This window comes from Chenopodium quinoa, unplaced genomic scaffold (assembly GCF_001683475.1).
Source record: "Chenopodium quinoa cultivar QQ74 unplaced genomic scaffold, ASM168347v1, whole genome shotgun sequence".
Lineage (NCBI taxonomy): Eukaryota > Viridiplantae > Streptophyta > Magnoliopsida > Caryophyllales > Amaranthaceae > Chenopodium > Chenopodium quinoa.
Genome location: NW_018745030.1, coordinates 169,020 through 313,198, shown reverse-complemented (window position 1 = coordinate 313,198; position 144,179 = coordinate 169,020). Strand labels below are relative to the sequence as shown.

Below are 144,179 nucleotides of genomic sequence, written 5' to 3'. Positions count from 1 at the left end.
ATGCAGTCGTCGTGTATACAGACCAACCTATCAAGCGGCCACTGACCATCATGGATTCGTCAGGCCGAATGATCAAATGGGCCATAGAAATACAGAGCCTCGAAGTTACTTTCGAGCCTAGAAAAGCAGTGAAGGGGCAAGCCTTTGCTGATTTTATTGTAGAGATGACTCGTCCTCCTAACTCTCAAGTTCCAGACCAAGTATGGAAGGTATATGTGGACGGAAGCTCTACTTCAAATGGTTGTGAAGCAGGCGTCATCTGTCAGTCGCTAGAAGGCGACAGGTACGAGTATGCTCTACGCTTCAGTTTTCAGGCTTCAAACAATGAGGCAGAATATGAAGCTTTACTAGCCGGGATCCGCATGTGCAAGGCGGCAGGGGCAAGAAAAATAGACGCATGTTCCGATTCACAATTGATAGTGAGTCAGTACAATGGCGAATACGAAGCAACCCATCCGGCCATGATCAAGTATTTACAGGCGGTCCGACAAGCAGTCGGCTCCCTTGAGGATTTCCATCTGATCCAAGTGCCGAGATGAGAAAACAACCAGGCGGATGCACTGTCAAAATTAGCATCATCCGCCTCCTCCGATACTCCTCGAACTGTTTTTTGGGAAGTAATGGAGAAGAGAAGCATCGAGGAAAACCCTATTGGAATCCTAGACAGAAGCTCAACCTGGATGGATTCAATCAGGGCATATCTGACAAACGGTACACTGCCGGATGATCCTCAACAGGCGGCAGCACTGAAAAACGAGCCACCTGTTTTGAAATGATAAAGGGAGAACTTCACAAGAGGGGGTACCTTCAACCCTTCTTAAAGTGTGTTACTCCAGAAAAGGGACGAGAGATACTATATGATCTTCACTCTGGTTACTGTGCTTCTCATATAGGTGGTAGGATGCTTGCTCAAAGGGCAAGGCGGCAGGGCTACTTTTGGCCTACTTTGGAAGCAGATGCAATGGAGATAGTGAAAAAATGTGACAAGTGCCAAAGGTTTGGCAAACTAATTCACCGTCCGGCTACTGACCTCACTACCATTCACAGCCCACTACCGTTTGCTAAGTGGGGCATGGACATTCTGGGTCCATATACGCCTGCTACAGGCGGCAGGAGGTACATACTTGTTGCCGTCGACTACTTCACTAAATGGGTAGAGGCGGAGGCTGTAAAGGGAATCAAGACGAAAGATGTAATTTCATTCATTTGGAAAAATGTCATCACTCGGTTCGGGGTTCCCATGTCTATGGTTTTTTATAATGGTCCCCAATTTGAGACGCCTGTTCTCAAAAGCTGGTTGGGTGACCAAGGAATTGCAAACTACTTTGCATCTGTCGGCCGTCCACAAGAAAACGGCCAGGTAGAAGCCTTTAATAAAATCATCTCAGACGGTCTCAAGAAAAAGATTGAACGAGCAGGCGGCCTATGGGCGGATGAACTACCACATGTTCTCTGGGCCATTAGGACGACTGAAAAAGGGGCGACTGGAGAAACTCCATTCCTCCTAACTTATGGTACGGAAGCTGTTCTTCCAATAGAACACTATGAGCCGACTCTTCGAGTAATGCTATATGACGAAGAGGCAAATTGGGAAGCCATGCGCCTGGCATTAGACTCACTTCCTGAAAAGAGGGGCAATGCTGTCTTGCGCCATGAAATCTATTTCTTGAGAATGACTAGATCATACAACAAAAAAGTACACAGGCGTCCACTCAAAATAGGGGACTTTGTACTTAGAAAAATGGAAGCAGTTGGTAGGGCTAATGAGTCTGGCAAACTAACTCCCAACTGGGAAGGACCCTACCGAATCTATGAGGAAGTCAGGGACGGTACCTACCGTCTGGAAACACCAGACGGACAACCGTTGCCTCGAACTTGGAATGTAGATAATCTTAAGAAATATTTCTTTTGAATGATGCAAATAGTCAAGAGCTACTTAATAAAAGTTTGCACTTACTATTCAATTTTGTACTACGAGGGGCATGTCGTCTGTACCTTTACAGTCGGCTACTCTCCATTGAGTTTTTCACTCTATCTTCAGAGGGGCATGCCGTCTGTACCTTTACAGTCGGCTACTCTCCATTGAGTATTTTACTCACAATACTTAGCTAAAAAGATAAGGGCCTGGCCGACCCTGTGCCTAACAGGCGGCTACCCTCCTTTTACTTAGCACCTACGTTCACCAAGAACTTACCAAGGCCACAGGCCGAATGATCAGACCAGGCGCCAAGCCAACTGATCAAATCTACAAAACTAATACGACCTGTCCCAACATCATAGCAGGCGTCCGACGGCATCCATCCGGATGAAATTCGTCGCAGAGAGCAGCTCCATTTTGGGTGGAACATTGTTCTATAAACTAATTACACGGCACCTATACGACTGTCCCCAAGGGCAACCACGTAGCCGTTTTTGAGACAAGGATAACTCTATCACTAATCAAACCAGTGGTAGCAGTTGACATCTGAGTCAGATGACCGCCTGTATTACTTGGGATAAATACAGGGGGTACCTATTGAGTTAATAGCCAATAAACATTGGCGAATCAAGGGGTCTAGCCGGCCTTCGCCGCCTGGTACCTCTACTTCTCAAACAAAAGTGACGGCGACTGAGTAACTCCAACGTTAACTCATAAGTCACTCCCTCAAATTTGGTATGGAACCTAAAAGGTTTGAGTCGTCCGCCTGTTTAACAAACAGGGGCACCCAAACCCCTATTCCTACTAGGTAACCTATTGAGTTAATAGCCAACAAACATTGGCAAATCAAGGGGATCAGCCGGCCTCCGCCGCCTGGTACCTCTACTACTCAATCTAGATTGTGACGAAGACTAAGTAACTCCTATGTTAACTTAATAGTCACTCAAACTTAGTATGGAGCCTAAAAGGTATGAGTCGTCCGCCTGTTTTTAACAAACAGGGGCCCTCAATCGCTACTCTTGCTAAGTTAAAAAATTATGAGTTAAAAGCCAACAACATTGGCAATAAAGGGAAACAACCGGTACCCGCCGCTTGTTTTCTCTACTACACAATTCCTTGGCGACTAGGTAATACTCTATTTACTTGGTCAGACCACTTTCCTACTTGGTTAAATTTACAAATTACAGGACTGCCTCCCTAAACAGGATCCACACAAAATAGTTCGAATACTGATTGGATAAATGGCCGACTGATCGTCTATCCTGGAAACAAACAACCAGTCGTCCAGGGGCATAGGCGGCGTACTAACTCTCCGTACCTGTCTGCAACGTTCGGCCATGTAAAACAGTCGGAAAAATTCATTAAAAATAAGCCGGTCATTAAAGACCAGCAAAATATTCAAAGCCCCGGCCCCCTGGCCGGGTAAATACAAAGCAAACGGCACGCAGGCCGTGGAAAGAATACATAAAGCTTAAGAAGGGGGCAGTTCAGTATTAGCAGCTGCCGCCTGGTCAGCACTCTTCTTGCTGGACTCGGCTTCATCTGCATCCTTTTTTGATGCCTTACCCCCAAGCGGCACAAGCGCCACTACCGACTCCTCCTCCTCCTCCAACTCTTCCCCCAACGCCTCTTCTTCAGCAGCCGCCAGGATCTGTTGATTATATGCATCCGAGCACTGGCGGTACGTTCTTTCCCAAGAGGCAAAGTCGGAACTGGGGAAGAGGCGGCCCCAGGTCATGCGCTGGATTTGAGCGGAGTCTTCCATCATCTCCCGGACCAGCTCTTTCTTCTCTTGCTCGGCCTTTTCCGAGAGCTCTTGGGTAAGACTCTTCTCCTGGGTCACCAGGCGTTCCTTTACGTTGGCCAAGGATTTCTCCATGGCTTCGTAAGAGTACATTTTCAGGCGAAGAGGTTTCAGCTCGGCCTTGAGATTTGTGATGGTCGCCTCTAGCTCGTCATTCTTCTTCTGGGCCGCCTCTAACTGAGCCCGAACAGCGGCGGTAGCCTGCGCCTGATAATAAGGAATATCAATGGTCAGTACTTCATTTCGGGCAATTTGAAACATTACCTTATCACAGTCAGAGGCGGCCATAGCTTTTGCAGCCTTTACCTCTTTGTTTTTCCGATCAAGCGGCTTGCGAAGGCCGTTAACTCGGAGCAGGGCCTAAGTACAAAAAAAACAGGCGTCAGTTTCCAAACAAAAAAGAAAACAGGCGTCCAAAAATTCAAATACTCAAAAATTTGCCAAGTATACCTCAGCAAGGACCCCTGCAATCCCGTCAAGGTCAAGGGTGCCGACACCCCTGACCGCCTCCCTTTTAGCTGGAGGAACTGCCCTGATCATAGACTTGGCCATCTCTACCAAGTCAGGCTCCTGGGGGCCGGCTGCATCAAGCATAAACAAACGGTTTAGACTTAGTAACAAAGGGAGCAAGTCTAAAATTTACAAGGACAACTTCATACCTCTAGGCGTCCTAGTTGGAGCTTTAGAAGAAGTGTCCGGCTGTTTCTCAGCCGCCACCTGTTTCCTGGCAGAACCAGGAGAGCTCCCAACAGTCGTCTTTCGGGCCTTGGGGTCCGGCTGTTGGGAAGATGAAGCTCTTGGAGCACCCGTCTAAAAAAAAAAAAAAAAAGAAAAAGAAGAAAAAAGTTAGTATATGCATAAACACTCCAAAAAGAGGGTGAAAGGTTCGGAGCTCACCAAGGGTGCCCCCTTCTTGGGGGAGTCGTTTGAAGCTTGTTGCATAATAGAGGCCCGCAACATGGCTGCCGCAGTCTTGGAGGCGGTGATTTTGCTCATGGCGTCAGCTGCAAATACAAACAGCAAAGTTAATAAAAGATAAACAACAAATGTATGAAACAACAGAGTATTCGACAGGCCGACTACCTCTTGAGCACCGACTGCTGAGGCCGCAGGCGGCCAAAAAGTACTCGTCATAGAGCCACTTGAAGCTCAGGACGCAGTGCAGGGGTACTTGCTCTCGTACCCCTGAAGTAGAGTCGACCCTCGACTCTACTTTAAAGAGTCCTTTATCAAGGATCTCTTTTTTAGCCTTGGCGGGAACAGGCGGCATGCTACGGCCGCCTGCAAGAAGGGGCGGATTCCTGTTCCACCTATTGAAGCGCTTGTTCTGCTCAATGTCAGAACTCTCAATGATGAGGAAGGTGCTCCGCCAGTCCTTCCACTTGTTTGCTTTACCTCTCGTCATGAGGTAGCCCCTGTGGCTTGTCAATTGATATCAGCCGGTACCGCCTGTCTTAGGGGTCCGGCTGAGATAGTTCATATGGGCGAAAGCCTCGAAGCTCGGCTCCACCCCGTGCAGTTCGCACCCGGCCACATAGCCGAGTACGTTGACCCAAGAGTTTGGGGCTAACTGCCATAACCCCAACTCATACCCATCCAAAATCCGCTGAACAGCCGGATGTAATGGGAAGCGAAGCCCTGCCTTGATGGCTGCCTCGTAGCAGCCAAAGCAGGAGCTTTCATAACTAGAACCAGCCGGCCAGACGACTGTGTCTTCTGGATCCGGCACAAACACTAGAAAGTCGGGGCCCATGGTGTGGTTTACAATAAAGCTCTCCACTTTCTCTTGCATGGCTGTGATTCGGCCCCGAGGTACCGTGCAGTAGTAGGGGGTGTTTAGCTCTCGGTAAGAGGCGGATGGTTCCGCCCAATTGTCCCCCTTCTCAACTGCGTGAGAAAGTCTCGCCTCTTGCAGGCGGCTGTTTTTCTCTTCTGTACCCAAAGAAGCCTGGCCAGAAGAGCTTGACTCGGAATCGTCCTCCGACGAGTCTGAAGAGGACGACTCCTCCCCTCTCCCGGAGGGGCCCGCCTCCTCTCTTTGAAAAGGAGAAGATTTGTTAACTGTTAAATTGGAAGGGGTCACTACGACTCCCCCCACAGAATTGCCGGCATCCAGGCCACCTTGTCTCACTTCCACATCTGGCGCCTGGTCAGATGTTTCACTAATCGGCACCCTGTGAGAGGAGCCGTCTGAATTTGAGATCCTAGCTGTCTTTTTTGTTCTGGCCATCTTGCTCTGCATAGACACAGATACAGTCGGACTTTGTAGAAAGGGCAAAGATGGGTCCGGAAAAGGGCAGGCGGCACTCCTAGTCCTAGATTCAGCCGTCCCCGGTGACCGGCTGATCACTAACCTAGGTCGTGTCGTGTGCTTCCGTGGTGCCATTTCAGAAAATAAAAAGAAAATTAAGAGTAAGAGAACTGAGTTACCTGAACGAGTGACGGTTGATGAAGTTCTGAAAATCCTGTGCAGTCGGCTTGTCAGAACAGGCGGTAGGCAGAAAAAGTCCAAAATGTCAGAGCAAGTTCAGGGGTCCGAATGTTCTCAAATAGTTCTCAAAGTGTGAAAATGACTCAAGGCAACTCTCCCTTATATAGGCGAAGTGAGAAGGCGAAGGGTCATTTCCAGAATTCAAAATTTGGGCGGGAAAATCTCTCGTCCTTTCGCCGACTGACACCTGTAGCAGGCCGTTGCCCGTTACTGTGCGACACCTGTCACAGGTAACACGTGACCAGTCACGTGCCACCTGTGAGGGGCAAATGATTAGGGGATTTTGCTCCTCCCAATCGGAATGCGCCACGTGGACCAATCAGGTCCTGCCAAGTGTCCCCTAGTTGGAACTGTCAGGGCTTGCCATGTGGCACGCGCTTATTCGTCCACCTTGGACCTGTTATGTCACGACATGTGGCATACTCCATGCCTAATGGAGAAACCGGCCACCCCGGCCCAATTTCCGAGGGAAGCCCAATCGGCCCTAGGTTTACCTAAACCTAGGATGGGCACGTTTCCCAAGGTTATAAATACCTCCCTTAATCCTCATTAAGGGGAAGGAGAAGAAGTTTACGAAAAACATTACGGAACAAACACATTAATTACACACAGTAATAACCGGCTGATCTCGCCAACAAAGCAGATTACCTACGCTAATCACTCTCACCTAGAGAGACCTAATCACTTTAATTTCCGTATTAATTACTCCTTAATCAGTTACTAACTTGACCGTTGGAGGCGGAGCTCACAGGAGTCTCCGTTATTTTGCAGGTACAGGCGTCCGGTTCCAGTCTCGGAATTGTAACTCTCCCGCAGGACATCAGAAAACCCCGAAACAAATAGTATAATGTATTAATGTGAGCAAGTAGGACTCCTCTCTTTCTCTCTCTTTTAAAATTGAATAGTGTATCATGTTAAAGTATAATTCATGTTTCATAATTGTAGGCGTCGCTCGAAGTGCGCCTACGTTAAAGCATGTTGTGAATATGATTGACACTCATAGGAAGTAGGAATTGACATATACGATTAGGGACAAGGAAAGTAGGGAGCCGCCAACAAGTTTTTAAGGAACTTTTAACCGTTCACGAATCATAAAAGGCAACCACGATTAAGGGACAACGATAGGCAACAACGATTGACCCGTGAAGGTTACACCCCATTCATAATCCATGAGATTACTAACTCCATATGGTTCGAAACCACGAAAGGAGGATCAGGGATGATGGTACGAAGTGAGTCATAGAGTCACATTCGCCCATATTGGCCTCTACTCGATTCTTATAGTGAAAAGTGAATCCTGCGATCTCAAAGGCATACAAACAGAGATTCAATTTGCTCCAAACTATTATTAGGCTAAATTGGTTGAATATTAATGCAACATATAATTCTAAAATATTAGTGATCACTTGAATTAATAACAAGATTAAAAAGGAACCTAAACCGGTCGTCCAAATTATCTTATTAGGCGTGATTTTCAATTACATATTCCCTTTAACATGCAATATGGTGATCATAATAAATATAATAGAATAAACATTAATATTGGAAGCAATTTAACAATAATAACGTTAGTCAAATCAAATAATAATACTAATCATGATACTAGCAACAAAAAATAAAAATAAGAGTAATTAAGTGAATTAATTACTCACTTTCTGCGTTTCCTTGAATTGCTACATCATGAATAAATTGTTAGTAACTTCAATAAAAATAAATCAAATTGAAACAATTAAATTAAATAAAAAGTAGAGTTAATTTGGTCCAAACCCTCAGTTAATTATACCTTTCACGCCTTGGTTTAAGGACGAAACCTCGGGTTTAGTATAGACTCCTTGGAGTGCTTAAGGGAAATTTTAGGAATATAGGTTTAAGGCTTAGAATATGAGAGAGAGAAAGAGAAGAGAATGATTTTTTGGTGTAAAAAATAGGAAAAGAGAATGATTTCATGCCCCGAACTGTAGAAAGGATGGTATTTATACGGAAAATGAGCAGAAGGAACACAAGGAACACTAAAAAAATAAAAACCCTGAAAAAAATAACACTGCGACACGGCAGAGAACACCGTGACATGGTGTCAGGCACTGTCAGACGGGGGAAAATTCCGTGACGCGGTGGACAACTGGAGTGACGCGGGAAATATTTGACCTACGGGAAGTGAAAACGCGTGAAGGGTTTACGCGGAAAAGACTCGAGAAAATTCCGTGGCACGGCACTTTCCATCGTGGAACGGTAAAGTACACCGTGTCACGGTATGGGAAAACGCGGAAATTACACGGAAAAAGCACCGTGACACGGTGAGAATTACCGTGTCACATCAGCAGGTACCGTGCTACGATGGAATTTGAAGCGAAAAGGCTTCGAAAATAGCACCGTGACACGATGTTCAATACCGTGACATGGTGCCAGGCACCGTCAGACGGGGCACAATCCCGTGACACGGTGCTTTTGCACTGTGCGCGGTGATTCCAGTGTTTTACCCGTTTTTAAAATCATCATAACTTTTGATCCGTAACTCGAAATAAAACATATAATATATCATTGAAAATCTTATCAAGTCTAATTTCCAACCCAATTAGATCAGGTCAAAATAATTTGTAGATTTTATGATATGGCCGTTTTAGTGGAAGGGTGTCGGTTTTGGGCCGAGTTTAGTGTTTTGCTCATATCTTTTTCGTTATTTCTCGGAATTGGGCTTATGATATATGGTTGGAAAGCTTATTTCAAGGCATATCCAACCAAATAAAAATTGGATCAAAATTATATATCCATAAAATCAGTTTCTCTCGGTTTTGCGATGTGGACACGAAAAGTGGATAACAAGTTACGGTTTAGGGAAATGAGCTAGGAAATGGATTGGTTTGCGAAATGTATTGTATAGAAAATGGATTTAATTTAAGAAATCCAAAGATTAAATTCTCAACCCTACCAATAATGGCGGTGAAAGGTGTTCATCATCGGGTTTGGTTTTGGGGAGACATTTTTAGGTGTCTACAGAAGTCCCCACTTTGACTGAGTTTGTAGAAACGTCAGTTTCGAAAACGATAGTCAAAGTAGTCGATAGGGACGGAGAATGATTTAAGACTTTCTGCGATCCTAAATTACTCTGTATACGCTTTTAGTTCCACAGATAAAAGATTAAAGGAATAGAATGCTTATCTGACACCAGTGTATCGGTGACTAATGAGTTTGGTAGCTTCCTATGCTTGAAGGAATCCACCGAATGACGTTTTGTTGAAATAATTTCCATGCCTGAGGAAAGTCGGCTGATGAGTTTGGTAGCTTTATAAGCCTAAAAAAATCTACCGGATGATACTTTCCATGCTTGAGGAAAGTTGACATATGAATTTAGCGGCTTTCTATGCTTGAAGAAATCCACCGGATGATACTTTCCATTCTTGAGGAAAGTCGGCAGATGATTTTGGCATGTTTCTATGCTTGAAGAAATCCACCATATGACACTTTCCATTCTTGAGGAAAGACTTGTCTGATTTTGGCAGGTTCGATTGTCCCCGAACGTGGGCTGTAGTTGGTTCACTTGTCCCCGAACGTGGGCTGTAAATGGTTCGCTTGTCCCCGAACGTGGGTTGTAGATGATTCGCTTGTCCCCGAACGTGGGCTGTAAATGGTCCGCTTGTCCCCGGACGTGGGCTGTAGATGGTCCGCTTGTCCCCGGACGTGGGCTATAGATGGTCCGTTTGTCCCCGGACATGGACTATAATTGAGACCTACAAAATAAAATTTTCCAAGGGACTCGTATAGACTATGATTGACTTGACCAAGTTTTTACTTGACACGACATGACATGTGTATGACTTGTGATTGTGTGTGTGTGTATGTATGATTTAAATGTATGAGCAAACACAAGAAATCAAAATGCAAAAAGCAAAAATTTTCCGTCATTTTTGTCATGAGACGAGTGGAGGGTACCAACTTTCTCCCAAAGAAGAAAGACGTGAAAACTTAAAATTTATTTTGGAACTTCTCTTGATGAGAAAATTTTGAAAGAGTTTTTGAATTTACCTAAAAGAAAAGACATGAAAAAGGGAAGAAGTTTTGAACTTTCTCGTTGAGCAAGACGAAATGAATAGCAGGAATTGAATTGCTTTTCTTGAAGATAATGTATGTGTAGGCGTCGCTCGAAGTGCGCCTACATTAAGCATGTGTGAATATTCTTGGCACTCATAGGAAGTAGGAATTGACATATACGAGTAGGGACAAGGAAAGTAGGGAGCCACCAACAAGTTTTTAAGGAACTTGTAAACCGTTCACGGATCATAAAAGACAACCATGATAAAGGGACAACGATAGGCAACAACGATTGACCCATGAAGGTTACACCCCATTCATAATCCATGAGATTACTAACTCCATATGGTTCGGAACCACGAAAGGAGGATAGAGGATGATGGTACGAAGTGATTCATGGAGTCACATTCGCCCGTATTGGCCTCTACTCGATTCTTATAGTGAAAAGCATTCATGCGAACTCAAAGGCATACAAACAAAGATTCAATTTGCTCCAAACTATTATTATGCTAAATTGGTTGAATATTAATGCAACATATAATTCTATAATATCGCGATCACTTGATTAAACAACATGATTAAAAAGGAACCTAAACTAGTTGTCCAAATTATCTTATGAGGTGTGATTTTCAATTACATATTCCCTTTAACATGCAATATGGTGATCAATAAATAATATAATAGAATTATCATCAATATTGGAAGCAATTCAACAATAATTTGTTAGTCAAATCAAATATAAAATAACCTAATCATGATACTAGAAATATAAAATAAAATAAGAGTAATTAAATTAATTAATTACTCACATTCCGCGCGTTCCTTTAAATTGATACATCATGAATAAATTGTTAGTAACTTCAATAGAAATATAAATCAAATGGAATTTAAATTAAATTAAAAGTAGAGTTGATTTGGTCCAAACCCTCACTTAATTCTACCTATCACACCTTGGTTAAATTATAGAACTTCAGGTATTGTATGGACTCCTTGGAGTGCTTAAAGGAAGAAATAGTGAAAGAATAGGGAGGCTACTGTTTAGGCTAAAGAGGGAGAAGAGAATGATTTGATGATCAAACTTGTTGATGATTGAAAAAGGGGTGATATGACCTCTATTTATAGAGAAAAAAGAGGGGTCGAAGAATTAATATAAGATCCGAATTAAATCGGAATAAAACTCGATAGACAACAGTTTTTGCGGTTTTTGTTTTTATCATATCTTTTGATCCAAAAATCGGAATAAGATGAATAAGATATCGTTAGAAAGATCTTGAAGTCTAATTTCTAAACCAATTAGAATCAGATTAAAATATTTTATAGAATAAAAAATATGGCCGAAATAGCGAGACAGTGTCAGTTTTGGATAGAGTTTGATATTTTATTCATATCTTTTCCGTTATAGCTCGGAATTGATATTATAATATATCATTGGAAAGATAATTTCAAGGGCTATCCAACCATATAAAATTTGGATAAAAATATATGGAACGAAAATAATATCTGTCTATCTTGAATGTCTTTCAATTCGAATAAAATTAGGACTTTCAAAAAAAGGAGTTTTATTCAATTTCAAACTCTTTAATCTTATCTTTTCAAAAAGGATAATTAGGATCTTTTAGAAACTTATAGAAGTTTCTAATTAATGCTAATTGGTTTAGGAATTGGATTAAATCATTTGGACCCTCCATATGATCATTGGGTCATAGGTAAGGTGGGCTTAGGTTCGGTTTGGGCTCAATTTAATATTTTGGCCATAACTTATTCGTTATAACTCGGATTTAGGCTTATAATATATCGTTGGAAAGATATTTTAAATCCCCATCCAACTAATCAATCATTGAACCCAGATAATGACCAAAATAAAATTTATTAAACGTTTTTATAAAAAGGACACGAAATGAATGATTTTAAAAGACACGAAATGAATTATTTTGGGTTTAAAGGCACGAAAAGAGGGAAATAAGTTATGGTTTGGGTAAATGGGATAGAATTTGGGTTGGTTTATGAAATGGAAATATGGATTTAAGCACTCCAAGATTAAATACTCAACCCGACCAATAATGGCGGTGAAAGGTAGTTCATCATCGGGTTTGGTGTTGGGGAGACATTTTTAGGTGTCTACAGTATGCATGATGCATGTTCTTAGGATAGGAGGCTAAGGACAAATACATCATGTGAAACGATAGATGAATGAACTTAGGTCATGGAGCTAAGCATCATATATGGTGTAAAGAAACGATCTTGAATGTCACTTAGGTCTGGAAGCTAAGCACGTATATAGATGAAGTGATTATTTAGTATTGCATAATGAATGTTCCTTAGGTCAAGGAGCTAAACACGATATGCTTTGTATGATTACAAATCATTGATATTATACGATGCATGAAACAATGAACATTGTTCAGGTCAGGAAACTTAGCAAGTATACAACGTTTCTTCTAATGAATGTTGTCTTAAAAGATGATGAAGCATGCGCGATAGGGAAACAAGATTTCATGATAAAGGGTTCCTAAGGGAAAGATGATATGACTATGTATGTGTGAAAGAAGTGTGTGAAAGTGATACTAAGGTGAGGTTGCAAAGGCTATGGTGAGGGAAATATATGTGAGAAAGAGTCGAGATGGTGACTTTAGGCTAGGTAGGCTAAATTATGTAGGTTCAAGCCCCCCAAGTCTAGCTCTAGATGGATAGGGTCATAGGGATAAGCATTGGATATTCTTTGACTAGATCATGCATATGAATGTGGCCGCACCTTAATGTGAGGTTGCCTACGTATCCGTTAGGAATCAGGCCGAACGTAGCTCTAACCGAACTTTGCACAAGTGTATGTACACCTCAAAGAGGTCTTCCAAGGGTTGTAATGTGGTTAAGCTGATGGTTTAAGGAAGAAAGGGGTAAAAGGCTCAAGACCCGTGAGAAGCCCCAAGATGTGTAATTGTGAATTTGAAAATTTTGAATTTTGCAAGTTTATTTTTTATTTAATTTTTGGTTTTTCGTTTTTTTTTTCATTCTTTTGAATCAATGTAGGCAATCTCAGATCATGTGTTCCATCACTCACTTAGCATTCATGTTTCTCAGGCAGGGTACCAAGCACTCGATAAGAGACGCAATTCGAGACGTATTCGTATCAAAGACATTGGAACACTTGCCTTTAGACATTGTTTTATTGTTGCTTTGCTGCTTTTTTTTTACTTGCTTTTTGAATGTTATACAATTACACATCTTCTAATCCCAGGGTTAAGTGAATGTGAGTCGAAGAAATGAAAGCCAAACGTTAAACGAGGCTCAAAGTGGTTGATGAAGAAATGGAATGTGATTGAACGGTTAACAAGGAATGACATGGTTGCAAAGGTGCCTCAAGTCATTGGTGTACCTGGTGTTTAATTCGGTAATGTAGACACCCATTTGTGTCTCCCCAAAACCAAACCCGGTGATAAGTACCTTTCACGTCGAATCGTAATCGAATGAAGTGAAAGTGTGGAAATTTTAGTGTTGCAGATAGTTTTAATTTCTTTTCTCTTCTATCTGTTTTTGAAAATCTATTTTAAGAAAACAGCCAATCCAGTTATGTTGGTCCATGATATGGGTCCAATAGTAGTGTAGTTGGATAGAGCTTGAAAAGAGCTTTCCAACGATATATTATAAGCCCAATTCCAATGAATATTGAGGAAGTTATGGCCAAATTACTAAACTGGGCTTGGTTTGAGTCTTATATGCGGCCCAATGATCTAGAGAGGAGGGCCTAATATAGATTTATCATTCCTAATGCAATTAGGAATGGTTTTAGTCTTCTAGATTCTTCTAGAAGATTCTTTTCATTCCTAATTCAATTAGCATTGATAAATTGACTTTTGTTGACTTTTTAGAGTTTTAATCAGAATAAAAGAATGTTTTTTTAGGAAAATAAGATTTTATCCTCCTGTACGGTTAATTTCTATCTGATTTTAGAAAACGCATCAATAATTTAATTAGCGCCTGATGCTAAGCTTGGCGCCTGGCGCTAGCGTTAGCGCCTAGCTCTAATGTCAGCGTCTGGCACTAACCTTGTTTTTGAGCGTCAGAATTCTATTTCGATTTTTTATCTTTTTGGTTAATTTTCTCTATAAATAGTCTTCTAAAAACTCCGTTTTCATTCACCAATTCTCATCAACTCTCATCAAGAAATTCTTGATTCTTTCTCTCTTTCTAAGCCTAGCCTTATTACAAACACAATACCTCATACATTAGCACTAGATACACCTAGCCATATTCGAAGTTGTCTTCGCCCTAGACGTGAAAGGTTTTAATTTCTGAGGGTTTGGTCCCAAATCTTTATTTCAATTATTTAATTTAATTGTTTCAATTATTATTTTCCTTGAGGTTACTAACGCGTGTATTTTGTTATTAGAAAGAGGTACGAGGCATCCAAGTAAGTACTTTAATGGTTTAATTGATATTATGATATAGAAATCATGCTTAGGTTGTTATTATGATTCCTAGTATCATGTTAGGATATTTTCCTTAATTTGATGTTTAGGGTGACAACAATAAATTCCTAGTATCATGTCTAGGGTAACTTTAATACCAAGTATGATTAAAAGTATGATGCCTTTTATTTTCTTCCTAATATTTATGATTGTTAGTATCATGTTAGGGATAAATATTTGATCTTTATTGCTTAGTAACATGATAGGGTTTGTTATTAATCTTGTTAGTATCATGCCTAGGACCTTGCTATTATGCTTTAACATGATTATTTTTATAATTGTTATGATTAATTATGATGATTATAATTATTATTATCGTTATGATTTGATTATTATTTTGTTGCTTGATATTTATTTTTATTGCTTGATCACACCTTTTATGCATGCTTAAAGGGAATTTGTACTTGTAATCACGCTTAATAAGATAATTAATAATCTTGTTTAGGGTTAATTATGATTATAATTCAAGTGATCGCCAATAATAGTTTTATTTGTGCATTAATATTCAACCAATATAGATAAACAGGTTTAAAGTAAACCTATTGATTGCATGTTAGTCAGAAAGCGCACATGAATACAATCAGGATAAAGTAGAGGCCTATTATTAGGGAAGGTTCAATCTCTTTTAGGTTGGATTTGTACCTTCATCCCCGAACTACCAGTCATGGTTCAAGACCTATTGGAGTTGACGATCTCCTGGATCGTTAAGGGGTGTAACCTTCACCCTATGAACGGTTTACAAGTTCCTAAAACTTGTTGGCGACTCTTTTGCTCTATCTTCTTTCTCTTTGGACGCCACCGTACTTTAGTGTATGATCACAGTGGGGTTCAAGCTAGGGATAATGCTTGAAATATTCCCTACAGGTAATTGATTTTTTTTTCATTTTTTGTAGAATGAATGAATGAATGAAAAATGCTATGATCGAGATGTAAAGGAAATTTGCCCATTTTATTAATGGAAAAGGTGAACGAAACACATGAAACATATAAAAATTCAAAATGGAAAACCTATGCTAGACATGAATGGGGGAATGGAGATGAATGATAAAGAAAGAAATCATGAAATCTTGCACGAAGGATCTGTTGTGCACCTTGTGTTCACTATTTCTTGCCGCCTGGAGGGACAGGAAGTTCGTTTGCATCCACCAAGTCTTGAATGACGTCCTTCAAATTCCAACATTGCTCTGTAGTATGGCCCATTCCTTGATGGTACTTGCAATGGGCATTGGGATTCCATTTGGCGCTCCTCTCTTCAGGTTTTGGCTCTGGAAATGGCCCAATAGGTGTGATCGTAAAGGCGATCAAAGGCTGCATCATAAGTCATTCCTAAAGAAGTGTAAGTTCTTTTCTTCTTGGGCAATGGAGCATCAAGAGCTAACACTTCATTGAGATCAACTTGGCTTATATTGTTGATAGTATTTTCGTGCTTAGAAGACAAAGAAGAAGGATGGTCGTTCTTCTTGTTTTTCCAAGTGTTATTATTGTTACTACCGGCAGTCTTTATTAGATCATCCTCGATATTGATGCCAATGTCATATACAGCTTTAAAAGTGTTCAAAGGAAGAAATTTGAGATGTTGCTTGTACTTGTGAGTCAAATTTTGGATGAAGAGGCGAATCATCTCTTTTTCTTTGAGAGGATCTACCAAGAGTGCAGCTGTTTCCCTCCACCTGTTCAGATAAGCATTGAAGCCTTCATTCTCTTTCTGTTTGAGAATGGAGAGTTCACGTTCAGAAGTTTTACTTTGAATGTTACACTTGTAACGGTTCATGAAACTGTCGGTGACATCTTGCCAAGTCGTAGTTATAGACACCAAAAAATGTCTCCCCAAAACCAAACCCGATGATGAACAACCTTTCACCGCCACTATTGGTCGGGTTCAGTATTTAATCCCGAGAGTGCTTAAAAAAACGTATTTAATTAAATTCGTATTTTTGAATAGTCCATGGATTAGTCTTGATATTTGGTCAAAGCATAGTTTTAATTTTAGCCCAAACTTATTATGTAATTTCACCCCAAACCTTTTTTTTATTTTACTGTTTTATTATTTATTTTGGCCCAAACTTTTTATTTATTTTAGCCCAAATAATAATAAAATCAGAAAATGGCCCGAAATTATCAATTGGCATTTAAAATGCTGAACGAAATTAGGGTTAAAAAATGAATTTAGACGGAAAAGCGGACTGAAAATTCCTGCGCCACGGCAGATGTCTACCGTGTTACGAGAAACTCTCCCGTCTGACGGTGGGATTTCCCGTCACACGGGAACGTGCTGTAACACGGGAATTTCTGTGTCCTTTCTGCGTAAACCCTTAACGCGTTTTCTCCCCCGTTTACTAAATATTTCCCGCGTCACGAAAAATGTGCACCGTGTCACGGGAATGTTTCCCGTCTGACGGTGGGATTTCCCGAGTCACGGTACACTTTGTCGTGTCGCGGGATACTTTTTTAGGGTTTTTATCAGTTTAGGGTTCCGTGTGTTCCCTCAGTTTCTCTATAAATACCCCCTCATTTCTGATGTACGGGGCATCAAGTAATTCTCTAGTTTTTTCTTTCTTCTATGCTTTATCCTAAACACTAGCTTACCCTTCTTCTTTCAAAATTCCTTCTTCAAGTACTCCAAGGAGTCCGTACTTTACTAGTGGTTCTGTCCTTAAGCCAAGGCGTGAAAGGTAGAACTGTTTGAGGGTTTGGCCCCAAATCAATTCTATTTAATTTAATTTAATTATTGTATTATTATTATTTCCTTGAAGTTACTAACTCGTTTATTATTTTGTAGTTGCAAACAAACAGAATCAAAGTAAGAATTATGTTCCTTTTATTTCTATTATTTTTCTAACGATTTTATATTGTTGGAATTATTGTTAAATTGCTTCCAATATTGATATTATTCTATTATTATTTAGGAAAAATTGATTCTAATAATCCCACCTTTGGTCGGTTCGCTGTTAATAATCCCACCTTTAGATTATTATTTAATAATCCCACCTTTATAGGGGATCTTCTTCTGTTGGTCCCTAACCTGTTGATAACCGGTTTTTACAGGTTAATATGCCATGTGTCGTGTTTTAATTGGTTGAAAAATAAAACCTAAAAAAAACTGAAAAAATAAAAAACAAAACAGAAAAAATAAAAAATAAAACTGAAATAAAAAGAAAAAAAACCCACCAGCCACCTCCTCGGCTCCACCCACCTAACCTTACCTTAGCCCCACAAAAACCGGCCGGCCGCCACCCAAACCCCTGAAAATGGCCGGTCGGAACCCCCCATTACCAAAACCACCACAGCCACCACTGACCAAAATCAACCCCCCAAATCATCCCCTAACCCGAGTCCCATCCCCAAAACCACCACAGCCACCACCCTAAAGTCCCACCCAACCGCCGAAACCCCCTCTACTCGCCGACAATCCCCTAAACAGCCGTATACCACCGGAAATCCCTGAAAATCTTACCCAAATTCAACCTCAAGCCATCTCTTGAAATAAATTCATTTTTTTTTAAATTCCTTGAAATTAAGGGCTTTGACGGTTTTCATGGGTGAGGGTTGGAATCGAGCTAGTTTTTGTCGGGGAAAGGTGGGAACGAGGTTCAGGTGGTGGGGATGGGGGTTCAGCGGTGGAGGAGGGGCTGCTGGAGGTCGGGGTTAGGAACCTTAAGGTGTTCGTTGGGGCTGGCTTGGTTTTAAAAAAAAAATAGTTTTTTTTTTACCATTTTTTTTTACCAATAATTTAGTGACATGTGTCACTCAAATTTTTTTTTAAAAAAAAGTTTACCCGTTGTTCAGGTTACCGGTCATGAGGGACCAATAGAAGAAGATCCACTATAAAGGTGGGATTATTAAATAATAATTTAAAGGTGGGATTATTAATAGCGAACCGGCTAAAGGTGGGATTATTAGAATCAATTTTTCCTATTATTTATTGATCACCATATTGCATGTTTAAAGGGAATATGTAATTGAAAATCACGGCTAATAAAATAATTTGGACAACCGGTTTAGGTTCCTTTTTAATCTTGTTAATTAATTCAAGTGATCACAATATTTTAGAATTATATGTTACATTAATATTCAACCAATTTAGCTTAATAATAGTTTGGAGCAAATTGAATATTTTGTTTGTATGCCTTTGAGATCGCAGGAATCACTTTTCACTATAAGAATCGAGTAGAGGCCAATACGGGCGAATGTGACTCCATGACTCACTTCGTACCATCATCCCCGATCCTCCTTTCGTGGTTCCGAACCATATGGAGTTAGTAATCTCATGGATTATGAGTGGGGTGTAACCTCCACAAGTCAATCGTTGTTGCCTTCGGTTGTCCTTTTATCAAGGTTGCCTTTTTATGATCCGTGAACGGTTTACAAGTTCCTTAAAAACTTGTTGGAGGCTCCCTACTTTCCTTGTCCCTAATCGTATTATGTCAATTCCCACTTTCTATGAGTGCCAAGCATATTCACCACATGCTTTAACGTAGGCGCACTTCAACTGACGCCTATAGTAGTACACTTCGCATCTAGGGAATAAAACCATTGTTGGCAAGCATGTTCTAAGGAGAGAGGGAACACCCGTAGGGAAGAGTGTTACGTCCAATCCCTTATGAGCCATGGTTGCAGAGAACGCCTTCAAATGGAATATTGGATTGTCAGTAGGCTTGAACTTTGGAATATCAGCAGTGGAGAACTTTTCAAGGAGTCTGTCCTTCACATCCAAAGGAGTGGGAGGTCGTTCCACATAGGTGAAATCCTCATAAATCTTGCTCATTTTCTCTTTGATCTTGTCCATTACAGTCACGGTAACATTGTTTTGCTCTACTGTGTTGACTCTGGTAGTGATTGCTTGTAACATGTTAGACATTGTCTCAATGGACTTGTTAATGCTCTCAATATCTTCCTTAGTGGCCATTGGGACAAATTGAAAGTAGTTTGAAGGTGATGAGTGATGTGGAGATGGTGAAGTTCTCTTTAAAGTCTAAGAGGTTGATGCAGTAATGACTCGTACCGTACCAATCTACCCCTGCTCCTTGACCAAGTACTGTGAAATGAAATAAATTCACTTAATTGTTTGACTCATTGCTCAAGATAGGAAAGGAAGGAAAAAAAAAAAGACATTTGAAAACAGGTGAGAAAACTCCACTCATTTTTTTTATTATGAGGAAAATGGGGGTGCATGAACCTAGTATACGATCATAAACGACATGGTGCACGACTCAAGTCGGAACATAAAGAAAGTGTGTGGACTATACTTGACTCGTGAGTGATTAAGTGATGTTATAAGACTCGTGGTATGATCGTATGGCTAGACATGTGAACAGTAACCAAAATGACTAACGCGAGGACCAAATTATCACGGAAGACTAAAAAAGCTAACTGGACTTATTTCCTAGGCATCGAGACACGGAAAACTGTACCATGTCACGACACAAGCCGCCGTGACGCGGTGATCATTTCCAGGTTTTTTTTTTGGAAATTCACCGTGCCACGGTGAAAATTGTCGTGACACGGTAAACATCCCCGCGGCGCGGTGGATGCTGACGTGGCACGAAATATTCTTTTTTTCTTTTCTTTTTGCTGGAAATCCACCGTGCCACAGTGAAAACTGCCGTGACACGGTGGATGCTGACATGGCACGAATTTTTTTTTTAGTTGGCGCTAATTACTAAGTGAGTATGGTCCATTGGCAATCGTTAGTCATAAAATAATCCACCATAGACAAAGAAAGATCGTTAAGGTTAGGATCAAAACGACCAAATATACACACATAAAACACGTAGGCACAATGATGCAAAGAATAGTTCGCAACCTAAGGTCAAGTTCTATGTTCGACTATGGTCAGGTTTATTTGGTGTCAAAAAGGGTACCATGGTTAAGAGTTTGGACGCGTTAGCAAGGCAGCCTCCCTTGAAGGTTTATACCAACGGGCGGCTCCGCGAGTTCGTGATGAAATCGAACTTGACTCCATGGTTTGGGTGGATTTAATAACTCGGATGAACCCTTATTGCCATGAGCGTTTTTGGGTTGATAGAGCTTAAATTCCCCGGGGTTAAGACGCATGTAGAACACACACGTTTTTTCAGAAAAATCGAAGGAAGTTGACTGTGAGAAGAGAAAACAAGCCACCGGACTAATTTAAGGACTGCCGTGACACGGAAGAGAGCACCGTGCCACGGTGCTACACACCGTCAGACGATGTATTGCACTGTGACACGGCAGTCAGAAAATCTGACTGGTGCCCTGTTTTCCTTCTTACGCAATCAAGTTATTCAATTTTTCCTACGGGACAGACCTAAACGCGACGTTAAAATGTCTATGCTTATGAAAAAATGCCAAATTAATCACATGAATATTTTTTAAGAATCTTTCAAGTCTCATCCACTCATCTTAATTAAATACTGATCACTCAAATCGATAAATAACCAAGAATCCTCCCCAGTAGAGTCACCAAATTGTAGGCGTCGCTCGAAGTGCGCCTACGTTAAAGCATGTTGTGAATATGCTTGGCAGTCATTGGAAGTAGGAATTGACATATACGATTAGGGACAAGGAAAGTAGGGAGCCGCCAACAAGTTTTTAAGGAACTTTTAACCGTTCACGAATCATAAAAGGCAACCACGATTAAGGGACAACGATAGGCAACAACGATTGACCCGTGAAGGTTACACCCCATTCATAATCCATGAGATTACTAACTCCATATGGTTCGAAACCACGAAAGGAGGATCGGAGATGATAGTACGAAGTGAGTCATGGAGTCACATTCGCCCATATTGGCCTCTACTCGATTCTTATAGTGAAAAGTGATTCCTGCGATCTCAAAGGCATACAAACAGAGATTCAATTTGCTCCAAACTATTATTAGGCTAAATTGGTTGAATATTAATGCAACATATAATTCTAAAATATTAGTGATCACTTGAATTAATAACAAGATTAAAAAGGAACCTAAACCGGTCGTCCAAATTATCTTATTAGGTGTGATTTTCAATTACATATTCCCTTTAACATGCAATATGGTGATCATAATAAATATAATAGAATAAACATTAATATTGGAAGCAATTTAACAATAATAACGTTAGTCAAATCAAATAATAATACTAATCATGATACTAGCAACAAAAAATAAAAATAAGAGTAATTAAGTGAATTAATTACTCACTTTCTGCGTTTCCTTGAATTGCTACATCATGAATAAATTGTTAGTAACTTCAATAAAAATAAATCAAATTGAAACAATTAAATTAAATAAAAAGTAGAGTTAATTTGGTCCAAACCCTCAGTTAATTATACCTTTCACGCCTTGGTTTAAGGACGGAACCTCGGGTTTAGTATAGACTCCTTGGAGTGCTTAAGGGAAATTTTAGGAATATAGGTTTAAGGCTTAGAATATGAGAGAGAGAAAGAGAGAGAGAGAGAAAAGAATGATTTTTGGTGTAAAAGAGAGGAAGAGAGAATGATTTCATGCCCCAAACTACAGAAAGGATGGGGGTATTTATAGGGAAAATGAGCAGAGGGAACACACGGAACCCTAAAAAGATAAAAACCCTAAAAAAATAACACCGCGACATGGCAGAGAACACCGTGAAATGGTGCCAGGCACCGTTAGACAGGGGAAGGCACCGTCAGACGGGGGAAAATCCCGTGACGCGGTGGACAACTGGAGTGACGCGGGAAATATTTGACCTACGGGAAGTGAAAACGCGTGAAGGGTTTACGCGAAAAAGACACGAGAAAATTCCGTGACACGGCACATGTACCGTGACACTGCACTGTCCACCGTGGCACGGTTCAGTACACCGTGTCACGGTATGGGAAAACACGGAAATTACATGGAAAAAGAACCGTGACACGGTGAGAAATACCGTGTCACGGCAGCAGGTACCAGGAACGGTGCCACGGTGTAATTTGAAGCAAAAAATCTTCAAAAATAGCACCGTGACACGGTGCCAGGCACCGTCAGACGGAGCACAATCCCGTGACACGGTGCTTTTGCATTGTGCGCGGTTATTCCAGTTTTTTACCCGTTTTTAAAATCATCATAACTTTTGATCCATAACTCGAAATAAGGCATATAATATATCATTGGAAATATTATCAAGTCTACTTTCCAACCCAATTAGAATAAGGTCAAAATGATTTGTAGATTTTAATATATGGCTGTTTTAGTGGAAGGGTATCGGTTTTGGGCCGAGTTTAGTGTTTTGCTCATATCTTTTTCGTTATAGCTCGGAATTGGGCTTATGATATATGGTTAGAAATCTTATTTCAATCCCTATCCAACCAAATAATAATTGGATCAAAATTATATAGCCATAAAATCAGTTTCTCTCAATTTTGCAATGTGGACACGAAAAGTGGATAACAAGTTATGGTTTAGGGAAATGAGCTAGGAAATGGATTGGTTTATGAAATGTATTGTATAGAACATGGATTTAAGCACTCCAAAGATTAAATTCTCAACCCAACCAATAATGGCGGTGAAAGGTGTTCATCATCGAGTTTGGTTTTGTGGAGACATTTTTAGGTGTCTACAATAATAATATAGATTGAATCAAATCCCGATATCCATTGAGACAAGTAGCCTAGATGTCGTGTTAGTTGAGAGATTGTTATATACCCCCAGATGTACTGTACACCCAACTAACCCAAGGTTAGTTTTTGCTTTTCATTTGATGATTAAATGAAAAACAATCATTAAATTAGAACAACATACTAATGGGTGTATAGTACACCCAGGTGTATATAACAAATTCTAGTGTTGGTTAAGCTGCTTGACATGTTGTTATCAAATTCGATGCGAGTGTAGTACAAAGTGTAGTTATCAAGTCCACATCAAATGTCGAGTTTCCTACTGTTGATTGGAGATGATATTCAGATCCTAAATTCATGTATTAAAATCCGACATTAGATATAAAAAATCAGATCAATTTATGTCAATTTCATATACTCAAATCAAATTAATTTATCATATCGGATCACTTTTTGACAACTCTTACCATAGTACCCATGAATAACTGAAGGGTTGCCAATATAACAATTCAGCCCGGCCTGCGAGGGAAAATGACGAGCTATACTCAACAATCGTTAAAGTGGTAAACGTTAGATTGTGCAAGCGTATAGTTAACGTCGGTAGACCATCTCCGTTTCAATGAGCGCGTTTGACTAATTTGGGTATAAATAAAAATCGAAGTTGACAGATCCATGAAATTAATACAAAGAGAAATACAAGGAAATAATCCTCAAGTTTGGAAATTAAAAAGGTTAGAATTTTCTCTTATTTTCTTTTCCTTACAAAAACATCATCATCTATCTATTCTATCTGTCATCTAGATAATATAGTTTAAAAACCCCTCAAACCCTAGATATTTTTTCTTCAATTTTTTTTTTCTCTATTATCAATGCCTAATTCTTGAAGATTTTTTCTGTAGCGTGTTCGTATTACTCTTACCTTTCTTCAGATCGAATCAATCAGGTTTGTTTTTTCTTTTTCTTTTTCCTTTTTTTTATTTAATTTTTTAATTTTTTTTTGAGGTGTGTTTATCGGATCTCATTCAAAGGTTTTTTTGGCTTGAAATTGATGATTTATTTTTTATTGTTGAATTAAAAATTTAAATTAGGTATATTTGGTCAGATTTTTTGTTTTAGGGTTCTGGTATGGTACGGATTGTTTGATAATGAGGTTTTTCGATTATTGTTGAATTCAATTAGGTTTTATTACTTGTTCATGTGTTTTATCCTTAATTATATTGAAAAAAATTGTATGAATGATTGATTTTCTAGTTATTACCTGATTCAGTACTTGAAGAGTTTGCTTGTTATGTATTTTTTTGTATTGAAAATTGTATAGAATTATGATCTGTTGCTTATTCAGCTTATATTGCGACGTATTGGATTGAATTTAGTTTTCTGTGTTAGTAGCAATTACAATCTCGACATTTGAGGTTTTAAGGAGTTAAATATGGTTTTGAATCTGAGTTATTCTGAGTATCTGCTTTCAGATGTGGTTGTTTGTTATCAATTTATGTATTACAGTACATGATAATATTGTTTATTGGACTATGAATTATTGAATGATAATCTAGGTTCATATAGCGTTGCCTCCTTTCCTTCGATGAATACCATTTTTTCGTGTTTGGTCGTTTGGGTGATTGTTTGGAGTATATATTTCCAAATCGTTTACATTTTCTCACATGTTTGTGGCAGTAGCTGATGAAAATTTAATGTTTAATTAATGTTCAATACAATAATACAACAGATAACTCTGTCTTCCAATGCATCTAGTGTTAGAACTGCATCTTTTGATCCTTTTCTTTTTCTTTCCGTTTGGAGGATTGTCAATTCGTATCAGCCGTTTGTCACATATTTGCATACATAGGTGTTGTGATATATCTTGTTGAAAATTAATAGTATAGATCAAAGTCCTTGTCAAATAATCAACTTAGTTGTATAACTGTATGTTGTGCTTGTCTTCATGAGGCAGTTTTCAGTTTTAAGTATTTATTTTGATGACATTTTGATAAAGACAAACTTGCATTCCCTTGCCTTAGGGAAGCTTGATACATAGATTTCTGTTCTGAATGTTTTATGAGATTGTCTATATCCTTGCAAGTTTTGATTCCTTAAATTTTCAATGTTGAATTGTGTACTCGTTTCCCCTTCTTTTGTGAATGTTACATCAATTCCATGTGTGAATAGTTTATTATGCTCTCTATCCCGGACCTTATGTAGTTTAATTCCTCTTGGCAGATTTGGATTCAATTTGTGCCACAATACCTCAAGCTAAAGGAAAATGCTACCTTTCGAGAGAATATTAACTGCCTGAGTGCCTTCAACTACTCTGGCCTGAAGTTGTGACACCTAGTTTCTTATAACAGGGAGTTAGAACTTATATTAGGTTTGTTGCATTTAGAGGTTTACTTTTCCCGAGGGGGGATCGAAGAGCATCGGAGCACAATGCCTTCGGTGCCCACTACACTTCCTATTGTACCTTCAATTTTGTTGGCTACTTCTTTGCGTAGTTTATTATGTTCCCATCGTCTGAAACATCTTGAAAAAAGTGATCGGCGTGGTAATCTTAGTTAACATTAGGCTATTTCTGTTTTTCGCTTATTAGTGACGACCTTTTGTCTTCTCTTCCTCGTGTTTCTTGGTTTTCCTCTTATTAAACTGCTCACACCTTGTAGAGAGATAACAGGAATTGCTCTATAGAAGGTAGTTGATCTCTGCTGTAGTCATTACAATTGTCTTTGAAGGCATTTGTTAATCTGATTGTGTTGTGCAATAGTGCAATTTGTTGGCTCTGCAAAATTGAGTCTCTGCAATTCTCTCGTTCTTATTCGATGGGCAGCATCCATGCATATGGTAGTGGCGCTGATGATCATGAGCAATCTTCTACCATGAAAGTGCAGTATGCCTGCAGTGGCACTACAGTAGACACACTGCAGAAACTTGGAAATGCATTTCATGATAATCTGCTAGTGAACAGTGAGAATTTGGATACTGGCATTCTGCCATCTGATGATAATGGCAGCAGCAGCAGTAGTAGTCTGGAAGATAAGGACACAGGATCTGGTGATTTTGACTCAGATCTAGAGGGATCCATTGCAACATCTTGTAAGTGCTTGCACAAGTGTGCCACTTTTCCTGTCGCTGTCAAGGAGGAAGCAACACTTGATTATCAGTCTGAAAGTAAATCTTGCATGCGCTCACTGTCTCTTCCAACTGAAAGCAAGCTTGTCTCTGCCCTCAAGGGTAGCCGTGAGAAGATAGGTGGCCCCCCAAGGAAGCTGAGTGTATCTTGGGCTCCTGACGTATATGATCCACCACCAACTTCGTTATCTCACTATCCAAAGAAAAAGAATCAGCAGCAGTCCAAGAGCAGCAAGAAACATGGAAAGGGAAAGCAAAAGAGCAAGAGCGTGCGTGGGGGAGGAAGTGCAACTAAAGACAAGAAGCATTACCACAAGTCGGGAGGAAGATCTGACCGGTGCTTGGATTCCTTTGCAGAAACTGATAGGGTATTATCATCAAACAGTTACAAATCTTTAGATCTGCTGGATTTCAATGAGGATGATATTGGTAGCCCTGATTCCAACTGTTCAAGCAGCTTTCTGGGGCAAGCTGGTGGTACCATGCACTGTGTTTGCTGAGGCTATGTTAGCTGGTCACGAGGATTTTGCCACCAGTTTCACATCAACTATCACTGTAAATAAATAAGTTGGTGACATTTTCGAGGCTATTTTATTTGCTTTGTGCTACTTTGTTGTTTTTCTTCTTCTAAGACGCCTATGCTTGAACTGTGAGTGTGTTGGCTGACAATATACTATGTGGGTTGGTTGTTAATATTATCTGGGTTGAACTGTCATATGCATTGTTTTCTGCAGATGGTATGCTCTACAATTGAAGGATAGTGTGGAAACTTACTATCCTAAAATTCTTACCCTGTTGTTTCAAATTGTGAGGTATTGCCAGATTTATTATCCCCTGTTGAGGCTCTATTTTGAAAACCTTAAGAAAAATCAAGTTTAGATAAGAGCTAGCAATGTCAAACTAGGGTTCATAAGGATTATTGGAGTTTAATTTACAATTAAAACAAGTTTTATGAAAGTCTAATAGGTTCTAGTTTTATTTGTTTAACTACAAGATAGATTAGGGCACGGACATATGGGGAGTCGTTCTTCATCTCACTTCTCATATAATTTCATTCTTGCATAAGATTAAATTAAAAGAAACGACGATAATATATTACATAAGGATGATTACGAGCATCCTTGAAAAACCAAAGCTAACCAACAAAAGGGGAAGGTAGGTAGCAGTTGAAAAATTAGCTAACCCACCAGGGCCACCACCCGGCAGAAGCTTTGAAGCCGAAAGACCAGCATCCAAAAAGAGTTCTAAGAGCTGGTCAGAAATCAAAATAAAAAGCAGAATAAAAAGCAACCAAATGAAGAAACTAAGGAAACTATGGGAGCACAAAGGGGAGCCTAGGGGGGCTCAGGGGTTGCTGCCCAAACATCATATGCCTTCAGTGGCTGCCAAAGAATTGGCCAGTTCCTCCATATAGATCTTAGTGAGCGGCGTAGGGGAGTAGAACTGATAGACCACTTCATCATCAGCCTGAAGTCTACCAATCTTAGCCAGACCATGAGCCAGTTTATTGGCCTGGCGCTTAATGTGCAGGATGGTAACACTCCAATCCTGTCTGAGTAAACTCACAATGTCATTGATGAGGTTGGACAGCTCATAAGATTAAAACTCACATTCTATCTTCAATTTACTTGTACCAAACGACTCGAAATAACATCTAACATCATATATGTTTCAAACTCAAAAAGGAATCTCATACGTTTTATTAGATAACTTTAAGGGTTGTTTGGTAGGGTATTCAGGAAAGGAAAAGGTAATCAACTATCTTGATTCCCTTTGTTGATGCTTGTTAGATAAATTCAATCATCCCTCATCACCCAACTACCTTGACCACCCTACTTGTTAGATAAATTCAATCATCCCTCTTTACCCAACTACCTTGACCACCCTTACAACTACCTTTGACCAACCTTGAAATTAACACCCATCACCTTATATTATTGCCCAACCACTGATCATCCACCACGACCACCTCACAGCCACCGACATTTCTCCTAATCGCCACTAAAACCATTGTGAAACCCGTCGCATACCCAAAATAATCCTAGACCCCACTTGAAAAAACCCGTCCACAAACTAAATCGCCCACTCCCACCAAGAAAAACCCACCCACAAACCACTGAACATGTCTCAAAAACCACCCAATAAAAACCTTAACTTTCTCTATAAGCACCCTACCACCAATAAATAACCCCCAACATAAAAAAAAATAAAAAAAAAAAAAAAATAAAAAAACAACCCTTACACACCATTAAAACAACCAAGCAATTAAATCAAAGAATTTTACACAAAAAAAAAAAAAAAAAAAAAAAAAAGACAATTGGCAAGAGAGGGAGCCGAGGGCGGCAATTAACCAAGGAGTGAGAACCGACAACTAACCAAAAATAAGGGATTGATTTTCCTTTTTATTTCTTTCCTTTTGTTGATTCCATTGTGTTTATCTTTGTATATGTTTTTTTTTAAACACGAATAAGATGTATTACGACATATTTAATTAATAAGGCATTTAAGTACAACCAAAAATATCACGAAAAATACAAAATAACATGTATTTGAATTATTTGGGGAAATACACTAAACCATTAATATAGTGATAAATAGTATGTGAAAGAAAAATCATTTAATGTCATTGAACTGAAGTGTTTTCAAATAGTTGTATATAGGGGATCTTCTTTTGGTCCACAACTTGTTAGTAATCAGTTTTGATAGGAGGAAGTACTAATGTAGTGTTGTTATGCATTTGCAAATGCATAATAAATGCTCCCTCTGTCCGTAATTGTTTGCTCCACTTTCCTTTTTAAGGTGTCCCTAAAAGATTGCCCCATACTACTTTTGACATGTTTTCCCACTTGCACTCTCTCTATCTCTATCTCTCTCCTCATTGACATTTGTGTCAACCCATGTGCACCATTTTTTGCCCAAAGCCTTAATAAAGTAGATTTATAGTTTGAGGCAAATAATGGGGACAGAGGGAGTACTAAAATATTAAAAGTCACTTGGAAAGAGAGAAAGGAAAAAAGAAAAAGATGTGTGGGAACACTTCTAATTGTATCACTTAAAGTTTATACGAAGTTAATACTATTAGTTATTTAGTGATACTATATATACATGTAGTTAGTACTTAGTACCACTGAATGCATTACGCATATATATTACCACTGAATGCATACATATATAGTACCACTCAAATATTCAATGGCTCTATTTGATCACCTAATAATATTATTGATTACTCAATGGTACTACTCTAAAATCAAGTACTAAATTATGTTCAATTATACTCTTACTCCTCGTTATGCAATTGTTCTTGCATAAAGGAACTCCTTTTAAACAAGCTCGTTTTGATAGGTTAAGATGGCACGTGTCTGTAGACACCCATTTGAGTCTCCCTAAAAATCAAACCCAGTGACGAGTACCTTTCGCGTCGATCATAATCGAATGAAGTGAAAGTGTGGAAAGTCTAGTGTTGCGGTTAGTTTTTATTTCTTTTCTTTCTCTCTGTTTTTGAAAACCTATTTTAAGAAAACAGCCAATCCAGTTTGTTTTGGCCCATGACAAGGGTCCAATAATGGTGTAGTTGGATGAGGCTTGAGCAGAGTTTTCCAACGATATATTATAAGCCCAATTCCGATGAATAATGAGAAAGTTATGGCCAAAACACTAAACTGGGTCCGGTTTGAAATTTATATGTGGCCCAATGATCTAGAGGAGGGCCTAGTATTGATTTATCATTCCTAATGTTATTAGGATTGATTATAGTCTTCTAGAATCTTATAGAAGGTTCTTTTGAATCCTAATTTGATTAGCATTGATAAATTGACTTTAGTTGATTTTTTAGAGTTTTAATCAAAATAAAAGAAGTGTTTTTAAGGAAAATACGATTTTGCCCTCCTGTACGGCTAAATTTTATCAAATTAAGAAAACGCGTGGAAACTGTTTCTTGTGTCTGATGACAGGACCAACGCCTGGCATACAAGCTTGGCGTCTGGCTCTAGCCCTGGCGTCTGGCACTAATGTCTGGCGTCTGGCGCCAATTTGTTTTATTATCTTCAAAACTCTGATTCGTTTTTTTATCCATCCGGCTGGTTTTCTCTATAAATAGCCTCCTTAAACCTCCGTTTTCAATCAAAAACTATCAATTCTCATGAATACTCTATAATCCCTTTCACCAACTCTCTTCAAGAATCTCTTGATTACTCTCTCTCTCTTTCTTTTCTAAATTAGCTTTTGCATACAAAATTCCGCATTCACAAGACCAAGAAACACCTAGCCAAGTTCAAAGTTGCTTTCTCCCTAGACGTGAAAGGTTTAATTTCTGAGGGTTTGGTCCCAAATCCCTCTTTCAATTATTTGATTTAATTGTTTGATTATTATTTTCCTTGAAGTTACTAAGGTGTGTATTTTGTTATTAGAAAGAGATATGAAGCATCCAAGTAAGTACTTTGATTGATTTATTGATATTATGATATAGGTTTCATGCTTAGATTGTTATTATGATTCCTAGTGTCATGTTAGGGCGTTTTGATCTTCCTAGTATCATGTTTAGGGTAACAACTATAATTTCTAATATCAAATATGACAATTGTGATTCCTGTGATGCTTCCTATTATTTTCCTAATATCATGTTAGTATCGTGTTAGGGTTAAAGCTATGATTTTTATTGTTTAGTGACATGCTAGGGTTTGTTATTAATCTTGTTAGTATTATGCCTAGGATCTTGCTATTATTATGTTTTAACATGGTTATTATAATTATATTATTATTGTTTTGATTATTATTATGTTGCTTGATATTATTTATTGTTATTGCTTGATCACGTCTTTTATGCATGTTTAAAGGAAATTGGTACTTGTAATCACGCTTAATAAGATAATTTATAATCTTGTTTAGGGTTAAGAAGATTATAATTCAAGTGATCGCCAAAATAGATTTATTTGTGCATTAATATTCAACCAACATTGTAGGGAATAATTTCAAGCGTTAACCCCTAGCTTGAACCCCACTGTGATCATACACTAAAGTACGGTGGCGTCCAAAAGGGAAGAAGATAGAGCAAAAGAGTCGCCAACAAGTTTTTTAGGAACTTGTAAACCGTTCACAGGGTGAAGGTTATACCACTTAACGATCCAAGAGATCGTCAACTCCATAAGGTCTAGAACCAAATAAGGGTTCGGGGATGAAGGCACAAATCCAACCTAAAAGAGATTGAACCTGCCCTAATAATAAGCCTCTAATTTATTCTGATCGTATTCATGTGCGCTTTTTGACTAACATGCAATCAATAGGATTAACCCTAAACCTGTTTATCTACGTTGGTTGAATATAATGCACAAATAAATCTATTATTGGCAATCACTTGAAATTATAATCAAATTAACCCTAAACAAGATTATTAATTATCTTATCAAGCGTGATTACAAGTACCAATTCCCTTTAAACATGCATAAAGGCGTGATCAAGCAATAAATAAATATCAAGCAACATAATAAATAATCAATATCATGACAATAAAAATATAATCATCATCAAGATAATAATAATCATAAAAATAATAATCATAATTATAAAAATCATAATTGTAATAATCATCATTATGAACATAATCAAAACAATTATAAATCATGTTAAAGCATAATAAAAATAGCAAGATCCTAGGCATGATACTAACAAGATTAATAACAAACCCTAGCATGTCACTAAGCAATAAAAATCATATATTTAACCCTAACATGATACTAACATGATATTAAGAAAATAATAGGAAGCATCGCAGGAATCACAATTGTCATATTTGATATTAGAAACCATGTTTATATTGTTATTATGAACACCTCTATTTCAATTATTTAATTTAATTGTTTTGATTATTATTTTCCTTGAAGTTACTAACGTGTGTATTTTGTTATTAGAAAGAGGTACGAGGCATCAAAGTAAGTACTTTAATGGTTTAAATTGATGTTATGATGTAGAAACCATGTTTATATTGTTATTATGATATTCCTAGTATCATGTCTAGGGTAATTTTAATATTAAATATGATTATTACGATGCTTCCTATATTCTTCCTAATATTTATGATTGTTAGTATCATGTTAGGGTTAAAGATTTGATTTTTATTGCTTAGTGACATGCTAGGGTTTGTTATTAATCTTGTTAGTATCATGCCTAGGATCTTGCTATTTTTATTATGCTTTAACATGATTTATGATTATTTTTATAACTGTTTTGATTATGATTATAATTGTTATAATTTATAATTATTATTATGAATATTATTATTATTATTATTTTGATGATGATTATTTTATTTTATGATTATTATCATGATTATTTCAATTGTAATTTATTCTTATGATGATGATGATATTTATTGTTACTATAATTATAATTATTGTTATGATTATTATTATGTTTTTTGATGTTTATTTATAATTATTGCTTGATCACGCCTTTTATGCATGTTTAAAGGGAATTTGTACTTGTAATCACGCTTAATAAGATAATTAATAATCTTGTTAGGGTTAATGTGGTTATAATTCAAGTGATCGCCAATAATAGATTTATTTGTGCATTAAATTCAACCAACATAGATAAACAGGTTTAGGGTTAATCCTAATGATTGCATGTTAATTAAAAAGCGCACATGAATACGATCAGAATAAAGTAGAGGCCTATTAGTTCAATCTCTTTTAGGTTGGATTTGTACCTTCATCCCCGAACCCTTATTTGGTTCTAGACCTTATGGAGTTGACGATCTCTTGGATCGTTAAGGGGTGTAACCTTCACCTCGTGAACGGTTTACAAGTTCCTAAAAAACTTGTTGGCAACTCTTTTGCTCTATCTTCTTCCCTTTTGACGCCACCGTAATTTAGTGTATGATCACAGTGGGGTTCAAGCTAGTGGGATTAAAGCTTGAAATATATTCCCTACAGTTTTTGGCGACTCCACTGGGGAGGATTTTTATTTTAATTCCTGAATTTGTTTCGGCAATGATTTAGAATGAGTGGATGAGACTCGAAAAGTTCTAAGTATTTCATGTGCGTAATTTTGATTAACGTTATTGTCATATGCATAAAAAAGATCTCATTGGAAAGACCATCCGTAATGAGTTAAAAACATAGAATTTTACACGTAGGAAATTTGAGAAATATCTTTCACAACTAGGACTGAAATAACACCGCGCGAAACTGGAAAATTTTATCGAGCACAGAAAGCTGCTGAGGCATGTGGGAAGTAGCGTCAGGGGCCAGAGCTTGGCGCCAGCATTTTAGTCGTAGCGCCAGACGCCAATATTGGCGCTAGGCGCTACATTTAAAAGCTGGCGCCAGTCTCTGATTGCTGGCGCCAATTTCCCCCAATACCGAGCCAGAAATATGCGTTCTAATTTCGACCGGTTTTTCGTATTGTTTGCTCGATCCTACTTCCTGATTGAATTTTTTTCTCACTTTTCTGAAACCCAGATGTGTTCTACATATGGACATAACCCTCTGGGAATTCATGCTCCATCTACCCGATTGAACGCTCCGTGCAACAAAGGGTACATCCGAGATGTTGAATTCACCAAACCATGGAAGCGAGTTTTTTCTAAAACTCGCTTTGTCCCATCCACTCGCGCCAACCCTTCACGGTTAGGCTTCCGCGCGGTGCATCTGGACAATTCACCATGGACCCTCTATTGATTAAACCATATCCTGAACTTTAGAGAACTAGAGCCATGGTTAGGTTGCAAACTCATTGCATCATATTGTGCCTACTTGACTAATTGTGCATTATTTGTTGTGCATACTCTATGTGATTTTTCCTAACCGTTTGTTTGACTTGTGTTAAGAATAAATAAACTGATTAATGACTAAAGGACTTTGTTTAATTAATTAATTAATTAATTAGAGCTAATAAATATACATAAAATCGAGTCATAGTTCCTTTAAGTCAACCCGGTTTTTTATTCCCGTATACTGCACAAACGTCAACTTGTTTTGGTCATATCTGGAGTTCTAGAAAGAACTACGAGTCTTTAAACCTATGGATCTGTAGCCCCCAGTTTTATCTTTAATTTGGCGTTGGTTTCATCTAAATCAGAGTCACAGATCAAAAGCTATGACTAAAATACCACAGTCTGTCCAGTTTAATGCATATACGTGAGGTCTTAACTTAGTCTTTAATCGAGTCTAGTCACATAGTCTAGCCACATGGTCATGACACGAGTCTTAACATATCACCTACACTCACTAGTCTTAGCACACACTTTGAGTACATCACCATGACCATGTCTTAGGTCCATGCATGAGTCGGTCTTTCCGTCATTTGAGTTGGGGGGTACATTCTATTCCTAATTCTTCATATCCCTCCACCTAAATCTTCTTCACATTATTCCATCTTTTTTCACTTCCTCCATCCATTGCATGTTGAATAAAGTTTGAGTCAAATAATTAATAATGAATATCCCCAAATTCCTTTTCCACAGTACTTGGTCGAGGAGAGAAGGGAGATTAATCAAGGACAACCTCTTTGTTTAACTCTCACTTTTTGATAAACCAATTCGTCAAAAGAGGAAGGCTAAGAAGATAATGGCAACTCAAGAGGAAGTTAATGAACTTATGAGTCAATTGACTAACGTGACTGAGACACTGAAGCTACTCACACTCAAGATCGATGATCCCGTGAAGCAACAACAAATGAACCTCATGCAAGAGAGTCTAAGTAAGCTATCTAGTGACTATAAATTTCAGGGCATGAGTTCACAAGGGGTCTCGCTGGACAAGGAACTTCTTCCACATAGTTCAACGCCACTGACATCCCTAAATTCAAGGCAACAGATAACCCTTACTTTCATCTAAGAGCTTTCGAAACTATAATGAGCATTAAGAGTATCGATAAAAAGGTTTTCCCCTCTCTGTTCTCACTATCTCTTGAAATCGTTTTCCAACAATGGTACTTCTTCCTTGACAAAGAGAAAACCTCTACCTGGGAATCGATAGTAAATGCTTTCGTTGACAGGTACAAGTGCAATATTCAAGTTGAAACCGACCATAGACAACTTGAGATGCTAAGACAAAAAGAGAATGAAGGCTTTACTTCTTTCTTTAATAAGTGGAGGGAAACTTCCGCCAAGATGATTGAAGTCCCTACCGAAAAGGAATCTGTGAGGATGTTTATCAAGAATCTCCAAGAGAAGTATTTGAAGCATCTAAAATATCAACACAATCTGAATACTTTCAAGGCCGTTTATGACATCGGAATTGAAATCGAAGATGACCTCGCAAAGAAAAAAGCTACTAACAATAGTAACCACGGTGGCTGGAAAGGAAAGAAGAACGACAATCCTCTTTCTTCCGAAAACGCCCACTCTAGTAACAATGTTAGTACCTTTGATCTCAGTGAAGTTTTAGGCATAGATAACCAAGGATCTAAGAAGCAACTAAGGAAAGACTTCACCCCCATTGGGATGAGCTACGATACTGCCTTCGATCGACTCCATGCCAAAGGACTCATTACTCCCATTGGACCTATTCAAGATCCCGCACCTGAAAAGAGATTGCCTAGTTGGAATCCAGACGAACACTGCAAGTACCATCAAGGTAGGGGTCATACTACTGAGAGCTGTTGGAAGCTAAAGGAGGCTATCCAACATTTGATTGATAATAACAAGCTTCCCATGCCTCCAGTTAACAAGAAGAGCGAGTGATGATAAAGGAAACAACACAAGACAAGAGGCGAGCTTCAACGACAAGATTTTGTGACCTCTTTTTCATTTTTTCCTTTCCCCAATAAGTCTAACATAGCACCTTTCTTTTCCCTTAGATTTATTTTGTAGGATCACTATTTATTTTCCTTTAATAAAATGAGCATTTATTTCCTTACATATGATCATTTCATTACATTGCAAAAAAAAAAAAAAAAAAAAAAATCCATGTCGAATTAAGCACAAAGTATACCAATGATTTGAGGCACCCCTTGTAGCTACATCATATCTCCTTTCACCATTCAAATATACAATCCTTTCTTCATAAGCCACTTTGAGCCTCGTCTAATGATAGTCCTTTTTTTCAACCTTTATCTACCTAACCTTGGGATGGGATGGTGTGTAACTTATGCAATTCTAAAAAGGCTTGAGTGAATTTAAAAAATTAAAATAGAAAAAATAAGCAAAAGCAAAATAAAAAAAGGTGTACAAAAGGGCAAGTGTTCCAATGTCTTTGATATGAAAATATCTTCGATAAGAACACGTCTCAGATTGCGTCTCTTATCGAGTGCTCGGTACCGTGCCTGAGAAACATGAATGCCAAGTGAGTGATAGACCGCATGATCGGGATTGCCCACACTTGCAAAAGTAAAATAAATGCTAAAGCAAAAAGAGCTAAAAAAGAATAGAAATTCAAGCATGAAATTACAAAGATTCAAAAGCAAGGTTGCACACCTTGGGGGCTTATCTAGGGTCCTGAGCCTTTATCCCCTTCTTCTATAACCTTTAGCCTAACCACGTTACAACCCTTAAAAAGACCTTTTTAAGGTATACACACACTTGTGCGAGGTTCGGCTAGAGCTACGTTCGGCCTGATTCCTAACGGATACGTAGGCAACCTCACATCGAGGTGCGGCCGTAATAAACATGCATTCATATTCACATTCACACACTTGCACCATGATCATATCAAGGGATCTCCAATGCTCATCCCTATTCACTTAGAGATAGACTTGGGGGCTTGATCCCTACATCATTAGCTTACCTAGCCTAAGAGTCACCACCATTTGACTTTTTCAACAAATAATATCTTTCCACACACTTAGCTCTTGTAGCTTAGCTTTAGTGTAACTTTCACACATTGCACAGATACATGACCAAATATACTTCCCTTAGGAACCCTTTGTCATGAAATCTTAACACAACATTGAAGCATTCCTTGTCATATCAACATCACTCATCAATCATAATCATCATAGCATCGAAGTATGAAGTGCTTAGCCTCCGTGCCTAAGTTACCCAAATACTTTCATCATTGAGTCAACCATTGAGATAGCCTAGGATGAATTAATCCTTCAACCTTGAGAGATAGTATCAAATGACATTTGACTAAGCTCATTCAACATGTACCTTCAAAACTTCAATTCTTTTTCGCGTCTTTCTTTTGCGGGAGAAAGTCGGTACCCTCCACAAAAATGACGGAAATTTTTTGGTTTTTTGAGTCAACACTATGCACACACGGGTCATGAGTCACACGTGTCATTTCACTTTGATTTGAGTATAACACATCTGTCAAACAGTTTGAGTCGATTCAACCTCGAGTCAGTCAATCACAGAGAGTCAAGTTTATACCTTGAGACGTGTCAAGTCGACGAGTCAAGAAATGCTAAACCTTAGGTCAACCCTAAGATGATTAAAGAAATTGACAAAGTTCTATAGTCAAAAATAAATACAGGTGCAGCAGAATAGGGAAGACCCTATCACAGCATTCGGCGACAGAGTCAGTTCTTGGCGCCAGAGATATTTCGGCAGCGACAGAGTTCGAAGCCTCTCCAAAAGGTGATTTCGACCTCATGCAGCAATTTCGGGTTCCTTGGTACGCCAGTTAGTCCCTATAAGCAATTTGACATGATTAAGTAGTCGGTTTGAGTACAACAGCAAATAAGTGATCGACCTGATGAAAGATCGTCTCACTTAGCTTAAAGCGCCTAAGCATTGGCTCAAAAGTAGAAAAGGCACCGACGTATAGGTTCAAAGCAACGAAAGCGCCGACGTACAGGCATAGCGGAAGCAAAGTTCGAGCGAGATTTAAAGATCGACAAGTGTTGGTCTTCGGTAATTTTCTTCGGAATATTATCGCAACAACTGAGGATGACTTCAAGTAAAGTTATTTTCGACAGCGTTCGCTAAGATTGTGGAAGTTGTCACCAAATATTTGAGAAGATAGCACGAGATGGGCGATCTTCGACGACTTTTGCTATGATTGGAAAGGTTGTCACTATGATTCAAGAAAAGGCTCGAGATGTAGCAACATTGATCGACGGCGTTCCCTAGATTGCGGAAGATCGTCAAAACAAACAATAAGATGGCGTTCCCTAGATTGTGGAGGGTTGTCACGAACAACTGAGGATTGTTTCAAGAGAAGCAATCTTCGATAGTATTCACTTGGACGTGGAGTATTATCATAGCGGATGAGGATTGTTTCAAGAGAAATAATCTTCGATAGTGTTCCCTTGGACGTGGAATATTATCAATGCGGATGAGGATTGTTTCAAGAAAAATAATCTTTTATAGTATTCCCTTGGACATGGAATATTATCAATGCGGAGGAGGATCGTTTCAGGCGAAGCAATCTTCTATATTTGGAAGCAGTTACGGGCGTAGCGGTTTTCAAGCGGGATGGCATTCTCTAGCTTGAAGGAGGTCATCAAAACAGATCGGTTACTTTCAGAGACGTGTGCTTGACGGTGCAAGATACGCGTTTCTTAACTCTTTTATCTGTTTAACTAACGCTAGTTTTGCATGTATTGGCGTTACAAGAGTGGTTTAGGATCGCAGAACGTTCAGAATCATTCTCCGTCCCTATCGATACTTTGGCTTTCGTTTTTTGAAACTCGCGTTTCTCCAAACTAAGTCAAAGTGGGGGCTTCTGTAGACACCCATTTGTGTCTTCCCAAAACCAAACCCAATGATGAGTACCTTTCACGTTGAATCATAATCGAATGAAGTGAAAGTGTGGAAAGTCTAGTGTTACGGAAAGTTTTATTTTCTTTTCTCTTCTCTTTGTTTTTGAAAACTTATTTTTAAGAAAACAGTCAATCTAGTTTGGTTGGTCCATGATATGGGTCCAATAGTAGTGTAGTTGGATGGGGCTTGCAAAGACCTTTCCAACGATATATTATGAGCCTAATTCCAATGAATATTGAGGAAGTTATGGCCAATTTACTAAATTGGGCCCGGTTTGAGCTTTATGTGCGGCCCAATGATCTAGGGGAGGGCCTAATATGATTTATCATTCCTAATGCAATTAGGAATGGTTTTACTCTTCTAGATTCTTCTAGAAGATTCTTTTCATTCCTAATTCAATTAGCATTGATAAATTGACTTTTGTTGACTTTTCAGAGTTTTTATCAAAATCAAATAGCATTTTCGAGGAAATTATATGATTTTATCCTCCAGTACGGCAAACTTATCGGATTTTCGAAAACGCGTTAAAATTAGGCTTGGCGCTTGACCCCAGGCCTTGGCGCCTGGAACCAAGCCTGGCGCCTGGCGCTAGCCATTGGCGCCTGGCGCTAGTGTTGGTGCCTGGCGCCAGCTAGCCACGGTTGGCGCCAACTCTGGTTTTTGTGCGTCAGACTCTGTTTTGTTTAATTTATCTTTTTGGCTGATTTTCTCTATAAATATCGTATTAAAAACTCCGTTTTCTTGATTCATTCATCACCGATTCACTCATCACCGATTCATTCATCACCGATTCATTCATCACCAATTCATTCATCACCAATTCATTCATCATCAATTCTCATCTACATTCATCTACAATCAGTTTTAATTAGCATTCATCAATTCTTTCTTTCTTTCTCTAAACTTTGTTTTCACATACAAAATTCCGCATTCACAAGATTTAGAAACACCTAGCCATATTTGAAGTTGCCTTCGCTCTAGACGTGAAATGTTTTAATTTCTGAGGGTTTGGTCCCAAATCTCTATTTCAATTATTTAATTTAATTTTTTTGATTATTATTTTCCTTGAAGTTACTAACGTGTGTATTTTGTTATTAGAAAGAGGTACGAGGCATCAAAGTAAGTACTTTAATGGTTTAAATTGATGTTATGATGTAGAAACCATGTTTATATTGTTATTATGATATTCCTAGTATCATGTCTAGGGTAATTTTAATATTAAATATGATTATTACGATGCTTCCTATATTCTTCCTAATATTTATGATTGTTAGTATCATGTTAGGGTTAAAGATTTGATTTTTATTGCTTAGTGACATGCTAGGGTTTGTTATTAATCTTGTTAGTATCATGCCTAGGATCTTGCTATTTTTATTATGCTTTAACATGATTTATGATTATTTTTATAACTGTTTTGATTATGATTATAATTGTTATAATTTATAATTATTATTATGAATATTATTATTATTATTTTGATGATGATTATTTTATTTTATGATTATTATCATGATTATTTCAATTGTAATTTATTCTTATGATGATGATGATATTTATTGTTACTATAATTATAATTATTGTTATGATTATTATTATGTTTTTTGATGTTTATTTATAATTATTGCTTGATCACGCCTTTTATGCATGTTTAAAGGGAATTTGTACTTGTAATCACGCTTAATAAGATAATTAATAATCTTGTTAGGGTTAATGTGGTTATAATTCAAGTGATCGCCAATAATAGATTTATTTGTGCATTAAATTCAACCAACATAGATAAACAGGTTTAGGGTTAATCCTAATGATTGCATGTTAATTAAAAAGCGCACATGAATACGATCAGAATAAAGTAGAGGCCTATTAGTTCAATCTCTTTTAGGTTGGATTTGTACCTTCATCCCCGAACCCTTATTTGGTTCTAGACCTTATGGAGTTGATGATCTATTGGATCGTTAAGGGGTGTAACCTTCACCTCGTGAACGGTTTACAAGTTCCTAAAAAACTTGTTGGCGACTCTTTTGCTCTATCTTCTTCCCTTTTGACGCCACCGTACTTTAGTGTATGATCACAGTGGGGTTCAAGCTAGTGGGATTAAAGCTTGAAATGTATTCCCTACACTCATTAGTGGGAGAGGAAAAAGAAGGATGGTCGCTCTTCTTTCCTCTCGCACCATTATCTTTCAGAAGGTCATCTTCAATGTCAATGCCTATGTTATACACAGCCTTGAAAGTATTTAATTTGTGTTGGTACTTTAAGTGCCTTGAATACTTCCCTTGGAGATTCTTGATAAACATCCTCACAGATTCTTTTTCGGTAGGAGCCTTGACCATATTAGCGGAAGTTTCTCTCCATTTATTGAAGAAAGACGTGAACCCTTCGTTTTCTTTTTGTTTTAACATCTCAAGTTGTCTGTGGTCTGTTTCGTCTTGGATGTTGCACTTATATCTATCAATGAAAGCGTTTGTTATCGACTCCCAAGAAGAGGTTTTTTCTTTCTCGAGAGAAAAGAACCATTGTTGACAAACGGTTTCGAGAGATAGTGGGAACAGAGAAGGGAAAACCTTCTTATCGATACCCTTAATGCTCATTATAGCTCTTAGATGGAAGTAAGGGTTATCTATTGCCTTGAATTTAGGGATGTCAGTGGCGTTGAACTTATGCGGAAGAAGTTCCTTGTCCAGCGAGACCCCTTGTGAACTCATGCCCTGAACTTTATAGTCACTAGATAGCTTGCTTAGACTCTCTTGCACGAGGTCCATCTGTTGTTGCTTCACGGGATCATTGATCTTGAGTGTGAGAAGCTTCAGTGTCTCAGTTACGGTAACCAATTGGTTCCTAAGCTCATTGAATTTTTCTTGACTTGCCATTATCTTTTTAGCCTTCCTCTTTTGACGAATTGGTTTATCGAAAAGTGAAACTTGAATAAAGAGGTTGTCCTTGATTAATCGCCCTTCTCTCCTCGACCAAGTACTGTGGAAAAGGAATTTGGGGATATTCATTGTTAATTATTTAACTTAAACTCTATTCAACATGCAATGGAAGGAGGATGTGAAGAAAGATTGGAATAGAATGTGAAGGAAAATGATGTAGATGGAGGGATATGAAGAATTAGGTATAGAATGTACCCCCCAACTCAAATGACGGAAAAAGACCGACTCATGCATGAACCTAAGACATGGTCATGGTGACATATACTCAAAGTGTGTGCTATGACTAGTGAGTGTAGGTGATGTGTTAAGACTCGTGTCATGACCATGTGGCTAGACTATGTGACTAGACTCAAGCAAAGACTAAGTTAAGATTTCACGTATATGCATTAAACTGGACATACTGTGGTATTTTAGTCATAACTTTTTATCTGTGACTCTGATTTGGATGAAACCAACTCCAAATTAAAGATAAAACTCGGAGCTACAGATCCATAGGTTTTTACGACTCGCAGTTCTTCCTAGAACTCTGGCTATAACCAAAACAAGTTGACGCTTGTGCAGTATACGGGAATAAAAATCTGGGTCGACTTAAAGGAACTATGACTCGATTTTATGTTTATTTATTAGCTCAAATTAATTAATTAATTAATTAAACAAAGTCCTTTAGTCATTAATCAGTTTATTTAGTCTTAACATAAGTCAAACAAACGGCTAAGAGAAACATAGAATATATGCACAACAAATAATGCACAATTAGCCAAGTAGACACAATATGATGCAATGCGTTTGCAACCTAACCATGGCTCTAGTTCTCTAAAGTTCGGGATATGGGTTAGTCAATAGAGGGTCCATGGTTAATTATTTGGATGCACCGCGCGGAAGCCTAACCGTGAAGGGTTGGCGCGAGTGGATGGGACACCGCGAGTTTAGAAAAAACTCGCTTCCATGTTTTGGTGAATTCAACATCTTAGATGTACCCTTTGTTGCACGGAGCGTTCAATCAGGTAGATGGAACATGAATTCCCAGAGGGTTATGTCCATATATGGAACACATATGGGTTACAAAAAAGTGAGAAACAATTCAATCAGGAAGTAGGATCGAGCAAACAATACGAAAAACCGGTCGAAATTAGAACGCATATTTCTGGCTCGGTATTGGGGGAAATTGGCGCCAGCAATCAGAGACTGGCGCCAGCTTTTAACTGTAGTGCCTGACGCCAATACTGGCGTCTGGTGCTACGGCTAAAATGCTGGCGCCAAGCTCTGGCCTCTGGCGCTACTTCCCACATGCCTCAACAGCTTTCTGTGCTCGATAAAATTTTCCAGTTTCGTGCGGTGTTATTTCGGTCCTAGTTGTGAAAGATATTTCTCAAATTTCCTACGTGTAAAATCCTATGTCTTTAACTCATTACGGATGGTCTTTCCAATGAGATCTTTTTTATGCATATGACAATAATGCTAATCAAAATTACGCACATGAAATACTTAGAACGTTTCGAGTCTCATCCACTCATTCTAAATCATTGCCGAAACAAATTCAGGAATTAAAATAGAAATCCTCCCCAGTGGAGTCGCCAAAAACTGTAGGGAATAATTTCAAGTGTTAACCCCTAGCTTGAACCCCACTGTGATCATACACTAAAGTACGGTGGCGTCCAAAAGGGAAGAAGATAGAGCAAAAGAGTCGCCAACAAGTTTTTTAGGAACTTGTAAACCGTTCACGAGGTGAAGGTTACACCCCTTAACGATCCAATAGATCATCAACTCCATAAGGTCTAGAACCAAATAAGGGTTCGGGGATGAAGGTACAAATCCAACCTAAAAGAGATTGAACCTGCCCTAATAATAGGCCTCTACTTTATTCTGATCGTATTCATGTGCGCTTTTTGACTAACATACAATCAATAGGATTAACCCTAAACCTGTTTATCTACGTTGGTTGAATATAATGCACAAATAAATCTATTATTGGCGATCACTTGAAATTATAATCAAATTAACCCTAAACAAGATTATTAATTATCTTATCAAGCGTGATTACTAGTACCGATTCCCTTTAAACATGCATAAAGGCGTGATCAAGCAATAAATAAATATCAAGCAACATAATAAATAATCAATATCATGACAATAAAAATATAAACATCGTCAAGATAATAATAATCATAAAAATAATAATCATAATTATAAAAATCATAATTGTAATAATCATCATTATAATCATAATCAAAACGATTATAAATCATGTTAAAGCATAATAAAAATAGCAAGATCCTAGGCATGATACTAACAAGATTAATAACAAACCCTAGTGTTTCGGGGTTTTCTGATGTCCTGCGGGAGAGTTACAATTCCGGGACTGGTATCCTTGCGCCTGTACCTGCAAAACAAACGGAGACTCCTTGTGGTAGGAGCTCCGCCTCCGACGATCAAGTTAGTACTTGCTTGAGGAGTGAATAGTGCGGAAAAGTAAAGGTTGGAAGATCTGGTTCCTCTAGGTGAGGAGTTATCAATGTGTTTTGGTTTTCTCTAGGTGAGAGTCATTAATTGTTGAATCCCCTTTAATGAGGATTAATTAAGTATTTATAGTCTTGAGAAGCGTGCCAATTTTAGGTTTAGGTTAACCAGGGCAAATTAGGCTTCTCTCGGACTTTGGGCCTTGGTGGCCATTTTGCCTATTTGGCATATGGGAGGCCACGTGGCGTAGCCTGATTAGTCCATGTTGGACCTCTTAGGGTGACAAATGGCGGACGCTGATTGGCCCACGTGGTGGACACGTGGTAGGTCCGGATTGGTCCATTTGTCATGGGTAATTTTTACCCTAAACATTTGCCCCTCGAAAGGAGTAATTTCTCTTTCCAGGAGGGATTGCTCCTTTCGAAAGTTAGACCCTCGAACCTTTGCTAGGTCGGCATCTTGTCTAGTTCTAATGGGAGATGGACTTGATTAACTTAGAAAATTTTGATACCTTGGGCGGTATGACATTTTCAAAGTTAATCAATCATAATAATGATTGCCGCCGAACTAGACAGATGCCGATTCTTTGCCCCACTATGCAGATAGCCCCTGATCAGGTGGACTGTCAACTATTGCATAAGGGGTAAGCGTTTAGCATTATTCGGCCATTGGCCTCTTTTGATTCAATATACTAAGTTTGGTACTTAGTTTATTTTGTTGGGAGATGGCTGGTCGTCTGCTTTGGTGGCTGCATAGAAATAGGCGTCAGACAGGACGTCCAACCAAAGTAGCTACGCCTGTTGGGTTACAGACGTCAGCTTTAAGTATAGCCAACCTAGTAAGAATAGTGGTCGAGTACCTCTGTTTACCAAAAACAGGCGGACTCCTCATACCTTTTAGGTTCCGTACTAAGGAGGGCGACTGGTTAACCTTGCGGTTAGTCAATCACTGCCTATTTTGTTTGAGTGGTAGGGAAACCAGACGGCGAGGTCCAGATAGTCCCCTTGATTCGCCAAGTTTTTCTTGGCTATTAACTCAAAGGTTGTTAACCTAGCAGGAGTAGTGGTTGAGAGCCCCTGTTTGCTAAAAACAGGCGGGCGACTCATACCTTTTAGGCTCCATACTAAGTTTGAGAGAGTGACTATGAGTTAACATGGGAGTTACTCAGTCTCCGTCACTCTCTAGCTTGAGTAGTAGAGGTACCAGGCGGCGGAGGCCGGCTGATCCCCTTGATTCGCCAATGTTTGTTGGCTATTAGCCCAAGGAGTGGTTACCTAGTAGGAATAGGGGTTTGAGTGCCCCTATTTGCCAAAAAACAGGCGGTCTACTCAAACCTTTTAGGTTCCATACCAAGTTTGAGGGAGTGCCTATGAGTTGACTTTGGTGTTACTCAGTCGCCGTCACTCCTGCTTGAGTAGTAAAGGTACCAGGCGGCGGAGGCCGGCTGAACCTTTTGATTCGCCAATGTTTGTTGGCTATTAACTCAAGAGGTACCCCCTGAATTTATCCCAAGTAATACAGGGGGTCATCCGACTCAGATGTCAACTGCTACCACTGGTTTGGTTAGTGATAGAGTTATCCTTGTCTCAAAAACGGCTACGTGGTTACCCTTGGGGACAGTCGTATAGGTGCCGTGTAATTAGTTTATAGAGCAATGTTCCACCCAAAAGGGAGCTGCTCTCTGCGACGAATTTCATCCGAAGGGATGCCGTCGGACGCCTGCTATGATGTTGGGACAGGTCGTATTAGTTTAAAAATTGGATCAGTTGGCTTGGCGCCTGGGCTGATCATCGGGTCTGTGGCCTTGGTTAGTTCTTGGCGAACGTAGGTGCTAAGTAAGAAGAGGGCAGCCGCTTGTTTAGGCACATGGTCGGCCTGGCCCTAATCTTTTTTAGCTAAGTATAAGGGGAGTGGCTGTGTGCTTTGGAACCAGTCGGCCCTCTTCTATGGAGAGTAGCCGACTATATGTCCAGACGGCATGCCCCTCTAGTGATAGAGTAAAATAATCAAAGCAGAGAGTAGCCGACTATAGAGGTACCGCTGCTATACTCAATGGAGAGTAGCCGACTGTAAAGGTACATCGGCATGCCCCTCTGATGATATAGTGATATAATCAATGGGGAGTAGCCGACTGTAAAGGTACAGGCGGCATGCCCCTCTGAATTAGTATCAAGTATTGAAATAATTTCAAGTGTTAGAGTAGATAGATCACTTAGCTCCCTTCCATGGAGGATTGATGACTCTACTTTCTTCGAATGGGGACAGGTGGTCGTGCTAAACTTGTTAATGTGGTTTGCGACCTCGCTTCTCGGCCTACACATTTGCCGCCGGTCTTTAGCCCCTTAGTGAAATTAATGAGGGTCGACTGCTTTCATAGCTACGAGACTTCGTCGTATAGGGGGCCGACTACTATTCATGCGGCCTCTCTTGCTTGATAGACTTAGGCAATATTTTTTGAGAGGATCTTATGTTTTTGTCTTATTCTCATGCATGAGAATGACAATTAGCCATACTGTTAGGCAGCATTTTTTATTTTTTTATTTTTTTATTTATTTATTTTTTTTTCAATCATAATAGTGATGATGGTAGCCTAAAACAAGGCTGCAAACCCACGATAAATAATTCCATTCGGTATGCCGCTTGTTTTCCTTAGGCAAGACCTCCAATCCTCAGCTTTGAGACCACGATGCTCGATACCCATGAACGCCTTGTGATTAAATGTTTCCGGAATATCAAGCTAAATATCTCGCATTTTAAGGTTCGGCTTTAAATGACCGAATTGTTCATGCGATTGTTCAGGTAGCCGCTTGTTTTCATGCTCAAGTTCGAAGCTATTACTTAAACTTGCTGTTTTACCCAAGAGCCGCCTCCTTGATTTTGCTATCAACATGAGGCGCTTGGTGAAGAAGGCTCGGATACCAAGTGGGCTTTTGTGATTTCTTGGACATGCTAGCGGTCATGTATATACAAAATGAGATATGGGTGTGGCCCATATTATTCTTGGAACGAAGCTTGGGAGCCGGTTGTTCAAACATAGGCGCTCCTACTCCGCCTTGCTCTTTTGAATGGTTTAAGGGGCCGACTGGTTTTGTTATGAGGTGCCGACTGTTATGAACCATTCGAGTGTCTTGATTTTAATGCTTGTGTGCATTTGAGGTAGGAGTCATCAAGCTCTCGCTTATAATCAAGGCCTAAGTTCGAGGCTACATGCTCACACACTCGGCAATGTAACTCATTCCCAACATCGAACTGCCGGACGCATGGTTAAAGTTGATCGTGGCTACCACCTGCTACTTCGTGGCTGAGACTAGGCCGACTGCCATTTAGCCGCCTTCTTTCTTGGGCGAGACGCCAATGCCCAGCTTTCACAATAAGAGAATTAGCACATGAACAAGTTTAAGCATTCACTCTCATGGCCAATTATATTACTACGAGCCAAGCGCTACTCCTCTCGGCAGGCCGTGAGGTTTGAGGTTTATATGTGCGAGTATGTTGGCTGTTTACTTTTGGAAGATCAAGCTGGAACCAAACTCATTTGTATCAAGTATACTTGGAATTATATTTTTGAGCAAAAACCATGCGGTTATACCATGATAAAACATCATATAGAGCAGGTTGGTCTTATCACAATAGCAAAGATCATAGATGCTCGCATGCCGGGGCCATTTTTGAACCTCAAGTAAACCGAGCACAATGGTTTTTTTTTTGGTATGGCCGGCTGTAATCTTGAGGAGCACTTGTGATTGTGTAATTATTCACGGCATTCTTGCTTTAAATACATATAGCCGGTTTTTCAAGGCTACCCTCGACGAGCACCGGCTGTTTGGCTGACCGAATGCCGACTAACTCTATAATGTCGCCTGCTCTCAAATGCTGAGAGTGCCGGATGTTTTATCAAGAGCTAACTAATGTTGCGTAGAGATGGCCGGCTGCTATTCATGCACCTAACTCTTGTTTTTTTACGGCTGGTTTTCGGTTTTGTTTCAGCCAGACCAAGACCCACTAGTTGACCCGCATATGATGCAAGCTGGAAAAAGTTTCATTTGAATTGAAATACATATGGCATTATAAATGTTGGGTGAGCATATATGGAGCTGGCCGGATGTATTGATTGCAGCCTTTGATGCCGCCTATATCAAACAGATGCTTGGCATGAGGAGAAGTCCGCCTGGTTAGAAGCTCACAAACGACTTCTTCCAGAATTTACTCAGTAATTAAGATTCACCTTGGGTAAGAGCTTCCTCACGGTAATTGCAACAGAAACAATTGACAATCCTCAATAGGGTGTCGCTTGTTTTTACATGACTAGCCGTTTAATCATTGCTTTGGTTGCAAGGGCCACCTGATTTAATCATTACTGCCGCCTAGTTGGCTGATACTAGGCCGGCTGTTTTTAGCGACTGGATGCATTTAACAAAACCATTGTGAAGGCCGGCTGTATTAGTGCCTCTAGCTGGGACTGAGTTGGAGATGGCTGTTCCGTAACGTTCAGGTTTAATAGTGAAGGACTGAATGTTTAGCAGCTGCATAAATTGTCGTTTGTTTGCATTTCATCGTTAGCATGGCCGGATGCGTTGCACCATGACAAGCGCACATTAGGGCGTGCTTTAAGGCATATAAATGGGTGATTTTGGATGTATTTAGGCCCGTTTTGGTCGTTTATTGCCTTGTTACACTCGTTTCCTTCATATTACGTGCTTCACGGGTTTCGGTCTGTTTTTGGTGTGATAACAGGTATAGTTGACCAAGTTATGTCGAGTCCCAAACCATTGGTGCGTAATCAGGCTATTATCGATCCTAGTCCACCAAGCTAAGGCTTTGTTGCGGTTCTCAAGGCCTTGAAAGGCAAGTTAAGTAGCAGGCAAGGCAGAACAGTTCACAAATATGACACCTGTTCACTATTTTGCTCACAACTTTCGGTATACAAATGATAATGGAGTGATTCTATTTGCATTGGAAAGTAGACTTGAAGAGCTTTCCAACGATATATTGCACGCCTCAAACAGAGCTCTGGATAAGAAGTTGTGACTGTTTTAAGAAGACCAAAGTGCCTGCAACCTTCCTGCCTATGCTGCACGGCCGTGCCAGATTCAGCACGGCCGTGCCAGGCATTAGCACGACCGTGCCAGATTCAGCACGGCCGTGCCAGGCATTAGCACGGTCGTGCCAAGCCAATTTCCATGCCCGTGCCAGTGCCAGATTCAGCACGGCCGTGCCAGATTCAGCACGGTCGTGCCAGGCATTAGCACGGCCGTGCCAGATTCAGCACGGTCGTGCCAGGCATTAGCACGGCCGTGCCAAATTCAGCACGACCGTGCCAGGAAGCTGCACGGCCGTGCCATATATAGCACGGCCGTGCCAATTTGAAGAAGAAACCCGGTTTACTTACTGACAAGCTAGCACGGCCGTGCCAAATACTGCACGGCCGTGCTGATCCAGGGTTAACTGCGCGCTTGACTTCTCCGAATTAGAAGACGTATATAAGGCCCAACTTTAAGAGGATTTCGGAGACAGTTTGAGAGATAGTTTTGAGAGCCTTTGTAGAGAGTTATTGGAGAACGTTCTTAGTATTAGAGATTCATTAGTTTTCTTAGAGAATTTCCTAGAGATTTTAGTTTTCTTGGATTGATTTGAAGCAAGATTTGCGAAGGTTCTTTGTATTATTCATTGACGACAGATATCAAAGTTCTGAACTTTTCCATTGATTCGCATCAATACAATTGGTATTATTCATTCTTGTTTATTAATCAAGCTTCATTATTATTCCTTAATCAGAATTCATGTTTATATCTATTATGCTTTTGGAATTCATTATTGCTTTGATTATGAATATGTGTGAGTAGTCTCCTAGCTAGGGTTTCAGGATGAAACCCGGCCTAGGTAATCTATGTAATTGAGGATTGATTTTGATAAACGGATTGTGATTAAATTGATTATATGCGATTGCATGTTAATTCATTATAATAGGAGTAGCTAACCTAGAATCTTGAATTTGATTGCATGATATCCTTGAATGTGATTGTGAATTGAGTATTTCATTATTGAATGTGGTTTGATTATGTATCGAGTAATGTTAAGTGCATGAGAAATCCAAGCTTAGTATTGCCCGTTGTCTTCCTATCACATGATATTGATCAGACATATAGTCTTTGCATATCCCGTTTGTCTCTGTGATTCCTTGTTGCGTAGTTACCGATGGTTTGGTGAATTCCCGTTCTCCCTAGTGTCTTAGTTTATTGATTTATTCCATCTTATTAGTAGTATTTTAGAACACCATTTTCCATTGGTTTCGAACTAGCTTAGGTTTAAGATTGATTTGCAATTACTCTCGTTCCTCGTGGACCGAACCTTTATTTGCCATTGTACTTGGTTATAGGGTGTTCGTATAAGTATTGTTTGATTGAGAGTTAGATTGTAGCGACCGATTTAACCCTTGTCACACCAACCGACTGCTCATGGGGTGTTCTTGTTTCTTTATATGAGCACCTGTTGTTCTCCCACTTGCCGCCTGCTCATACCACACTTGCATCGAAACCATTTTTGTTAGTAGCTGGCATCGTGTTCACCAAATTTGCATGTTTAGGCAAGCTTTCCACTACCAGTGCAAGTATGAAGAGCAGTAGTAGCATGCGCATATTCAACCATAACAACAACATATATTGGCCGGCTGGTTAAAAATACCATCTTGATGCCGATTGCTTGTGCTATGTCAAGAAAGGTTTGGCAAAGGTGATGTTGGATGATACTTTGATTAGTTTGAGAACTAAGAGAGGTGCCTTAAGTATCCATTTTCGGCTTCAAGGGTGTAATGCTCACAACGTTTTGAGAGTCGATTGTATGCTAGCGTCTATGGCCCTCATTAAAGAGTTCCGGCTATTTTAGAGCTAGTAGGCCGACTGCTTTGTGGCTGAGTTGGAGCCGATTGCCGCCTACTAGCTTTGAAGAACGAAGCCTGGGTGTCGGTTTGTTCAAGAAGCATAAGGGCCATTACTCCACCTAGCATTTGCGAATCGTTTCAAAAGCTGAGTGTTTAGTGGGCGACGGTTATGATCATGTAAGTCTTGTTTGGTCTCCATGTTATACGACACATGCCTTGGTTTATATACCCTTGGTATTGTGCCTTGTCACTTGAAGAGCCGCCTCCTTGTTATGATCACATGGGACTTTGCCACCTAGTTGGTCTAAGTGACGTGTGGCTAGCAATGTGCTTCTCACGTAATGATATGAAGTAGTCAGCGCTTGATTCCATGTTTACCAGCCTACAAGCTTGACCATCCGACTCCCAACATTTGTTCGTATGACGCATGCAGTACTTGGCCGCCTGGCCGGATGCTCGGAGGCTGGTCTTCTACCGGCTGTACCCATTGAGTGTCATGCTAGGCGCATGTAACTTTAATCGGGGTTGGTTAGACCTGGCCGACTGCTTATATTGCCGCCTGGTCTATTAATTTAGCATGGGCAAGAACTATGTCGGTTGTACCATGTGAGTGTTAGCACACTTTTGTGAGGGTGAGTGCCGCCTGTCTGACTCTCATGGTTAGATTTTGAATACCTCATGGAGGTATGGTGGAGACTGTCTTGAAAATCAGACGTAGAGGCCGACTCTGATAGTCGGTCATTCTTCTTCTGCTCCAGCAACATTCGAGCATCAGAGAATGTTCTCTTTGACTCGTCCGGTTGAACATAACGGATGGGCTTTCTCTTCCCTTGTGAAGGGAAGTGATACTTCATTTAGTCGATCACTAGCGACTGCCTTACCCCAGGCTTTGGCTAGGGGGTCGCCACACGATCCTTAACAAGTCTAGTTCTCCCGGGGTGGGAGGACGTTCTGGCCGACTGTTCCTTTGCGGGAACAGGCGTTCTCTTTTTGATTAGCTCCTGGATTTCTCCCTTGAAACCTCTCATGAAACACATGAGTTCGTTCCTGGTAACAGGAGCAGACCCCTCGATCGCCTGTTGATGCTCAGGCGGTGGGACGGGTACGTCGAGCTCTAAGGGACCCGTCGGGGGTCGTGTGAGTCTCGACATCGATTTCATTGTCGGTGTCCTGGTCCGACTGAACCAGGGGGTCGTCCATGGGACGCTTGTCACTTAGAATCGGTACAGACTGTGATGCCATCTCGAAAGTACTCTCCCCACAGACGGCGCCAAAATGTTTCGGGGTTTTCTGATGTCCTGCGGGAGAGTTACAATTCCGGGACTGGTATCCTTGCGCCTGTACCTGCAAAACAAACGGAGACTCCTTGTGGTAGGAGCTCCGCCTCCGACGATCAAGTTAGTACTTGCTTGAGGAGTGAATAGTGCGGAAAAGTAAAGGTTGGAAGATCTGGTTCCTCTAGGTGAGGAGCGATCAATGTGTTTTGGTTTTCTCTAGGTGAGAGTCATTAATTGCTGAATCCCCTTTAATGAGGATTAATTAAGTATTTATAGTCTTGAGAAGCGTGCCAATTTTAGGTTTAGGTTAACCAGGGCAAATTGGGCTTCTCTCGGACTTTGGGCCTTGGTGGCCATTTTGCCTATTTGGCATATGGGAGGCCACGTGGCGTGGCCTGATTAGTCCATGTTGGACCTCTTAGGGTGACAAATGGCGGACGCTGATTGGCCCACGTGGTGGACACGTGGCAGGTCCGGATTGGTCCATTTGTCATGGGTAATTTTTACCCTAAACACCTAGCATGTCACTAAGCAATAAAAATCATATATTTAACCCTAACTGATACTAATAATCATAAATATTAGGAAGAACATAAAAGGCATCATACTTGATATTAAAGTTACCCTAGACATGATACTAGGAATCTTTGAACATCCTAACATGATACTAGGAATCAAAATAACAATCTAAACATGATTTCTATATCATAATATCAATAAATCAATTACAGCACTTACTTGGATGCTTCATATCTCTTTTCTCATAAATTAAAACCTTTCACGTCTAGGGCGAAGGCAACTTCGAACAATGCTAGGTGTTTCTAGATCTTGTGAATGCGGAATTGTGTATGAAAAAGACAAAGTTTAGAAGAGAGAGAGAGAGAGAATAATCAAGAAAATATTGATGAGAGTTGGTGAATGATTAAGAGAGAGTTAGAGAATTAATGATTGCGAATGAAAACTGATTGTAGGTGAGAATTGGTGAATGAAAACGAAGTTTTTAATATGTTATTTATAGAGAAATCAGCCAAAACGATAAAATATCAAAACAGAGCACTTGGCGCACACAAAACGAGATTAGCGCACGCAAAACAGAGCTGGCGCCAGCACCAGCTTATTGGCGCCAGGCACCAATGCCTGGAGTCAGGCGCCAGGCCTGTTTTTGACGCGTTTTCGAAAATCAGATAAGTTTGTCGTACTGGAGGATAAAATCGTATCTTTTCCCCGAAAATGCTTTTTGATTTTAATTAAAACTCTGAAAAGTCAACAAAAAGTCAATTTATCAATGCTAATTGAATTAGGAATGAAAAGAACCTTCTAGAAGAATCTAGAAGACTAAAACCATTCCTAATTGCATTAAGAATGATAAATCATATTAGGCCCTCCCCAAGATCATTGGGCCGCATATAAGGCTCAAACCGGGCCCAGTTTGGTAAATTGGCCATAACTTCCTCAATATTCATCGGAATTGGGCTTATAATATATTGTTGGAAAGCTCTTGTCAAGCCCCATCCAACTACACTACTATTGGACCCATATGATGGACCCACCAAACTGGATTGGCTATTTTCTTAAAATAAGTTTTCAAAAATAGAGAGAAGAGAAAAGAAATTAGAACTTTCCGCAACACTAGACTTTCAACACTTTCGCTTCATTCGATTATGTTTGACGTGAAAGGTACTCATCACTGGGTTTGGTTTTGGGGAGAAACAAATGGGTGTCTACAAACATAGATAAACAGGTTTAGGGTAAACCTATTGATCGCATGTTAGTCAGAAAGCGCACATGAATACGATCAGAATAAAGTAGAGGCCTATTATTAGGGCCGTTTCAATCTCTTTTAGATTGGATTTGTACCTTCATCCCCGAACTTTCAGTCATGGTTCCAGACCTATTGGAGTTGACGATCTCCTGGATCGTTAAGGGGTGTAACCTTCACCTCGTGAACGGTTTACAAGTTCTTAAAACTTGTTGGCGACTCTTTTGCTCTAGCTCCCTTCCCTTTGGATGCCACCATGCTTAAGTGTATGAACACAGTGGGGTTCAAGCTAGGGGTAATGCTTGAAATATTCCCTACAGTGTTATTTAATAATTGGTTAAAAAATAAAAATAAAAAAAGGAAAAATACTACACAAAAAAAAACCCCACCACATAACAATCATCCCCCACCCACCGTGAAACCCTCTTCCTTACCCTAGCCCCACCAACGGCCGGCGGCCACCCTAAAGCCTCAAAAACGACTAGCCACGGAACCCCCCAATACCAAAACCACCCCGCCGACTTAAAATCACCCTCGAAATTACCACCTGAACCAAATCCCACCCACGAATCCACCACAACCACCAACTTGAAACCGCCGATAACCCCCTAAAAAACCGTCAAAACCGCCAAAAAACCCCCTCAAAAACAGTCGAGAACCTTTTCAATCCCTCTAATTATCCCCTCGTAAGGTGCTGCTCCTGCTATTCTTGTTGTCCGTGTTTGACCTGGGTTCGAATCTGATTAATTTGTGTAATTTCGTTGGGGGTTTGGCTGGTTGTGGAGGGCGGTTTTTGGTGGTGGGGCAACAGGAATAGCGGGAGCAGCAGCGAACGAGGGGGAGTCAAGATGTATCTCGCCGTCGGGGGAGGATTTCGAGACCGACGGGGGTGTGTAACCTGGTCGTCGGCTAGGCAAGGGGAGGGGATACCGGCAGAAGTCTAATGGCATGGGCTAGGGTGGGTTTTCTTTTTTCTGTATAATTTTTTCACCAAAAAATAAGTTTTTCTTTTCAATTATTTTGACATTATTTAGTGACACTGTCACTTAATTTTTTTTTTTTAAAAAAAATTACCCAATGTACAGGTTACCGGTCATAAGGCACCAATAAAAGAAGATCCCCTATAAAGGTGGGATTACTAAATAATAATCTAAAGGTGGGATTATTAATGGCTAACCGACCAAAGGTGAGATTATTAGAATCAAAATTTTTCAATAATTTATTATTGACAGCAAATAAAGCTCGATTCCATTTAACAATTGCTTCCATCCAGAAACACTCCTTCAATTAAATAACATTTCACAAGAAACATTTATAAAATAAACAAAACAAAGACAACATATAAATCATCTATTAATGTAAAAGATTTACCCTTTCAAATCAATCTTTATAAAAATTCTAATTTTTACCCAAAATCAATTTCTTCAATATTAAACAATGAAAACCCTAAATTATCAAAATAATCAAGTTAGGAAAATTTAAACGAAATAATTCAACAATAAACAAGATGAATTTTGGGAGAAGTAAGGAAATTTCGACACTTAATTGGGAACTTAATTGTGTATTATCTGATGCATTAATAGTTGCCGCCTCGTGAAATTTTTTCCTCTTAGCTTCCTCCTAATGACGCTTAGAGTGAAATTTTTGCTGCCCCTCACTACGTGAAAAAACGCATTTGACACCGGTTCAAACCCGGCCTAAGGCATCGGTTTGAACCCGTGCCTATGTGGGGGGTGCCAATACCCCCCTTTTTGGCACGGTTCAAAACTGGTGCCATAAACCGGTTTTGGCACCGGTTAACCGGTGCCTTAACTAGTTCCGCGAAATAAATTTTTTTGGTGGAAGCTCTTTTAGGCACCGGTTAACCGGTGCCTTTTTGGTATTATTTATTTTTTTTTTACTTTTTTCTTGCAATAATAATAAAAATAATACACAAACAAGTTAACAAACATTAGAAATACGAACCAAACAAAATGGTAAAATACGGAGTCTTGATCGAAATTGTTATAACATCAAAACAATTGTAAATCACATTATATTCAAGTAAATTGATATTGTACAATAAAAAAAAAATTAAAAAGTTACAATAAATTATAATGAAATTCAACTCAGAAATTGAAATTGTAAAACAATAGAAAAAAAAAAAGAAAAATTACAACATCAAAACAATATTCCAAAAAAAAAGTCTTGAATCCTTGAATTGTAGCATGAATTAACACCTGCATCAATAATAACCCAGAAATTATTAAAACTCAAAAAAAAAAACAAGAAATATAGAAAACCCAGAAAACTCATGCATGCAAGAGAAAGAGAAAGAGAAAATCAATATAGAAAACCCAGAACATCGCACAAACATTGAATGAACCCCAAAACTTTCGAAAATCAATTAACCCCAAAACTTTCGAAAATCAATTAATCCAGAAACTTTCGAAAATCAATTAACCAAGAACAACAATTAACCCCAAAACTTTCGAAAATCAATTAATCCCAGAAATTTCGAAAAATCAATTAAGTGCAAATTTACAACAATCAAACCCAAAAAAATTAAGGCAATGAATTATAATTATACCAATCAATTTTGAACAATATTACAACAATCAAACCCAAAAAAAATTAAGGCATATAACATAAATAATTAAACCCAGAAACCCTTACCAATTAAACCCAAAAACATGCACTAACCTCAAATTTGACCAGAAAATAAGTTGTATCAGTGGCGGCGGTGGTTAGTAGCGTCGGTGGTGGTGGGCAGAAGACAGAAGAGAGGTGGGAGATCTAGACAGAAGAGGACAGAGAGGACAGAGAAGAGAGGTCGGAGAGAGAAAGAGGGGAGGAGAGGAACGCCGGCGATCTAGATCAGAGGAGGAAGAAGATAAGCGGATCGTGATTAGAGGAGAGAGAAGGAGAAGCGCCGAGGGAGAGAGAATGAGGAGAGAGAAGGAGGTAGCTAGGTTAGGTTATATTAGGGTATATATATATAAAGGAAAGGCCGTTTTTTTTTTTGGAGCAACGGTTCAGTGGCACCGGTTCAAACCGGTGGCCATTTTATTTTTGGCACCGGTTTGAGCTGAACCGGTGCCATTGTTCTTGGTCTAATTCCTCGCCCAATTGTAGGCCGGTTTTTGGCACTGGTTTGGCCTGAACCGGTGCCAATTGGGGGTTGCCTTTTTGTATTTTTCTACTAGTGCCTGCTTTCCTCTTATTTCTTTCCTTTCCTTCTTCTTTTTATAGTTTCCCTAACTTCTATTCTAGTTTGCGATTCCTTATTGGCACTAGTAGGAAAATACAAATAGGCAACCCCCTAATGGCACCGGTTCAGGCCAAACCAGTGCCAAAAACCGGCCTAAAAATGGACGGGTTTTTAAACAAAGAGAAATGGCACCGGTTCAGCTCAAACCGGTGCCAAAAATAAAAAGGGCACCGGTTTGAACCGGTGCCTTTACGAACCGGATCTTTACTTATTAAAAAAAAAACCCGCCCATATAAAAACCCCCCAAACCCTAAAATGCATGCGCCTCTTTCACCCCTCTCCTCTCCTCTTTCTCTCTCCTCCGCCTCTTTCTCTCTCCTCTCCTCTCCTCTCCTCAGCTCTTTCTTTCTTGCTCACCATCTCCTTCCTCTTTCCTTCTTGCTCACCATCTCCTTCATTTTAATGCATCGGGATCTTTTTTTACCAACAACAAATCGAAGACAACAACATATTGAAGACAACAAATCGAAGAAAACAAATCGAAGACCAAAAAACCGCCCATTTTAATCGATTTCTTGTTTTTTTTTTTACCATTTCAATCAATTTCTTGGGTTTTTCGATTTGATTTTTTTTTTCAATTTCAATTATTTCGATTTCTGGGTTTCTTTTTTCGATTTTGTTTTTCTATTTCAATTTTGATTGTGTTTTTTTCGATTTTGATTTTGTTTTTCGATTTCAATTTCGATTTTGATTTTTTTTTTCAAGTTGCATGCGGTTTTGGGGTTTTATTTTCGTGATTTTTAGTTTTTTTCTTGGGTTTTTTTTTTCCATTTCAATTCTCTTTTAATTGGGTTTTTTTTTTTTTTTTTTTTTTCGATTTTCATTTTTTTCGATCTCTGGGTTCATTTTATTTTTGTTTTCACTTTTGTTTTAATCAAATTTTTAATCAATTTCGATTTTAATTTTTTTTTCGATTTCTTATTTTTTTTCTGGGGTTATTCGAATTTTGTCATATTTATTTTTTGTGTTTTTTTTAATCGAATTTAAATTTATTTATTTTCTGGATATTTTTTAATCGAATTTAATTTTATTTATTTTCTGGGTTTAATTCTGTTTTAACTGATACATGTTCTGGGATTTTTTTTTTCAACTGATTTTAATTTTTTTTTTTCGATTTTCTGGATTTTTTTTTTGGAATTGTTTTCGCAGCCTAATTAAATCATATTTATCAATTTATTTTGGTTGTTTTAATTGGTACAGGTACATGGATTTAGATCTTAAATTGAAGAATCAAGATTTAAATTGAAGAATCAAGATGCAAGTATATTGATTTAGATGTTGTATGGGTTTTTCTTTATTGTGAAGTTGTAAATTTTTATTTTGATTTATATTGTAATTTTTTTTTTATATGTTGTAATTTTTTTATTTTGATTTATATGTTGTAATTTTTTTATTGATCTATATTGTAATTTTTTTTTGATTATATATATATTGAACAAATTTGATTATATTGATTGTGATGTGCCATTTATATTTTGTATTCTCATTTTATTTTAGTGTATTTAATTTTTAAGTTTAAAAAAAAACAAAAATCAATTTTTTGACACTTTTGGCACCGGTGCCAAAAGTGGTGAATAAATTTTTTTGGTAATTTTAGGCACCGGTTAAAGTTTTGGCACCGATTTGAACCGGTGCCAATGTGAGGGGTGCCAAAAAGTGGTTTAAAAAGGCACCGGTTCAAACCCGGCCTAACCGGTGCCAAATTTATTTTTTCACGTAGTGTTGGTGATGTACAATATGTTTTTTAAACACTATGTGTACCCTTAGTTTTTACCAAATTCTATTCCATATTTTGATAGGTAAAGGGCGACACGTTTCCACAATTTTTATTACATTCTCCCCTTAAATTCTTGCTCTAAATCTGAAAATAACCCATCTATCATAACTCCTTTTTACTTGCTTTTCCATTAACCTTTATAACTCTATATTAAATTTTCAAAAAAAAAATTTACTTGAAAATCCATTTAATGTTGTTCTACAAGCCATAATTGTCCTTAGTAAACATAAAATAGGGAGTTAAAAGACATTAGCCTATCACATACCCGTCATCAGATTGTCGCTTTGCTTTTGATATAGCAAGAAAAAATATTTAAAATGTGACACATAATTTAATATGTGAAAAATTGGAAAAAACCAAAACAATGATTCGGAAAAACTATTTTATGAAAATAGGAGAGTATAAGACCCTAAAATATTAGAGATATGAAGGCGTATGTAAAAGAGATTAGATTATGTGTATGTAGAATAAGACACCTAACAATCTCTGAAATGAATTTGAAAGTATATAAAAGAATTATTAGAGCCTTGTAGAAACATTGGACAATTGAAGGATGTAGGTGGATTGCATGCTTTCAAATGATGCCCAACATATCATATTAATAGGCGATGGGTGAAGTGTGTAAAAAGTCCACACACATGTTCTTTTGTGTACCCGAACATGATCTAGAAGTCTCATAAACGATCATGTTTTCTAGTAGTTTTAGCAATTTTCTGCCAATAAGCCAACATGTTAGAGTTTTCTAGAAATTTTGTGAGACATAATTAATTTGGCTTATGGAATTTGGTCCACACTATCTAAACCCAACAATCTTGTTAGTCAAAGAGCTGATTGGTTTGATAAATTCATTCGGTTACGCCATTGATGGAGCCCATGGCCTGAAGACCACTAGATTAGGAGGGTTTCCTTGAGTTTTTTCAAGAAGCCTTAAAATTTTCATGAAGCCTTGAAACATCACCAAATTTCGCATACACTTGAGTTTTTATTTTTCATTTTTTATTTTGTTCTAGGGTAAAAGAAAGGCCCTACCAGACGACTTACACTTGAGCTCTCTTATAGAGACATTTTGGTGTTATTTTGGTCATTGTTTAACATTACAAAACATAAAAGACAAATGTGTTTGGAGTTTCATAAGCTGATAAATTCAAAAGAAAAATAACTTGTTTGTAGATATTATTTTCTATTACATCCTCCAAAGAGAGTCCTATCATGCTAGAAACAATATTAACGACTAAAACCTTTCATATATGGTCAAAGTAACAAATAACAATTAACCCTCCAACATAGCCTTACTACCTTCTCTCACAATTAAACTAAAATAAAATCTCTTATATAATTTGGTAACTATTAACCGTTCTAGTAAATCTTAACTATCTTTTTCCAATATTAAACCTAAACAAGCCCTAGAGGATCGGATCACTTAAACTAAAAATGAAGTATAGTTTTATTTGAAAATTACATATTCCATAAAATAAAATAGGAAAATTTAACAACAACAAACCTACCTTTGCCTCATTCTCCCAAAACATACCAACCTTTAAATCTTCCCAAAATAAATACAAGTTTGCATTTTTTCTCCCAAAATGAACCCAATTGACTAATAACCTATACAACCGGTAGTTTTTTTTTTTAATTAAAAATCGTTAATTATCTTTTTCAAGTTAACAAAATAATTTTTTAAAAAATACAATTAAAAAAAAAAAACCACTATCCCCTCACCTAACCACCAGCCACCCCCTTCTCCCTTTCCAGCCACCACTCCCACTCCCTCTCCCCCTTCACCTTCCATTTTTTACCATCCCATCCCTTTCCATTGCTTTTTCGATCACACCCCGCTCCCCATGAAACCCCCAAACCGACAATCCCTAAACCAAAAAAATTGTGAGAAATTCATGTTGGAAGAATGAAGAATTGGAAGATTGAGAAATTAAGGGTTTCGATTTCGGATCTTTGTGGTAGTGAGAGGATGGTTATAGCAGGTTTCGGGTAGGAAAGAAGTGGGTGTTTGGGTCTTGGTGGTATGGTGGTTGATATGGTGTTTTTGGTGGGTTGGTTTGGTTGTTTCGGCGTTTAGGTGGGTTGGTATGGTGGTTTCGGTGTTTTTGGTGGGTTGGTATAGTGTTTTTGTTGGTTGTTATGGCGGTTTTGTTGGTTGCTTGGTATGGTGAATTTAGTGGTTTTGGTGGTTGGTATGTTGGTTTGGTGGCTGTTCGTTGGTGGTGGTGCACATAGGTGGTGATGCAGTGGGTGGAAGTGATGGCGGTGAAGGTTAAAGTGTAGGTCCAGTAATTCTAGTGGCGTTAAAGGTCGCCGGCGCCGGGGGAATTGGTTGGGCGGTGGCCGCTGGTAGGGTAGGGGGTGACTGGTGGTGATGGGGGCTGTAGTGGTGGGACAAGGTTGTTTTGTTTTGTTTTTGTTTTTGTTTTTGTTTTTGGTTTTGGTTTTGGTTTTGGTTTTTTTTTTTTTTTTTTTTTTTTTTTTTTTTTTTTTTTTTAATTTTGATAATTTTTACCAAAAACTTAACCAATGATTTAATGACAAAGTGGATTTTTACTTAGTATTACATGTAAGGTGACCCGTTGAGTTCATTTTGGGAGGAAAAAATGCAAACTTAGGTTTATTTTGGAAATATTTAAAGGCTGGTCTATTTTGAGAGAATGGGGCAAAGATTGGTTTGTTGTTGTTAAGTTTTCTAATAAAATAAAACAAACATACCTTGAAACAAAACAAAATAACCTACAAAAAAAGAAAGACTAGTGAAGAGATATTCTAAGGGCTTGTTCTCATTGATTGAAATGAGCTGAACTGAACTGAATTAAACTAAAGTGAAGTGAATTGAACTAAACTTATTAAAGTTGAACAGAACTGAACTGAAAATAATCGTATGAGAACCGGTTCTAAATTTCTCTATTGATAAACAAAGGCAAAATTGTAAATAAATATAACTGTTTTCTAGCCGTTCATTGGCAACCGTTACTTCAAGTAACGTTTGTATCAATTATTGTTACTTTAAGAGTTCAACAAATGATTTTTCTTGAAACATTACAATTTTAACCGTTTGATAAACGAGCTTTGTTTTTCAGAAACAAGAGGCCTTCGGCCTTACTTGTGTAATCAGATTTGGATGGGTACCCCTAATATGGGAAGTATTAAACTAACTCCAACAATAGTTGTGAATACTATTTTCTTTCGCCGGCGAATGGTTGCGACAACACTTTCTTTGGCTCTCTCTCGTTTTAGGTTGGCGGTCAATCTCTCTCTTTTCACCGGAATCCTAGGTACTTTACCACTCATCCAAAATTTGCTTTGTGTTTCTTTTATCTAAATTGTTTTGTCCTTAATAATTTGTTTTGACTGTTAGACAATTTGCTCTAGTTCAGGAAATGTTTCAATATTTTTGTACTGATATAATCCTATTCAACATGGTACTTTTTTTTTTAAGTAATTGAGTTGTATATATACCAAATTACCAAGTATTTGTAGCTTATGAAATTCATAACCCCATTTTTTTTACTGATTTTGATATGAAATTTGTGTTAGTGGTAAAATTTCGGCATTACTTGTGAATCAACTTACAGAATAAGATGTGAATTTTATTAAAACCCCACCATTTTTTAGTCTGATTTAAGACATGAAGCAATCTCATTGAGGTTGACCCAATGGAAGAATTAGAAAGGTAGAGGAGACATTAATTTTACGACCACTTTTATAAATATAACCAAAATGTTGTATCTTGTATTTATGCTATTTTCATGATATAATCTTTGAAATGTTTGTTTAGCTTGTTATGTTTTGTTTGCTGCTCCTGAGTCTAATGGTGTTTCGTTATCGAAATTGACTTGATTTTGTGAGTCATTCATCGTTGAAATAGGAAGAACTTTAAGAGATGGTGGGAGACGGTGTTGAAGTTTGTGACTTTTGGTGACTAAACATTTGGTAGTTTGTGCTTGGATATGAAGCTGTTTTGGTTGGAGTTAAAAATGTTATGTGTAAGATTGTGAGGACTTGTCAATTGATAATCGATGAATATTTGTGATCTTTGATTTAGAACTACAAACTTCGTCTTTATATGTTGCTTTTCAATTTGGTATGGCAACTTATGTTCTTATGGATTTCAGAATATTTGTGATGTTTGAAACTTCGGCTTTACATATTGCTTTTCAATTTGGTTCGGCAACTTAATGTTCTTGTGTATTTCAGAATGGAAGGAGGAAAATCCAATCTTGATGATGAATTGAGGGGGTTCCTGGCAGAATTTATGGTGGGAGTTATCAAGTTTGAAGAGTTAGTGGAAGTTGGCCAGACGTTTCTTGTTAGATTTCAGCAGGCACTTGAGTTTCTTCGACGCCCTTCAATATTTAAATCATCAGAGCTGGTCAAGAGCATTGTTAAAGCAAATGAAACTAAGAGGGTTAGTACATATGTAGAAGCTGGTTGCACTAATGCTTACGATAGCGCAGTGAGTGTTAGTCAGCTGAACACAAGCTTGGGCAACCTTCGGGATTATTCAGTTAAAGCCAAAGGCATAATTGATGAACTTCAAAGTCTTATGGATAAGGCAGGCAATGCTTTGATCATGAACCCAGATGACCAATTAGATATGGATTCCCAGGGTTCAGACCAAGAAGTAATTGCTTCCCGAAAGCTTGATGCTGCTGGTTGTGCCTCTTCTATGGCAGTAATATACAGCATGGTGAAACAAGATTATACGATGCAGGAAAAGATTGTTTCTTCATTGAGTCTAAAATCATCCAGCGGTGAATTGGATAGCTACTGCAAGATGTGGATGTTAAGGCCGTTTATAAATGATGATATCATACATCAAGCTTTAAGACAGGTTAGATGATTTTAACAGCTTTGGATGTTCTTTTTATTTTTTATTTTTTTATTTCTATGATGTTTACTGATCGAATCCCTTATTTATTATATGTCATGCTTACAGAATTGTTCATTCACTGTTAGTTATAGTTTCTCTCTATGGATTATATTGCTCTATGTACTCAACGTCTTAAAGTTTTTCCTTCCTTGGAAGAGAAGTTCAAGTCCATTGATATATGACTAGAAGTTGTTCCTTCTCTGTTTACTTCCGGTATGCGTCTGTTGCAGTGTAGCAGTGTTATACAACTGCTAAATAGATTTAATTTTATCGCCACTTCCCCTTCAGAAATATATAGTAGTGCATTATTTTAACATGCATCTACAATTTTGTAACTTTTCTTAAAATATTGTGATTAAATTTCTCAATATTGTAGTATTAATAATAGGCTGAAGAGAGAATTTGAATTACACGACTTGTGTAAAGGTTTATGTTTTTCTCCTGTTGAAATTATGTTGTAACCATAATTGTGATTGGTTTAGATAATGTAATCATAAATAATGTATGTAGGGGGTAAAATTTTAGGTCTTAAAATGCATAGTGGGTATGTATCTACAATCTAGTCTCTGAACAACTCAATTACAATAAGCAGCCAAACAACTCATACTCCATCCCCAAGTAATGCCTTTGCACACGATGTTAGGAAGGTGAACAGAAATAGAAAATAGTGGGATTTAGTTAATTGAAGGTGAATAAAAAGAAGAAAGTGGGATTTGGTTGATTACAAAACAAAACATTAGGGTTTGATTGATTAAAAGTGAATTAAAATAAGAAAGTAGTGGGGTTTGGTTGATTGAAGGTGAAATAAAAAAATAATTGTGGAGAATGAAACATTTATGTAGGGCTAAGGTTTTTGGGTCAAATGGGGTTTTCACTTGGGGAAGGAGGGAATGTTTTTAATCAAATTCAGGAATTGGACATTCCTCAGGACAAGCTAGAACCCATTCACCTTCTTCATTCATCTGCATTCCTTTATTCTTCTCGACCCACCAAGATGGAGGTACAAGACACTCTTCCTTAAGGTAATCGCATGATTTGTTGACCAATGCAATACTCCGCTGGATTATAAGCTTAAACTGCCTCTTAACCCCATGCCAACCGTTCACCACATGTAGCATAGCTTGCAAATTATATCAATCGCCAGGATCTTTTGAGTGCTTTAGGTAATGAGATTTCCTTGTATCGATATTTAGCTCAGTGCCTAAGTATACATAACCCATAAGCCTTGCTGGATAATGAGGGATTAGATCAAGTGTGTTTTTCACATGGAGTACCTTGAGATTGGGGTACAAATCAAACCTCTCCTTGAAGTGCTTGTTTCCCACTTTGGGGCAACCGAATACAATGGCTGATACTGGGATCTCTGTCGTAATGTTCTCCACAATATCAAAAGCACTTAGGATTGACAAGGTTGCTCCTAGGCTGTGGCCTGTGAATAAGATGCTCAAGTCCTCCTCTTTGTATTTGTCAATTAGTTGCTTGATCTTATTCAAGAGCTGTGATCTTGCACTTAGTTTTGTGAAGGGGGATCTTGGGTCGTCAGATGTGTATATTGTGAGCCACCCTCTCATGACTTTGGGCAACCTGTGATCATCTTCGTTGTCGTTACCATCTTCTCCATTCTCATGATGGTCTGGTGGAATAAGAAGTTGAACAAGATAATTAATCCTATGTCAAGATATCAAACAAAACAATGACTTAAATGATGGCATAATGTCTGTATTTTCACTTCTTAACTGGGTCACATATATTGATATATGTATTTCAGTACATTTAACACTGAATGTTTCATGATCTATAATTGTATTTATCACAAATGCACAAAATCTTATATGCTCCTACCAACACCAGTCTTTTTGTTTTTGTGCACCAAAACCACTATTCATAAATTACCTTTTTTTGTTGCGTAAGACATTCTTTTAACGCTTTGACTTACCTATTCTAAAATTTTTACGTAAATTGATTATATGAGACTGGAGACCATTGTGCTCTTGGTATTAGCAAGGTTAGCTATCTCTAATGGGGGTTTTTAACATTGTAGCTACTGCTGATAGGCCATTATTAATACAAAACAATTTCATGAATATCTCTGTAAACAGTCTGACAGTGTTAGTCTGTCATTAACAACTGAATATGCATTTAATACATGTTTTTAGATAATCTCTTTGATTGTAGAAATTTTGAAGGAGTTAAAGGAAATATGCGAGGACTTGAAAGGAAGAGCGTGACACTAGAGAAATGTGTTTCTTACCAAGAGCTCCTTCCCGTAGGAGGGGCTTGGCAGATTGCAGCTTAGCTCCAAGAACATCAATCCACTCATAACTTCTGGTAGTTCCTCTCCACGCCACATAAATTTCTCTCCTTCCCATTTCCCTACTCACTTCATCATTAGAAACTGCAATATATCCCATCCAGTTTGACTCCCTATCCCACCTCTCACGTGACAACGACTTTAGAAGAAAGGCTTCAGGAACACTTATCCGAGCTGTGGCATAAAGGAAGCCAACAACATCATATTTATGCCCACCACCCGGGAAGGCAGTCTTGTGGAGGAGGTTTGACTTGGCGTAGCGGCTGCAGCCACAGTAGGCAGAGTTAGGATCGTTGATGAAGGTATCGTAGGTGACTTGGCAGAAGTCACCACACCGGATGATCAGACGACGGAGATCATCATTGAGTGGGTCTAGAAGGTCTTCCCAGTTTTTGGACCCAAGAAGGTTGTGCCATGTCGGGCCACATTCTGAAAGTCCTAGTTCTTGTTCGGCCATAGGAAAGGGCCGAGAGGGGAAGGGGTGGCTCTGCTGGTGAATGGGGAGACTTTGGAGAGAGAAGATGGTGGAGGTGTTATATGTCAATGATGAGTATGGAGTTGTTTTTGATGATATATATTGTAGACCTGTTCCCTGTTCTTGTTTTCTAAATAGAAAGTCATGAGTAAAATTATTCTAAAAACTATACTTCAGTGATAAAAAATTTATAATTAGAACACATCTTTTTGACAATGATTGCCAATATATGCAAATATATATATATATATATAAAGTATCTGTTTAAAATACTGTCTACCGTAAAAGTATAGTGCGCGCTTGTATAAAAATAAGTACAACAAGAAGATGATGAACATAGACAATCCAGCTACCAGTAAAGGACTGAGATTGTTTTTGCAAGGGTGAAATCATTTTTGTTTTTGATTTTAGTGTGCTTTATTATTTTAATTTGATTTGGTCATTCCTTTAGTGTACAGATGTGGTATAACTGTATAAGTTTAAAAGGTTAGATATTTGAGCTTATAACGTTAATATTATGGTCTTCTGTCAAAAATGAAACTAAGGTAAGAGTACTATCAGAGTTATCAGACCATCAGTTTAGTCCTCTCCGAACAAAGAAATCGGGAGATTAATAATACTACTACATTTCTTTTTTCAGTAAGAACATACGGAGTAAAAGGTTAATTTCCTTGTTCTTCATTCCTTCTCGTTTACCTCCTCCTCCCTACCCGAACATAGGTAATACAGCCACCAAATAAACAAGGATATGACTAAGTGAATGATTATACGTTATTTTCTTCCTCGTTTCCCCTTTAACAAACACCCGAATTGGGCAACAACACTAACATTGTATCCAACCTCTCAAAATGCGACTTGATCACCACTACTCTCCTTGTCTCTCTCACTAACTAAGCGACAAAGCACCATTGACGCCTTTCAAAACCATCTTTAAACACCAGGAATGGGGATTTGGTTTCGATTAGTTCCTCACGTCTTCACGGTCTTCAATTCACCAGACACTTGACTGCAAATTTATCACAATTAGCAAAATATAGAATTTGTCTTTGCTCAACATTTTAATTAATCAAAATTTTGGTTTATTTAATACACTTGCACGAACAATGATTGACACGGGCAACAAAGGAATTGTATATTTAATTTCATATATACTCCGTATATTCTTCATACATGTATACAACTTCATGGTTTTGTGGGTCGTCTATAAATCAACATTTAACAAGGTTGCCGTCTCTTTGACTTGCTCGCCTAACGCATTGTGCGCTTGTGCCAATGTCATTTTCATTAAAAACTTTGCTTATCCACATTATCTTTTACATTATCAATTGCTCAATCAACATTATATACTATGGCCAACAAGTGTCTAAATCAGCTGGTTAGGGAGTTGTTTTAACTTAACTAAGGGTCTATTCTGATTTACAGATCTGAGCTAAACTGATTGGAGCTGAACTGAACTGAATATTTTGTAAGAGAAGGAAATTAGAAACGGAACTGAACTGAACTGAAAATAAGCTGAAGAGGACAGACCCTAAGGACTTGAAAATACAACCATACGTGTTCCTGTGTCAATTAGTATTAAAAAAAAAAAAACACTTTGTGGGCTTCTTTCGTTTGGGCTTCTTGTGTTGGGTGTGGATTGGGCAAGGTGTACCTATTTAAGTTCCTCCTCTCTCCAACTGTCAAATCTATTTAAGTTCAAAAAAAAATGCCATATATATTTTCATTTCATTTTAAAAAATTTCTCTCTCCTCTCATAAACTAAAAACCTTCCTCAATGAATTCTTTTGTATTTTCTCTCTCCTCTCATCATTTTTCTCTCTCCAAAAACTGCAATTTACCATGACAAAAGACAAAAAACACACAAAAAACACCTTCAAAAAAATAAACAATACTTAACTTTTTTTATTTTCCTATATTTATGTTAAATAAATTTGCTAATATAATTCAACAAATTGTAAAATTGAAACTATATTCTACTATATAATTATCTTTTTGACTTTTTTAAAATTAATTTTTTTTGTTGAAAATCAAAATTATCTGCTCCTACCGAAGAGGTTAAAGATGTGTAAGTAATTTATTGTTTAAGTTCGCAATTTGTTTTTAAATTGTACAATTAGTCAAATGTTCAACATTAGAACACCAAAAAAAAAAAAAAAAAAAAAAGAAATTAGATGATGTATCTAAAAAAAACCAATTGTTAAAAACTTCTGAACGCCAATTACAAACCACTGAACACCCTACAAAGCCTCTGAACCCCTACAAAACTTTTGAACCCCAACCACAAACCACTGAACACTCTTCAAAAACTCCTGAACCCTTACAAAAACCTCTGAACCCAAACCATAAACTACTGAACACCCTACAAAAACCTCTGAACCCCCTAAAAAACTTCTGAACCACAACCACAAATCACTGAACACCCTACAAAAACCTCTGAACCCCCTACAAAAACTTTTGAACCCTAACCATAAAACACTGAACACCCTTCAAAAACCTCTGAACCCCCTACAAAAACTTCTAAACCCCAATCACAAACCACTGAACACCCTTTAAAAACCTCTGAACCCCTAAAAACTTCTAAACCCCAACCCCAACCACAAACCACTGAACACCATACAAAAATCTCTGAACTCCCTACAAAACTTCTGAACACCAACCACAAACCACTGAACACCCTTCAAAAACTTCTAATATAAACCCTTACAAAACCTTTGAACTCCAATCATAAACCACTGAACACCCTTCGAAAACCTCTGAACCCCTTACAAAAACTTTTGAACCACAATCACAAACCACTGAACACCCTTCAAAAACCTCTGAACCCCCAAAAACTTCTGAACCCCAACCACAAACCACTAAACCATGTACAAAAATATCTGAACCCCCTACAAAACTTCTGAACACCAACCACAAACCACTGAACACCCTTTAAAAACTTATGAACCCTTACAAAAACCTTTGAACCCCAATCATAAACCATTGAACACCCTACAAAAACCTAAACTTATGAACCCCAACCACAAACCATTGAACACCCTAGATGAACCTCTGAACCCCCTACAAAAACTTCTGAACCCCAATCACAAACCACTGAACACCCTTCAAAAACTTCTACACTTGAAGACACTGCTCAGAATGCCAAATGTTCAGATTTATAAATTATAAAGTAGAGAATGCCAAATATTTTAATAAAATTAAAAATACATAGATTTAAAACAAAAATAAGTTCATAAGTAATTTATCGTATGTTCAAAATTATAATAATGATGTTCGAAATTCCAAAAACATTTGTTATGTGTTTACAGAAAACGTATCATAAGTTCACATTTTTAACTTAAAATGTTCAAAATACTAATGTATAATCAAATACAGAACCGTTCATAACAAAATGCACAATTATCACTAAAAAAATCAAAAGAATATAAAAGCTTCATATTTCGAAACTCAAACCTAGCCATGGTGATTTAGATTAAAGAAATCTCATGAAAAATAATCGGCAAATTTTTATATGTGGCTGGCCACATGGTGTGGCCAGTCCGTTTCATATAACGAACTCCGTTATACCAAACGGGTCCGTTATTTTAAATTAAAAAAAAAAATAAAAGGTCTTTTTTTTTTTCATTTTATTACATCAAAAGGTTCTTCTTTCCCAAAGTTTTCTCATTTTCTCTGTTTCCATTTTCTCTCTCCTCAAACTATTCTTCTTCCATTTTCTCTCTCCTCAAATTCTTCTCCTCAAATTCTCTCTCCTCTAAATTGTTCTTTTCGTTGATAATGACTAAAATCAAGATAATTTTCCCCAAGGAAAAGAAAGGATCGACATATACGCTGAACTCTCCTACTTCTGATATAAATCAAACCCTAATTTTAGTAATTTTTCGATTTTCCTGTCATCTATGCTCTGCAATTTGAACAAGTATCGTGAGATTGTTTTTGGTGGTGTGAAAGAATTCGTGAGTAGAAATCAAGCAATTTATGAAGAATTACTAGAGAATGAAAAGAAAAAAAAAAGGCAGATGAAATGGAGGCTGCTAAAAAGATGCTGGAGGAGCTTACTAATGTAGAAGATACAACAATAGTTACTTTTTTCATTATGTAGGGATTACTTTTAAAAATTACAGTGTACTTGTTTTAGGGGTTACTCGTTGGTTTTATAGGGAGGGGTTACTTGTTGATTTTACAAGGGTTATTTGTAAAGTTTTAGGGGGTTATTTACTTGTTACTCGTAGTTTATTAGGAGTTACTTGTTTGTTTTACAGAATTTGTTGTTAAGTTAGAGGGGTTACTTGTTAATTTTTGTTAAGTTTCAGGTGTTACTTGTTAGTTTTATAGGGGTTACTTGTTATTTTTAAGAGTTACTTGTTAATTTTTGTTAGAGTTACTTGTTTATTTTAGTGGTTACTTGTTAGTTTAACAGGGGTTACTTGTTAATTTTTGTTAGGGTTACTTGTTTATTTTCGGGGTTACTTGTTTATTTTAGGGGTTACTTGTTAATTATACAGGGGTTACTTGTTAATTATACAGGGGTTACTTGTTAATTTTATAGGGGTTATTTGTTAATTTTTGTTAGGGTTACTTGTTTATTTTAAAGGTTACTTGTTAATTTTTGTTAGGGTTACTTGTTTATTTTAGGGGTTACTTGTTAATTTTTGTTAGGGTTACTTGTTAATTTTATAGGGGTTACTTGTTAATTTTTGTTAGGGTTACTTGTTCATTTTAGGGGTTACTTGTTAGTTTAACAGGGGTTACTTGTTAATTTTACAGGGGTTAGTTATTAGTTTTACAGGGGTTACATGTTAATTTTACAGGGGTTACTTGTTAATTTCTTCAATTTCATTGTATCTGTTTTCATCTTCCAGATCCAATACCTGATTACTGGTTTGGATTTCAAGATTCATAAAAGAATCTTCAATTTGTTCGATCTCTAATGATTTTTGTGAATTAGGTAATTTTTCGAATTCTTCTGCCATTGTTATTCTTTAATTTCTGGAAGAAAAATTGTGTGAGGTTTCGCTCAATTTTCGCATTCGTTCCTCGTAAATAAGTTATTATGGGTTTTAAGGTTTAGAAATTTGCGCGTGTTTTGTAGAGTAATTTTGTTCAGCGCTTGTTTCCTAATCCCGTTATACGCGCGTCGTTCTCCGTTATTTTGCTGACTTGGAAGCAGGCCATACGGTGTGGCCTGCTGCACCAAAAAGGCGCCGAAAATAATCTCACCATCATCTTATCCACCTTCTATTTGACGACGACACCATTTTTAGCTTCACTTCATTGTAAAACTCCATTAATAAAGCTTCAAATCGAAGGTTGAAGAAAACAAAATTTGAATTTAATCTATTATAATGAAGAAATTCACTCTATGGTGATTAACAATATGAAAGAATTCAATTAAAAGGATGATGAACGAATTCAATAGAAAGAAAAATAAAATAGAGAGAAAAATAGAGGAGAGAGAAAAATCAGAAATTAGAAAAGTAAAGGAGGAAAAAGAATAAAGATAATATTTTAATTGGTGGTTCACATAAAACTATATGCACTTATAATTTGCCTTCCTGTGTTGGAAGAACTTTCTCCCCAATTGAGGCCTGACAAAGCCCAAATCCGGATTAATTAAGAGTTTAGTAGACTGCTTACTGCTTAGCATTGTAAAAAAAGATCAAATATGATACGCACTAAAGATTTGGACAACAACCATTCACAAAAACAAGTCCATATTTTACCAATCAAAGCAAGAAATAAAAATGAAGTAGCCATACAACACAAATTAAACACTACATTGCACCATCAAATCTCACTTTGAAAACATTTTATTCATGAAAAACCTCCATTAGATTTGGTTAATCATATTCAGGAACAGGAATTTCCTCAGGACCAGCCAAAACCCATTCTCCTTGCTCACTCAACACCATTCCTTTATTCTTCTCAACCCACCAAGATGGGGGCACAAGACATTCCTCCTTGAGGTAATCACATGATTTATTAACCAAAGCGATACTCCGTTGAACAACCAGCCGGAACTCTTCTTTAAACCCTTGCCAACCATTCACAATATGAAGCATAGCTTGCAAGTTATGCCAATCACCAACATGTCTTGAGGCTTTAAGGAATGGTGATTTCCTTGAATCGATCTCTAGCTCGATTCCTATGTGTACGTACCCCATTAGTCTTGCAGGATAAAGTGGAATTGTATCGATCACATTTCTAACGTGAAGGGTCTTGAGATTAGGATGCGCGTCAACTCTCTCCTTGAACCGTTTGTTGCCTACTTTAGGGCAACCGAAAATGATGGCTGAGACCGGAATTTCCCTTGTTACGTTCTCAGCAATGTCGAAAGCACTTAGAACTGATAAGGTTGCTCCTAGGCTATGACCTGTGAATATGATGCTAAGGTCTTCATCTTTGTACTGCTCAACTAGTTGTTTGATCTTGTTTAGGAGTTGTGCTCTTGCACTAAGTTTTGTGAAGGGGGATTTTGGATCGTCGGATGTGTAAATTGTAAGCCAACCCTGCATAACTTTGGGCTTCCTATGTAAACCTTCATCGTCGTCATTTTCATCATCTCCGTTCTCATCATCTCCATTCTCATGGTGGTCTGTTGAAAAACTAAATGAATTAGAAATAATGGATCAAATTTAACTTGACATAGGTAAATAAACGACAAAAAAAATGTCTACTAGTTTTCCAAGGGTGAGTATTAGGGGTGAGCATAACAGGGTACCCTGTAAAAATTTCAGGAACCGAAATTGGAATCTTTTGCAACAAGGTTCCTCAAAATAGGAACCGGAATTCGGTTCCTGGAATTTGGAAACCGGAACCGGAACCCACAGGTTTCGGTTCCGATTCAGGGAACCTGTATTATAATATACTCACTAACTTTTTCGCGGATTTTTTTTAATAAAAAAGTGGTTGGTAACTAATTTATAATGTTTGCAACTTGCAAATAAGACAAACTAATAGTAGTTGTCTAACAAACTTAATATATATTTTTATAATTATAATTTTGATATTTATTATTTAAAAATTGAGTAAGAATTTGTGTATAATTTGAAATTAAGTGACATTTTTATTAGGGTACCCTACATGTTCCAGTTTCAAAAAATTGAGTTCCTGAACTGGAACCTGTTACAACAGGTTCTCTAATTTGAACCTGCGATTCCTAACAGGTTCCGGTTCTTATTCAGGGTACCCTGATTTTTTGCTCACCCCTAGTGAGTATATTGCTACTCGATTTTTTTTCCCTAGTTAGTAAGAAGAACTGAGTTGTCATTGTAAAACCAAACATAAAGTTATACATATAGTACATTTACCAACTCGGATAAATGGATCGGGCTAGACAGTTTGAGAATGGGGAGAAAAGATAAGGTGATCCCTACCCTCGCTCAAAGTGACCTTAGTTTAATTGAACCAATAGGCTAACCGTACACTTGGTGACTATATTGCTAAGTACCTTTTTGATTATTGTGCAAAAAAACCTTTTTTTATGAAACTTTAATATAGTATGCTCCTCGTTGAGTGCTAGATGGCTAGATGCTCCTTATCTAAATATAAGAAATAGATTAGTGTATTTAGTGGCTCTTTTAGTTTGGTGTTACATGCAATCCACTTACAATTGTACATGATCATAATCTCCAAGGGATTTTCCTTTGCCCTTCTCCTCCTCCATTCTTAAAGTGTCTAATCTCGGCCTATGAAGAATTCCAACTCGAATTTAGTTACCCAAGGTAGTTGTTAGCCCGTGTATTTTAGTAGTGTATTGTATAGTTAGCTCTTTGGGCTATATGTGTTTTTAATCCCGATTTATTTGTATATATACGCTTCTCTACAGTAATACAAAATAAGGAAAATTAATTCCTGACATGTTATCGAAGCCACTAAGTTCTAATCCCTAAATCTCTAAATACACAACAATTATCTTTCTATATATGGGCGTTTAAAATAATAAAACGTTAGATATATATATATATAATTTTAAAAATTAATTTATATTTTTATAATTTTTTGACAAGAAGACACTATTTCACAAGCATAATGATTTTTTGAATAAGATTTCAAAATAGCTACTAAATATTTTTTTATCAATCTGAATCTTAAGATATTCAGACTATTTTAAAAAGCATTTTATGGAATAAGCTAAGTTTGAAAATTCTCACAACTTTTACCAACCTGCTAGATGTGAAACCATCTTGTTTGTACGAATGCTTTTTCAACCATAAAAAAACAACTTTTAGTCTTTTACCAACCTTTCAGCATAATTTTACCACTTGATAAATTTAGAAGGAAAATATCTTGTCATGAGGATATTATAAATGTGAAGATATTTTATACCTTTTTATTTATTTATTTACTTGTATGATTCTTCAAAAACGTGAGGAGTAGCAACTAGCAGCCATGGCATGATAACGACCCAAACTAACAGGTAAAAAAGCACCCAGGTAGGCCAACGCCAATGACATTTCATAATGCTATTATTGTTTTAAAAAGAACGCTAATTAAATTTGTATTATGCTATTAATGTATAGTTATTCTAATACTTCCTCCACTCTAATGTTTCCTTTGTCCATTAAAGTTTATTCTATGTTGTAATTTGTACTTGAGTAATCCTTATCAGAATTTATTAAACCTAAACTGAACTTATCCGAACTTATTACACTTAAAATAAGTGAAATAAAGTGAACAGAACATACCCTTGAATTTTCACTTTTTAAAGAGTTGTTTTTTTAGCATATGAAGTAATAAGTAAAGTCGTATTAGTTAAAGATGGTAGAGACTTCTTAGGGCTAAGTAAGGGTAATCTTACAAGGCTAATAACTCAGGTCTAGGTATAAAGTGAAAATTAAATCTAATTGGTTATGCTCAAATAATTTTATGTGAAGAACACACCATAATTAGAACTTTTCACCTTCACTAAAATTTTCTTTAATAACTAGTTAACTACGAAGTACTTATCAATATTGTCTATCACTTTCCTTTCTCTCTGTCACTAAATCAAAGTAAAGCTATGTTTGAAAATTTAAACATACATATATAACAAAAATATTTTTATAATACAAGCATAAAAAAAATCCAACAGTAAAAAATATCATGAAATTTCTCCTTATAAGTTTAAACTCCTATCAATGCCAACACTAAAGCCAAAGTAGCTAAAACTGTGGCCATATTTTTACATTATTGTCTATTTATCTTTGTCTATGCCAGATAATATTGACAAATTAGCCGATTAGCCATCACACCTTTATTTCTTTTTTTAAGGGCAAATTTAGAATTTAAGACTCTAATTAAAAACCATAATAGGAAAAATTAGAGTCAAAAGAAACCTATCTGTTGCCAGGATATCCAGGTGATAAAAAGTATCTTATTTACTAATTATACAATAATAAAGGTTTAATTTATTTATTTATTGTAAGCCAATAATATGAGTAATGTACACCTACTTGCAATAAAATAAAATGGTTTAGACATTTTTTTTACTTTACTTTTGGATTTTTGTCCATTTATTGTAAGACATGCTAAAAAGAAATTCATCATTAAAAAAAAAACCATAATTACGATTAAAAATCTCTTACCATGACATCCTTCAGCAAGCAAAGACTTCGCAGACTGTAGTTTGGCACCAAGAACATTAATCCACTCATAATTTCTCGTAGTCCCTCTCCATGCTACATATATTTCTCTCCTTCCCGTCTCTTGACTCACCTGATCATTTGAAACCGCGATATAGCCAATCCAATTAGATTCCCTATCCCACCTCTCTCGAGACATAGACTTGAATAGGAACGCTTCGGGAACACTAACACGAGCCGTGGCATACAAAAACCCTACGACATCATACTTGTTCGAACCACCAGGGAAGGCGGTTTTTTTCAAAAGGTCTGACTTGGCGTAGCGACTGCTACCACAGTAGGCAGAGTTAGGGTCGTTGATGAAGGTGTCATAGGTGACTTGACAAAAGTCACCGCATTGGATGATCAGACGACGGAGTTCGTCGTTGAGTGGGTCTAGAAGATCTTCCCAGTTTTGAGACCCTAACAGGTTGTGCCACGTGGGACCCTCGTCCGAGAGCCCTAGCTCTTGTTGCTCTTGTAAAGCCATTGGGTTTGAGAGGATGTGGTAGTAGTGGTGGTGTTGGTGTTATTGATGATTGATAGTTGGACTAGTATTTTTTGAGAGATAAAATATGAATTTGGTTGACTTAGCTTGATAATATTCTTACACTTTGTTTCAAAATAAATAAATTATTATATAGTTTTTTAAATTAGTGATATCCTGCAATATTTACAATATAGTGCTCTGGCTTTAAGCCTCTTAACTGTAGTTTATAATAATGAAAATGTGGAAATTATCTAAGGTTATGTTGTAAATGCTATAAAAAGGTTACTGGTAAAATTAGGCAATTGTTATGCTAATAACATCCCCTGTCCCAGATTGTTTTATTCAAATTTATATCTATAAACGCCTATTCCTTACCATCAGAGATCAACTCAACTCAAGCTTTTGATTGAGTTGGTAATTTAACGTAGTATTAAGAGACCGTTCCGAAGTCTTAAGTATTACGGAGGAAGTACTTTGTAGCACACAGAGTAATACTTTGTTCTCTCTTTATTATTTTTAAGTTCCATTAATTAGCATTTTACAAAGCAAAATATACAAATCACAAACAAATCGGATTAAAGTAGATCTGATTTCTTATAACTCTTTCCAATAGAACTGATTGACTTAGGAAGCATAATTATGCATATTCTGTAGCAAGCTGTGCTAAGTTACTTCTAACATGGCTAAACTCAATTCTCTTCTTGCCCCCTTCTATTTATGTGAAGGGCCATTGAATAATCAATCAAATTTTGGAAGATGTACTATTCTATTACTCCGTAGTTAAAAAAAGCACAAGCTATTAGCCAATTCATTTAATTGAGATGAGAACATAATACTGAATATAAATTTAATAGGACCGACTACAGAAGATGCCTAATAATGATTAACGAGTCGAGTAATAATGAGTCTTGAGCATAAGCAAATTAGGTCACCTGATCAACCAGCCATAGGGTTAGTACAGAACATATTTTCATATTGTTTCTGAAATAGATGTTACAGTCGAAGAAGATGTACATTGGGCATCCGTGAAAAGAATACAAACATCAAACTATCAGACAACACTATGATGTTTTTTTTTTTTTTTTACCTTTCTTAAGATCAGATGCTAAGCTGATAACTTTCAAAGGTTAAGGCGATCCATCATGGTCAAAGGGACTAGGAGCTGGAGGCGGAGGCTTTGGTTTTGGAATGTAAGGATGTGAAGGAGCACCATGCTGAATAGGTCCATGTTTTACAGAAGCCTTGGAACGACTTGGGCTCGGATCAACAGGGCGATAGTCTTCCAAGCTCACATCACCATCTGAAATTCCCTGAGCAAACTTGAAACTGTAACTGATTTCCTGCAAAACAGAGAAGTACATATGTTATTTGTGATTACAACTGAAAGAACAAGAAACAGCTGCTCAACCAGTAATAAGACAGGTTACAAAGCGGTATACCAAAGAAGTTGTTACCTTCAGATTTCTACTTGCTGTCATTGTCATTGTATTGCTATCGAAAACCATTCCTGAAAAGTTGATATGTTATCATAATGATGAATATAATAAGGCTGATTAGAGGGGCGGAAATGACTACTAACTAGCAAGGTATATTCAGTTCTGGTGCTTAAATGCCAATTGTTGTTATAACTTTGCAGCCAACGCCCCCTTTGGCTTGAATTTAGAGTCCAGGCAACTTAGCTTTGGTGTTGTGATTTGCAAATTCAAGGCTAGCAAACCAAGTGCATCATCAAAAGACTGGTGCACTTTATTTTAATAAGAAAGTTTTCAACCAGATTTTGTCACATCGTGCAAGTTCTGAGACCAACACAAGGCATACATGCAAGTATGAGCTAAATTATCAGAAATGCAAGTTACAGCATATAAACTATATAGGACTCTAAAAGGAACTCAAACACGGGTACAAGTAACATACACGAATTAGTGCTAACTGCTTTTGAGTGCCCAACATATAAGTGTTATACGAGTACTATGTTTTTAGCCATTGTTCAAGGGCTTTCAGTGAACCCTTGTAGTAGAGTAGAAATTAGAGTGAGTTCTTGTTGTATATGGGAGTTTAAGCACGTAGGACAGACTTAAGGTGTAATGGAGTCGTTGGTTCATTATAATGGTAAATTCAAGTCAAAATCTGAGCCTAGCTAGGATATTTGTTAACCCAGCTTTTAAGTTCCTTTCAATTCCGTAAAATCTCGCTATTATCAAGTTTCATACTAAAATTCACCCCCCTTCTTATACTGCTGCATCCAATTCACGAATTACATATACTTGTAAGTGTTGTTACCCTACACATGAAGGTAAGTATTAAGAACCAACGGTTTATGATTCCTCGGGATCTGATTACGGACGGAGTACATCCATGACCTAGTCATTTATTTGGATGCAAAGTGACTAAAAAAATTAACCGTAGACTACTAATAAGGCATGAAGTCCCCCTTCCTACATCAAAGAATGATCATTTACAACAAAAACACAAATTACATAAAGTTTTCATTGTGATAAAGCAAAATCTAGTGCTGCAGATAGACAAACAAAGAACATATTTTGAAGGTTTTTCTCCAAATCTCCTTATCATGCAAAATAAGAAGTAAAAGTAGTTACCAGAAACTAGTATAGATCGATTAACTGTACCACTAGAGGAGTTGGATGTCATTAGTAGAACTCCAACAAGCCATAGCGCTATGCAGAAGCCAAAAGCCTGCATTCTGAGTTTACTGCGCTAGAAGATAAACAAAATTATTAAAACTGGGAGTGCAAATACAAAATCATATGTATATGTATATCATTATATACAAAACTTTATAGTATAATTTATGTTCTAACTCTCCACAACCCTCTATCCAATAATAAACATTACGCGTAAACTATATTCTCTTTTTTCCTTTGATAATCAGAAATCCATTATGATGAAAGGAACCATAGCACATTATTAGCAAGGATTTAACCTACCACACCTAAAAAAAAACACCCCATGAAGCCGAAGTTAATACATCAACTATCAAATTCAATTCAATTCGGTCCATTTTGATAGGAAACAATAAATAGAGGCAATGGTAATGAGTTTATGTCATTTTGTAAACATATATAATAATGCCCATGTTCGCGGTAATGGCCGTCCACCATCAAGTATCTCTTTTTTTTTTTGTTACTCCCTCCGTCCCAAAATTACATTCCTACTTCTCTAACGAAGTCACCAATTTAGATTGTGGTAGTTGATGGTGATGAAATTTTTTGAAGATAAAACAATTTTTGGTATGAAGATACAATACCATAGATGTTAACTCCAGACTTTCCTCACAAAGTTTATGTATTTATTTGTATTAAATCCGTTTCATATTATTTGCAACGATTTGACATAAGGTACTTAGGAAAAATGTCTAATCGTTCCAAATAATATGAAACAGTAGTAGTTGATACAAATGAGCAACATACAAAATTGCATTTAATTCTACGTCATTGCTATAGTTTTATTACCACTTACCCAAACAAGCCACTGAAGATTATAAAATCAATCAACAAATTATATCAATGGAGTTAAAAAATCATTTCACCCTTTATTTTTAGCCAAAATTTGTCATATCATCTCAGTATACAGAGTATGAAACTGAAATTCATCTTTGAATAAAAAACATACTTCGCATTCACCATTCCTCAACTATACTACCACAAAACAATTATTACACACTCTCAAAAACAACAAACAAAACAATTATTACACCAAATTACCACAATACAATCATTAATCATAAGTACTAAAAGCAAATAAATCTAAGTCATATTTATTTAAAAAAATAATTCAATTCCTTGATTTCCAATTAAAAGTTATGACTAAAGTATCTCGATTAAAAAGCTAAAACTTTGACCATAATTAATACTCGTATTATTATTAAGTGAAGTATTATTAGATTCGTATAGTACTCTATAAATGATAAACTTACCTGTAACCGACGAAAAAACAGCAAAAACCTATGCGCGCTAATCCGCTACAAGTAAAAAGTGGCTAGTAGATGAGCATAGTGGTGGTTAATAAGGGAGGGAATGTAATATGTATTCATGTACTATTGAATGAATTGGATAATGATAAAAATTGGCATTGAATAGAAGCACAATAATTTGGATTTGGAGTAGCCCATGTGTGAAAGTGACACACGTCTAGGATTGCAGACCTTTCTTTTTCTTCTATATCGTCGATTCGTGGTTTGGGACTAGTGCAATTACAGATGTTGTCGTGTTTCTATGTTTTCAAGGCACCATGCAATGGCCTATTCATTTCTCCTTTGGATTCTTTTCTTTCTTTCTTCTTTGTTAAAGTATTGTTTTTAATCTAAATGTTCGTATTTCAATTTTTAAGTAGCAAATTTTTTTTACTAAATAAATAAAAACATTTGAGGTACTCTTCAAGGTAAAGACTACACATTCAAATTATAACTTACTCCATAAGAAATTGTTTCAAGAATAAATACACTTCGTAGTTCGTACTTGTACAATGTTAGTATTTGTGCGATCTATGATTTGTGATTTATAATACTCTTTCCGTCCCATAATATAGTTATTGTTTGTGTTTTTTCACGGTAGTTAAGAAATAGAAGGAGAAAGTGAATGGATTACATTAATAAAAGTCACAATTATGAACAAAAGTTAGAGAGAGAAAGTCGAAAAAAAAAACACAAGACGTGTAAAAGGTAAATTAGGAAAAATACTAAATAAAGTTAAAAAAAAGTAAGGGTAGAAGGGTCTTTACATACTATCCAAAAATAAAAAAGGAACAATATTTTGAATTTTTAAAACTGAAAAACGGGGACTATATTATGAGACAGAGTGAATAATTTTTTTTTTGTCTATTTCAAAATACTTTGATACAGATTGTATGGCTATTGTCTATCATTACGCCTGATCTACTAGGTACTACATAGTCTGTACTTGTACATTGTTAGGACTTACTATGGAAGATGCCTATGAATGATTAATGAGTCAAGTAAATAGTTTTGATCATAAGCATATTAGATAACCTGATCTACCATCCATAGTGTTTTTTTCTAGCTGACTCGAGACTACAACGGGAAAACTTAACTCTCTTAGCGAAATTAATACAAGAACTAAACAGGGGAACCATAGTGATATTACAGAAAATATTTTCATATAAATTTTGAAATACTAGTAGATGTTACACTTGAAGGAGATGTACATTCGGCATCCGTGGGAGAAAAAGAATACAGCTAATTAAGCTGACGACTTTCAAAGGTTATGGCGATCCATCATGGACCAGAGGGAATAGGAGCCGGTGGCGAAGGCTTTGGCTTTGGAATGTAAGGATGTGAAGGAGAGCCATGCTCGATAGGTCCATGATCTATAGTAGCCTGACTTGGGCTCGGATCAACAGGGCCATAGTCTTCCAACCTCACATCACCATTTGAATTTCCGCGAGCAAAGTTGAAACCAAATCTGTTTTCCTGCAAAAAAACAGGGAAGCACATACTTGTGTTAAACTGTAAAGAGCAAGAAATTGCTAGTTAACCTATAAGAAAACACAGGTATCAACGCTGGTATACCAAAGAAATTGTTACCTTCAGGAATCTACTTCTTTTCGTTGTTGTCATTGTATTGCTATCTTCTATCATTACACCTGTAGAACTGATATAATGATGAAAATAATACAGAAACAGGATATGTTGGGTTGAAGTTATCAGAATTAACAATTATTGTCTTAACATATTTTTGGGGTGGAAATGACTACTAGCAAGGTGTTTCCATCGCTAATGCGTTTTGATATACAGCTATGGCTCGTTGTCTAAAAATTCTGCAGTCAAAACGCCGTTTACTATGGCTTGAAATTAAAGTCCAGGTAACTTAGCTTTGGTGTCATGATTTATAAATTCAAGGCTAGAAAACCAAATGCACCAGTCTTTCAGCGTATCATCAGAATGGTGGTGCACTTTATATTCCGGTGACTAGGAGAACCAAAAAGCCCTAGCGAAAGTGTAATACATCATGATAAGAACTTAGGAGTGAGTGTGTAACATGTTCATTGTCAATATTGCTACAATAGTCCACACATATTCGTATACCACAAAGAATAAAAGACTTCCTTTACACATTGTCAGGTTTTCACAACATACAGGTTCTGAGACCAACACATTAAGGCACTAATGCAAGTATGCAGCAGAATTAACAGAGCAGTAAATTACAGCATATAACCATACAGGAATCTAGGAGGAACTCAAACAAGGGAAAATATCATACACAAATTAGTGTTAGACTGCTTTCGAGTACCCAACAATCCAACATGCAGGTTAGTATTAAAGTATTTATAAACTATACTTCGTATTTATTAGCAATTGTACTGTTCAAGGGCATTGAGCAAATCCTTGTATTGGAGTGGAAACTTGAGTGAAATTTTTGTTGTAAAAGGGAGCTTGAGTTCGTAGGAGAGAATTATAGGTGAAAGGGAGTTGCCGGTCCATTATAGCGGAAAGTTTGAGCCAAAATCTCTTGTCAAGGTTTTTGCATTAGCTATCAAGCTTAGGATATTTTCCTAGTGAAATTTCTCTTGCATTATTTTTCTATCCATCATTTATGTTCATTTCAATCTTGAAAACAAGTTCCATAATACAGTTCACCCCTTTTCTTATACTAATGTATACTAGTATCTAAAAAACATATTCTTGTAAGAATTGTTTAGTATCCTACACATGTATTTAATATATATATTGTAGAGTTGTAGAGTTGAATTTAAATAGAATTAAGTATCAAAACATAAACTTATTCAAAGGAACTGCAATTTATGATGCCTTGAGAACCGACTACTTATTATATCCACCAGATAGCCATTTACAACATGCAAATTGATTAAGATAGGCATAGGACCATTCTTATCAATGTCTATGACACAAACTAGTGAAGGAATTCAATGATAATCAAATGATTTTTTAAATGAAAAAAGGTAATAAATAAATAAATACCAAATTGCACAACAAACGTAGACTACTTCTTCCGTTTCATTATTAAGTGTCCGTTTCTCATATTTCACGAAATTTTCATGCAAATGAAGGAAGTATATAAAGCAAGTGACAAGTGTGATTTCTAGTGGAGACAATAATGAAAAACATGTGTGAAGTACGTGTGAGCACCAATTTGAAAGGGCATTTAGGGAAATATAGTACGAGTATGTTAAAATGTATAAAGTGGATGTATGTAGGTATTATACATGAAACAAAAATAGAAATAAGGAAACAGAAATATAATGGGATTGAGGGAGTAGCAAGTAGTTACCAGAAACTAGTACAGATCGATTAACTATACCACTTGAGGAGTTGAATGTCATTAGTAGAACTCCAACAAGCCATAGTGCTAGGCAGAAGCCATTAATTTGCATTTTGAGTTTTCTGTGTTGGAAGACAAAAAATTTATAAAAAATGGGAGTGCAAATACAAAATCATTTATTGAACAAAATCAGAATTACAATTGGCTTCATCCTCTAGGTTCTAGCTTTCCACAACCCTGATAATTAATTACATGCATTTTATTTATTTTTATTTTTTTTTTTACAGTTGATGATTAAATATCCATTATGAATTTATGATGAAAGTAACGTAGCACGTTAATACCAAGGGATTCAGCCTACTACACCTAAAATTACGGAAATATTATGAAAACTAAGTTTAATACACCACCTAACAAATTCATTCAATTCAATGCAGTATTCTCTCCATGACTTCGTCCCTTTATTAGATCTCTACTAGCCTTCTAACCCATGCAATGTACGGGTTGTTTATAGCAAGTTGTATTGAAAGGTAATGATCGAGGAAATACCAATAAATCATTATGGGATGTAATGTGTAATCTAAAATATAATTAAAGAAATTAGATTTTTAGGGCTATAATTCAAAATGAGGCTTTAAAAAAAGAAGGTGAAGGGACTAAAAATAAAGAGAGAAAAGGAAAAGGTTGAATTGAATAGGGGAGATGAATATGAATTGAAGCGTTGAAGCGTGTATGAGAGAGATGAAAATGTAAGTTTAATGAAATAATTAAGATAGTGTAATAAAAAAAATATATATAAGAAGACATGTGGCACATCTAGTGTAAAAGAAGCTAGAAAAGTGTAATAGAATGGAGACATGTGTATTTTCCGGTTAGAGTTTTTATATATTAAGTATAGATACAGATTTCTAACATTATTCCTCTTATAATACAGAGAATTAGAAATTTAATTAAGGGATAGAGGGGAGTACAATACGGATTTTTTTTTTTATTTTATTGAATAGATACGGTTTGTTTAGATAGGAACAATAAATGAGGTGTAATTAATAGCAATAACATTAAAGGGTTCCGCAATACATTAGCAATAACAAAATTGATTCAATCATCAAACATAGCTCAAAATCTCACATAATTTTAGAAAGAAAATGCATATTTGATTCAATTATCAGTAAGGCTCATTATTCTTATTTAATTTTTGACTATCATACTTATCTTTTCTAACAACATAGTCTAATTATAATCTTTCATAATTATAATAATTAGAACCAATAAAGCCTAAACTTACTGCACTAACATTTAATTAAAAAAAAAAAAACCCATGATATACATGATGATTACAAAAAGAAAGTAACTTACCACAGAAGCTGCTTGAATGGGGGATACAAGGGTTAGAGGCGCTTTCAGTGAAGAAATGTGTGTGTGTGAGAGAGAGGAGGATTTTGTTTTTGTTGGAAATTAGAGCAGTTAAATGACTTGGAGTCCCATTAAAAGCCATGACTCCCCCTGTTATAATTACGTAAGATACGTCCAATAGATAAAATGGCACGTCTTTGCCCATCTTTATGATTCACAAACTTTGTTAATCAATTTTGCCATCTCGTCTTTTTTATTATCCTACAAGATGAGTCAGAGTAAAGACGTACACCTGTATGTATCTTAACTCTTTTATCACTGTGTTGGTGACCTTGGTGTTAGAGGCAGAGCTACAAAACTTAACACTGAAAATGGCTTGGTGTAATTTTGTTAATTTAGGCCCTAAAATTACTTCTTTAAGGAAAAATATTTTACTAAATTATACATTTTATGATAAAATTGAATAATAGATTATTGATTAACAAGTTTTCTCTTTACTTATACTAAATTTCAAATATTAAGGCCCTTTTATATTAATTTCACTTAGAGTTTTGTGTAATCGATCACTCTACTCATGCTCTGATGCTCATAACCACCCCTGCTTGGTGTGGCCTGGCCGCAATTCGCAGCTTAATTTGTTTCCTAAATTATTTTATCACTATTGAAAATTGAAATACTTTTATTAAAAAAAAAAATCATTTAATGGATGTTAGTATTTATTACAAGTAGGGATGGCAATGGATCTGGACCCGACTCGGATCCGTGGATCCAGATCCGTTTTTCACGGATTTGGGTCTTCAAATTTTGGACCCGACGGATCCGGGTCCTGCTGACAAAAACGGATCTGGATCTGGGTCTGGGCCCTAGACCCGGATCCAGATCCGTGGACCCGTTTTTTAATTTTTCCTATTAAAAAAAACTAAAATTGTTTGTTTCTTTATTAAAAATGTTGATAATGTTAGTAATGATAAAGATTAACCCTTTCAAGAGATGAATTTTGGATGCTCATATTATATATAACATCGTTGTTTTTTCACTAGCTCATATGTAACATCGTATATTTTTTTAATGTTTATAATTTTAATTCAAAATATGAGTGTATAAGTTGGTTAATTTGGGGTTGAACTTAATTAATAACCAACAATGTAAGTTTGAAATAATTTTTTTGACCCGAACATTACATTTATTGCAAAAAATTAGGCAAAATATATTGGACCCGTTTTGGACCCGGATCCAGACCCGGATCCGTTGGACCCGATGGATCCGGGTCCGGGTCTTCATTTTCTAGACCCGACGGATCCGGGTCAGATTTGGATCCTATATACAAAAACGGATCTGGATCCGGGTCCATCCGGACCCGCTCCAGATCCGACCCGTTGTCATCCCTAATTACAAGGATACAAGGTAGTTGGCGGCTTTGATTTAACTTGAACTTTGTAAGACTGAAGGAGCTCATTGAAGCCGCAACATGGTAACAGTGTTACCTATATACAGGGGCGGAGCCAGGGGGGCTGGCGGGGGCCTTGGCCTCCCCCTTGGCTCAAAATATTAGTTAAATTTGCTCCTCATTGTCATTAATTTTGGTGTAGAGGAGTTGGTTTTTTCCATGTAATAGTATGCAAGTTGTCAAGGAATCAAATCTTATAGCCAACAAAATTTGTGTTTTTTTTAATGTAAATGTAATACATATAATCTTGGTCCCCCTCACTTAGAAATTATGGCTTCGCCACTGCCTATACATGGATTTGTGAGCTATGTATTCCAATTTTGAGCAAGTACAGTTGTGTAGTAAACCACACTCAAATATTTTATTGGTCTTTCAGAGTAAACCACACTCAAATATCTTAATAGTCTGTTAGAGTAAACCACACTCAAATCTCTTATTGGTTTTTCAGAGTAAACCACACTCATATCCAAAGGAGCAAAATCATGCTCGAATCAACTCACAAACCTTGTCTCACGGCACAAGGAGAACCAAATATATCTTGTCTCACAACACAAGAGAGTCGAAAACGTTTTTTTTCATTGCCAAACATGGCTTTTCATCATCTCTATTAGTCTATTGGAGATGTATTACGGAGAAAACTAACTCACATACTCCACTAACCAAAAAAATTCAAATTAAAGAATAGAAATTTCAAAGAGTATTAATATAGCGGAAGCAAATTATACAAATTCTACCGGTGGGTTTAACTTTCTAACCCAGCTCTGATACCATGTTAAATACGGGTCTGGGCCGCATCCGTCACGGGAGAATGCAAGTCTACCACTTTACAAGACTAAGGAGGTTCCACCTCAAAACCATATGGCAATGAGGGAAGTAGCCCCTTAGCCTTATATTGTGGTGGTAACTCTTGAATTCTTTCAATGTGGGATTCCATTACCACTTCATTCCCCCTTAAGTGTATAGTGTTTTTAGTGTGGGACAAGAGAATGCTCACATATGGGTTGTTTATGGGCTCAACACTCCCCCTCACATGTGAGGTGTCCATAGTTTTTGGCCCAGTATACTTTAGCCAGTAAGGCCCCAATCGTGAGATCGTGGGCCTGGCTCTGATACCATGATAAATTAGAGAGAAATAGTGAATAGAATGACTTGATTATTATTCATCAATAGGTAAAGCTACAAACATAAGATAGGAAACAATATTCCTGAAAAATATACCATATATCCTAATAATATATTTTCTAAATAATATCTTAACATAAGATAATACTAAATATATTATTCTCATAACAATATCTATACGGAAAATATATCACATATATTTTCCGATATATCATATCTCTAACAAGTATTATTGAACTACATTTTTTTTTGGTTGGAGATGCACGCGTACCAGTATGCACCAACGTGGCTCCACCGCTACGATTGTGCTTGGTGTGAAGCTAGTGAGAAGACTAGGCTTTGGTTATTGATAATAGTCTAAAGGGATAGATTAATTATACTTCTTCCGTTTTGTAAGTATATCTTTGTTCACATAATAAATATCCAACATATATAACATTACTTCTAAAACTTGATTTTATAGAGTTGTGTTTGAATCACATGGATAATTTAGTATTTTTTTACCCTTTTTTTTCTCTTCCTTTATCTACTACCAAAAAAGTGTATCGAGCCTCTACGATGTAATAATACAAGAAGTTTATAAAACTTAATCTCAATTATAAATTCTATCTAGATGAAGTAACATCAGAGCACCGCAATAACTTAAACCAAAAACACATCTACAACGCAAGAATTAAAGGTTTGCGATTGAGGCCTAATATCATTTTCAAATAGATCAAAATAGAAATTAAGTATCCTTCAAAAAAAAAAAAAAAAAGAATTAAGTACGGTGCTAACAATACGTCCCAATAAGTGCAAATAAATCAAGAGCAAGGCAGTTGCCCTTATATGGATACCATGATCTCACCTCTTGACTTAGAGGAGATTAGTACTTAACACTTAGATATATGATCTAGTTGGAATCGATCTAAAGTCAAGAGGTGAGATCATGGTATTCATTTGAGATATCTAATTTGCTTTTAATTTTAACTACTCTATTAAGTTAGTTGGTACAGTCGTAAAAAAAAAATTTAAAATATAATTGCATGCAAATAAATCTAGTTACAACAAAAGAAAAAAAAAAGAAAAAACCAAATAAATTAAATGTTATACAACCATCCAAATACCAAAATAAAATAAAATAAAATAAAATGTACACTACTCAATTCTGAAAAGTAATTAATCATCAAGCAAAAATAATGTACTTAATCAAATTCTGGAGCAGGAACTTCCTCTGGACTATCCAAAACCCAATCTTCATCCTCATTCAATACCATGCCTTTGTTCTTTTCAACCCACCAAGATGGAGGCACTAAACATTCCTCCTTAAGAAAATCACATGATTTATTCACTAATGCAATACTTCGCTTAATTACGAGCTTAAACTCTTCCTTAACCCCTTGCCAACCATTCACAGCATGTAATATAGCTTGCAAGTTATGCCAATCACTAGGATTTTTCGAGTCTTTAAGAAAACTCGATTTCCTCGTATCAATCTCTAGGTCGATACCTATATTTATGTACCCCAAAAGTTTAAAAGGATAAAGAGGGATCAAATCGATCACATTTCTAACATGAAGAACCTTAAGATTAGTGTATGAATCAAATCTTTTCTTGAAGGCCTTGCTACCAACTTTAGGACATCCGAACACAATAGCCGAAACCGGGATCTCCTTGGTTAGATTCTCAACGACATCGAAAGCAGTTACGACTGATAGTGTTGCACCTAAACTATGGCCGGCGAATGTAATGCTAATGTCTTCGTCTTTGTATTGATCAATAAGTTGGTTAAGCTTAGTCAAAAGTTGTGTCCTTGCACTTAGTTTTGTAAAGGGAGATTTTGGATCCTCGGATGTGTATATTGTGAGCCAACCTTCCATGATTTTTGGTTGATCGTCTTCATCATCGTCTTTGTTATCAGCATTGTCTAATAAAATATAAGATAGAAACAAAATAATCAAATCAAATAATCTAATATTCTTTAACAATGTGACTAACATTTTTATGTGCATTAATGGTACGTTTGAAATACATTTATAAATTAAGAACATTGTAATAAATGTTGTATCTTATATTTTGTTATTTATTAAAGATTTTTCATAATCAAAGTTTCTCTCTCCACAAATCATGAATTTCAATGAGACAAGCAAAAAGAAACGAAAGGAAAAGGGACAAAGGAGTAAAAACAAAAGCATTGTCATATACTCATATGAGTTATTGTAGACATTTGGGTTATTTGGTAGGTAAAGATGAAGGGTCCTATCAAGCTGGAATTTCTCATAATCAACCTGACCCAGGTTAGTGGGTTAGACAATTTGAAAGGATGGGAAAAATAAGGGAACGCCACCTCCAAATTGTCACTAGTGAGGATTGAACCTCCAACCTCATGCTTGGAAGGTGCTCTCCTTTTCTACTAGACCAAGCTTATTTTGGGTAGCGTATTTCACTTATATATTAATCATCATCTTTTGATCTTCTTATTTTTATTATAGACTACACTAGTACACTATATTTTAAAATTATGTGAAATTTCAACGCTATTAAGTTAATATTATACCTAGATTTTTCTTAAAAGTTGGTTGACAACATGACAAGATCCATGAAGGAAAAACTGTTCCTGCCAATAGGATGGTAAAGGTGTTAACATTTTATAGTTGAAGTCATGTAAAACCAGGATAGTGTAATGAATTAATGATATATTGAAATCATAAGTTATTATGATAGTACTCAAAGAATAAAGTTGGAAATAGAAGAGAACTAAGATAATTAAACTCTGTTTTATCAAAGAATTATCTACTAGAGATAATATATATACCAGTCCCCTCGTTGTTTGTTGGTTCCGTTGAATCCACTAATTTGGATGGTAAATCTTCTGCAATTCCATAAAACAATGATGTTACAAATGTAATAATTAAAGCATGTACAAGTGCACAACTATAGGATTTTAAATTTCTACAGAGTAACATTTATTGTTTGTACAAGAACTAAGCTAAGGGGACGACAATGTTACGAGATGATGTGTCAAAAAAAAAATTACAAAATGAGTGAGTGTAAGGAAAAAAAAAAAGTACGGAGTAGATACTTTAAAAAATGAGTAAATTTAATTATGAGTGGGTGTTGTTAAAAAAAAAATATTATCACCGAAACAATGTGTGGTTCCTACAGGCATGGGTACCTTGCATGGTACAGACGTTTTGCAGAAAGAACATCATATATACTTCCTTTGTTTTTATTTACTTGCAATACTTCACTTTTTACGCTTATCGATGCATTATTTCAATAGTTTATATATTTAACGGCTATTTCATGAAATGCCACTGAGCAATTTAAAAATTCACCAAATGCCATCGGACTTTTCAAAATTCACCAAATGCCACCGAGTTTTAAAAAAATTCACAAAGTGTCATTATTGTCTAACGGAGTTAACTCCGTTAATAACAAGGGCTTAATCATGACACATGTCATGATATAATTGGTCTATTTATCTTAATTCATAAAAATAAAAAAAAATAAAACAAAAAATTAAAAAAATCCCAAAAAATTTCCCAGCCACCCCCACCATCACCAAACCGTAGCCCCTGCCCTTATCTCGCCGGAAAACGGACGACCACCACATTAACCACCAAAACTCGGCCGGCCGTCCCTTTTACGCCCCACCCAACCCATCACCGACCCCCAAAACCACCCACACAAACTGCCCCGACCCCAAAAACCAACATCGAGCACGAGCTTTGGCAATAACATCACCACCGCGCAAAACCAGTCATTTCCTCCGCCCTTGAAACGACGAAATCGGCCATAGAATCCGACCATTCTGGATTTCCATGGTCGATTTCGGCCGTTTGAGGGTGAAGGGTTTCCATAGTCGGGTTTTATTTTTGGTTTCCATGGTCGATTTCGGTGGCTATGGTGATGCGTCGTGTTGGTGCGTGAGGTGGTTACGGGGGCTGGGGTGGGGATCACGGCGAGGGTGTCGGGTAGGCGAAGTTCTGTAGGTTGTCGTCAAGGTGCTGGAGTCGAGCAGGCGAAATTGTGGGCATTGCGTGAGACGGTTGCAGTGGCTGGGGTGATTTATCGGGAGGAGGAAAGGGGGATTCAGTGGGGTCAGTCTGGTGGTTATGGTAGTGGGAGGAGGAAAGGGGGATTCAGTGGGGTCAGTCTGGTTGCGTCGTTGGGGCGGGTTAGCTAGGGTGGGTTGCGTCGTCGCCGGTGCGGTTGTTCAGGGCTGGGTTGCGCCGCGGTGGGGACTGGCTGGAGGCGGAGATATGGTGGTGGCAGTGACAGACGGTGGTTGGGGCTGGGTCATGGTGGGTATTTTTTTTTTTTTTTAAGTTTTTTATTAAGTAATTAATTTACTAATTTAATAAGCAACCAATTAGAATACACCACGTGGCATAATTAGCCTTAATGACTAACGGAGTTAACTGCCGTTAGTCATTAATGGCACTCGGTGAATTTTTTAAAAACTCAGTGGCATTTGGTGAATTCTGAAAAGTCCGATGGCATTTGGTGAATTTTTAAATTACTCAGTGGCATTTGGTGAAATAGCCGTATATTTAATTATCAATATGTAAAAATTATAAATGTTAGATGTTAAAATAGTATAAACCGAGATGATCTAACAAGATTCCACAGGACTATATTTTTTCTTAGCTATAAATCGTCAAAGCTAGTCAAAGTGGAGTACATGAATAGTGTAATAGTCAAACTGTTGCAAGTATAAGAAAACAGAGGAAGTACATGTTAAGAACATACAGTTATGATGAAAAGAACATACTTTTAAAGTATAATGAGCATATGCCTAAATTAAAAAGAACATATTTGTACCATAAAAAAGTGAAAAGAACATGCGTCCATGTTCTTTGTAATGTATTTTTATTTATGATATAATGTTCATTGCTTATTGTAAAATGTTTTTTGAATTTTGTCTTAAAATTATGATGGTATATATAAGTAATGTTCATTACATAGTATAAATTATCATGTTTTTTTTATTAATGTTATAGATGTTCTTTAGATAAAAAAGAAAAATAGAAAATTGAATGTTCTTTAAAAAAAATTGATATATGTTCTTTACAAAATAATTATATATTCTTTACAAAACAGATACATGTTCTTTCTGTACCAAGCAAGGTACAAACTGTTGTACCTTAAAATTTTCATCACCAAAATAGTAAAAATAGATGGTGACAAATAGGGCTTAGTTTGAGTCCAAAAGGCTTATAACTAAATATAGAGTACTACTTATTTGGAGTACGAATTGAAAACTCCAATCACAATCATAGATTATCCTAGAAGATTATCTCTCGAAGTCCCAAAAACAATTAGAAGATTATCCTAGAATCACCTACAATTAAAGTTATAGTTTGAAGTTTATCAAAATAATAAAAAGTTGTATTTTGAAAAAGACGTGTCATTACATCATATGGTATTCAATTTAAAAAAGTGTCACTTAATTGAGCTAAAGCCACAATCCTAATTAAATCAGTATATGTACCTCTTACCATCTTATATGTATTAATTTCTTAATTTAGGAAAATTTTACAAGAATATTTTAACCTTTGTCTCATTCTCCTAAAATAATCCAACCTTTCGATTAACCTTGAATAATCCTAAGTTTACTATATACTAGATATAAGCCCGTGCAATGCACGGTTTTTAAATATTTCATTTTGTATTTTTTTTTTGGTAATTTCTTAATATTTTTTTGTTTTTATTTTCTATTCTATTATTTTAACATTAATTTAAGGTAAAATATTTTGTTAAGTTTTAAATTATTCTTATTCAAATTTAACGTATATAGAACTTGAATTTATAAATTGAAATAAATATTATCTCATTCATCACATAGTTAGATAAAATCATTAAATCAAAATATATTTTTTTAATTTCTAATTATTTATTAAAATAATATAAATCCTAATGTAAAAGATAATATAAAAGATAATTTTTGTTTTTTTTTCATAATTTAAATCTTAAATTACTAATTTTTTGTTTAATTTATTTGTAATTTATTAATGCACGGTTTTAAATATACATAATTTTTTCTTAAATGGCAACTGAAAATTAAAATTCTAGATTAATACTTCCTCCGTTATTTTATTATTGCACCACTTGGCTTTTCAGGAAGTTTCACAAATATTGCACCATTTCCTCTTCAGGAAAAAAATTATTTGTGTTCACACTACAAATACCCAACATATCCTTGCTTTTTCACACTTACTTTTTAATTTATCAATATGTCACATGGGCAATTTTGTATTTTTACCTTTCTCTCTCTTACTTTTTTCCACTATCAAAATATTTGTACCCAACCCCTATGGTGCAATAATAAAAAAAAGGAGGAAGTATATAAATCTAATTTTTCATTGGTCGAAATATTACTTTTGCTTATGCACGAATTTTTATATACATTTTGTACATAAATATTTTTTTGGTGATCTCTTAATTTTTTCTTGCATTATAAGTTTTAAAATTTTATATGAAAGTATCATATCATCAGATATTTACATAGAACCATTAACATCAAATGATAATTTATAGTTTTTTTAATAATATAAATCCTAATATCTAAAGATAATTTTTAGTTTTGTAACAAATAAAAATGATAAAATTTAGTGTTCTTAAATAATCAAAATCCTAATAAGTTACTATTCGTCGTTTTTACCTACGTGCCAAAAATTTAAAATTTCATTTGTCGCTTTTGTTTAGGTGGCGAGTGATTTTTTTAATTCTAAATAAAATAGAAATCTAAATTTTAATTGGTAAAAAATATACCTTTTCTTATGTGGCACTCTCAATGATCTCCGAAAATGCCTACTTTATTTATATATATTAGATTAGATTAGATTTTCTCCTAGCAACCCCAGTAGGTCACCTTACCCTTTTCAACCGGTTACCATCCACGTGGCAATTTCTGATTGGTCAAATTTTTATTTTTAATTTAAATAATAAATTTAAATTCTGAGTTTTATTTTTATTTTATTTTTTTAAAAAAAAAAAAAAACTTCTATCTCCTTCCCCGACCCTCTTGAAAAAAAACAACCACCAACATCACCACTCACCACAACATCCATGACCCACCCACAATTGAAAACAACACCCACAACATCAACAGCTAATGGCCGCCCAATTCAGCCTAAAATTCAATTGAGAGGGAGAAAAGAGAAGGAAATTGGTGGGAGTTGGGGTTTCGTGTTCTGGGTAGGTAGAATTGGGGTTTCGGGTATGGGTTGGGGTGGGTTGGGTTGGTGAATTCGGGTATGGCCGTATACAACTAGGTGGGATTGGTGGTTGTGAGTCTGGTGGGAGTGGGTTTGGGTGGGGTTAGTGGTGGCGGAGGTGGTGGTGGCTAAGTTACGGGCTAGTTGACAGGAAGAGGAGGTGCTAGTGGGGCGGGGTGGTTGATGGGAAAATGGGTTAGGCTAACAGTGAGGTGAGGTGAGGTTGTGCACGGTGGTGGCAAGGTTGAGAGAGGTGAAGGAGCCATTGTTAATGGCTGGAAGCTTGAAATAGTGTTGAAGAGGGGAGAAGGAAGAAGGCAGGGGAAATTAATCAAGGAAAAAAAAAAAATAACCTGAAGTTCAAGTAACCGGTCAAAAAGGCTCAGTAGTAGTAAACTTAGAATTATTTAAGGTTAATTGAAAGGTTGCATTATTTTGGGAGAACAAGCTAAATGTTGATTATTCTTGTGAAATTTTCCTATTTTTTATTTTAGCCCATGTTTCTAACTATTCCAAATCGTAAATAAGAAACAATAACTTAATCAAATACAAAGTAATTAAATTAAAACAAACTTTTAAAAACAGGAAATTAAAGTAGCACAAAAAACTCATACCAGCAGGAACACCATCATCATCTTGATCACTTAGCAAAGGTTTAGCAGACTGAAGTTTAGCACCAAGAACATCAACCCACTCATAATCTCTAATAGTCCCTCTCCAAGCCACATAAATCTCCCTCCTTCCACTCTCCTTACTCACCTCATCATTCGATACGACGACATATCCAATCCAATTGGACTCCCTATCCCACTTCTCACGTGATCTCGACCTCAGCAGAAACGCCTCAGGCACACCAACACGTGCAGTGGCATACAAAAACCCAACAACCTGAAACTTATCCAGCACCACCAGGAAAAAAGGTCTTCTGTAAGATGTCTGACTTAGCGTAGCGACTGGCACCGCAGTAGGCGGAGTTAGGGTCGTTGATGAAGGAGTCGTAGGTAACTTGACAGAAGTCGCCACAACGAAGGATCAGACGACGGAGATCGTCGTTGAGTGGGTCTAGAAGACCTTCCCAGTTGTTGGACCCTGTGAGATGGTTCCATGTTGGACCTCCTTGTGAGAGTCCTAGCTCTGGTAAGTCTGATTCGGATGCCATTTTGATGGATCAGATGAAAAATATTTGAGAAATATGAATATGATGAGTTTTGGGTGATGGAGGTTCTTTTTTTAGAAAAAGGTTGGATTTGTTTTGGATTAGGTAAGGCACTAAAGGAGTAAGTGAAGTGTGTGGAATTGTTGAAAAGTTCGGTGCATTATTGTTTAATTTGTCGGAATGTTGGACAATAATTATTAGAGAGTACGTTTTAGATTAATTACTACTCTTTTTTTTTAAATTGTTTTCGATTAATTGCAACTTAAAAAAAAAATGAGTATATAATAAATATTGCATATTCATTGTGAAGCTGCGTTAAAAGTGAATAAAAGTTATCTTTGAAATGAATAAAAATTACCCGAAATGTATAAAAATGTCACCCGCCCTATACATACAAATGATGCAATACATGTTGAATGACTAAAAATCAAATATTAGTGATTGAATTACCCGTATAAAATTTTCATTGTTGTCTACTTAATTACATAAAAATCGTATCGAATTTGGGAGGCAAGAAACGAACTGATCTTCAAGAAAACCAAGCAAAATGCTTTGGCCACTATTAAAAAAAGGAACAAAAAGTGGCTTCTTACAAGAACAACAACATTTCTAGTGATGTGGCAGATGCTACAGACTCAGACAATGATTTTCCTCCGGGTTTTGAAGACAGAGATGAAAGGAGTAACAAGCATTGCCATAATACTACTGTGAAGCTTGTTGCAGGGAATTGTGAATGCAGGACAGCTACTCTGGGTTTAAAGAAAGCAGGATGCAGGGAGAACACCATATGGACCTGGGTGCTCAACAACACTGATGGCTCTTCTTATCAAGGAGAGGCTCCTATGCAGACAGCAGATAGTGTAATCTCTATGTTTGATCTGTTACAGGTATTAGCTTAGCACTGGAGAAGCAGCTGTGACACTTGGAGGTGATCACTCAAGACATCAGACTTACCAAATGGGTGCAGGGTGATCTAGCAGGTGCTTTATATGCCAGGGGAAAGCTCAGCAAATTACAATCCTTTCTACCTCTGTTTCACTGTTTTAGTATTAGCTATTATAAGGTTTCTAGGGACTAATCTCCCTTTTTCCCGGCTGTCAAAAAAATATAAAAAAAAAATCGTATGGAATTCAAAGTTTTCTCAAAAAGACAAAATGATACCCCAAAGTGGCTAAAATTTACCCTTATACAGCTCGTTGACACTAATATGGTTCTGTTTGGCAAAAGTAGCGGTAGCGGATAGCTTTTAGCGATCGAGTAGCGGGTAACTGTTAAGGTAGGGAGTAACGGTCAATTAGTAGTGGATAGAGGTTAACTGTCAAAGTAACGGTAGATAGTATGAGTGTTTGACAAAAATAACGGTTGCAATACTAAGATATATTTCGTATCAAAATTCGTATAAATATTGTTTAAAAAGTAATAAAAATTTGTCAAATGCTACCCGCTACTATTTTTAACGTTTCAGAAAAGCTACTTAAACGCTACCTCTATTGCTAACTACTACTAGAATCACTACCTTACCAAACACTCAAATTTTTTCTACTAGTGTTTTGACTAGTCAAAACGCTAATCGCTACCTCAAACGTTACTACCAAACAGGACCTATTACTACAAACCGAATGTACCCCCAAACTTTTATATAATATTCCCTTTGTTCCTAAATTGACATAGTCTCATCCTAAATAATCCGACACTTTCCTTACCTCTACTCTCTTCTAACTTTTTAATTTAGGTTTCAATAAATCTATGCACATAGTGTAAATGTCCGTGTCATCTCCCTATGGCGGAGTTGTTTTTGTTAGAGGCCTTATTTAAGATCAATATTTGTCTTTAGTTTTCTAAGTTTTTTTGTATTGAAAACAAAAACCAAAAAAATCTATTATTAATTTTTAAAATTATCATGATTTAATAAGTTTGACCAGTTTTTGTTTTATTTTATGACATACTACCTCTGTTTTGCATTACTCGCCACAAAGAGTAGTTTTGCGGACTCCTAGGCACAAAGTTCATAAGCATAGTTATTGAAAAATAAGGGCATATATTTAAGTATTAATCCAACCAAAAAAAAATTAAAACAAATTCAGCCAAAATTAAACTAATAATCCACCACCAACAGCTCCACCCAGTAGCACTGAAACCACCCACTGCACCACCACCACACAACAACACCTAAACCACCTACCACCACCACACAACAACACCTAAACCACCCACTACCACCAGACCACCACCCAATACAACACCAAAACCGCCAGGCACCACAAAAAATCGAACCCATGCACCACCACCCAGCCGCAGCACCGAACCTACCATCGACAAACCCCACGATTTGAACCTACCACCTACGATCTAAAATCATCGACGAACCCCACGATGTAAAACCACCGATCTAAAAATCACTCACAATTTAAAATTGTTTAGGGTAAAAATACCCCTTACACGTGGTCCAATCTCATAGTGACACGTGTCCCAATCAAAGGGTGACACGTGTCCCAATGGGAAGATGACAGCACGTGTAATAAGCTCACAAAGAGCACTTCGAATGAGAGAAAAAAGGATATCTTACATCAGGGCCCAAATCCCGAGATTCTTGTTGAAAGCCGCAAAACGGCGCCCCAGGTGACATGTGTTAATACCTGATTACGCAGTCAATCAAGACACGAAAATTTAGGGCACAAACCCTAAAGAGGCACAAATTCCCACCCCAATAAATACCCCATTCATTTATGATGGGAGGGGTGGATTGTGACATAATATTCAATAGAGCACCTAAGAGCTTCAGCCTCTTTCTCTACTTTCTCTCTCTACCCTTTCCGTTTTCCGGTTACTAACTTAACCGTCGGAGGCAAATATTCCGGTGACGGAATATTCGTTGTTTTGCAGGTGTCAAGCCTCATTGCCAGCAAGAACGTGACCAGTGTCCCGAGGGATTCCAAAAAAACCTCGAAACAAAAACCACCCACGATTTGAAATCACCGATGAACCCACCGATTTGAAACCACCCACGATATGAAACCACCAACCTACCATTGACGAACCCCACCGAAAACCACTACACCGATCTGAACTCACCGCTCTGAACCCACGAGCCCACCATGAAAATGGGATTGGCGGAGAAGAGAGAAAAATAATGGGGATGAGGGTGAAATTAATTAATCTTGGGATTAGTGCAATGAGATTAGATTTGTAGTTTAATTAGGATGTATTTAAAAAAAGTAAGGGTAATTTTGTCATTTCGCGGTTAAAAACTTACTAAAAAAGGAAAAAAAAAACATTTATTGCGAGTATTGACAAATGTTACGAGTAATGCGAAATAGAGGTAGTATATTACATAATTTAAAAAAAAAAAACTTAAAAAACAACGATACCAAACGAACCCTTAAGTTTTTTGTTTTTCTTTAGGCTTTTTTGTGTGTTAGGCTAAAAAAAATTCATTTTTTGCCCTATTATCAGATTGTTAGTAAATATTTATTTGAGATCACAATGATTGTCAATTTTCAAATACGTGTGATCAAATTAGAAAAAAAAAATCATCCTTATGACCACAACAAATCATTAGACCCATCACTCTAAAAAGGTTGTATATTCCAGCAATTGGTGTGACAAATATATCACAGTTTAAGCTCTATTCAACGATTGTATGTAGCTTTGATGAAGGAAACACTTGTAGTTAATTTCAATTTCATTTGTAGATCCGGTATGACCTTTTTTTAATGGATAATATAATCCAAAAGTATCCGAGTGTGAAGGGGGAAATAAAAACAGACTTCTTCCGTCCCATAATATAGTTCCCGTTTTTCTATTTTGGAGAACCAAAATGTTGTTCCTGTTTCTATTTTTAGATGATATGTAAATACCATTATAGCCTCACTTTTTTAACTTTATTCACTGTACTTCCTAATTTATTCTTAAATTTTGTACATACCTTATACTTTTTTCAATTTTTTCTTTCTAACTTAATTTATCTATGATTGAACTTTACACTTTTATTTTTATTTTAAGACAGACAGAGAAGGTAGGCACCCCACTATTCAGAGATTCTAGCACTAGTAGAAAAATATAAAAAGGCACCGCTCAATGGCCACCGATTTTCGAAAACTCATGGCTTAAAAAATGGGCGGGATTATATATATTTAAATTGCCACCGGTTCAAACTGAACCGGTGGCATAAATGGTAAAGGCCACCGGTGGCTTTGTTAAAAAAAAAAAAAACGCGCCTCATCTCTTAATTATATTAGCTTAGCTATTCTTCTATCTTCTCGTACTCTCTCCTTTGTTTTCTCCCTCTTCTCGATTTCTCCGTCTCCTCTCTCTTCTCTCTGCTCAAACTTTCCTTTCTCTCTCTTCACTTGCCTCCTCTTGCTCCATCTACCGCCGCCCCATCTACCGCCGCTCCACTATTCTTTCTTTCACTCCTCCCTTGGCAGCACTAATGGGGAATTCAGGATTTGAGGATGACGGCGGTTGTGAATGTTGTCACCACCATCGTAATTGACAGTCTATTTATTTACTGGTGCCAGATCTTTGCAGATGTGGTGGGATTCTTCACGAAGGTATGTGCTCTTCGATTTGAGATCTAGGGTTTCTGATTTTTATTTACTTTTTTTTTCCACTTTTTTTGTCTGAAATTCGTTATTACTGTTCAATTTTAAGCTATAATGCTCTTCAATTTTGTGATTGTGGTGTAATATTTGGATTAGCTTATAAATATTGTTATAGCATATTAGTCAAATTTGATAATTTCGTGATTAATTTGCTAGTTTCGTGATTATTTTGCCGGTTTATAGAGTTCTATTGGTTATATGCCGATATGCTTCCGCTGTTTGCTTGCATTGTGTATATTTTGCAATTGATGTGTTTTGCAATTACTTCGATAGAATATAACCCGAGTTATTATGATATAATGCTGCTATTTGATTAATTTGTGATTAATTTGCTAGCTAATGCTAATAGTATAGTAATTGTGATGCTGCTGCTGGTGCTGCATGTCATTGCGTTATTCGCGTAGTGTGAAATTCAACCTTTCATTACTAATATTAAAGATTTTATGTGTTTTTTGCAGGCTATTACTTCAACTGGAACAAAGAAAGGTGAACTGTTTTTGGTGATGTGAGTACTCAGGTGAAAAACAACAATGTCACAGCTGATATCAAAGTAGACACCGGCTCTAATGTGAGTCACAATATTGCTGGAATTTGTTGGATATGATGTTTTGATTCTTGAAGTATTCTAAGCTGTGATCTATCTTTTTTTTACTTGAGATTATATTAATTTGGTTTTTTTATATCCCGGAGTATAGTTATTGTTGTTAATTGTACTGTTTTATGAAGAGTGTAATTATGAATGAGTTGTCATGGTGATAAATTAGTTTTTTTTTTTGTCTAGATTGAGTTGTCGCATCACTAGCTTGAAAGTCAGCGTTGAAGTCTTGACTAAATGATTGTTACTTAGAGGCTTCTTTAGAAAGACTACTGCTATTTGCTGCTTGTCTGTTTCTTTGATTTTTACTCAAGTATTGAGGATGACAAGTAACAGATAGTTACACTTTTAAAAGTATCTTCAATTCACCGTTACAAGTCTTCTATGTTGTCATTGTCCTTTGGAAGGAAGATTTAGTTTATTTTTGAACTTAATTTAGCTTTGTGTGATTCGTGCATACTGTAGCTTGGTTGGGGTTATGTTGTGATGAGGTTGATGAACATGTTCTCTTCACGGCACCAAGGTGATTAAGGTGACTGTGGTCGCGATTCGCCAGCCCACTCCATTTCTCTATCTCTTCTTGAGTCCTCTGCTTAAATCCGAGAATAAGGTACTTGTATTTTTTTTTCGATTTTTTTTTGGTTGCTGAATTGTGTTTTTAGGGTTAGGATCTGGTTCAGATTGGGCTTCAATTTCCTGGAATTCTGATTTGTTTTGGTTTGAATTGATTTGGAATTGATTAGGTTGTTGTGTTAATGTGTGACAGACATGTTTCGATTGTAATACCAAGAACCCTACTTGTGTTAATGTATTAATAATCTATAAAAAGAAAATTGTGAATTTGGAATACCCTTGATTTTCAGAATTTTTAACTGGGGTTTATTACAATATTTGTATGATCAACTTCAAATGTCAAGTTTATAAATGTAATAATGTCGTCATGAAATTGTGCTGATTTTAGGTACCATCACAAGGAGAGAATGTAACTAATACTTCTCCTCAGGCCGGGGCACCAGACCTTCAGATGTCACGGTCCCGAAATCAGGTAGTTGTGAGACTCTTGTGTATTTGTGTACTATGTAAGGCTGTCCCATTGTTCCCTTAATCCCTTATTATAATTTCACATTTGATATAGTGTTCATACATATTGAATTGGCTCGTAAATGCGGAGTACATAATTGATGATTGTATAATATTGTATAATTTTCTTTTAAATGACAATGCTACATTGATGTATTGTTCATGTGATCTATGGTTTGTTTCGTTTGTAAAAATTTGCTTGGGAGTTGGGATGATTTGAATGTTTTTGCAGTTTTTGAGAAGAAATATTGTGGACATGAACTGCTGGTAACCTGTAATGTGATGGCTTCTTTCTTTCCTTGCTGATAGGCAGATTGAGAGAGTGGAATTTATTGGTTATTTGATTTGTTTATGTTTCAAATGGTTCATGAGTTATCCTCCTCACCATTGACTGGATTAATGCCAGGTTTTTGCTCAAGTTAAAAGAACTGATATGAACACATTTTATTTCTTTTCTTCATTTCTGGTTCATTTTATATGGTCCCCGTAGTAATTAGTAAGGATGATTGAAGTGAGGGGCCATAACAAAGGATTGTGGCTTAGTTATTCTAGTGATTGGGAGATTTCTTGATAGTGTTATCTAGAATATTAGACAATTTATCTATCAGTACTCTTTATGGTTTTCCGGTTGAATAGGTTTGTTTTGGTAAGGGAAAATAAAAAGCTTAACTATAATTTTGACCTGTAGAACTACTTGAATATGTTTGTTTTTGGTTGTTATTGCACACCAAGATATGTCGTGTTTCAGTTTCTTGTAGTATAAGGTTGTCTTAAACTCTGTCAAAAAAAAAGGTGGTCTCAAACTCTGTCAAAAAAAGAGCAAGGGAACATCTTCATGCTAATTGATTCAGGCTTTGATAGAATTAGTTAGTCTGTTTACCAGATTTATGTATCTTGATTTCCTTGATTTCTTTTTAAGATTTATTTTATTTTATTGGAATCAACTATTATCATCATCTTAATCACAGGTTCCATTGTTCAAGTTTGAATTGCAGAACATCCTCGCAAGGCTGCTGCTGCTGCCTCGCAAGGCTGGGTTGCTGTTGCAGCTGCTGCCTCACAAGGATAATGGCAGACCCTTCGTTTCTGCATAAGCTTTTGTTCGAGCAGTTTGTCACTATAGCTTGTTCTGTTCGGTCTAAACTGAAAAACCGGAAGGGCAGGTATAATAGTGATTGACTCTTTCATAAGTTCCATTCCCTCTGATGTAACAATCTCATTGCTTACAATGTCAATCATCAAACAACTGTCTGACCAAAGTTTTTGTGTTTGTTTGTAACAGAATAAAGGAGGAATGGAATTTAGCACTTATAAATGTACTCACAGTAGTAGCGTGCACGCTCCTTGCTGCTCATATGCCAATACCTTCAGCTCTGATCTACAGAACAGACTGCAGAAGCTCCCAAACAACATATTTGAAGCAAGTTATCGTTATAGAGAATTTGATCTGCAGAAAAGAGTACTGTCTTTTTTATGCAAGGCTGTACAATTTAGTTTAGTGGGATTTACAGCAGGGGCACTTCAGAGCGCCTTGTTCATGTTCATGGCGTTGTTCTGCTACTGTGCAGCCTCTTTGTTTGTAACCTGGTATTTTATTTTATTTTTTTGGACAAAAATTGTAATATTACATCATTTTTTTATAAAAATATGTAAGTTTATGTATATGTTAGTGTTTTTATATCAATTTAAGTGAAAAAAAATGCAAAAAAAATTTTTTTTTTATTTTTTTTTTGCCATTATTGGCACCGGTTTTGAACAGGAACCGGTGCCAATAACCTTTACCAAAAAAAGCGCCAAGGGTTATTGCCACCGGTTAATCGGTGGCAATACTAGTTTTTGCCACCGGTCTTGAACAGGTGGCTTTGCATCAGACTATTGCCACCCCCCCAAATGCCCACCGGTTCAAAACCGGTGGCATAGGGGGGTTTTGAACCGATGGCCAAATGCTTTTTTCTACTAGTGTAGTCTTAACAGCCAGATTGTGAGCTAAAGACACATTCCTTTTATCTAGCTTAAGACATACTAGGTAATCTCTCTTTTCAGCCTCTCTTCTTATATCTTGGACTAAAATTTTTATGTCTTCCTCCGCACTGCTTTAACCACTTGTGAAGAGTCCGACTTGATGTTGAAGCTTGTTGGCACCTGTTTAACTGTCTGAAGGATAGCCGTAGCTTTAGTCTGTGGAGGGGATGCTGCAAAGACTCTAGCTGCTCCTTGGATATGTCTTAGATGTTGGTCCTCTGCAACCCAGGCTATGGCTGATTTCCACCCCCTACCTTTAGCTCCTTTCTGCTCCTTCCAAGCCGCATCAACAAAAATGCTAATGATTGGTCCTGTCGATGCTTTTCCTATCTGCCAAACTACTAGGAGGCTGCATCCCGCTCCTGGTCTCTGCTCCTTGCTGCAGAGGGTCTTTTCTCTTCCTTGGATTTTCCCCATTCCTGAGCGTGTAACTGTGTTGCCTCAATGATCCTTGGGGGGTTGACACTCACGCCTTTGAAGATGATTCCATTGCGATGTAGCTAAATTGCCCACAAAATTGCCACAAAATTCACTAGCACTGTAGGACTCTCCTGCAAATTATCCATGCAATAGCTAACCAAATCCGCTGCCCATTCCCTGCAAGACAAATGATTGGCTGATAAAGAATTAATTCCTAGAGTGGAGGCTAGCCACATCCTCCTGGAAATTTCACAGTGCATAACACAGATGGTTCATAGTTTCAGGCTCCTTTTTGCAGAGGACACAACTCTATTCAATTCTTATACCCCTTTTCCCAAGATTTTCTTTGGTAGGGATAATATTATGTGCTAGCTTCCACATGAATAGCTTTATTTTAGGTGGTAGTGGTGATCTCCACCATTTCTTCCAAAACAACTTGTTGTTTGGCCTCCAAGCTGTTTCTCATTGGTTAGCAATTTGTAGCCAATATCCAGACTTGAATGTGTATTCTCCTTGCTTCTCTAGAATCCATCCTCTGTCTTCTGCTCTGAAAGGTGGATTGAAAGGATCTCCCTAGCTGTACTCTCTTCAAAAGAATTCCAGATTAGTCTTGCATTCCATCTTTTGTCTGATGTTATCAGATCACTCACTTTTCCTGGTGCATTAACTACTCCTTGCTTGACTTTGATCTTCTTTTGTTTTACCCAAATATCCTAATCCACAAGAGTATTTCTTCCATTCCCTATCCTTCTTCCAATGCCTGACGTGAGAAAGTAGGCTGCTTGAACCAGACTCTTAGCTGCCCAAGAACCCCTTTTTAACCTTTGAGACTTTATTCCCAGGCTCACTGGATCCTTCCCATACTTTGCCATGAACATTCTACTGGCTAGATTATTTGGGTTCTTATACATTCTCCAACTTTGTTTCATGAGGAGGCTAGTATTGATATACTCTATGTTTTTAAGTCCAACTCCTCCTTCGTTTTTATGTAGCTGCAGTACATGAGATCTTCTCCAACTTAAGTATCCCCCCTCTGAACTAGATCTCCACCAGAACCTGGTGATCAGGGCATTAGCTTGCTTTATTAGAAGAAACTTGTTGGTTCCCCATTAACTAAAACTGAGTAGGATACTGAGGAAATACACTTCTTTATCAACATCCTCCAGGTTAAAGGAAAGAACATCTGGATTAGAACCTTATCCACAAAGTCCTAGGCTACTCTGTCATAAGCCTTACTTATATCTAACTTGAGAATAGCTTAAAAAATGCCACCCTTCTTTCTATGCTTGACATGATTCAGAATCTCATGAGCCACAAAACAGTTGTCAATCATAAGTCTGTCCGGGACAAAAGCATTTTGGAAGCCTCCAATAATGCTAGCTAAATTACCCTTAAGCCTATTCACAAAGCACTTGGAGATGATTTTATAAAAAGAATTGCATAGGCTTATTAGACGGAACTCATCTACTTTTGCAGGTTGCTTCAATTTGGGGATCAAATTTATAAATGTTTTATTTTCCTCCTTAAGCATATTACATGTTCTGAAGAAGTGTTGGACTCCTTTGATGATCTCCTTCTTGATTGCCATCCAGTTCTCCTGGAAAAAAAGTGGAGGGGCTCCATTCGGACCTGGAGACTTCAGGGGATGAGGAGCAAACACTGCTGCCTTTATTTCTTTCTCTAAAAAAGGCCTTTCAAGCCACAAGATTTGATCTGAAGTTAGCTTAGGGATGTCTTGTAGCCATTCTTTGATTAGGCCATCTCTATGATGGGTCTCCTCCATGGAACGTTGAGGACCTTCATACATTGCAACAAAATGGGAGAAAAATTGATTAGACATAGCTTTCTTATCTGTGGCCCACTCATCTTGGGCGTTCTGTAAGGCCCTTATCTCCATCTTGGATGCTCTTTGTTTCACACTTTTAAAGAAGAAGGCAGTGGACTGGTCCCCATACAAATTCCACTTGGATATGGCTCTTTGTTTCCAAAAGATCCACTTCATAGTAGCTTCTTCCTCCAATAATTTCCTTTGTTCTATCTCGACCCCTCTCTGAAGTGCATCTATATCTCCCAGCCTTTGGGCAACTTCAAACTGTTCTTGCACTTTCTGTCAGTTCCCTACCTCATGGGTATTTTTATAGCGTAGGAACCAATGTTTTAGCTCTTTTAAGCACCTTGAAATCCTTCTCTGGGCACTAAACATAGGATATCCTTGCACGTTTTGTGCCCAAGAAGAATTAACTAGCTCCTTCACCTCCTCCAACTTCATACACCAGGCTTCCATTTTGTAGGGTACATCTTTTATTCCTTTTATGTTCTAGTTGGAGGATCAGAGGGCCATGGTCAAAAAACATGATTGGGAGGTTCAACATAATGGCATCTGGGAAAGTTGCTCTCCATTCATTATTTGCATAAGCCTTATCCAGTTGTTCATAAATTGGATCCTCTTTCCTATAATTACACCATGTGTATTTAAGTCCTGTGAATGGTACCCCAAAAATTTTGTTATCTATTGTCCAATTCACAAACATGTTTAAACCAGGGATACAATCTCTCCCCCCTAGCTTTTGGTCAAGAGAATCCAATTAGTTGAAATCTCCTAACAACACTGTTTTTCCTTTATATTTAATCATAAGTTCATGCAACTTTAACCACACTTCTTCCCTAGATTTCAGATAAGGACTACCATACACACAGGCTATATAATATTTAACACCTCAGGTAGATTAATAGAGCACAAAATGACAAAAGGGTGGACTTCCACCACCTGTAGACACACCCTATTCGACCAGCCTTGGAACAGACCTCCTTTGCTGGCATTAGCATTGCACCCCGTACTTCCTACAAATCCCATTCTACTAAACATGGTGATTAAACTTTCAAAATTACATTTAGTTTCACTTAAGGAGACAACATCTACATTTATCCTAGCCGTTAGTGATCTAATTACTGGGAAAATTGGGGAGTTTAGATCACTCACTCCCCTACAATTCCACCTTAGGACATTCATTTTCCACCCAAAGGTTGTTGGCCAACCGCGCCTTCTTCATTTGGAGCAAAGGGATCCTTTCTCGAAACTTCTCCATCCGAGTCCATTTGGTCTTCTTTCGCTGCTATCCTGAGCACTTGTATCTTTGTGGATGATTTTCCTTCATCAATCTCCATGAGCTTCTCCCACAAGTCATCATCTTTGCTAACCCCAAATCTGAAGTTGTCGCACACCTGCTGCACATGATCCAGTTTGCTCCTTTTCCCCTCCACCACTCCTCCTTCTTCACCTTCAGCTGTCCTTTTCACTTGTATGTATCCATTTTGAACACTCTTTTGAGATCTTCCTCTACACATGGACTCCAACCCTTCCTTCTTGTTCCCTTTTCAGAAAACCTACGACCCTTCCTTCTCTTGAACAACATCTTCTTTTCCTCATGAGTGTGGTATTGTTGCTCAAAGTCCGAGGATTCATCACTGGATGCTATTTCCATTTTACTCAGGTTTAGAGCAGGCAACAATGAGTCAGAGGAAATTGAGGAGGGTGCTGTGTTGAATGATTCAACAGATGCTGGAGAGCTTAACTCTCCCTCCATGTTCAGATTTTCCTCTCCCATTTCCTCTGAATTTGAGGAGGTGTGAGCAGTGGTCACTGCCACTCCTTAAAGTTTAGGCCAACCATGAGCTGGGTTTCTCTGTGAAGATACTGGGATGTCTAACACTTTTTTTGAGGTGATTGTGTCATAAGAGTTTGAAGAGAAACGTATGAGTGGGTGGCTTGAAACTCACGGTAGGTTTTAAGTTCCTCCTCGTTCATCATGTTTCTGGGGAAAAAGAACTCAATAGTTTTGATAATAGGGTCAAGGAGAATAATTTTTGGGCAGAAGTGGTCCAAAGAGGGATATCAATAATACTCCATAATGATTAGGGGATTTTGCTCCTACCAATCGGAATGCGCCACGTGGACCAATCAGGTCCTGCCAAGTGTCCCTATAATTGGAACAGCCAGGGCTTCCCACGTGGCACGCGCTTATTCGTCCACCTTGGACCTGTTATGTCAAGACATGTGGCATACTCCATGCCTAATGGAGAAACCGGCCACCCAGGCCCAACTTCCGAGGGAAGCCCAATCGGCCCTAGGTTTACCTAAACCTAGGATGGGCACGTTTCCCAAGGTTATAAATACCTCCCTTAATCCTCATTAAGGGGATCACAAAAAGAGAACAGAAACATTACGGAAAAAACACATTAATTACACACAGTAATAACCGGCTGATCTCGCTAACAAAGCAGATTACCTACGTTAATCACTCTCACCTAGAGAGACCTAATCACTTTAATTTCTGCATTAATTACTCCTTAATCAAGTACTAACTTGACCGTTGGAGGCGGAGCTCCTAGGAGTCTCCGTTATTTTGCAGGTACAGGCGTCCGGTTCCAGTCTCGGAATTGTAACTCTCCCGCAGGACATCAAAAAACCCCGAAACATTTGGCGTCGTCTGTGGGGAGAGTACTTCTGAGATGGCATCCAAGTCTGTACCGACTCCTGAAGAGAGGCATCCCCTAGACGACCCTCAAGTTCAGTCGGACCATGATACCGAAAGTGAATTTGAAGTTGAAGCTCATACAGCTTTAGACGGGACCCTAAGGGCCCGACGTACCCGTCATACCGAAAGGAGGGAACGGGAGCATCTTCAAACAGGAAGCGAGCCAGCAGGCGCACCGCCTGTTCGGCAACAGCCGACTGATGGGTCTGCTCCCATCACAAGGAACGAACTCATGACCTTCATGAGGGACTTCAAGGGAGAGATTCAAGAGTTGATCAACAAGAAGCCGCCTGCTCCAGTCAAGGAGCAGTCGGCCAAGAAACCCTCCACTTCACTGAAGAGGAAGCCAGTTCAAGGGCGAGAGGCGACTCCTCATCCTAAATCTAGGAAGCGGGAGCCACCTGCCCTTGATTTCACAAAATTCCGTTATCCTACAGGAAATAGGAAACCTGTTCGTCATATTCAGGCGGACGGGTCGAAGCAAACATTCACAGATGCTCGGCTACTGCTAGAGCAGAAGAAGAGTGACCGATTGTCAAAGTCGGCCTCTACTTCAAACTTTCAAGACAGTCTGCGAAATGCCTCGATGAGGCATACTCAGTCGTATCATGAGAGTAAGTCAGGCGGCACCTCCCGTCAGTCCGGCTTTCATAGCGACCAGGCGGTACCAAACTTACCATTTGTGCCGCAACAACAGTATTTTTTGCAGCCACCTCCGTTTGGTGGACCTGTAGCAAAAAACGTCCAACCTATGGACTGGCAGCTACGGTTGCTTAGACTTGGTGAACAGCCGTCGGCCTTCTCCAAGGAAATTACTGAAGCCGCTCAGCCGGCCAAAGTGAAAAATGTACTAGTAGGCGCCTATGACGGCACTACTAACCCAGAAGACCATCTGATGGCATTCACCAACCTGATGTACCTTCAAGGATTGGATGATCCCACTTGGTGCAAGTGTTTCCCAGCGACTCTCAAAGGAATCGCACAGCAATGGTTCGGCAACCTGCCGACTGGTTGTGTAAATAGCTTCAGGACGCTTGCTTACTTATTTGCCTCCAACTTCGCCATGAACATCCCTGCGAAGAAAACGACCCTTGATTTGGGAACAATTCAGCAGGGCGAGAAGGAGGGGCTTCGTTCTTACATCAGGCGGTTTAACCTGATGAGAATACAGATTCAAGGGTTACCGGATGAGGTAGCTTATACTGACTTTTTCAGAGGTCTCAAAGACGGGTCTACCTTCAAATTTGATTTGGTTCGAAAAAGGGTGGCGACTCTTCAAGAGGCCTTGATTGAAGCAGAAGCCTATATACAGGCGACTGATCTTTGTACGATAAAACAGTCGGACGGGAAAAGGTTCGACAAAAGAGAAGGACGACAGAAACAGTCGTCAAACAAAGATGAGAAAAGAAAAGAGGTCTGGGCGGCTGATTCCTCTAAACAGCCGGCCCAGAAAAAGAAAAAAGAATTCAAACCATACTCCCCAAAGTATGCGTTTAACAAGGATAACCAGTTTATCCTAAAAGAAATCAAGGGACGGATCTCAATTGAGAAGCCGGTCCCCATGAAGGGTTCTGCAAACAACCGGAACCAAGATAAATTCTGTGCTTATCATGATGATGTTGGTCATCACACCAATGACTGCATCAGTCTCATGCGGTACCTAGACCGCCTGGCTGAGCAAGGTGATCTTGCCACTTATGTCAAGAAATCTACGGGGAACACTTCCTCAAAAAAGCAGTCGGTCAAAAAGAATCAACAGGCCGACAGCTCCGATACAGATGATGCAGTCGTCTACACCATTGCAGGCGGCTTCTCAGGAGGCGGCCCCACTATTAGGGGCAACAAAGACAATATCAGGCGGTTAGATGTAAATTCCGTTCACCAAGAACGGCCGTCCAAATATTCATTTCCTGAGATTGTCATCACTGAAGAAGATCTAGGAGGGGTAAGAGGGCCGCATGACGACCCTATCGTCATTGAATGTAAAGTGGCCAACCAGAGAGTTGGACGAATCCTCATAGATACCGGAAGCTCCTCAGATCTCATCAGTAGCAAATGTCTGTCGAAACTGAAATATCAGACTGATTGCATACATCCGGCCTCCCACCCTTTAGTAGGGTTTGGAGGAGGAGTCTTCCACCCACTGGGACGAGTAGATTTACCCATCCGCCTGGGCGAAAAAGGGGAAGGACGACACATGGTAGTTCGGTTTCTAGTAGTAGAGGAACTCTCGGCCTACAACATGATTCTGGGTCGACCAACCCTGAATAATTCCAAGGCTGTTATAATCCCATCTCTTATGTTGCTCAAGTTTGAGAGGGATAATGGAACAGTCGGCTCCCTAAGGGGAGATCAGAGGATGGCCCGAGAGTGCTATCTCTCGGATGTCAAGCCCACTGTTATGGCCACTGGGTCAAGCGGTGAAAAAACAGACCTTGACAATGTCAAGGAGAGTGCGCCTGTTCAAGAAGCAGGCGGCAAAAAGAGAAAGGCATCCCAGACAGGGGCCGCAAGAAAAGAAAGAAAATAGCAATCATTGGCAGAGGAGCGGTCGGATGAGTTCCGCCCTCAGCCGGCTGGTGAGCATGCGGACCTTATCTTAGACGACTCACGTCCTGACCGAACAGTCAAAGTTGGGACGACTGCTCTGAGAAACCTTGGTGACTAGTTTCACAAACTCTTGAAAGAATACAAGGACATCTTTGCATTCGAAGTCCATGAAATGCCAGGCATTAGTCCTGATCTGGCGGTACATAAACTGGTTGTGGATCCAAAAAAGAAGCTGGTACGGCAGAAGAAACGAAACCATGGCGAAGAAAGAAGTCAGGCGGCAGCCGCCGAAGTGAAAAAATTACTTGATGCAGGGTTCATTCGGCAATGTTACTTCCCAGACTGGATTGCAAATGTGGTGCTTGTTAAAAAGCCGAATGGCACCTGGCGAATGTGTGTAGACTACACAGACTTAAACAAGGCGTGCCCCAAAGACAGTTACCCTCTGCCTAAAATTGATAACCTGGTCGACTCAACAGCCGGCCATGCCTTGATGAGTTTTATGGACGCCTATTCTGGTTTCCATCAAATTCCTTTATGGAAGAAAGATCAGGAGAAGACGGCCTTTGTCACTGATCAGGGGTTATACTGTTACACGGTCATGCCGTTTGATCTTAAAAATGCCCCGGCTACCTTCCAACGAATGATAAACACTGTGTTCTTTGATCAGATTGGGAGAAACGTCGAGGCATACATTGATGATATGATTGTCAAGACTAAACTTCAGAAAGATCATCTGTCGGACCTCCGAGAAACTTTCGCCACACTCAGGCGGCACCATGTCATGCTCAATCCCAAGAAATGTGTATTTGGAGTTGAGTCTGGGAAATTTCTCGGATTCCTTATCAATCAGAGAGGAATAGAGGCGAACCCTGAGAAGGTGCAGGCGGTCATTGACATGCAGTCGCCTCGTACCATCCGAGAGGTTCAGAAGTTAACAGGTTGTCTGGCGGCCTTGGGAAGATTTCTAAGCCGATCAGGCGACAAATGCCTATACTTTTTCCAGGCAATTAAGAAAAAGGCAATGTTTGAATGGGGGCCGGATGCTGAGGCCGCCTTCCAGAAATTAAAAGTTCACTTGCATTCCTTGCCGAGGCTGGTCAGCCCTTTGCCCAAAGAGGTTCTCTACATGTACCTGGCCGTCTCTGATCATGCGTTAAGCGCTGTTCTCCTTGCTGAAAGGGACGGCTGTCAGCTCCCGGTCTACTTTGTCAGTCACGTACTGAAAAATGCCGAGTTGAGGTATCCCCTAGTGGAGAAATTTGGTCTTGCACTCTTCATGGCTGTTAAAAAATTGAAGCCCTACTTTTTGGCACATGCAGTCGTCGTGTATACAGACCAACCTATCAAGCGGCCACTGACCATCATGGATTCGTCAGGCCGAATGATCAAATGGGCCATAGAAATACAGAGCCTCGAAGTTACATTCGAGCCTAGAAAAGCAGTGAAGGGGCAAGCCTTTGCTGATTTTATTGTAGAGATGACTCGTCCTCCTGACTCTCAAGTTCCAGACCAAGTATGGAAGGTATATGTGGACGGAAGCTCTACTTCAAATGGTTGTGGAGCAGGCGTCATATGTCAGTCGCCAGAGGGCGACAAGTACGAGTATGCTCTACGCTTCAGTTTTCAGGCTTCAAACAATGAGGCAGAATATGAAGCTTTACTAGCCGGGATCCACATGTGCAAGGCGGCAGGGGCAAGAAAGATAGACGCCTGTTCCGATTCTCAATTGATAGTGAGTCAGTACAATGGCGAATACGAAGCAACCCATCCGGCCATGATCAAGTATTTACAGGCGGTCCGACAAGCAGTCGGCTCCCTTGAGGATTTCCATCTGATCCAAGTGCCGAGATCAGAAAACAACCAGGCGGATGCACTGTCAAAATTAGCATCATCCGCCTCCTCTGATACTCCTCGAACTGTTTTTTGGGAAGTAATGGAGGAGAGAAGCATCGAGGAAAACCCTATTGGAATCCTAGACAGAAGCTCAACCTGGATGGATTCAATCAGGGCATATCTGACAAACGGTACACTGCCGGATGATACCCAACAGGCGGCAGCACTGAAAAAACGGGCCACCTGTTTTGAAATGATAAAGGGAGAACTTCACAAAAAGGGGTACCTTCAACCCTTCTTAAAGTGTGTTACTCCAGAAAAGGGACGAGAGATACTAGACGATCTTCACTCTGGTTACTGTGCTTCTCATATAGGTGGTAGGATGCTTGCTCAAAGGGCAAGGCGGCAGGGCTACTTTTGGCCTACTTTGGAAGCAGATGCAATGGAGATGGTGAAAAAATGTGACAAGTGCCAAAGGTTTGGCAAACTAATTCACCGTCCGGCTACTGACCTCACTACCATTCACAGCCCACTACCGTTTGCTAAGTGGGGCATGGACATTCTGGGTCCATATACGCCTGCTACAGGCGGAAGGAGGTACATACTTGTTGCCGTCGACTACTTCACTAAATGGGTAGAGGCAGAGGCTGTAAAGGGAATCAAGACGAAAGATGTAATTTCATTCATTTGGAGAAATGTCATCACTCGGTTCGGGGTTCCCATGTCTATGGTTTTTGATAATGGTCCCCAATTTGAGACGCCTGTTCTCAAAAGCTGGTTGGGTGACCAAGGAATTGCAAACTACTTTGCATTTGTCGGCCGTCCACAAGCAAACGGCCAGGTAGAAGCCTTTAATAAAATCATCTCAGACGGTCTCAAGAAAAAGATTGAACGAGCAGGCGGCCTATGGGCGGATGAACTACCACATGTTCTCTGGGCCATTAGGACGACTGAAAAAGGGGCGACTGGAGAAACTCCATTCCTCCTAACTTACGGTGCGGAAGCTGTACTTCCAATAGAACACTACAAGCCGACTCTTCGAGTAAGCTATATGACGAAGAGGCAAACTGGGAAGCCATGCGCCTGGCATTAGACTCACTTCCTGAAAAGAGGGGCAATGCTGTCTTGCGCCATGAGATCTATCGCCTGAGAATGACTAGATCATACAACAAAAAAGTACACAGGCGTCCACTCAAAGTAGAGGACTTTATACTTAGAAAAATGGAAGCAGTTGGTAGGGCTAATGAGTCTGGCAAACTAACTCCCAACTGGGAAGGACCCTACCGAATCTATGAGGAAGTCAGGGACGGTACCTACCGTCTGGAAACACCAGACGGACAACCGTTGCCTCGAACTTGGAATGTAGATAATCTTAAGAAATATTTCTTTTGAATGATGTAAATAGTCAAGAGCTACTTAATAAAAGTGCACTTACTATTCAAATTTGTACTAAGAGGGGCACGCTTACTAACAAATAGTTGGCTACTCTCCGTGTTTAATTTTACTTACGAGGGGCATGCCGTCTGTACCTTTACAGTCGGCTACTCTCCATTGAGTTTTTCACTCTATCTTCAGAGGGGCATGCCGTCTGTAACTTTACAGTCGGCTACTCTCCATTGAGTATTTTACTCACAATAGGGGCATGTCGTCTGGGCATATAGTCGGCTACTCTCCATAAGAAGATGGCCGACTGGTTCCAAACACATAGCCACCCCCCTAATACTTAGTTAAAGGATTAGGGCCTGGCCGACCCTGTGCCTAACAGGCGGCTACCCTCCTTTTACTTAGCACCTACGTTCACCAAGAACTTACCAAGGCCACAGGCCGAATGATCAGACCAGGCGCCAAGCCAACTGATCAAATCTACAAAACTAATACGACCTGTCCCAACATCATAGCAGGCGTCCGGCGGCATCCCTCCGGATGAAATTCGTCGCAGAGAGCAGCTCCCTTTTGGGTGGAACATTGCTCTATAAACTAATTACACGGCACCTATACGACTGTCCCCAAGGGCAACCACGTAGCCGTTTTTGAGACAAGGATAACTCTATCACTAACCAAACCAGTGGTAGCAGTTGACATCTGAGTCAGATGACCGCCTGTATTACTTGGGATAAATGCAGGGGGTACCTCTTGAGTTAATAGCCAACAAACATTGGCGAATCAAGGGGTCTAGCCGGCCTCCGCCGCCTGGTACCTCTACTACTCAATCAAGAGTGACGGCGACTGAGTAACTCCAACGTTAACTCATAGTCACTCCCTCAAATTTGGTATGGAACCTAAAAGGTTTGAGTAGCCCGCCTGTTTTTTAGCAAACAGGGGCACTCAAACCACTATTCCTACTAGGTAACCTATTGAGTTAATAGCCAACAAACATTGGCGAATCAAGGGGATCATCCGGCCTCCGCCTGGTACCTCTACTACTCAATCTAGAGTGTGACGGAGACTAAGTAACTCCTATGTTAACTTATAGTCACTCCCTCAAACTTAGTATGGAGCCTAAAAGGTATGAGTCGTCCGCCTGTTTTTAACAAACAGGGGCTCTTAACCACTACTCCTGCTAGGTTAACAAATTATGAGTTAAAAGCCAACATTGGCGAATAAAGGGAAACAACCGGTACCTGCCGCTTGTTATCTCTACTACTCAGTTCCTTGGCGACTAGGTAACACTCATGTTTACTTGGTCAGACCACTTTCCTAGGTTAAATTTACAAATGACAGGACCGCCTGCCTAAAAAGGATCCAGACAAAATAGTTCGAATACTGATTGGATAAATGGCCGACTGATCGTTTATCCTGGAAACAGACAACCAGTCGTCCAGGGGCATAGGCGGCGTACTAACTATGAGTACCTGTCTGCAACGTTCGGCCATGTAAAACAGTCGGTCTAGTGAACAATTGGATATTAGATATGGAATACTTAGACAAATTTGAAGGTAGACCAAAAATTCATTAAAAATAAGCCGGTCATTAAAGAACAGCAAAATATTCAACGCCCCGGCCCCCTGGCCGGGTAATACAAAGCAAACGGCACGCAGGCCGTGGAAAGAATACATAAAGCTTAAGAAGGGGGGCAGTTCAGTATTAGCAGCTGCCGCCTGGTCAGCACTCTTCTTGCTGGACTCGGCTTCAGCTGCATCCTTTTTTGATGCCTTACCCCCAAGCGGCACAAGCGCCACTACCGGCTCCTCCTCCTCCTCCAACGCTTCCCCCAACGCCTCTTCTTCAGCAGCCGCCAGGATCTCTTGATTATATGCATCCGAACACTGGCGGTACGTTCTTTCCCAAGAGGCAAAGTCGGCACTGGGGAAGAGGCGGCCCCAGGTCATGCGCTGGATTTGAGCGGAGTCTTCCATCATCTCCCGGACCAGCTCTTTCTTCTCTTGCTCGGCCTTTTCCGAGAGCTCTTGGGTAAGACTCTTCTTCTGGGTCACCAGGCGTTCCTTTACGCTGGCCAAGGATTTCTCCATGGCTTCGTAAGAGTACATTTTCAGGCGAAGAGGTTTCAGCTCGGCCTTGAGATTTGTGATGGTCGCCTCCAGCTCGTCATTCTTTTTCTGGGCCGCCTCTAACTGAGCCCGAACAGCGGCGGTAGCCTGCGCCTGATAATAAAGAATATCAATGGTCAGAACTTCATTTTGGGCAATTTGAAACATTGCCTTATCACAGTCAGAGGCGGCCATAGCTTTTGCAGCCTTTACCTCTTTGTTCTTCCGATCAAGCGGCTTGCGAAGGCCGTTCACTCGGAGCAGGGCCTAATTACAAAGAAACAGGCGTCAGTTTCCAATCAAAAAACAAAACAGGCGTCCAGAAATTCAAATACTCAAAAATATGCTAAGTATACCTCAGCAAGGACCCCTGCAACCCCGTCAAGGTCAAGGGTGCCGACACCCCTGACCGCCTCCCTTTCGGCTGGAGGAACTGCCCTGATCATAGACTTGGCCATCTCTACCAAGTCAGGCTCCTGGGGGCCGGCTGCATCAAGCATAAACAAACGGATTAGACTTAGTAACAAAGGGAGCAAGTCTAAAATTTACAAGGACAACTGCATACCTCTAGGCGGCCCAGTTGGAGTTTTAGAAGAAGTGGCCGGCTGTTTCTCAGCCGCCACCTGTTTCCTGGCAGAACCAGGAGAGCTCCCAACAGTCGTCTTCCGGGCCTTGGGGTCCGGCTGTTGGGAAGATGAAGCTCTTGGAGCACCCGTCTAAAAAAGAAGAAAAAAGTCAGTATATGCATAAACACTCCAAAAAGAGGGTGAAAGGTTCGGAGCTCACCAAGGGTGCCCCCTTCTTGGGGGAGTCGGTTGAAGCTTGTTACATAATAGAGGCCCGCAACATGGCCGCCGCAGTTTTGGAGGCGGTGATTTTGCTCATGGCGTCAGCTGCAAAAACAAACAGCAAAGTTAATAAAAGATAAACAACAAATGTATGGAACAACAGAGTATTCGACAGGCCGACTACCTCTTGAGCACCGACTGCTGAGGCCGCAGGCGGCCAAAAAGTACTCGTCATAGAGCCACTTGAAGCTCAGGACGCAGTGCAGGGGTACTTGCTCTCGTACCCCTGAAGTAGAGTCGACCCTCGACTCTACTTTAAAGAGTCCTTTATCAAGGATCTCTTTCTTAGCCTTGGGGGGAACAGGCGGCATGCTACGGCCGCCTGCGAGAAGGGGCGGATTCCTGTTCCACCTATTGAAGCGCTTGTTCAGCTCAATGTCTGAACTCTCAATGATGAGGAAGGTGCTCCGCCAGTCCTTCCACTTGTTTGCTTTACCTCTTGTCATGAGGTAGCCCCTGTGGCTTGTCAATTGATACCAGCCGGTACCGCCTGTTTTAGGGGTCCGGCTGAGATAGTTCATATGGGCGAAAGCCTCGAAGCTCGGCTCCACCCCGTGCAGTTCGCACCCGGCCACATAGCCGAGTACGTTGACCCAGGAGTTTGGGGCTAACTGCCATAACCCCAACTCATACCCATCCAAAATCCGCTGAACAGCCGGATGTAATGGGAAGCGAAGCCCTGCCTTGATGGCCGCCTCGTAGCAGCCAAAGCAGGCGCTATCATAACTGGAACCAGCCGGCCAGACAACTGTGTCTTCTGGATCCGGCACAAACACTAGAAAATCGGGGCCCATGGTGTGGTTTGCAATAAAGCTCTCCACTTTCTCTTGCATGGCTGTGATTCGGCCCCGAGGCACCGTGCAGTAGTAGGGGGTATTTAGCTCTCGGTAAGAGGCGGATGGTTCCGCCCAATTGTCCCCCTTCTCAACTGCGTGAGAAAGTCTCGCCTCTTGCAGGCGGCTGTTTTTCTCTTCTGTACCCAAAGAAGCATGGCCAGAAGAGCTTGACTCGGAATCGTCCTCCGACGAGTCCGAAGAGGACGACTCCTCCCCTCTCCCGGAGGGGCCCGCCTCCTCTCTTTGAAAAGGAGCAGATTTGTTAACTGTTAAATGGGAAGGGGTCACTATGACTCCCCCCACAGAATTGCCGGCATCCAGGCCGCCTTGTTTCACTTCCACATCTGGCGCCTGGTCAGATGTTTCACTAAGCGGCACCCTGTGGGAGGAGCCGTCTGAATTTGAGATCCTAGCTGTCTTTTTCGTTCTGGCCATCCTGCTCTGCATAGACACAGATACAGTCGGACTTTGTATAAAGGGCAAAGATGGGTCCGGAAAAGGGCAGGCGACACTCCTAGTCCTAGATTCAGCCGTCCCCGGTGACCGGCTGATCACTAACCTAGGTCGTGTCGTGTGCTTCCGTGGTGCCATTTCAGAAAATAAAAAGAAAATTAAGAGTAAGAGAGCTGAGTTACCTGAACAAGTGACGGTTGATGAAGTTCTGGAAATCCGGTGCAGTCGGCTTGTCAGAACAGGCGGTAGGCAGAAAAGGTCCAAAATGTCAGAGCAAGTTCAGGGGTCCGAATGTTCTCAAAAAGTTCTCAAAGTGTGAAAATGACTCAAGACAACTCTCCCTTATATAGGCGAAGTGAGAAGGCGAAGGGTCACTTTCAGAATTCAAAATTTGGGCGGGAAAATCTCTCGTCCTTTCGCCGACTGACACCTGTAGCAGGCCGTCGCCTGTTACAGTGCGACACCTGTCACAGGTAACACGTGACCAATCACGTGCCACCTGTGAGGGGCAAATGATTAGGGGATTTTGCTCCTACCAATCGGAATGCGCCACGTGGACCAATCAGGTCCTGCCAAGTGTCCCCCAGTTGGAACAGCCAGGGCTTCCCACGTGGCACGCGCTTATTCGTCCACCTTGGACCTGTTATGTCAAGACATGTGGCATACTCCATGCCTAATGGAGAAACCGGCCACCCAGGCCCAACTTCCGAGGGAAGCCCAATCGGCCCTAGGTTTACCTAAACCTAGGATGGGCACGTTTCCCAAGGTTATAAATACCTCCCTTAATCCTCATTAAGGGGATCACAAAAAGAGAACAGAAACATTACGGAAAAAACACATTAATTACACACGGTAATAACCGGCTGATCTCGCTAACAAAGCAGATTACCTACGTTAATCACTCTCACCTAGAGAGACCTAATCACTTTAATTTCCGCATTAATTACTCCTTAATCAAGTACTAACTTGACCGTTGGAGGCGGAGCTCCCAGGAGTCTCCGTTATTTTGCAGGTACAGGCGTCCGGTTCCAGTCTCGGAATTGTAACTCTCCCGCAGGACATCAGAAAACCCCGAAACACATGCGATCATATTTCAAGAATCAATGCAACCACTTTAATTTACAACACCCTAATTATTACAGAGTAATCCCTTATTCCTTTATAGCCTTTACAGAAAATAAAAAAAAGATTTAATGCCATTTCATTTTCTCATTTATCTTATGGATCTCCCAAACATCTTATCAAACCGGCATTTATACTCAAGTGACGTTATTATTAATTATGGCTATTAATTAATTAAGGCAACAGATGCAATCAAGCAAAAGCTAGTTAGTTGGATTACTAGGTAATGAATTAATAGGTTTCTCTCTCTAGTTGAGAGTGTTCTCTTTCTCTCTAGTTTGACTAGAGAAGTTGTCTCCTTCGCTTTATAGTATCCCCATACCTTCTTTCTAATCTTCTAGTAACAGTATGTACTCAAATTACACAAAATCTCATCTGAATAGGCTAGGAGTTGGGATTCCAAAAATGTCGTACGACTATCCAGAATATGTGGACAAGTATGCAATCTTAGTGGTTGCCAAAGTTTGGGATGCCAGGGAGTTTAGTGAAGTTCAACTCCAGAATTGGGTAGACAATCTATGGAAAATGAACAAAAACATAACAGTACAGAAAGTGAGTCACTCAAAAGATTTGTTTTTCTTGTTCAGTACTTCATGGGAGGATAGGGATAATTTAATATCCATGAGATCAGCTTCCTATAGGGTGCTTTTATCAGCTTCAAAAGTTGGCATATGGGAACAAGTGTGCTTAATCTGGACTGTTCGGAAGCTTCTACTTGGATTAGAGTTGAAGGACTTCCTCTGGAAGAATGCCAACCTCAAGTGGCTAGCAGAATTTTGGAAAGGATTGGGAGGGTCATTAGATTTGACCAACAATCCATGGAGGATAGACCTCATAGTATTCTAAGAGCTAAGGTTTCCTTTCCAGCTGAAAGACCCCTAGTGCATGGGTTCTTCTACGAGGTTACACCATAAAAATCCCTGTGGGTGCACCTAAGGTATGAAGGAGTGTTTATATACTGTCACGACTGTGGTAGAATTGGGCACAGGATGCCAATGTGCAAGATACCTCAAGTGTTAGCTCATAGAGAGGTCACTAATCGTATCAAGAGCTTGTGTAGCACTAACCATGACCTGCTTCTGGCAAGACCAGCCACTCCTTTATACACAAAGAAGATTACGGGATTGGCGGATAAAGATTGCTTCAGAACAACAAGGGTTAATCTGCGGGTACGTAGTTCCTCACCCCTCCCCTGCCTCGGAGTCATCACTGCATACCCCTGTCTCTCACAATTCCCCCCAACCAAGTGAGAATGGGAGTAATCAAGAGCGACATTGCCAGACCAGTAATAGGGGAACTAGCACCAGAAGTGACAGCCAGGACTCTAATTCTTCAAGATCCTCTAGCTCAAATAGTTCACATGATTCAGGCCCAAGTACTAGAGCCCCTAAAAGACGAGGGTTAATGGAGGGTGGACAGGGTACTCTAAACCTTGTATCTGTAGAAGGTAGCAACAAAAAACCAAAAGTTAGCCCAGGGCCTAGTAAGGCGATGGGGGTGATCCAGGAACACCGTGATGAGGACAGGGGAGATGGTAAAATCATAAACATGAACTCGATCCGTGGGAGAAGGGGTTTACAGGACCTTACCCCAGTTATTATTTCAAGCTTACAAATGGGTAAATACAGGGAGTCGATGCTCAGAAAGATCATGGAGCCACCTCTCCGTGTCCAGCAGAAGCCCAAGTTCGCGAGTACATGGTGTACAAGGACTAGCCCACCCACAACTACAGAGAGTCAGCGACAGAGAAGGAAGCTGGAGCTATGGGACTCAACAAGGGTAATTAGTCATGGGACTCCTCAAAATCAAGCTGCTACAAAGGGAAGTCTGGGAGAGATGGAGGTTCAGGCTACAGTACAAGGTGTTGGGCCTAACAAAGATTTCCAAAACGCTGTTACTAGGGAACAGAGTTCTCAAGAACAACAAGGTACCTCTGTTCTCCTCCCCCCCCCCCCCCCCAACTACCAATTTATTGTTTCCTGTATCCCAGTTAGGCTCCTTTGACCAGGCATGTTTGAATTTAGTTGACTTCAAGAAGAGTAGGGTGTTGAGCTTGCCACATAGGCAACCTCGAGACACAAACTATACCTGTGTGAATGTGTCTCACTTCAGGGAGTTTAATCCTTGTTGGAACCCTGCTCCCCCTCCTTTCTTCCCTCATTCCCCTCCTCCCTTTATTTTCGATAAAAATAACTCAACTACCTAGAGTTATTATTATAGGCCAGTGTTAAGTCTAACAGAGTTCTCCACTTATTCTCTGTTAAAAAATGAAATCCCCCCGTATAATTCGTTTGAAAGCCTTACTTCAAGATTTTATTCCTTTTTCCCATTTAAAGCACAATCACCAACTGTCTTCCTCCCCTTCCTCTTGCACACTACTATTATGGAAAAAGTGGATGAATATAAAGTTGCCTTGACTTCAACAGACAGAAACTTTACACTTTTATTAATGTATAGTATTTTATTCACTTACTTTTTTCTATTTTATCTTTCTAACTTCATTTTGTCTACGATTGAACTTTTCACTTTTATTAATATACTTTATTCACTTTCTCCTCTTATTTTTTAAATACCGTGAAAAACACACAAATAAGAAGTATATTATGGGACGGAGGGAGCACTAATAATACTAATTAGGGATGTACACAGTTTGGTCTGGACCATAACCAAACATGACCAAACTGCATTTTAGCGGTTTGATTTGGCATACGGTTTGGTTTCGATTTTTGGGAAATACGGTTTGCAGTTTGGTTTGGTTTTTCAAAAATTATAAATCAAACCAAACCGTAAACCAGTAAACCGCATTTTATTATTTATATAATTTTTAAATAAATTAAAATAGTTATTATATATTATAAAAAAATTAAAAACACAAAAAAAAAAAAACATGAAAAATCACTCTATACTCATTCTTATTTTCCACTGTTTTTTTTTTGTTATGTATTATTTTTATTATGTGTTATTGTGTTAGCACTTAACACTTGATTAGTTGGTTGTTTTTTTATTAAAACTTTGTAGTATAATTTAATCCCTTTGGGCTAATTATTTGAACTTTATTATAAATTTATTAATATTTGATAATTTTTAGGAAAAAATGTCGTCTCATTGTAAATCGCAAACCAAACCGCATTATTACGGTTTGGTTTCAATACTAATATGGTTTGATTTGAAAAATTGACAAAATCGTATTTTGCAATTTGATTTGGTTTAGACTTAAACCGCACCAAACCAGACCATGTTCACCCCTAATACTCAACAAACATCCGTGAAAAAAAAAAAAAAAAAAAACGAACATTTCCTACGATATCCCTGAATACCCGCTCTAACCTGCCGGAGTTCCACCGTTGCCGGTTCACTCTTCCCCAATAATTGCAGTCATCACTTGCATTTCTTACTTCTAACCTTAATAATTTCAACTTACAATCCTTTCTCTAGATTTAATTATCTAATTTTTCAATCAAAATCAAATTAATTTCAATATCAAATTATCTTTCCCCAATTTTAGGTTCAATTTCAAACTTTTCCCTCGATTTCGGAATCTGGGATGATTAATAATGTCTACTGTTAATGTAATCAAGTCATCCCTTGATTCCATACAACAGGTAAATCTTCTTCTTCCTGATTTTTTCCTCTTTTAAAAATTTGGGTTGTTTTTCCACTTAATTGTGCTTTTTGATTGAATTGATTGTATTGAATTTGCAATGCCCTAGAATTTATCGATCAAATGTTAGGTTGTTCTTAGTCATACAATGGTGTATAGAATGCCTTTGTTTGGGGTAACTTAAGTTTCTGGGCTTGAGTTGGTATTTGAACATAGGAAGATTTTATTTTTACTGCAAATTTGAACTTAGTTTCAGCTATTGATGATGAACTGAATTGTTTGTTTGGAGGTGATTGCACAAGTGTAATGCTTATTCTCAGTCGGATTGAACTCGAGTGTGCTCTTGCTTTGTGTGCCTTATGTTTGAAGTGCATTGATTCGAACAAATTATGAACTTTGGAATTGAATTGTTGATATTCACCATTGCTGATGGATTCTAGCTTCTGCCTTAAGAAATTACTTGAGCAGAAGTGGAGTGTCGATGCGAAGGAGATTATAGTTGTACTCTATGTTGCTAACTAAGTTGGAGATGATTGATGATGATTATTTATTTACATTTATTTTTCTTGGCCTGACTTTTATTACCCCTTAGTATATTGCCCTCAGTCTTAGCATGCTCTTAATGGGGTATGATTAAGAGTTATTTTAAAGAATGGAGTTGAAATGATTGAAGCATTGATAGCCAAGATGGTTTGCTTACATGACATACGGAGTAGGATTTTAATTCTTGTACTCGTCAATGAGGATTCTCATGGGTTATATCTGGATCAAATATTCTATTCTCTTACAAAATCTACCCTAAACACTTACTCATCGGCTCCTTCTTGCCATCTATATCACTATATCTTTGCTAGACTACCTCCTAGTGTCTAAAATACATTCCATGCACTCATTCTTGTTGTGACTTAGTTTGAACCCCAAGGTTCTAGATTTTGCCTTCATTGCTCTAATTTAGCATAAAGCCCAACTTTAATATCACCCACCAAGACAATTTCATCTGTAAACATCATACATTAAGGTATCATACCTTGGATAAATCTTGTTAATTCATCTAATACTACTTAAATGAGAAAAAGACTTAATGGAGACCCTTGGTAGTTTAATAGTGAAAACTGATAAGGAAATCCTTCGTTACTCCACAACAAGTCCTTACATTTGTTTTGATGTCTCGATTCATATCCTTAACTAGACCTATATACTTATGACTTATGAGGAATAGCCTTCTTAGTCATTGCCCACCATGGCCATCCAAGCACTTCTCTTGGACTCTTGGTGCCTTGTTATAAGCATTCTCCAAGTTAATGATAATCATGTGCAAACCCTTTCCATTGCCTATCATATTATTTGCCTTATCAGATGTATAGCTACCATGGTAGACTGCCCGGCATAAACCCAAATTTGTTATGTGAGATCCTCGTGCATTTCCTCAAAGTCTATCACTCTCTCCCATAGTTTCATGGTGTGACTCATTAGCTTTATCCCTCGGTAGTTTGAGCCATCTTGAGCATTACCTTTTTCTTATAAATAGGTTTTGATGTGCTTTTCTTCCAATCATGTTGCATAACACTGCTTAAAATTATTGGTACCACAATTTTGCTTAAAACTTTTGTTAAAAAACCAAATACTATAAAAGTAAAAAGTTTTGTTTTTCTCTGCTATGCCACTCAGTAGTATTCCTTGAATTTGTTAGGGTTTTGTCTTACAGGAATGTTCAAATTTTGAACAGATTGAGATGAATTGTTATTTTTTGCACAATCCAAACAGATTGAGGGCAATTATGGCCTGTTTTTCTCAGGGAGAAATGGAGTGTCAGTGTTTTTATTAATTTAATTATATGTTACTATTCCCGTCTGCTGCTAGCTAGCAAAGTAGTTCTCTGATGGTATTTGCTTGAAATATATGTAGATATCAGAACACCTTCATGAGGCTGTTGTTTACCTAGATGCGGGATGCACAGAGAGTTTCCAATTTATTGGTGCATTCTCTTTGTTATTGGAATATGGAGCACGTGCTGTTTGTTGCTTGGAGAACATGTCCCCGCTTGACATGGTAAGAATATATGATCTCCACTTTACTTGTTTTTGGGACCAGGAATTTTTTTTTTTTGCGAATGTTGATGGGATGATGAACTGCCTAATAATGGCATTCTGCTTCTTCAATTCTTCTGCCCTGCTGTTAGATGTGCAACATCCCTGGCCTGATGTGTGGAGGAAAGACATGGGGAAGAAATCAGTTTATAATTATTGAGGGATAATACCATGCTGTCATCATTCAATCTTGGAATTTGTGTTCTTGAGTAGTTTCTTTCCTATTTATGAAGATGATGAATAACTTATATAAATTACTAAGAGATAATATCTTGTTGACATTATTCAATCTTAAAATTTCGGTGCTTCAGTATGTGTTATTTTTGGTTTCTGCATGCGTATTGGTCCTAATTTCTTTCCTACCTATGGAAGATGATGGGAATGTCTCTTATTGCTTTCATAATGAACTTATATTAATATTATGATGTTTACCATGTAGCTCCAACTTAACCAAATTCAAGAAAGAACCTGTTGACTTTATTTTTGGTGCATTAGGTTGCTGATTGGAATGGAACAATAGACTCTGCTACGAAAGTGGTTGTTATTACATCATGCCTTTTGAGTGATGTGCACCGTTATGTCTTACGTTGTCTGGGAGCACACCCAAGTATTCAGCATTGTTGCATATTCACTTCCATCTCAGAGGTTTGTTTGCTGTGCTTTGGATACTTTGTTCCCTCTCTCTCTTAGTCTCTTTCCATTGCTTCCTTCCCTTCCTTTCTCCATTGGAACTTTTTTTTTTGGTCACTGTTTTATGGCTTCATTAATCTTTGAAATTGGTGGGCTTTTTGGATGGCTTCATGGATCTTTGTTTTAGTAATTTATAACAACTTTCATCCATAATTAAATTGGGATTTGTGTGTAAGTGAAATTTGTTGCTTTTACATTGATTTGTTACAGGAAATTTGTAGTTCCACATTTATTTTTTGGGAGTATTTCACTCATTTTATTTGTCCACAGATATATTAAGTTAGTTTCAATTTTCTAAGAAAAAAGGAAAAAAATTAGTGTTCAATCAGCTAATTAACTTCTAAAATGCCATTCTGGAGTAAATGCTTGTTTGTTGTTTCTAAAACTGAAAGTGAGAGAGCTTCACCTTTGATTTATAATACTATTCTTTCTTTTCTACATTGTGTGATTAAATAAGTTTATTTTTCCCATTCCCAGATAGCTCACTCAGCATATCCAGATTCACCCCTTGGCCCAGATGCATTTAGAGAATATGAATCTTTGTTAATACAAGATTATGAAGAGCTTTTGAATAAACACAAGACAAAGTCAGAACGGTTGGATGAAAAAAACTTATTGGAAAACTTGGCTTCGGAGGAAGGTTGGGCCCAACTTGATGATAAAGACATTTCTCATGTTGTCACTAGCCCTAGTGTGTCAAGCGTCAATGAAGATAATCTTAAGCAGAGAGAACAAGTGTTGGCCGTGTCTGTGCAGCACTTCCCTATGATATATTGCCCCTTGTCACCAAATTTCTTTGTCTTACCTTCTGGAGGTTCTGTTGCTCAAGCTAGCTTGTCAGCTGCGCATGAGCATTCACTCAGCCCTGGGTTGCCCCCACTAAGTACCGGTCTTGCTTCTGATGGTGAGGATGTTCCTGGGGCTACTCTTACAGCCCATTTTCTCTACTATCTGGCTTCTAAGGTAAGACACTTTTTTTTTTTAACTTAGCTGCCAGTTGAGCTGTCATTGACATACTTTAATTTGTTAAATTGGTTTAGCTTTTGTTATTTGCCATGCAAGTATATATAAACATCTATGAGTTGATATATGTGACACAATAGATAATATTAACAGTCATAATAAAGCTATTAGTGTCCTGCTGCATTTATGCTATGTCTCAATATTTCTGCCCTGAGTTTCTAGTGGAGTTATCCTTCTTCCCCCACCCTCAACCCTCTACTCTAGTTCCTCAAGCCATACATATTTTATTACATAAACACACATACACAAAACAGTAAATTTGTTAAATATTTGTTTTATTTCCTATAGTAGGTGTGACATGCTTCTTCTGTTTTGATCTGATGGTTATATGATAAATGGAAAAGTAACAGAGTTAAGTGAAAAATGTGGAATATTGTAAGAAAATAATGATAAAATAGTGTATATTAGTGGAATGTTGTATGATAAAAAAATAATAAATTAATGTAAGTGGCAATAGCTTTGAAAGAAGTATTAAATAAGGTGGGCCATGTTTTAAAATAGAAATTATTTCGAAACAGAGGGAGTGCATGTTTAGAATGCAGATTTACCAATAAAAAGGGAATTAAGCAAGAAATATTCAGGAACTATATATTTATATGTTTAACTGCTGGTTGTTGCTGATGTTGGTAACAAAGTTATATCCTACATAAGCTTAATATATTTTACACTGCTTTGTCTTCTTTCTATGATCTAATTCTCTACGAGGAGAACGTACACTTAAATTTTTTAGGAACTAAATTAATATTCAAACTTCTCCATATGTTATTACAAAGTGCCTTTGCACTTTTAAGGTTAATTGGGACGTTCATGCAGTGACTAGAGGTCTAGAGGTAAATCAAGCACTTTTCAATGTTTCCTTCATTTCTCTAAAATGCAAAACTTGCTATTTAAACAAACATGCAATATTTTTGGCAATAGGAGAGAGAAAGCGAGTGGGTTACTAAAAGTATATTCTAAAGAAGATAGAAAGGATGATAGACTAGTAGAGCGAAAGAGTGGCAAAGTATGACTAAAGTAAATGGGCTATTGTAAAAGTAACCAAAAAGAGAAGTGTTATAATTCTCTTTGAACATCCTAGTTTATCAATTTTAGAGAAACGGAGGAAGTACACTACACCTTTGCGATTAGGCAGAAGTCTAACACAATTCATTTGGCACTCGTAATAATGCTGTATGGGACCTAATGTAGCCACCCCTTTCCTTGTGTCATTTTCTTCTCTTTCTTCATCCTCACACGTTTGCTCTCATATAAATTAACTTTCTGCAACATTAATATATTCCTTCCTACATTTCTACATCAATCTCTTCCTTCCTACATGTCTGTCTTCTCCGCCCCTCTTTTGTGTACGTGTGTGAGTTGGTGGGCATGGGGGGAGAGTCCAGCATAGTTGTTAATTATTTCAAATATACGAATTAGTGATAGAAGAGAAGGGAATATTTTTTTGATACTAGGCTGGCTGGTAGCTGTTGAAATCAAAACCACAGAAGTACATCAAGCATGTTTGTGAAACTTAATTGAGGAAATTTGTGTGGATCTTTGAAGTGCTTTCCTCATGAGTATCAGACAATAAGCAAGTTACCAACAATTTCAGAGTTCTCTGTGCTTCTGTGGTATTGGAGGGCCTAGTCTATATTACCTGCATGGAACTTAAAATTGAATTGACTTTACCAACAGTGATTTCTTTTTCTATGTTGGATTGTTTGGTGGTATAGGTGGTTGTAATCTTGGTTTAGGACATCATTAAAATTATTATTCTCTACTTAATGTTCTTTTCCTCTCTTGATTTGTAGATGGATCTAAAATTGGAAATATTTTCTTTCGGGGATCAATCGAAAATTGTTGGAAGATTATTGACAGATATGTCGAGCCTTTATGATGTAGGTCGACGTAAAAGATCGGCAGGCTTGTTGCTGATTGATCGCACCCTTGATCTCCTGACCCCATGTAGCCACACTGATTCATTTTTTGATAGAGTTTATTCTGCTTTACCACGTAGAGAAAAATCACCTTCTATGCATGCAAGAAACTCACAAGCCCAGGCAAATCCAAATACTCGCGTACATCGTGCACCTCTTGATGTTCGCATACCTCTTGACAATGTTTTCAAAAAAGACTACGGAACTGATAATTTTCAGCTACTGCAAAATTTTGAAGCTTTCCTTCAGGGCTGGAATTCCAGCAGCACTGATTCAAAGATCCGGGACCTGATTGACCTAAGCAACAAAATTCAAGATGAGAAATCCTCTGGCTTCATAGAGCATTTATTTGATGGATCCTTTATGGCTGCAGAAAGTTTCCATGGAACACCCTATTTGGAAGCTGTATTAGGGAGACGAATGAAGGATGGGTCTGTACTTGTTAAGAAGTGGCTCCAAGAAACTTTGCGGAAGGAGAATATATCTGTGAATGTGAAAACTCGACCTGGTTCTGCCACAAAGTCAGAGTTGGAACCCATGATAAAAGCGCTGGCTACAACTGACTCATCCTTTCTTAAAAATAAAGGGGTTATCCAGTTGGCTGCTGCTACAGTGGTTGCTCTGGAAGACTTACATTCTGACAAATGGAATGCCTTCATCAGTGCAGAGAAAATGTTGCACGTTTCTGCTGGAGACACAAGTCAAAGCCTTGCTTCTCAAATAGGGGACTTGATCAATAAAAGCTTTTTAACTAGATCTCAAGGTGGAAAATCAAAGTCCTCACAAGGATTGATTTCTTTCAAGGATGCATTGCTCCTTACTATAACTGGCTATATTTTGGCTGGTGAAAATTTCCCCTCATCAGGATCTACTAGCCCTTTTTCATGGCAGGAAGAGCATTTAATGAAGGAAGCCATTGTTGATGCAATAATTGAGAACCCAGAATTGTCGGAACTCAAATTTATACAGGGTCTTGCTGAAGATCTTGAAGCTTATCGGAGTAAAATCAGTTCAAAGGAATTGAAGGCTACGGAGGAATTGTCCCTTGATGATTTTGATGGTGATGGATGGGGTGAATGGGGTGATGAAGATGCTGATAGTGCTAGTAATAAAGAACAAGGATATGATGACATGCAGCTCAAACTGGAGTTGCGCGATAGAGTTGATAGCCTTTTCAGGTTCTTTTACAAATTATCTGGTTTAAAGAGTAGGAATGCACCACTAAGAAAAGGTTCTTTTACCTCAGAAGTTGGTTTTGGAGGTGATTCCTTTGAAAATAAAGGTCTTCTATATAAGCTATTATTGAGAGCGCTGGGAAAATATGATGTACCTGGATTAGAGCATCATTCTTCAGCTGTAGGAAGACTTTTTGGAAGATTTGGCCTTGGCCAGGTGAGGAAGAAACAGTTTCTTTAAGAATACAAACTTGAATTCTGAATGTTACTCGCTCATTTTATACTGTCATCTGTGCAGGCAAAACCTAGTCTTGCAGACCAAAACATTATCCTTGTTTTTGTTATAGGTGGTACCAACGGCCAAGAGGTCAGTGATTTGAAAATATTTCATTCATGTTGCCTGCAGTCAACCTCTGCAAGTATATTTTCATGCTATCAATGTGCTTGTGAATTACGTAAGGCTGCTTTGGTGCTTTTTAAGCTCCACAGTTATTCCAATTAATTTTGTTTCAAGATTTTACCAAATTAAGAATACATGCAAACCTTGAGAGCCATGTAGGAACCACTTTGAAATCTTTTCACTTTTGTTTCGAGTGTTTGGCTTGAGAAGTGTCCTATTTTGAAGTGAAATTATTTGACAATCTTGTGTTGACGGATTATTTTAGTTGGTTGAGTAATTCCAGGAGACCTGATCATCTTCCTTTACATATCACCAGGTACATGAAGCTTTTGAGGCACTGTCTGAAACCGATATGCCAAATATCGAGCTTATAGTTGGTGGCACAACACTTCTTACCCCTGATGACATGTTTGAATTACTGCTAGGAAATTCTAGTTACTTCTAATTCAAAGCTCTGTAGATATTGTTCTGATTCCCCCCAAATCTCAGCGCTGGTTACCTACACATCTGTTGTATATTTTTACATGCATCTTTTTTTTTTTTTTTTTTGTAATAATTATTTAATATAGATATTTTTTTTGGCAGGGCTTGTAATATTAAAGGTAAGTGATCATTGTATTTTAGGCAATTTTAGTCTTTCTTTAAGTTAGTTGAGAAGCTGCCTTAATCTTTGTTTGCAGCTGCCAATCTTGGTTGCATCTGTCATCCGGAGTTGTCTTTTTCTGACGGAAAGAAATTTAAGCGAAAATTTAACAATATTTTCACACATTTCAGTCTTATATTAGTCCATACTCCTTTGTGTACTAAAGTATTTCATATCTATCTCTAGGTGCTTCTGGGGGGAGGGAGCCCTAGTATCCTTGTATCTCAAAATAGCAAATATGTAAATAGAAGGAACTTTATGAATATTTTATACTTTTTTAATGTACTATTTTTCTAGGTTGGCTCCTCTTCTCAACAAACACTATGCTCCATTTTCACTCCCCTTCATTTTCATATCGTTTTTCCTCCTTCCTAATAATGTTGCTTCATTTCGTAAACCACCAACGTAAACTGTCTGAATTCCGGTGGCGAATGAAAACCCTAAGAAAAATAGAGAAATTAAGAGCATGGTTAACCCAACCACCATTGATGCTCTTTGTTCTTCCATTGATGCTGTTCTGATTTTTGTTCCTCCATTGATGCTATTCTGATTTTGCTTGAATACAATGATATTCTAAACAATTTTACAATTTTAACGCCATCTTACTAGCTAAAAGACACATATACCCCTTTGAGATACATGATATGTATTTCATATTGAGATACTTGTATTTTCTCCTTCTAGGGTATATGTATACACTATACAGTTTTGGTTGTCTTCAATTGTTGTGCCTAAGTGTTGAATCTTAGACTAAAAGGTATGTGGCTTAATTTTGAACTTGAATAACTTCTAATTAAAATTATAGCAAATTTGACTTTTACTACCACTAAAAAGCACCACTATGATTTTTATTACCCATCTAAAATTTAACTTTATTTTATTTTATTATCACTAAAAACACAAAAAAAAAAAAAAAAAAAAAAAAAAATATTTTTTGCTGCGCCTTAATATTTTCCGGTAAAAAACCGTTAGTGGTTAGACATTCAATTAAGTTTTCTTGATTTGCGTGCCAAAAATGTTCCATGCGTTAAGTTTTTAGGGAGTCATTTTAGTCCAACGATCCAAATTGAGCTTGGAAATTAGCAAAAAAAAACAAAACAAAAGTGTTTCGTTTTCCATGTTCTAGAATGTTTTGATTTGTGTGTAACTATTCTTTTTGTCGCATAAATTACTTGGGTAAGATTTTGGGGGTCATTTTATATGAAAATTTCATCATACACTCGGGTGTACCATGAGCATAGTACACCCAGTCAAAATACAAGAGTTATAAAAACGCAAAAAGAACATTGTGTACAAAACAACTGTAATTTTTTCTTGTGGAGGCGGTGCATCCGGTTTCTTTTTAAAAAAAAGGCGGAATGGATATTTAATTGTCCAGTAAAGAATATATAGTTTTTTTTAAAGAACATACAACTATTTTATAATAACCATCCAATTTTATATTTTTTTGTAAATTTAAAGAATATTTGTAATATTAAAAAAGAACATGATAATATTAAGGAACATTCACTAGTAGAATAAATGAAAAAGGAATCAGTTCAAACCCCATATATGCCACCGGTTTGAACCGGTGAATATGTGGGGGGTGCCAATTCCTCCCACATTTGCCACCGGTTCAACACCGTTGGGATAAATGGGTTTTGGCACCGGTTAACCGGTGCCAAATATAAATTCCCGCGCAATTTTTTTGGTGATAGTCACTTTTTGGCACCGGTTAATCGATGCCATTTTACTATATTATTTTTTTCCCCTGTTTTCTAGCAATAATATAAAAAAAAATTCCTGTAATTCCAGCAGTAATATTAACAAAAATAATTAATATTATTACTATTATAATTACCAATAATAATAATATTATTTAAAATTATAATAAGATATAAATAATATTAAAAACAATAATTCATATATAGATATAAATATTCCCAAATGCAATACAATAAATAAAAAGTGTTATATATATATATATAAGGGAGGGATCCGGTGAGAATTCATACTTATATGAGAACTGATTTTAAATTTAGAACATGTGAGTAAAAGTTTAGAACATACGAGCAAAAATTTAGAACATGTGTCTGAAATTAAAATTGAGTAATAATTTAGAACATCTATGTGAGTAATATGTTTAGAACATTTGATTTAAAAATTAGAACAAGTGATTAAAAATTTATAAAATCTACTTTATGAAATTTTAAACATATGAGTAAAATTTAGATCATCTAATTTAAGATTATGAACATGTGAATAAAAATTTAGAACAAACCTAATATAGAATATAAAAAGTGTGAGTAAAAAATTTAGAACATTACGAGTAAAAAAATAGAAAATACGCTTTAAAATTTGGAACATATAATTAAAAATCTTAGAACATACATTTTAAAATTTAGAACATATAACTTAAAATTTTGGAACAAGTTATTTAAAATTTATGATATTAAACTTAACTAATTTATGGTTTAGAACATGTGAGTACTAAATTAGAACATTTGATTTAATTTAGAACACCTAGGAAAAGTTTAGAACATCAGATTTAAAATTTAGAACATACGAGTACAAATTTAGAACATAAATAGTGTTCTCACATAAGAAAAATTCTCACGAGAGCTTATATATATATATATATATATATATATATATATATATATATATATATATATATATATATATATATATATATAAACGATACTAAGTAATTAATGAATAATAATATAGTTAAAAAGTTAACAAAACATAAATTTACAATAAAAGTGACATTTACATGTTAAAGGTGATAAAAGACGCCAACATGTCACAAACTTCATTAAGTTCCTTGATTTTCAACGGACCATCCTTTTGTACCTTGCAAAACTTGAAATATAGAAAAATTATGTTAGAATTAATTAAATAGGCTAAACAATATGTATTTTATCAAAAATGGCCTATATGACTTCTACTTTGCCCATTTTTTACATTTCTTATCAAATGAACTATTTCGTTCTTATAACATGTCAATGTTGGCTATTATTAGGTGTCTAAGGCTTGAAATCACATCAATAGAGCATTTTATTATGTTTTAAGACGCATTTTACTCAAAATGGCCCAAATATGGCCGATATGACTTCTACGTTGCCCATTTCCTACATTTCTTATCAAATAAACACTACTACAAAAAACCCTTATCGAGTCGTCTCTAAACCATCTTACGCATCGCTTCAAGGGCGACACTACAGGCACCGACACAATAGGGTACCCCCTTACGTGTCGCCTATAGCGTGATGCGTTATGTTGGTTTATGAGTCGCCTTTTTCATCACAGGTGATGTGTTAGGTTGGTTTATGAGTTGCCTTTTTTTATTACTGGTGATGCATTAGGTTGTTTTACAAGTCACCTTTTTCATTACAGGTGACGCGTTAGGTGTATTTTATGAGTCCCTGACTTTTTATGAGGCGACGCTTAAAGTAATTGTTGAAAAATATAATTCTTCAATAGTAATGCCCAAAATACAATTAATTTTCTCTTTTTCCTCATTAAATTCACACTTGCTACTATAGTTATAACCTATGTAGGACTTGAACCTACATCTATGTGCAATAGCACATTGCTCTACCATTTGAGCTAATAGGCTTTTGAAAATTTCTATGGAAAAATTTACATAAAACTAACATTAGAAATATCAACATAAACATAGACATCCTAGAATAACAAATACAAAGTGACAATAATCTTTAACAATCATGCACCAACAATTGCAGAGAATTGTACCCATTATACCTTTAATGATACGACTTCATTATTGCTAAACGAATAAATAAAGCAATGGAATATTCTTCCCCAAAAATTATAATATTCATCCACACATTTCACCATAAGTTTAACAATTTAAATGATAAGATCAGCAACATTTCTGTACTATAACAATATAATTACCTAATCCAACCATTACATTACTTCACATAAACTTAGGAATGAATTAAATGAAATGACCATAGCTGGCAAAAAAAAACTACAGCTTAAGAGAAAGCATACCAATATAAATCACAGCCCTCCTCACAAGCATGACACATGGCATTGAGTGCTCCCATGGATACAGATAAACCTGCTTCACATATCTCATCAACTAAATCCAAAGCCAAATGGACCTATAATTGTTTTTAAGAGAAGAAAGGGAGGAAATAAGACAAAGCTTATTTTATAATACAATGCTCAAGTGGAGATAAACAAGAAATTGTGAAAAGGGCTAAAAATACTAACCGTGCACCCAAAAAGCAAGAATAATTTCTAATGTGGCAGACCCACAACGAAATTTAGCCACCACCTTATCACTCACATCCACAAGTGATATCTCCACCTACAAAGTTTAATAAACAAAAGTACCCAGACAATAATAAGAGCAAGAACTTGTAATGTTCAAGTTCAACTTGCAGAAGAAATTTTTTTTTTTTTAAAAATACACATATTTGAATTTGAATGAAGCAAATAATAAGGGAAAGTATTGGAATGAAAAAACTTCAATTTAGTGGATTAAGGCTTCCTCATTATCAAATTTTTTCTTTTTGAGGGATTCCACAATATCAATTACATCACACATCAACAAACCCAAATTATATATCCTCTTCTATAACTTAAGAAAACAAAATCTGTAAGTAGCTTCACAATTCAACCATAACATATATTTATAAATCACTGTCAAAAAAAGATTCGTAAAATTTACAGCCAAAAATATTGTATCATTACAAAAACAGAATCAAAACTGTTACTAATTCAGCAGCTGACATGCAAAATGGGACTATAACATATGGCAATTACTAATACTGCTAGTTTTATAGAACAAAACCTTCAACCTCCAAAATTATAGAAGCATAAACAAATATATTAATGATAATGATTAAGACACAAAGGGTATAATCAAAGTTTAAGAAGATGATATATAAAAGCTACGTTTTCACCAAAAAGAGACGAAATTAAATTAATTATATTGCTAAATTAAACGGCAATTTTCACCCTAACTCTTGAAATACCTCTAATCTTTACGAGTACACAATAAATTCCCAAATCAATCAAAATCAAAATCGAAACAAGTGTTCAGTAATCAAACCAACAATTTCAATAATTACATTTCAGATCACTTCAACATACATATACATCAAAGTATCAAATCCTCACCCCATCGTCTCCTAAAATCGTATAATTTGAAAACAACATATGTATTGGAAATAATACAATGAAATTATAACTTAATATATTTGCAATTAATAATTAAATTAGACAAATAAGAAGATTAATTTAGTAATTCACCTTAACAAATAGAAGTAAAGTAGTAAAGAACTCGGAGAACGGGAGCTCAGTCTTTACGTCGCCGATCAATTTGGTGAGAGAGGGAAGTGTACAGGCGGAGGAGTAGGTGGTGGGACACCACTGACACTAAATGAGACAAGTGGTGGTAGTCGTTGTCGGTGAGTTTGCGAGGGGAAGAGATCAAGAGGAAAGAGAATGGAGGAGTAAGGTGAGTCAATGAGAGGAAGAGGGAGGCGATGGGACTATGGGAGGAAGGAACAGAAAGACTAAGGGATGAAGGAACAAAAAAGTTCTAGGGTTTTTGTTTTAGGCTGCTTTGTATAGGTGTCGCTTGTAACACTACAAGACTATAGGCGACTCGTAAAGTAATATTTTATGAGTCACACATAATGAAAGACGGGACATGTATAGTTTACGTGTCACCTTTTATAGTGTAGGCGACGTCTATGACTTTCTATCCATTTTTAAGTGTCTTTTATCTAGCCTTATGTGTCACATGCTTTGTAAGAGGCGACACTAAAACCTTACGCGTCACTTATTAATTTGAGGCGACTCCATAGGGTGTTTTTGTAGTAGTGAAACTATTTCTTTCTCTTAACATGTCAATGTTACCTAGCATTAGGTGTCTAAGGCTTAAAATTGAATCAAAAGAGCATTTTACCAAAAATTGCCCTAATATGGCCTACATGCATGACTTCTATTTAGCCCATTTTCTACATTTCTTATCAAATGATCTATTTCTTTTTCATAACATGTGAATATCATCTAGTTTAAGGTGTATAAGGTTAGAAATCACATCGAAAGAGCAAATTAATAAAAAAATGGCCCAAATATGGCCTATATGACTTCTATTTAGCCCATTTTCTACCTTTCTTATAAAATGAACTATTTTTTTCTCATAACATGTCAATGTTACCTAGTTTTATGTGTCTAAGGCTTGAAATTAGGGCTGAGCAAAACTACCCGAAAAACCGAAAACCCGAAAAACAGATCCGTAACCGTTCCGAAAATTAGGGTACCCGATCCGATAACCATAACGGTTCGGGTACCCGTTCCGATAATTTGTTATCGGGTATGGTTATGGGTATCATTTTAAAATTAACGGTTACCCGATCCGATCCGATAAGCATTTTTTTTGCTTTTTTTCCCTACTTAAATCTATTAATATAAACTAAACTTTTACTTTACTTCATAATCACTTTATAATACCAATGATTAGTAATATTATTAATAATTTGGTTAAGATCATATGGTATTGTTTTTAATTAGTCGTAAATTATATCATAATAACTACATAGTTAAGTTTAATTATCATTATTGGGTACCTGATAACCGATCCGAAAATCCGGGTACCCGAACTTATCGGTTCCGGTTATGGGTATCACTTTTAGTGATTTTGGTTATCGGGTACCCGAACCGTTAGTACTAACGGTACGGGTAGCCGTCCCATGCTCACCCCTACTTGAAATCACATCAATAGAGCATTTTATTAAGTTTTAAGACGCATTTTACTCAAAATGACCCAAATACGGCCTATATGACTTCTACTTTGCCCATTTTTCTACATTTCTTATCAAATGAACTATTTCTTTCTCATAACATGTCAATGTTACCTAGTTTTAGGTGTTTAAGGCTTAAAATTGAATCAAAAGAGCATTTTACCAAAAATTGCCCCAATATGGCCTACATGCATGACTTTTATTTAGCCCATTTTTTAAATTTCTTATCAAATGATCTATTTCTTTCTCATAACATGTAAATATTATCTATTTTTAGGTGTATAAGGTTAGAAATCACATCAAAAGAGCATATTAACAAAAGATGGCTCAAATATGGCCTATATGACTTCTTTTTAGCCCATTTTGTACCTTTCTTTCACTAGTAGAAAATATCAAAAAGGCACCCCCTAATTGGCACTGGTTCAGTCCAAACCGGTGCCAAAAATGGCCTACAAAATTGGTGGGAAGCTGAACCAGAATAAAAGGCACCGGTTCACTTCAAACCGGTGCCAAAAACATAAAGGCCACCGGTTTGAACCGGTGCCTTTGTGAACCGGACCTTTTAATTGTTACAAAAAAACCAGCCCATTACTTATAACCCTAAAAAACCCTAAGTTCTTTACTCTCTCCTCTCCCTTCTCTCTCATCTCACTCCGCCTCTTTACTCTCTCCTCTCCCTTCTCTCTCCTCTGCTCTCCTTTCTCTCTCCTATAGCTCTCCTTCTCGATCTCTCCTTCCCAGTCTCTTCTCTCTTTCTCTTCGATCATCTCTGCAACAACAACAACAACACCACCACCACCATCGAAACAACAACAACAACAACAACAACACCGCAAAGCCGCCGCCACCACCGTAACATCAACACCACAAATTTTTCGATTTCTGGGTTAATTTTCGGTTACAATAATTGATTATTGGGTTCATGCATGCATTTTTTGGTGTTTTTCTTATGGGTTTGTTTGAAGTTGAATATTTTGGGTTAATACAAGTTGATTTGGGTTTGTTCGAAGTTGACTTTGGGTTTAATTGATTTTATGAGTGTCTTCGAAATTTTTTATGGGTTTCTTCGAAATTTTTTTAGTTTAATCCACCACGAACACATGCATGAGCAAGGTTAGGGTATAATTTATTGATTTTAATTCAATTTTTTTCTGGGTTTTTAACTGATTTTCGAATTTTGTTTTATTTTAATCGATTTATTTTTTATTTTAATCGATTTTAATTTTTTTTAAGTGATTTTTGGTTTTCTAGTTTGGTTAATCAATTTTTAAACTAATTTTAATTCGAATTTTTTAAAATTTTTGGGTTTTTTCTCTCGAAATTATTTTATTTTCTGGGTTTTTTTCTTCTGATTTTCGATTTTGGTTTTTATTTTAATCGGTTTTTTTTTTTTGTTTTCAGGGTTTTTTTTATATTTTTATTTTTTGATTTTCTTTTTAACTGATTTTCTTGGTTCAATTCTTTTTAACTGATGTTCGATCTGGGTTTTTGAACTGATTTTTTTTCGATTTTCTGGGTGTTTTTTTTGTTTTTTTCGCAGCTAAATTATGTTAATCGATTCATTTTGGTTGTTTTATTTGGTGTAGGTATATGGATTTAGATCTTAAATCAAAGAATCAAGATGCAAGTATATTGATTTAGATGTTGTTTGGGTTATTTTTTATTGTGAAGTTGTAAATTTTTTTTTGATTTATATTGTAATTTTTTTTTATTTATATGTTGTAATTTTTTTATTTTGATTTATATGTTGTAATTTTTTTGGTGATCTATACTATAAATTTTTTTTGATTATATATATATTGAACAGATGTGATTATATTGATTGTGATGTTCAATTTATATTTTGTATTCTCATTTAATTTTAGTTTGTTTATTTTTTAGGTAAAAAAAAAAATTAATATTTTGGCACCGGTTAATTGGTGCCAAAAACAGTGAATTAAAATTTTTTGGGATTTTTTTGGCACCGGTTAAGTTTTGGCACCGGTTTGAACCGGTGCCTTTTTAAACCACTTATTGGCACCCCCCCACATTGGCACCGGTTCAAACCGGTGCCTTAGGCCGGGTTTGAACCGGTGCCAATTTCATTTTTTCACGTAGTGTTTATCAAATGAACTATTTTATTATCATAACATGTCAATGTTACCTAATTTTAAGTGTCTAAGGCTTAAAATTGAATCAAAAGAGAATTTTATTAAGGTTTAAGATGCATTTTACTCAAAATGGCCCAAATATGGCGTATATGACTTCTACTTTGCTCATTTCCTACATTTCTTATCAAATGAACTATTTCTTTCTCATAACATGTCAATAGTATCTTGTTTTAGATGTATAAGGTTTGAAATCACATCAAAAGAGCATATTAACAAAAAAAAAAGGCCCAAATAGGCAAATATGGCCTATATGACTTCTATTTAGCCCATTTTCTACCTTTCTTATCAAATGAACTATTTATTTCTCATAACATGTCAATGTTATCTAATTTTAGATGTCTAAGGCTTGAAATCATATCAAAAGAGCATTTCATTAAGTTTTAGGAATTACCTCATCAAGCTGTCCATACAATGAGTCACTATGTCAAGCATGAATCTCATCACATACAAAGCACAATCAAGTCCATTTTCTTGTTGTGCGCACTAGCATATGACGAACAAATCACATCAGTGAAAATATGCATAGCAAATTAGTAAATATTTACTAACATAGATTTTAAGATAATCACAATATCGTGTAAATTACCATCGGTGACTTCCATGTTGGACCTTAAGGAGCACGACAATGTAGCTTCTTCATAACACTGTAGTAAAGTACATTCAAATTTGATTAGTCGTATGACTACTAAATTAGTTAGCAATAATCATCACTAGGTAACTATATATATTTATTTTTGCAATACAAGTGATTTATCCTTAGCACTTGCAAACTCCCTTGATGATGCCACAAGTGTTATACCACTATTTTAGGTTGAGGAAGATTTCCCGACCCTCAGTCCAAAAAGTGTACCCATTGATGTCATATTTCTCAAATGAACTAACATCATCCTAGGACCGTACGCAAGCCACTGTATTGTATCGATCAAATTAGTATCATCCAATCGACCCATTACTCGATCACGAAACCAATTGACAAACCTCTTATTATGCAACTGCATAAGTGCCCTTTCACCTTTCGATGGAAATTCTTCACGCAAACTAACCATGTGCTCATCTAAATATGGGTGAACATCTGCAATATGGTGCAACACATAAAGGTGTGCTTGTAAGAACTGATCTCGATCAGGTGACATTCGATTCGATCCAATTGTGCCATGACCATCAAGTCTCCCTTCATGTCAAGAAGTAGGAAGACCAATAGGTTCAGCAACGGCTATATAGTCGGCCACAACCATTATGTCAAAAAATGAGGGTGGGAAATACATCTCAAATTTGCACAAAGTCACAACCACATCCGCTTGCAAAGCATCTAGTTTTCAAGAATCAATCACTTTGCTGCATATTGTATTGAAAAACGAACAAAGGCTTGTAATAACTTCCCTCACGTGCTTCGGTAAAATACCACTGATTGCAATCGGTAGGAATACTTGCATCATAATGTGACAATCATGGGATTTCATACTTGTCAGCTTCAATTCTCCATTCAAGGATACAAATATTTTCATGTTAGATGAGTACCCTGATGGAACCTTAATGCCGTACATACATCCACAAAACATACGTTTCTCTACCCTTGACAATGTATAGCAAGCCGGAGGTAAATAAGTCTTTTCATCCTTCCCTTTACCCTCAACTTTCTTCTTTGACGCATCCGTGGCCTTTCCCTTTCCCTTTCCCTTTCTCTTCTCCTTCCCTTTTTTCCAAACATTTTCATCTTCTTTTCCCGTTTCCTTTCCCTTTCTAAACTTTCCCTTTCTAACCTTTTCTTGAGCCTACAATTCTGGACGAATCCCCATCTTTTACAAATCTAACCGTGCACCCTTTTCGTCCTTTGTTTTGCCATAATATTCATCAGCGTTCCCAAAAGAGCATCACACACATTCTTCTCTATATGCATCACATCAAGACAGTGCCTAACGTCATGTTCTTTCCAGTATGGAAGCTACCAAAAGATTGATTATTTCTTAAATAGAGCAGCTGAGACCACAATTTTTTCTGATTTTCCAAACACCGTTCGTATAACCTTAACTCGAGCATAAATCTCAGCACCAGTCAATGGCCTAGGCCAATCTCCTCTTCCACTATCCCATCGAAAGCCTTTTTCTGCCTACGGTATGGGTGATCACGCCTAAGGAACCTTCGAGTCCGCAAGTAGACATTTTTGCGAGAATTCTTAAGGCATATGCTTGATGTGTCATCAATACATATGGGACATGCTTTTTTTCCTTTGACCTTGTAGCCACACAAGTCGCCATATGCAGGGAAGTCATTCATGGTCCACATAAGGGCTGCACGCAATGTGAACATCTCATTCTTATGAGCATTGAAAACGGAAACCCCTTCGTCCCACATCTTTCTCAAGTCGTCAATAAGTGGCGTAAGGTAAACATCTGTATCGTTTCCAGGTTGCCTAGGCCCCGTTATTAGCAATGAAAGCATTACATACTTACGTTTCATGCACAACCAAGGAGGCAAATTATAGATCACTAAAAGTATCGGCCATGTGTTGTGTTGGGTACTAAGAGTGTCAAATGGATTCATCCCGTCTGTGCACAACCCAAGCCTTAAATTTCTGACTTCATCACCAAATTTCCTAAACTTCAAATCAGTGTTCATCCACTGCGGGGAGTCAGCTGGATGCTTCAGCATTTTGTTTTTATTTCTTCTCTCTACATGCCACCTCAAGTTTTTAGCGTCTTTTGGTATTGAGAATAGATGCTT

The 144,179-nt window shown here is 37.8% G+C and overlaps 6 protein-coding genes, 2 long non-coding RNA genes and 2 pseudogenes across 14 annotated transcripts; 4 read left to right on the top strand and 6 right to left on the bottom strand.

The window, feature by feature from the left end:
* The first annotated feature begins 23,855 nt into the window (after window positions 1-23,855).
* Window positions 23,856-27,086, top strand: LOC110709116. Its single transcript, XM_021887330.1, has 3 exons — window positions 23,856-23,965; window positions 24,134-24,177; window positions 25,452-27,086. The coding sequence occupies exon 3, from the start codon at window positions 26,045-26,047 to the stop codon at window positions 26,852-26,854; it is 810 nt and encodes a 269-aa protein (XP_021743022.1). The 5' UTR covers window positions 23,856-23,965; window positions 24,134-24,177; window positions 25,452-26,044; the 3' UTR covers window positions 26,855-27,086.
* A 35,052-nt stretch (window positions 27,087-62,138) lies between these two features.
* On the top strand, window positions 62,139-66,512 carry LOC110709115. Of its 2 annotated transcripts, none has more exons than XM_021887329.1 (3): window positions 62,139-62,605; window positions 63,528-64,164; window positions 66,379-66,512. In XM_021887329.1, exons 2-3 carry the CDS (start codon window positions 63,529-63,531, stop codon window positions 66,385-66,387), a joined length of 645 nt encoding a protein of 214 aa, XP_021743021.1. In that variant the 5' UTR covers window positions 62,139-62,605; window position 63,528; the 3' UTR covers window positions 66,388-66,512. The 2 variants fall into 2 exon arrangements, with proteins under 2 accessions (XP_021743021.1, XP_021743020.1); XM_021887328.1 differs by having other exon boundaries at window positions 66,360-66,463.
* Window positions 65,028-67,407, bottom strand: LOC110709114 (annotated as a pseudogene).
* Window positions 67,408-72,683: 5,276 nt separating this feature from the next.
* On the bottom strand, window positions 72,684-77,356 carry LOC110709113 (phospholipase A1-IIdelta-like). The gene is made up of 2 exons (XM_021887327.1): window positions 76,553-77,356; window positions 72,684-73,581 (listed from the first exon to the last, which is right to left on the bottom strand). Exons 1-2 carry the CDS (start codon window positions 77,076-77,078, stop codon window positions 72,827-72,829), a joined length of 1,281 nt encoding a protein of 426 aa, XP_021743019.1. The 5' UTR covers window positions 77,079-77,356; the 3' UTR covers window positions 72,684-72,826.
* Window positions 77,357-77,851: 495 nt separating this feature from the next.
* Window positions 77,852-81,496, bottom strand: LOC110709112. Of its 4 annotated transcripts, XM_021887324.1 has the most exons (5): window positions 81,013-81,491; window positions 79,676-79,788; window positions 78,533-78,585; window positions 78,166-78,418; window positions 77,852-78,010 (listed from the first exon to the last, which is right to left on the bottom strand). In XM_021887324.1, the coding sequence occupies exons 2-4, from the start codon at window positions 79,776-79,778 to the stop codon at window positions 78,206-78,208; spliced, it is 369 nt and encodes a 122-aa protein (XP_021743016.1). In that variant the 5' UTR covers window positions 79,779-79,788; window positions 81,013-81,491; the 3' UTR covers window positions 77,852-78,010; window positions 78,166-78,205. The 4 variants fall into 4 exon arrangements, with proteins under 4 accessions (XP_021743016.1, XP_021743018.1, XP_021743015.1 ...); XM_021887326.1 differs by lacking the exon at window positions 77,852-78,010 and having other exon boundaries at window positions 78,051-78,418; window positions 79,706-79,788; window positions 81,013-81,496; XM_021887323.1 differs by lacking the exon at window positions 77,852-78,010 and having other exon boundaries at window positions 78,051-78,418; window positions 79,676-79,793.
* A 307-nt stretch (window positions 81,497-81,803) lies between these two features.
* On the bottom strand, window positions 81,804-85,858 carry LOC110709109. 2 transcript variants are annotated; one of them, XM_021887320.1, is made up of 4 exons: window positions 85,691-85,858; window positions 84,344-84,456; window positions 82,639-82,697; window positions 81,804-82,524 (listed from the first exon to the last, which is right to left on the bottom strand). In XM_021887320.1, the coding sequence occupies exons 2-4, from the start codon at window positions 84,444-84,446 to the stop codon at window positions 82,330-82,332; spliced, it is 357 nt and encodes a 118-aa protein (XP_021743012.1). In that variant the 5' UTR covers window positions 84,447-84,456; window positions 85,691-85,858; the 3' UTR covers window positions 81,804-82,329. The 2 variants fall into 2 exon arrangements, with proteins under 2 accessions (XP_021743012.1, XP_021743013.1); XM_021887321.1 differs by lacking the exon at window positions 85,691-85,858 and having other exon boundaries at window positions 84,344-85,682.
* A 3,396-nt stretch (window positions 85,859-89,254) lies between these two features.
* On the bottom strand, window positions 89,255-96,843 carry LOC110709108 (annotated as a pseudogene).
* Window positions 96,844-100,563: 3,720 nt separating this feature from the next.
* Window positions 100,564-104,533, top strand: LOC110709107. Of its 2 annotated transcripts, none has more exons than XR_002508848.1 (6): window positions 100,564-101,167; window positions 101,677-101,786; window positions 102,279-102,423; window positions 102,775-102,858; window positions 103,862-104,056; window positions 104,176-104,533. It is a non-coding gene; the product is annotated as an uncharacterized LOC110709107 (long non-coding RNA). The 2 variants fall into 2 exon arrangements; XR_002508847.1 differs by having other exon boundaries at window positions 100,579-101,167; window positions 103,877-104,056; window positions 104,176-104,532.
* A 19,457-nt stretch (window positions 104,534-123,990) lies between these two features.
* LOC110709106 (sec1 family domain-containing protein MIP3-like) lies at window positions 123,991-132,661 on the top strand. Its single transcript, XM_021887319.1, has 7 exons — window positions 123,991-124,605; window positions 126,510-126,653; window positions 127,187-127,336; window positions 127,859-128,344; window positions 130,195-131,712; window positions 131,794-131,862; window positions 132,212-132,661. The coding sequence occupies exons 1-7, from the start codon at window positions 124,558-124,560 to the stop codon at window positions 132,338-132,340; spliced, it is 2,544 nt and encodes an 847-aa protein (XP_021743011.1). The 5' UTR covers window positions 123,991-124,557; the 3' UTR covers window positions 132,341-132,661.
* A 2,571-nt stretch (window positions 132,662-135,232) lies between these two features.
* LOC110709133 lies at window positions 135,233-138,171 on the bottom strand. The gene is made up of 4 exons (XR_002508856.1): window positions 137,810-138,171; window positions 136,766-136,862; window positions 136,541-136,653; window positions 135,233-135,382 (listed from the first exon to the last, which is right to left on the bottom strand). It is a non-coding gene; the product is annotated as an uncharacterized LOC110709133 (long non-coding RNA).
* Between the last annotated feature and the right edge of the window lie 6,008 nt (window positions 138,172-144,179).

Coding starts and splice junctions, on each gene's coding strand:
- LOC110709112 (XM_021887324.1), bottom strand. CDS start 79,778: ATGCAGGCTTTTGGCTTCTGCATAGCGCTATGGCTTGTTGGAGTTCTA. Junction 78,586..79,675: donor TCGATCTATACTAGTTTCTG/GTAACTACTTTT, acceptor TCAACTTTTCAG/GAATGGTTTTCGATAGCAAT. Junction 78,419..78,532: donor CAGCAAGTAGAAATCTGAAG/GTAACAACTTCT, acceptor TCTGTTTTGCAG/GAAATCAGTTACAGTTTCAA.
- LOC110709116 (XM_021887330.1), top strand. CDS start 26,045: ATGGGCAGCATCCATGCATATGGTAGTGGCGCTGATGATCATGAGCAA.
- LOC110709106 (XM_021887319.1), top strand. CDS start 124,558: ATGTCTACTGTTAATGTAATCAAGTCATCCCTTGATTCCATACAACAG. Junction 124,606..126,509: donor CCCTTGATTCCATACAACAG/GTAAATCTTCTT, acceptor AAATATATGTAG/ATATCAGAACACCTTCATGA. Junction 131,713..131,793: donor GAAGATTTGGCCTTGGCCAG/GTGAGGAAGAAA, acceptor TCATCTGTGCAG/GCAAAACCTAGTCTTGCAGA.
- LOC110709113 (XM_021887327.1), bottom strand. CDS start 77,078: ATGGCTTTACAAGAGCAACAAGAGCTAGGGCTCTCGGACGAGGGTCCC. Junction 73,582..76,552: donor GCTTGCTGAAGGATGTCATG/GTAAGAGATTTT, acceptor GTTTTTCAACAG/ACCACCATGAGAATGGAGAT.
- LOC110709109 (XM_021887320.1), bottom strand. CDS start 84,446: ATGCAAATTAATGGCTTCTGCCTAGCACTATGGCTTGTTGGAGTTCTA. Junction 82,698..84,343: donor TCGATCTGTACTAGTTTCTG/GTAACTACTTGC, acceptor TCAGTTCTACAG/GTGTAATGATAGAAGATAGC. Junction 82,525..82,638: donor AAAGAAGTAGATTCCTGAAG/GTAACAATTTCT, acceptor GTTTTTTTGCAG/GAAAACAGATTTGGTTTCAA.
- LOC110709115 (XM_021887328.1), top strand. CDS start 63,529: ATGGAAGGAGGAAAATCCAATCTTGATGATGAATTGAGGGGGTTCCTG. Junction 64,165..66,359: donor TACATCAAGCTTTAAGACAG/GTTAGATGATTT, acceptor ACATGTTTTTAG/ATAATCTCTTTGATTGTAGA.